The 116,240-nt window shown below is 53.3% G+C and overlaps 3 protein-coding genes and 1 non-coding gene across 4 annotated transcripts; 3 read left to right on the forward strand and 1 right to left on the reverse strand.

The window, feature by feature from the left end:
* The first annotated feature begins 11,067 nt into the window (after positions 1 to 11,067).
* Positions 11,068 to 17,528, forward strand: Kcnk16 (potassium two pore domain channel subfamily K member 16). Its single transcript, XM_042683874.1, has 5 exons — positions 11,068 to 11,280; positions 14,728 to 14,842; positions 15,570 to 15,736; positions 16,900 to 17,065; positions 17,305 to 17,528. The coding sequence occupies exons 1-5, from the start codon at positions 11,068 to 11,070 to the stop codon at positions 17,526 to 17,528; spliced, it is 885 nt and encodes a 294-aa protein (XP_042539808.1).
* Positions 17,529 to 19,017: 1,489 nt separating this feature from the next.
* Positions 19,018 to 30,517, forward strand: Kcnk17 (potassium two pore domain channel subfamily K member 17). Its single transcript, XM_042684234.1, has 5 exons — positions 19,018 to 19,274; positions 21,775 to 21,889; positions 26,022 to 26,182; positions 26,264 to 26,438; positions 29,854 to 30,517. Exons 1-5 carry the CDS (start codon positions 19,038 to 19,040, stop codon positions 30,162 to 30,164), a joined length of 999 nt encoding a protein of 332 aa, XP_042540168.1. The 5' UTR covers positions 19,018 to 19,037; the 3' UTR covers positions 30,165 to 30,517.
* Positions 30,518 to 50,672: 20,155 nt separating this feature from the next.
* On the reverse strand, positions 50,673 to 50,779 carry LOC122111565. Its single transcript, XR_006148016.1, has one exon. It is a non-coding gene; the product is annotated as a U6 spliceosomal RNA (small nuclear RNA).
* Positions 50,780 to 71,072: 20,293 nt separating this feature from the next.
* Positions 71,073 to 115,146, forward strand: Kcnk5 (potassium two pore domain channel subfamily K member 5). Its single transcript, XM_042684246.1, has 5 exons — positions 71,073 to 71,598; positions 107,309 to 107,420; positions 108,427 to 108,593; positions 109,202 to 109,370; positions 112,488 to 115,146. The coding sequence occupies exons 1-5, from the start codon at positions 71,413 to 71,415 to the stop codon at positions 113,372 to 113,374; spliced, it is 1,521 nt and encodes a 506-aa protein (XP_042540180.1). The 5' UTR covers positions 71,073 to 71,412; the 3' UTR covers positions 113,375 to 115,146.
* Positions 115,147 to 116,240: the final 1,094 nt, after the last annotated feature.

The following is a 116,240-nucleotide window of genomic DNA, read 5'->3' on the forward strand; positions in this document are numbered from 1 at the left end:
CTCAGCCTCCATGGCCTGGGAGCCCTGCTCAGCCTGCATCCTTCGAGCCACCCACCCTGACATCCCAGGACCTCACGGCACCAGGAAACAGAGGACACGGGGGATCTGCTGGGAGACAGCCTGGGCACCCAGCCGCACAACCTCTACCCAACCAGGCTTGGGACTGCAAGAGCTGGACCAACCAAAATGGTGCGGCCGAGAGCCAGCCCCCCAAGGGGAGGTCCTGACCCCTGCTGCAGTGGGGGCAGGGTAGGGAGGGTGGGGGGCGGGAAACGAGGCTAACTGAATAAACTTGCCTGCCTGTGGCTCCTGGTGTCCCTGCCCCACAAGCACAGGCCGGGTGGTCCTGGAGGAGAGACCGTAACTATCGTGTGACCGGCCGATCCGAGCTGGGGGACAGCGTTCTCATTTTGAACCTGCAGTGCTGGGGGTCAAACCCAGGGCCTGAAACACACCGGTCTAAACTGCCTCCCTGACCTGTTTACCTCTTCACCGCAATGGATCACATGGGGCGGGCTGGAGGGACAAAAATCACTGCATCCCAAAGCCAGGCAGGCGCACGGAGCCAGGGTTTTCCCATTGGGAATGGAAGCCACAGGCAGACCTGTGGCTTAGCGGCCAGCGTCCCTTCCCGGGTAGGCTGGCTCTCGGCCTCCCCTCTGGCCCTGTGATCCGGTCCCGTCACTGTCCCACAGCACATAGTAAGTCCTCAGTGAAGTCAGTAGAAGTCAGGGAAAGACCTTACCACCTGGCTCTAGAAGGTTCTCCAGAGCCAATGGCACACAGCACAGACACACACAGGAGTCCTGAGGATATGTGGGGTATGCAGAGCACACACGCGTGCACACACACACACGCACGCACACACACACGTGACACAGCCACCAGCCTTCCTGGCACACCTTTAGCATCCTCAGCCCTCTCTCTGGAGCTGCTCGGGGGTCTGTTGACTTTACCTCTCCCGCTGAGAGCTTATCTCCTGGAGCCAAAGGCCTTATTGACAGAGATGTGAGGTGCAGCCCTCCCTCCCAGCGTGAGCTGCCCTCCTCTGTGGTCACTGGGGCAGAAGAGGAAGTGAAGAGGAGAGGAGGCCCGTGGTGGTGGAGGGAAACTGCGGCCTTGGGGTCCTGGCCCAGGTACGCAGCCACAGGGGAGCCCAGTGGACCGGGCAGGTGTGACCACAGCTCACCTCACTGAGGCGCTGGAGGGAGGAGGGAGGAGGATTTCTTTTTTTTTTTTTTGGGGGGGGGATCTGGTTGTAGGGCCTGAACTCTGGGCCTGGGCACTGTCCCTCAGCTCTTCAGCTCAAGGCTAGCACTCTACCACTTGAGCCACAGTGCCACTTCCGGCTCTTTTTGCTTATGTGGTGCTGAGGAATCGAACCCAGGGCCTCAGGCATGCAAGGCAAGCACTCTACCACTGAGCCACCTTCCCAGCCCAGGAGGAACACTTCGAGAGAGACTCCATCACCAGCCCTGCAGCTCAGGGAGCTTCCAATTCAGGCCTGGCCTGGGATTGACTTTGACCAAAGGGCTATTACATACCTGGTATCGGTTGAGGCGGGAAACGTGCTCACAGGGTCAGCCTTGCCTCTTGCTCTGGGTTGCTGGAGCCCGCCCCTTCTGCCCAGATCCTCCAGCCTTGAAACCAGGGCTGGAGCTGAGCTTCCAGACAAGCCACGCCCAGTCAGCAGAACCCTGGCCCCCCCAAGACCTGTCCTTGTGAGAGTGAAGGCTGCTTGTCACAAACCACAGGGACTCGGGGAGGAGTCATACGTAGCCTCAATTGCAATAACTAATACAGAAATTAAAACCCAGAAGCAAGCTGGGTGCTGGTGACTCACGCCTGTCATCCTAGCTACTCAGAAGGCTGGGATCTGAGGATGGCTGTTCAAAGCCAGTTTGGGAAGGAAAGTCTGTAAGACTCTTATCTCCAATGAACCACCAGAAAAAACAGAAATGGCTGTGTGGCTCAAATGGTAGAGCGCTAGCCTTGAGGTGAAGAGCTGAGGGACAGCGTGCAGGCCCAGAGTTCAAGCCTCACGACACACACACACACATACACACACACACACAAACACACACACAAGTGGTAGAGTGCTAGCCTTGAACAAAAAGAAGCTCAGGGACAGCACCCAGCCCTGAGTTCAAGCTCCGAGACCAATAAAAACAAAACCCAGAAACACTACATGATTCAATCCAGAACATCTCAGTGGCGCTCCCTCTGCGCGGTCATGGTGCCTAGTGAACTGTACAGTTGGTTGTGCAGGAGAGGGAAGTCAGCCACCTCAGAGCCATGATGGAGCAACCCCCCCATTTCCTCCCCTGTTTGAAATGACTGAAAACAACACACACAGAAAGACATGGGGGTTTCAACGCTGGGTAACAGGCCGCAGGAGGATGATCCCCAAGAGAAGAGACCCGAGAGAGGTGGAGTCCTGTGCTGCAGTGTACGAAGCCCCTCCAGGCTGCAGGACGGGAAGGGAAACGAGAGTCTGGTGGTTTCCTGAGCGGAGGAAATGAAGCTGGGAGTGCAGGAAGGTCAAGGTGGTTCCAATTTGCAAGTCAGTCAGAGTTCTCAGAATACACAGACAGACGTGCACTGGAGATTTGTGGTCTTGAGCTAACTGTAGACCAACACTCATGTGCTGACAGTTACCACGAAGGCAGGAGAAAGAACCAGAAAAAAAGGAGCAGGCAGGCATAGTACTTTCCAGAAATATTACAGAGCTGGGCCTCGCTTGTGTCACTGACAGCCAGACTACAGAAACCTCACAATAGAGACACAGAAGTGTCTGGACTCCATGGTAGGAACCATGAGTGTCAGAGCTAATAGAACCTTTTTGTTTTTGTTTTTTTGTCGGTCATGGGGCTTGAACTCTAGGCCTGGGTGCTGTCCCTCAGCTCTTCAGCTCAAGGCAAGCGCTCTACCACTTGAGCCACAGCACCACTTCCAGATTTCTGGTGATTAATTGGAATAAGAATCTTACAGACTTTCCTTCCCAAGCTGGCTTTGAACCGCCATCCTCAGATCTCAGCCTCCTCCGTAGTTAGGATTACAGATGTGAGCCACTGGCACCTGGTGATAGAATTTTTTTTTTAATATGAGGAATACTTGTTTCTAGGCAGAAAGACTCCCTTTGTAATTCTTCAAATGCAAATGGGAATGGGCAAAAGCTCATTCATCTGGCCATTCTTTGAACCAGAGTGGACGATTGATCCACTGTGTGACATTGCCAGGAGGTGGAAGTTGCAGCCATCCTGGAACTTTGCATGCACCTTCATCAAGACAACAGACACAGGCAAATAAACAGGGTGTCTGGGTTAATAAGGGAGGATTCGTGCAAGCCTGGGCTTTTAGTCCAGGTAGGTCAGACTGCCAGCAGAGGGTAGAGTATGGAGGAAGGTTTAGGACCAGGACGGTAGATTAGGTGTTCGGTGATGTGAGGAAATGTGGGACCTGGAGCGTGGAAAAAAGGATTTGTGGGGATTTAGGCCATAGGTAAAATGGATCGGGAAAGTGTTCCGTGACACCAGTCTAGGGGTATTGAGCCACGGAAGGTGGAGAAAGGTCGGCTGTGAATCTGGGAGGCTGCAAACGTATGCATAAAACGTGGGACGGAGGAGGTAGTGCTTCCTTCAGTACAGCTCTGGCTTGGGCGAACGTGTATGAATCGCCCTAGGCCTGGGAGGAGGCAGCCACCCTCTCTGCAGCTAGCTGCTTTATTTCCAGTTTCCACAGCCCATGCTGGCCATCGGGACTGAGCCAAGCCAGGTGTCCACACACCGAGGGCTACTGGAGGCAAAGGACAGGCAGCATTTCGGTTAACTCCCCCGTCCTCTTCAACCCCTCAGCTCCCTGACTCATGAAGGACACCCTTGCCAGCCACTGTGGTTCACGCCTGTAATCCTAGCTACTTAAAGACTGAGATCTGAAGATCAGGATTTGAAGCCAGTGCAGGCAGAAAAGTACATGACACTCAGGGTTTTTCTTTGTTTGCTTTTTGTTTTGTTGGGTTTTTTTGACAGGTCCTGGGGTTTGAACTCAGGGCCTGGGCTCTGTCCCTCAGCCTCTCTGTGCTCAAGGCTAGTGTCCTAGCACTTGAGCCACAGCATCACTTCCGGCTTTGTCTGTTAATGTGGTAGTGAGGAATCAAACTGAGGGCTTCCTGCATGCTAGGCAAGCACTCTACCCCCAAGCCACATTCCCAGCCCATCCATGAGACTTTTTTTTTCTTTGCCAGTCCTGGGGCTTGGGCCTGGGCGCTGTCCCTCAGCTCTTCAGCTCAAGGCAAGTGCTCTACCACTTGAGCCACAGCACCACTTCTGGCTTTTTCTGTTTATGTTGTACTAAGGGATTGAACCCAGGGCTTCATGAATGCAAGGCAAGCACTTTATCACTAAGCCACCTTCCCAGCCCCCAGGAGACCTTTCTTTTTTTTTTGGGTCCGGTAGTGGAGCCTGAACTCTGGGCCTGGGCGCTGTCCCTTAGCTCTTCAGCTCAAGGCTAGTGCTCTACCACTTGAGCCACAGCGCCACTTCCGGCTTTTTTCTTTTTGCTTATGTGGTGCTGAGGAATCGAACCCAGGGCCTCATGCATGCAAGGCAAGCACTCTACCACTGAGCCACCTTCCTAGCCCTCAGGAGACCTTTCTTATCACCAGGTAGCCAGCAAAAATCCAGAGGCTTGAGGTATGGCTCAACTGGTAGAGTGCCAAGCTTGAGTGAAAAAGCTAAGGGAGAATATGAAGCCCTGAGTTCAAGCATCAGCACAAACACCAAAAAAAAAAAAAAAAAGGCTGCCCTTCCCAAGGCCAGCTCCATTTCCCCTGAGTTCCAAGTGTGACCATCTTTTCTCTAAAATAGCCATTGAGTGCGTCCTTCCGTCACCATCCGGGCATTTCCCAGGTCCTCCCTGCTGGTCAGTGTGGACCTCTGAGACCACACTCCTCCTGATTGGTGGTGAGTGCGGATGAAGACAGGAGCAACCTGTGCGGCCCTGCCCACTGCAGAGGGCGCCCGCCTGTGTCATCACGGGCAGCCTGCTTGGGTCACCTGCTCTCTACTCAGTGGACATTAGGGTGGCCAGGCCTGATGCCAGTGCTCCTCTCGCCTGCCCTCCCCCGCCCCCCTCTCCCCGGAGCTCAGAGATGAGGAAGGTGGGTATCTTTATGGCTAAGTGTGTCTCTTGTTGATGTTGTTTTGTCAGTCTTGAGGCTCGAACTCTGGGCCTCGGTGCGGTCCCTGAGCACTCTACCACTTGGGCCACGGCGCCACTTCTGATTTTCTGGCGGTTCATTGGAGATGAGTCTCTCAGGCTTTCCTGCCCGGGCTGGCTTTGAACTGTGATCCTCAGATCTCAGCCTCCAGAGTAGCTAGGATAACAGGCGTGAGCCACAGGCACCCGGCCCAGACAGGTCCTCCAAGGAGCTCTGAAAGCAAATCCCTGCCTGGGGTGAGGGTGGGGCCTGTCCCCGTGCTTATCTAGCTCCGCTCAGTCAGATAGAGGGAGGCCGAGCCCCAGCTGTGTTGACTCTGCGCTCTCTGCCCCTAGTACATGAAATTGATCTGGGGGTTGTTTTTCTTCTTTTTCCTCCAGTCTCCCAATTACTTCAGCCTCAGGAAGCGTCTTATCGCCTCCAGATGTCAGGCCCCACTCGACAGGGGCCTGCCTGGTTGGGTCAGATTCTCCATTCATTGATTTTGCCCTCCCCCCCCTTGAGGAACACAAATTGGCTCTGCCCATTCGCCGCAATAATTCCCTGAAAGACTCATACATCACCGTGTGTCTGTCCCCGTGCTGCCATGCCCAACTGGGGAAGGGGAGAGCTGGAGGGGAAAGCGGGAGGGGAAGAGGGGGAGGGGGAGAGCAGGAGGGGGAGAGCGGGAGATAGAGCTTGTGCAGTTGACAGTCCTGCAGGGGCTCCCCTAAACCAAGCCAAAGGCTGAGGGGTGCCCGGCCATGGAAGCTGATCAACCAGGGCCTATGGAAAGAGAGAACAGAGAAAGGGAGGGAAAGAGGAAGGGAGGGTATGAGGGAGAAAGGGAGGGAGGGAGGGAGAGAGAAAAGGAAGGGAGGGGGAAAGGGAAGGAGAGAGGGAGAAAAGGAAAATAGAGGAGAGGAAGAGAGGGAGGAAAAGAAAGAGGAGAGGGAAGGAGGGAGGAAGAAAAGAGAAGGAAGGAGGGAAAAGGGAGAGAGAAGAAAGGAAGGAGGGAGACAGGGAGGGAGGGAAGGAGGGAGGGAGGGAAGGAGGGAGAAAAGGGGAAGGTACTTTGAGAACTCGTAGCTGACCTTTCCCCTTGGGTTTCAGTGGGGTTTTCCATCTCTCCACCTGTCAAACTGGATGTGGTCCTGAAAAATACCCCACCCTGAACCTCGCCAGGCTGTGAGGCCACTGAAACCAGCATGGAAGAGCAGAAGAATAGAGGTCAGTGGAAGGAGAAGAAGGGCCTGAGGCCGGCAGTCCAGCTGACTCTGCATGGGCACCAGCAGCACACAGTGGGTTCTCAGGCACGCACAGTGGATTCCCGGGCTTGCACAGCAGATTCTCAGGCACACACAGTGGATTCTCGGGCACACACAGCAGATTCTCAGGCACACAGAGTGGATTCTTGGGCACACACAGTGGATTCTCGGGAGCACACAGTGGGTTCTCAGGAGCACACAGTGGGTTCTCGGGAGCACACAGTAGGTTCTCGGGAGCACACAGTGGGTTCTCGGGAGCACACAGTGAGTTCTCGGGAGCACACGGTGAGTTCTCAGGCACGCACAGTGGATTCCCAGGCATGCACAGTGGATTCCCAGGCATGCACAGTGGGTTCTCAGGCTCACACAGCAGATTCTCGGGCACGCACAGTGGATTCTTGGACATGCATAGTGGATTCTCGGGCACGCACAGCGGATTCTCGGGCACGCACAGCGGATTCTCAGGCACGCACAGTGGGTTCTCAGGAGCACACAGTGAGTTCTCAGAAGCACACGCTGGGTTCTCAGGAGCACACAGTGAGTTCTCAGGAGCACATAGCGGGTTCTCAGGCTCACACAATGGGTTCTGGGGAACACACAGTGGGTTCTGGGGAGTGCACAGCATGCTCTCAGCCCAGAGTCCCTAAATGAGAAGAGTGCTTGCCGTTGCCCACAATGACCTGTCACCACTTCCTGCCCAAGACCTGAGGCACCCTCCCCCTCCCCTCCCCCTCCCCCTCCCCTCTCCTTTCCCCTCCCCCCCCCCCCCCCCCCCGTCACAGGCAGCCCTCTGAGCCACCACCTCAGCCTGTTCTCTCTCCTTTGTTCCCTTCCGTCTTGGAGCAGCATCATTACTGTGGTTGTGTCCAGGCTGACTGAGGACGCTTGGAGCCAGAAGTAGCTGCCAGCCTCGGGGCCTTAGGGCATCAGTGGGTAAACTCAGTGGCCATGAGCAGGACCTACGTACCTGGTTGCTCCTGGGTACAATTGAAGAGCGTTAATTCTCACAGAGCCTTTCTAGAAAATATCCCCCTTGGACCGCTGGGACTCTCCAAACCCCCGGGAAGAAGGTAGCGGTGGAGCTGTGACTCCAGATGCTTCTTTCTCCCCTCAAGCCCACACGTCCCACAGCTGCGATCAGGAGAACCCGGGGCCCAGGCAAGGGGGTGCTGGGCCGGGATGACCTCAGAGACCCTCAGAGCCCCAGCAGGGCTCCCCTCCCACCCCGCGGGGCGCAGGCAGGGACAGCCCTCAGGGGCTGGAGGGTGGCAGGCCGCAGGTGCCACGGCCTTGCTGACGGGCAGCATCCAGCCATGTTCCTGGCCCCCTCGGTCCCCGACCCCTCGGCCTCACCCCTGTGCTGGGGTGGCTTGTGTCACACGGGGTCTTGGAGCAGATGAAAAGCCTGTGTTACTGACTACCCACACTTAAACCGAATCAACTTCTCACTCTTTCTATAAAGCCCTCCCACACCAATGTATACACTCCCTTCCCTCATCCCCCTTTTTTTTTTTTTTTGCCTGTCATGGGACTTGAACTCAGGACCTGGGCACTGTCCCTGAGCTTCTTTTGCTCAAGGCTAGCACTCTACCACTTGAGCCACAGAGCCACTTTCAGCCTTTTCTGTGTATGTGGTACTAAGGAATCAAACCCAGGGCTTCCTGCATGCTAGGCAAGCACTCTACCACCTAGCCACATTCCCAGCCCCCTCTTCCCTTTCTTTTATTGTGTGTGTTTTGTTTTGTTTTATTTTGCCAGTCCTGGGGCTTGAACTCAGGGCCTAGGCACTGTCCCTGAGTTTCTTTTGCTCACGGCTAATACTCTACCTCTTGAGCCACAGCGCCACTTCCAGGTATTTCTGTTTATGTGGTACTGAGGAATTGAACCCTAGGTTTCATGCATGGTAGGCAAGCACTCTACCACTAAGCCACGTTCCTAGCCCTCTTTTATTGTTTTGTTTTGTTTTTTTAGGTCCAAGACCAGGACTCAAACTCAGTCTCTGACAGGTTCACTCATTGGCTAGCATTCTACCAACCGGGCAACCACGCCTCCAGCCCCTCCCTCTCCCCTTTCTGCAGAGACCCAGATGCTTGTCCTGTGCAGTTCTACCACTGTGTACTCGAAGCAGCCCAGCTCATGGTGGCACTTATCCTGATGAGGCCTGTCCTCAACTGCTCAGACTCCTTCCCATGGCCTCCATAAGGAGGGGCTCAGGGACGCTCTGCCCCTCCTGTGGGAGGGGAGCCAGGAAACACAAAGATAAAGGGAGTTGGTGCTGGCTGGTGGCTGCGTTCTGAAGCAGAGACCCCCCATGCAGGGCACAGGCCAAGCAGAGTGGAGAAGGGCATTGAGGAAGAGGAGGAGGAGGAGGGAAATGAGCAGGAGAAGGAGAAGAAGAGGAAGAGGAAGCAGAGGAAGAGAAAGAGGAGGAGGAAGAAGAAGTGGAGGAGGGGAGGAGGAAAAGAAAGAGGAGGAGAAGGAGGAAGAGGAGGAGCAGGAGGAGGAGGAAGAGAAGTAGGACCAGACCACACGAATGTGGGAACTGGATGGTTCCAGAAACCTGGAACCTGATGGCCTTAAACAAGTCATGAATCCATTGGGAAGTGACGGAAGACCTAACTGGGGTGCCAGTGGATGGTCTGGGCTTCTAAGAAAGGAAAGATCTAGAAGGAGGTGTGTGCAGGGATTGGCTGAGCAGCTCAGCAATACCAGGTAGCCACAGTCACCTGTGGAGGAAGCGGGGGACCAGCTGCAGCTCAGCCCATCCTCAGGAGACAACTGCTCCCCAAAGCCTCTCGGCAGACCCCGCCCACTAGGATAGGAACTGCGTGTCACACACACACACACACACACACACACACACACACACACACACACACACATGAGCATGGACTCCGGTAGGGCACACCATCCCCTCAGGCTGCAGGGCTTTGCTCCTGCGGCTGGAATCTTCTCCATGAGGCTCCCCGTGCCTCCAAGTGACTGACAGCTCCAGGACACAGAACCCAGATCCCCTGCTCCGCCTGGAACTGAGTGGGGTCCACATTATCTTCCGGAGAGCCCCAGTTTCCAGGCTGAGGCCGGGATGCTGCTGCCTTGTTCTCCCCCATCCCCAACCCCACCACTGCCAACTTGACCCCTGACCCCCACCCAGCCCTGCATGCCCACATCCTGGCCAGCCCCCACCTCCTCTACCATGGTGTGGGAATCTGCTTGGGGGGAGAGGAGGGAACACTCCTGGGAAGCTCAGCCTGATCCAACAGACACAGGAAAGTCACGATGCCCTAGATCAACCATATCCATTGCTCAGGTAGACGCGTGTAATGCAGGGGCTCTGATAGCCAGGGAAAAGGTATTTGTCAGTATCTGCTCATTGCAGGAAAACTGAAAACATGAACAGAGAAGTCAGAACCTTCACACTGTGCTGGTGGGAGGGTCAACGAACGCAGCCCTTTGGAAAACAGCCTGGCAGTTCCTCAAGAAGTTCAACTAGACTGACACCAGTGATTCACGCCTGTCATCCTAGCTACTCGGGAAGCTGAGATCTGAGGATCTCAGTTCAGAGCCAGCCCAGGCAGGAAAGACCCATCTCTAATGGACTTCCAAAAGTCTGGAAGTGGAGCTGTGATTCAAGTAGTCGAGAGCACAAAAGCCCCAGGCCCTGAGTTCATGCCCCAGGACCAGCACCAAAAAAGAAAAAAAAAAGCAATATGATCACTCTAGCACCTAGGTGCCTGCCTGAAGAGAACAAAAACACATGTCCACATACACACTCGTGTGCCAAAGTCTGTAGTGGCAGTATTCATCATAGCAGAAAGTAGAAATACACTGCACACTCTCCTCCACCAGTGAGCATGCACATGAACCAAATATGATAGACCCGTGCAATGAAATATTACTCAGCACCTACAGCGGTTACCATACAGTACCCCATCGCCTGCTGGGGCGGGGCATGGGGTGAGAAGGGGCTCAAACCACACAAAACAAGTCAAGCCAAGTATGGAAGCACCAGCCTGTCAGTCAGCACTGGAGAGGCTGAAATAGGCAGAAGTGATAAGACCAATGAGCCCCAGTTAGGAGCTACCTTGAACCCCATAAAGCTCCCAAGAGTCTGTCATTTGTCTGTCCTGATTTGTCACCTCCTTTTCTCAGCCTCTGGTGCCCCCAGTAGGTTGGCCCATCCCACTGTAAAGAAGATCAACGCACACCTTCTGGCGTTCCTGCCGCCTCTGTGCCCTGGAGCTGCTGATGGCGACATCCTGCACGGATGCACCAAGGGATGGACAAACGGATGCACACACCAGATTTGGTCCAGACACATTCGCCTGCCGGAGGGCCGGTAGCAGCGATTGCTGAACGCATGGAAAAAGGGCGGGGTGGGGGTGGCTGGCCTGTTTGCACTCCACACAGCGCGGCCAGGCCCAGCTGCACTGTTCAAACAGACTCGTGGGCCACAGACACCTGTGCCTCGGGGAAGAGGGCGGAGGGGGGTTGGAGGTAGGAGCCTGGGCCAGGCCCCCGGGGCTCTGTGCTAGCTGCGGTGCTCTCCTGTGCCTCTCCCACAGCCAGACCCACGCCGTGGGCCGAGTGGCCGGCCACGCCATGCCCCAGGCCGGGTTGCACAGCTGCTGGCAGGGCCGGCTTCTGCCGCTGCTGGCGGCCTACCTCTGCTACCTGCTGCTGGGGGCCACGGTGTTCCAGTTCCTGGAGAAGCAAGCAGAGGCTCAGTCCAGGGACGAGTTTCAGCTGGAGAAGCTGCGGTTTCTGGACAACTACACCTGCCTGGACCAGAGGGCCCTGGAGCGGTTTGTGAGGGTGAGTGGCACATGGGCCGGACAGGACGGGGCAGGATGGGGGACCGGAGGTGTGCAAAGGTGGGCAGAGCGGAGCTCCCGTGGCAGATGAGGACCTCCTGGACCCAGGTGCTCAGGATCCATTTGGAGGCAGAGTGGGGTGGGAGAAGGGGCTTAGTGACATCCCGACCTGGGTCCTAGTCCCAGGCCCAGCAACCGATCGCTGAGCCATCATTCACCCTCTCTGGGCCCAAGCATCCCTGTGGGTAAGGCCACGAGAAGCGTGTTTGTGCTGTGGACACTCTGACCGCTGATTAAAAGCCCTCTCTGAGCTGTAGAGACATGAGCTGTGTGCCACAGCCATCAACACTGTCCTGATTGCCTCCTCCCACCAGTCTGTTCCCCCCGCCCCGCCCCGGGGCTGCCCGTCACCAGCAGATAAAGGTCAGCTGCAGTGCCAGGGTCGCCTCTCCTGGGGTAGAGCGCTAGCCTTGAGCAAAAACGCTCCGGGAGGCCTCTGCGCCTCAGCTCATATAAAGTAACGTTGATCAACGTGAATCCCAGGAAATGGAAACAAGAGGGTGTTTTTTTTCTTTGTTGCTATTTTTGTTTTCTTTTCCCTTTGTCTTGTCTGTGCATTTATCTGTCTTTGGGAGGGTAAGGGGGTCACAGAAATGGAGGGACAAAGGGTGAGCAAATGCAGCAGTGGTACTCACTGGACACTATGTAGAAAATGAACTCTATGACTTGTGGGTAGGGCGGGAGGGAAAACTGGGAGAGAGTGAGGGAAGGGGCCACATTATCCTAAAAGAAATGTATTCTTGGGCCTGGGAAGGTGGCTCCGTGGTAGAGCGCTTGCCTTGCATGCCTGAGGCCCTGGGTTCGATTCCTCAGCACCACATAAGCAGAAAAAAAAAAAAACGGAAGTGGCGCTGTGGCTCAAGTGGTAGAGTGCTAGCCTTGAGCTGAAGAGCTGAGGGACAGCGCCCAGGCCCAGAGTTCAGGCCCCCTGACTGGACCCAAAAAAAAGAAAGAAAGAAAGAAATGTATTCTTCTTCTTTTTCCTTTTTTTTGGTCCTGGGGCTTGAACTCAGGGCCTGGAAGCTGTCCCTGAGCTTCTTTTGCTCAAGGCTAGCACCCTACCACTTGAGCCACAGAGCCACTTCCGGCTTTTTTCTTTTTGCTTATGTGGTGCTGAGGAATAAAACCCAGGACCTCAGGCATGCAAGGCAAGCGCTCTACCACTGAGCCACCTTCCCAGCCCCTTTTGTTTAATTTTTTAAACAAAATTTTTTGAACTCAGTGCCCAGGTGCTGAGTTCAAGCCCTGTCCTCCCAAAAAGAAAAGGGGGCTACACCCAGTTCTGCTGTGTTAAGCACACGGCGTGGGGTTCAACAGAGGGTGCCAAGGCTCCTGAGTGGAGGTGCAGGAGCAGATCTGGGCTGTGTGGGCAAGGAACTGAGATCTGTCCCAGCAAACAACAGTGGGACCATAGTCCCCAGAGCAGGGCTGAGGAAAGCTCAAAGCCTCCCAACACTCCTGGGGTAACATGGACACAGGGAGGCCCTGAAACCTGGGCCCTGGGTAGAGGTGGGGAGCATGGGATCGGGCTCTGGCTAGCTCTGGGAGGGCGGCCACAGTCTGAGCTGCAGCCCACAGAAGGTCCACTGATAAGCCTGTTGGACTGCTCCAGGGAAAACAAGACTTTTCTGTCTGTCTGTCCCACCCCATCCCCCCAAGGCCACAGGCCTTTGCTCACCAAGGACTCAGAGCTGGGAGGCAGATGAGTGCCCAGGAGGATTCTGGGAGAAGGCACCTTGCGGTTGAACTCCCAGGGCGAGCCGGGTACGGTGGCTCACGCCTAGCTACTCAGGAGGCTGAGATCTGAGGATCAGTTTTCAAAGCCAGCCCAGGCAGGAAAGTCCGTCAGACTCTTACCTCCAATGAACCACCAGAAAACCAGAAGTGGCGCTGTGGCTCAAGTGGTAGAGCGCTTGGCGTGAGCTGAAGAGCACACAGACAGCGCCCAAGCCCAGAGTTCAAGCCCTATGACCAACAAAAACAAAAACAAATGCAGGCCGAGCAGCCGACTCCGTGGGAAGCAGGCTTGCCCCAGGACCCAGGGCCCAGACAGTGACCTCTCTTTCCACTACCTAGGGGCTCTCAGAGATGACCATCCACCCCAAACTCACCACGCTTAGGAGCTCCCCGCCCCTCCTTAGGGGCCTGCAGGTGGCAGTGGGGATAGAGTAGGACTAGAGCAAGTGCGGGCCCCCTCCCTCCCTCCCAGTGTTTCGCCCAGCCTCTCTGGGTGTGTGGGAAAAGGGGGGAAGGGCTGTCAAGCACCTCAAAAGAGGTCAGCTCCTGCCAACATGAGGAGAAGCAGGCAGCCTGGGACTGAGAAGGTCCAGGGTCACCCCGCTGTGGCCAAAGCCAGTGGGTTCCCACAGAAAAGAGAGGCGGGAGCTGCCACGCTGCCCTGCAGCTGACCCCAGCTTTGGGGCACTGCCAGGTGACGAGACTTCTGTCCTGGAACAAATCTAAGAGCACGCCCCAAGGCATTCTCTCAAGGGGCTGGGCCAGGGACAGAGGGAACCTAGGCTTGAGATCTGCAAAAGATCCAGTTCTAGAAACACACGCTCAACACGCACATACACGTAAGGCATGCACACACGTGCGACCACAGGCCCGCAATCGACACATGAGCACGGACCCACATACAGGGCCTTCGCGCTGGCCTCTGCAGGGCTGGGACTCACTAGGGGGCAGCAGAGAGCAGGACCACTGGCTCCCCTGGCCTCTTGGAGAGCAGTTCCTGTCCCCACCACCAGCTTGTGGGAGGGCTTCCCGTGGTCCCCAGATCCCGTATTCCCCCCCAGAAACGCTTCCGGGAGCATCCAACCTGAAACCTCCCAGGGTCCCTTTTTTTTTTTTTGGTCAGCTGTGGGGCTTGAACTCAGGGCCTGGGCACTGTCCCAGAGCTCTTTTGCTCAAGGCTAGAGCTCTACCACTTGGAGCCACAGCTCCACTTCTGGTTTTCTGGTGGTTCATTGGAGATATGAGTCTTGCTGACTTTCTTGCCTGGGCTGGTTTTGAACCGTGATCCTCAGATGTCAGCCTCCTGAGTAGCTAGGATCACAGGCGTGAGCCACTGCCCAGCTTCCCCCCTGTCCTTTAACGCAGGGTCTCCATGCCTCCTTACATTTTGCCCACCTCCCCATCCATGGCCCTCCACCAGCCCCTGCTCACAGCTGGCCAAGGCACAGGCATGGACATGGCCTCTGGCTTGGAGCCCAACTCTGGAACTGTCTCGTGAACTCTGAGCATTGTGTTCTCTGTGAGATAGGACGCTGCCATCTGACCCAGTGTGAGTCAGCTGACATGAGCACACTTGATTGACAGCTTGCCAATCACTGGCTTTCGGTAACCGCGCGTCCCTCATCCCCACTCTCCCTCCACGCACGCGCAGGTCATTATGGAAGCCTGGGTGAAAGGCGTGAACCCCAAAGGTAACTCCACCAACCCCAGCAACTGGGACTTCGGCAGCAGCTTCTTCTTTGCGGGCACAGTGGTCACCACCATAGGTAAAGGGCATGGGGCATAGGATGGGCTCGGGACCCTGTCTTGGCCTGGGCTGGGGAAGACCAGCACCAAAACAAAGCATGGGGCTGATTTAGAAGCTGGTGTGGGGGACGTGGGCAGGAAAGTGAGCCAGAGAGATGGGAGACAAAAGAAGGCAATCCAGGTGGATTGGGCAGGTTGCTGGGGTGGGTGGGCTTACCTGGCTTGGGGCATCTAGGGCACTGGGCAGAGGTCACCTCAAAGCAGCCCTGGGGCCAGGCACCCATGGCTCACGCCTGTAACCCTAGCTACCCAGGAGGCTGAGATCTGAAGATCAAGGTTCAAAGCCAGCCTGGGCAGGAAAAGTCCATGAGACTCTTCTCTCTAATAAACCACCAGAAAACTGGAAGTGGCGCTGTGGCTCAAGTGGTAGAGCGCTCGCCTTGAGCTGAAGAGCTGAGGGACAGAGCCCAGGGCCAGAGTTCAAGCCCCACAACCAACAAAAAAAAAAAAAAAGCCCTGGGAAGGGCTGAGCCTGCAGGCCAAACCCACTTTGGGGGGAGCTTCTGGAAAGACTTGAGACAGGGGTCATGTGTGCATGGTGACCACCAACCACAGTTGTTGGTGACTCCCCTCCCCCCCCCAGCATTGCAAGGGGCCCAGGTGCTGCAGAGGTGGGAGGGGCAGGGAGGGACACAAGGAGAGGGAGTTCCTCCCCTCCCTGACATGCGCACACTCCACCGCCCACAGGGTACGGGAACCTGGCACCCAGCACGGAAGCAGGGCAGATCTTCTGCGTCTTCTATGCCCTGGTGGGCATCCCTCTCAACGTGATCTTCCTCAACCACCTGGGCACGGGGCTGCGTGCCCACCTGGCCACCCTGGAGCGGTGGGAGGACCAACCCAGACGCTCCCAGGTAGGGGCCTCGCCCCCCTGCAGGCCCACCATGACAGAGGGACTGTAGATGCCCAGACGGACTGGGTGTGCGGAGGTGAGGATAGGCACCCATGGGAGAGAAGAGGCCGCCACGGGGACCCAGCGGGAGGGAGGAGTTGGGTTCATGACACAGGCTGGACACGGAAGGGCCTCGGAATGCTCAGAGCACATACACGCACTGGAGTCAAGACACAAAGGACCGGAAAAGCCCGGCACTGGGCATGCCCAGGGAAGGCTGGGCCCGTGGACTGGGTGGCTCTGCAGCTGACTGAAGTAGGCCATGAGAGAGCTGACCGCTGGCCAGTGGTTCTCTCATGAGGAATCCGGACAGTGTATCTCTGTGGTCAATACAGAACAACAGAGCCCTTTCATAAGGAAAAAACAGACTCCAGCCAGGTGCCAGTGGCTCACACCTGTAATCCTAGTGACTCATGAGGCTGAGATCTGAAGATCCCAGGCCAAAGCCAGCTGGGGCAGGAAAGTATGTGAGACTCTATCTCCACGTAACTACCAGGAAGTAGAGCTATGGCTCAATGTGGTAGAACACTAGCCTTAAGCAAAAGAGCTCAGGAATAGCACCCAGGCCCTGAGTTCAACTGACAGGCAAAAAAAAAAAAAAAAAAAAGGCACCATAGCAACTGGGTGCTAGTGGCTCACACCTATAATCCTAGCTACTCAGGAGGCTGAGATCTGAGGATTGCGGTTCAAAGCCAGCCTGGGCAGGAAAGTCCATGAGACTCAGAGATCCAGTAAACCACCAGAAAACCGGAAGTGGTGCTATATGGCTCAAGTGGTAGCGTACTCACCTTGAGCTGAAGAGCTCAGGGACAGCGCCCAGGCCCAGAGTTCAAGCCCTGAGACTGATAAGGGGGGTGGGGGGGGGATGCTGAGATCTGGGACAGTGCCAAGTCCCCAGGGAGCCTCCTCAAGGGAATTGACCTTCTAAGGCACTCTTCTCTTTGGGCTGACAGGACCCACAGGCACAGACAAGGCCTGCAAGGTGGGCGGGGTCCTAGGACTGGTCCAGCCCCCTCCCCCTCAAGTTTCCCTAGCCCGCCTCCCCAGCCCATCCCTATCATCCTGGGGCCTTCCAGGTAGACTCAGGGCCATCCCCATACCCTCCCCCCCACCCGTCCCCCCCAGCTCCTGCAGGTGCTGGGACTGGCTGTGTTCTTGACCTTGGGGACACTGGCCATCCTCATCCTCCCACCTGCGCTCTTCAGCCACGTGGAGGGCTGGAGCTTCCGAGAGGGCCTCTACTTCGCCTTCATCACGCTGAGCACCATAGGCTTCGGGGACTACGTTGTGGGTGAGGATGAGATAGGGGGTATCTGGGGGTGCAGGGAGACCCACTGGGACTTGGGGGAGGGGAGATATCAGGGGTTGTCAGCCATAACCTTCGAAGTCCCCGCCTGGAGTCCACTCCCCGGAAGTCATCGCTGATCCTCGTAATGAGGACCAGGGAGGGAACACCGTGGTGGGCAGAGGTCCCTGCAGGATGGGGAGGTGGCCAGGCCCTCAGCCGCCTGCTGTCCCCTTCCCCGGCAGGCACAGACCCCAGCAAGCATTACCTCTCGGTCTACCGGAGCCTGGCGGCTGTCTGGATCCTCCTGGGACTGGCGTGGCTGGCGCTGGTGCTCTCGCTCGGCCCACTGCTTCTGCACAGGTGTTCCCAGCTGTGGACCTTCTCCAGGGGCCTTGGCTTCAAGGACGGAGCAGCGCCTGACCCTGAGAGCCCCCCCAGACCTCAGAAGATCCCCATCTCAGACTGAGGCCCCTGAGTGGTCCAGCCGTCCCCCAGCCCCTCTCCCCTGTCCAGACACGCTTCAGAGTCCCTCACCCGCCTCCTCCTCCCCACACCTGAAGAGGATTAGGTCAAAGTGGGGAGGGGAAAGGAAGAGGCAGGACCAAAGATGCCTGTGGATGGAGCCATGCGACATGGCAGAGTCCCTACCCCCCGAAAAGGGACAGGAAAAGCCAAACCCAGCATGGACCATATGATCAGAGATCTCCTCGCACCGCACCCCCAGGAGACCTGGGACACACAGCAAGCAAGGTGACTTGCTTCTCAGCTCATCTGATAGATTTGCGATGTGCCCCCACCATGCCAGGCACCATGCCAGGCCCTAGAGATGGAACAGTCCACATTCGTGCTGTGCTGTTGGCCTAGCGGAGAATCAGTCATGGAAAATCAACCCCCAACCATGATGAGCACAGGGCACAGCCAGGGGCAGAGAGGGCACTGGGCAGTCATTTCAGAACAACTTTTGTATAGACAAGAAGCTCCGTGCCCCCATGAAGCTCACAGCTAAGGGGCAAGGAAAGCTGCCAGCTCCCCTGGCCCAGAGGCCCAAGAGCTGACCTTGAACAAGGCTTAGGGCCCTTGGGGTGTCCTGCTACTTTTAAGACTCTGGACCTCATCCCGTCACTGTGGGCTCCTCCCTACGAAGCCAGAGGGCCAGCAGATCCCAAACGCCTTGCTGGAAATGAGCTGCGGGAACTCACTCTCCACGCTGCAAAGTCAAAAGCCAGCAGAACTTGTGGGTCCATCACAGCACCTGTCCTTACCCAGGACCAGAAGCGCAGGCCCTTAACTCTCCCATCACCCCGTGCCACGCTGCGAACTCTGGATGGCACCAACCTGGGGTGGAGGAGCTCGGGGCCAGGAGCTAAGAAAGGCCCACAGCAGGGAGGGTCGTGGGCCTTGCTGCTGCCCAAGAGAAGACCGGGGTACAGAGAGCTCCACGTACTCTTCACACGGCCTGTGCCCCTCTTCTGACCGGGTGGAGGAGGAACACAGGGACAGGAAGGGACAGGCACCACCTCCAGGTCCTCTCTCCCGTCGAGCTCACGGTGGGGAGCTGCTGACCCCGGGGGGAGAGGCAGCAGGTCCGAGGACTTAGGCTGAGCCTCAAGACAATAAACTTGGCCCCTGCTTTCTCTTCCTCCGTGCGGTTTCCAGGCCCCCCCTCCCCCCCCCCCCCCGGCTGTGGGAAATGCTGGGACTGCACCCTGGGCCCTCCCCCTCTCCTGCCCGTGGCCACCCGGGCTGTCCCCTCCCTCTCCCTGTCCTGGGCGTGGGGGTGGACGCTTCCCAGCGAGGCGGGGCCGCTGCCCTGGCTCAAGGCCTCTCCTTGTCCCCAGGATTGGATCCGGGCCGCATGGGCTGGACGGGCGCACCCCACAGCACACCCTTGACCGGCAGGCGTGGGGCTTAAAGAAGGGGTGGGCCGGCTGCTGGGCCTTCCTTTCTGCCTGGCCTGGCCCCTGGACTCTTCAGCATGTGCCGGCTGGGAGGGCGCGTGGGGCCCCACTGCCGGGCCCGGGGCTGCCGGCTGCGAGGCACGGGGCTGCTGCTGCTCGCCTACCTGGCTTACCTGGTGCTGGGCACCTGCGTGTTCTGGGCACTGGAGGGCCGCGCCATCCAGGACTCCAGCCACAGCTTCCAGCAGGACAAGTGGCATCTCCTACAGAACTACACGTGTCTGGACAGCCCGGCGCTGGACCTGCTGATCCGGGTCAGGGGACAGCGGGGCAGGGGCTCTCAGGGCGGGATAGTAACTTATCCAGACACATGCATGGTGCAGATATCACCAGGGCAACAGGGTGTGGGGGAGGCGGGTGGCTGCGTCCCTGGTCACCAGCCCTCGGGCCGGCCTGGTCAGCAGGGTTCGCAGATGGCCCCGGTACACACGTGGCGCTGTGTGCTGTGTCTGCGTCAGACCTGGCCTGTGGGTGATGGGGAAGGAGCACAAGAGCCTTTTCCAAAGAGAGTGTCTCCAGCAACTAGGAGCTTGGGAGGGGGGGGACCTCAGGGGGCGTGGCCAGGCCTAAGGATGCCCCAGGCCCTGGAGAGCCATACTGACCTGCAGGAGGCTGGCAGAGGCCAAGGGGAGGGAGGGGAAGAAAGGGGGGCAGACACGGGGTTCAGCCTGCTTCACTGTGAGTCTGGACATGGAGGGCTGAGCAGCCCCTGATGCCGGTCTTGGGAAGGACCGGAGGGGGGTCAGGAACGGAAGGAAGCAGGGGTGGTTGGGGCAGAGGGGGGAAGGTGGGAGGCAGGTCCTGGAGAAGGAGGGAGGAGGTCTCCTCCACCTCACGGGCCGGGTGGCTGTGTTAACTGTGTTAACTCACTTCCTGAGTCTGGTGTGGTCCCCCCAAAAGACCACAGTTCCCCTCTCCAGAAACCTCACCTGCCCTTCCCCGTGTTGGCCTCTTGGAGGAGGACAGCCTCTGGGACCCCAAAGTCTCCCGCCAGGGCGGGGGACAGAAGGTAACAGGAAATTGTGTGGGAGTGGCAAGAGCCCCGGCTCTAAGTGGATGGAAAGGTTTCCCAGAGCTCCAAGCCAGGCCTTCCACCCTGTGCCTTCTGCCCCAGCCCCTGCACACCCCACCCCAGCTCACCTCCCCCCTCCTCGGCCACAGCCATCCTCAGGAGGAAGGATGTGCTGCCCAGACTCTCTCTCTCTCTGTCTGGACCTCATTCAGGTTCATAGTCAAGAGCAAGTCTCCCTGCTCCTGGCTAGGCTCCTCCCCCTCTTCTAAATCTCTCACCACCACCACCCCCACTTTCATAAACCTCACGGTTCCTGGGTCCTTGCTGCCCACACAAGATAGGGATCTGTCCTCTGGGTCCTCCTGAACTCAAGGCCATGTTGGGATGCAGGCCACACCCCTCTGTCACAGACCCCGCCCCCTCCATTGCATGCCACACCGGCCATCATAGGCTGCATTCCATCTCAGGCCACGCCCCTCTGCCACAGACCATACCCCTTCCATCACAGACCACACCCCCTACATTGAATGACATGCCCTCCATCATAGGCTGTATTCCCCATCACGGAGCAGGCCACGCCCCCGGCACAGGCCAGACCCCTCCCATGCGCACCCCTGTGCCAGCCCTGCCCTCCCAGCCACCCCCTCTTGCATCCTGCCACCACTGTGCCCCAAGCCAGGGCTGCCACCCCATCTCTGGTATGATGACACAGCCTGGCCCAGCTTCCTCTCAAGCTCCCCATACTAGGTCTCAGACACCCACTCACCTCCCAACCTCTGCCTTTCTGTCCATCCGCCTAAATGTCCCACCAGCCCCAGTCCTGTCTGACTCAGATTCTGTTAGGAAAGCCCCATTAAAACAGCACCTCCAGCTAGGTGCCAGTGGCAACTCACGCCTGTAATCCTAGCTACTCAGGAGGCTGAGATCTGAGTATCGTGATTCAAAGCCAGACAAGAAAGTCCTGAGACTCTTATTTCCAGTTAGCCACCAGAAAACCAGAAGTGGTGTTATGGCTCAAGTGGTAGAGCTCTAGCCTTGAGCTGAAGAGCTCAGGACAGCGCCCAGGCCCAGAGTTCAGGCCCCACGACTCGACACCCCCCCCCAAAAAAAAGCAGCACCTCATCTAGGCACCAGTGGCTCCTGCAGAATCCTAACCACTTCTGAAGTTGAGATCTGAGGACCACGGTTCAAAACCACCCTGGGCAGATAAATCCAAGAGACACTTATCTCCAATGAACCAGCAAAAAGCTAGATGTTGGAGCTGTGGCTCAAGGGGTAGAACATCAGCCTACCAAGAATGAGAGGCCCTGAGTTCAAGCCCCGGTACCAACACACACACACACACACACACACACACACACACACACACGCTACACAAAAATCACCTCCTCTACGAAGCTTTCCAGTCTTGCCCTCATTAGAATGAACACGTTTCTTCTCTGTGTTCCTATAGTGTAATATTCCCAGTACGTAATGCTAATGCCCAATTGGTATGCCCACCCCAATACCTCCTGGGGAAACCAAGGCACAGAGAAGCTGATTTCACAGCCTAGGATGGCACAGCTGTGCCGCCACCTTAATTGCCAAAACAGTTGCCAAAATAGCGGTGACTGCCTGTGCGGCCATATCAGAGTTAATTCCCTCCACCTCCGTCCCCTGAAGGCCAGGTGGGATGATTGTACTCTGATGCAGTGTAGGGGGGTGGGCCCGGAGTCTGGCGGTCATCACAGCCTCTCTTCCAGGACATCATCCGAGCATACAAAGCGGGGGCCCACCTCCTGGGCAACACCACCAGCATGGGGCGCTGGGAGTTCATGGGGTCCTTCTTCTTCTCTGTATCCACCATCACCACCATCGGTAAGGACACCGTGGGGCTGGGGAGGGTGGGCGAGGTTGGGGAGGCCGGCCTCTTCCTGGGGTGCAGCATGGCTCTGCTCCAGCCTCAGGGTATCCCTGACTCTACATTTCACCCCGATCCCCAGGGGGCTGTGCGGCTGAAGGGGTCAGGACAGATGCTTCTGGGTACCATCACGGTGTCCGGGGCTCCTGGGCTGAGTCCAGGCAGCAAGGAGTCCCGGAGATGGAGGCAGGGCTGGAGGAAGGCTGGCAAAGAGAGAAGGAGTGAGCTAGGTGCTGGTGGCTCACACCTGTCATCCTAGCTACTCAGGAGGCTGAGATCGGAGGATCACGGTTCAAAGCCAGCCGAGGCAGGAAGGTCCGTGAGACTCTTACCTCCAATGAACCACCAGAAAACTGGAAGTGGCTCTGCTTGAGCTGAAGAGCTCAGGGACAGTGCCCAGGCCCAGAGTTCAAGCCCCACGACCAACAGAGAGGGGAAGGGGGGTAGGAGGAAGGGAGAGGGAGAAAGAAGGAACTAAAATGCAAAGGAGGAGCCTTGAACCCCCAGAGCTCGGCCCAGGGAGGTGGCCAGGCCAGGTTCCCCTCCCTGCCCCCCAGCCCTCTGCACAGGTGCCCCCTGCTCCTTCCTGGGCCTTTCCTGCCCTCCACACCTGCACAGGTGAGGCTGAAGGCGGCCTGGGCCTCCTGGGGGCTGTTTGGGAAAAGCAGAGTTGGGAGCTGAGACTCCCAGGGCCGGGGAGCTCAGCCCAGCCCGGAATCCCTGCGTGGCCCGGACCCACCACCAGGTGGCAGTCTCCCCCCACCGCAGCCCCTGTGTCAGCTCCCGTTCCTGGCCAGCCAGCGGGCCTCGGCCCCGCTGCCACCTCCCTCGCTGGCCTGGGACCCGCCGCTACTTCTGGGAAGTGGGTTGGTGAGAGCATACTTGGAGTGGGACCTCAGCTCCTTGCACCCCAAGCTCGGGAGGGGGGAGCAGAGAGGACTAGCGGGGTGGGGTTACCTCACCTTCCCAGGCCTGGCATGGTCACTCCCTCCCTCCCTCTCTCCTTACCATCACCCAGCCTGGGCTGATGGAGATACGACAGAGAAACTGAGGCACGGGGGAATGGTGCCGCTTCCCTACACACACGCCCCAGGATCACAAAGCCAGTGAGCAGCATTACTAGGGCTGGAAGTTGAACCCAATGGGAGGCTGCACTACTCTGTCCAGTAGCTTGTGTTAAGGGTGCATGGATGGGGTGGTAAGCAGGGAAGGGGGGGAGGAGGTGGGAGGGGGGAGTGGAGGAGGGAGGGGGGACTCTGGCGGGCACACAGCCACTGGGGCCGGCCTGAGCCCAGCTCTGCCCGGTGTGGGCCTGACTGTGTGCTTGAGGTAAGCTAGAGGAGCAAGTCCCCATTCTCGGAGAGCTGATATTCCAGTGTGAGTGGACACCCAATAGACAGGTGCACAGCCAGGCACAGTGGCTCAGGCCTGTAATCCCAGCCGCTTGGGAGTTGGAGATTTGAAGGATAGTGGTTCTGGGCCATCGAAGACAAAAAGTTTACATGCCTTTTCTCAAGACAGAAACCAGGTTTGGGAGGACGTGCTATGCCAGAAAGTGTAAATAAATGGATTGGTGTCTAGGGCAGCCAGCCTGGGCAAAAAACAAAAACAAACAAACACATGATCCTATCTCAAAAATAATGATAGGAGCCAGGTGCCGGTGGCTCACGCAACTGAGATCTGAGGATTGCAGTTCAAAGCCAGCCTGGGCAGGAAAGTCCATGAGACTTATCTCCAATTACCCACCAGAAGACCAGAAGTGGCGCTGTGGCTCAAGTGGTAGACCGCTTACATTGAGCTGAAGAGCTGAGGGACAGCGCCCAGGCCCAGAGTTCAAGCCCATAACTGACAAAATAATAAAAATAATTTTAAATAATGTTAGGGAAAAAAGGCTGGAGGTGTAACTCAAGTGGTAGAGGACCTGCCTAGCAAGTATGAAGCCCCAGTTTCAAACCTCAGTACCATAGAAAGAAAAAAGCGGCTGGGTGACGGTGTCTCACGCCTGTAATCCTAGCTACTCAGGGGGCTGAGATCTGAGGATCGAGGTTCAAAGCCAGCCCGAGCAGGAAAGTCTATGAGACTCTTATCTCCAATAAACCACCAGAAAACCGCAAGTGGCGCTGTGGCTCAATAGTAAGAGTTAGCCTTGAGCTGAAGAGCTGAGGGACAGTGCCTAGGCTCAGAGTTCAAGCCCTATGACTGACCAAAAATGAAAGGAAGGAAGGAAGGAAAGAAAGAAGCCAGCCAGATGTATAAGATGGCAAAATGCACTTGAAGAACATCAGGTCAGTTGTGGGGTCCTCTAGCGGTGAGGGGCGCTGTGGACGAGTGGCCTCTGAGGACTCTGACAGAACAGCAACAGAAAGGGCAAGCTGTGCACATACCTGAGCAAGGAAGCTTTTCTAGCAAGTGCAAAGGCCCTGAGAGCAGCTGGGGAGGGCTGCATGCAGAAGAGGGCAGGCGAGCTTAGTCACAGAGCACATCCTGAAAGGGTCCAGACAAGCGAAGAGGTGGCGGAGGATGTGGAGGGGAGGGGAGGGGAGGGGAGGAGAAGGGAGGGGAGGGAGGGGGGAGGGGAGGCGGGGCTGTGGCCCCAGCATTCCACGGGCAGGGGAAGGCTTCATGGAGGCCCGGATGTTGCTGAGCCAGGGGAAGAGCATGCAGGATGGCCAAGAGAAAGACACCCCATTGAGCAGCCTGTGAAAGCCGCAGCCTCCAGATGGAAAGAGCCTCTGGGACCCACAGCTGAGGGCGGAGGTCAGAGTGGAGGCAGGCAGGGGAGGGTGGGTACTGAAGGCCACCAGCAAGGAGAATGCCTTCTGTGTGTGTGTGTAGTGGACCTTGAACTCAGGACCTCACTCTGGCTTGGCTTTTCCTCTCAAGGCTGGTGCTCTACAATTTGAGCCACACCTTACCTTCTGGCTTTTTGCTGGCTAATTGGAGATAAGAGTCTCACAGGTTTGTCTGCCCAGGCTGGCCTCCAACCACAGTCCTCCGATCTCAGCCTCTGGAATAGCTGGGATCACAGGTGTGAGCAACCAGTAGGGGTTGAAGTGAGCCGGATTGGGGGGGGGGAAGGGGTGTTGCTCAGGGAGAGGCCTGGTCAGTGACCATCCCTCATCCATCTGTCCATCTGGCTCCTATGTGTACTTTTTTTTTTTTTTCAGGTAAGGGGTAGGTTTATTCAGTAGACCTGCTGGACCAGCAAGGTTGGCACTCCACGTGGCTGGGAAAGGCCTGGGAAAGAGAGAGAGGAAAGAGCTAGAGCAGAGAGAAAACAGAGGGAGCTAGAAAAGAACAGTGAGGGAGATAGGTAGCAGAGAGCTAGAATAGAGCAGTGAGGGAGATAGGTAGCTAGAATAGAGCAGTGGGAGAGCAGAGAGCTAGAAATGAACAGAGAGAGAGTAGAAACAGAGAGCTCCTATGTGTACTTTAATGTACTATCACCTGTCTCACTCTGGGGGTATCAACACCCCCACGTTACCCATGAGGAAGGTGGGATCAAAGGGGAGCTGGGGGGCAAACCCATGCTCTTCACCTCTCCGGGGATCCCTGAGGTGGGGTGCTGGCACCCACAGCTTCGAGGCAGTTCAGGTGAGGGTAGGAAGCTGGGGTCTGGCTGCCGGGCCATGAGTGCGGGAGCACTGTTCGAGTTCCTGGGCACCCGTGTGCGTCTCCTCCTCCCGCATGCCCCAGCAGGGGCTCGGGTACCCGACCCACACCACAGGGCCGGCGCCTGCGCTCTCGCCTGTCATCCCGGCCACTCGCGAGGCTGAGATCTGAGCATCTCGGTTCAAAGCCAGCCCAGGGCAGGAAAGTCGGGGAGACTCTGATCTCCAGTGAGCCACCAAAAAGCCGGAAGTGGCACTGTGGCTCAAGTGTTAGAGCGCCAGAAAGCTCAGGGACAGGGCCCTGAGTTCAAGGCCCGGGCCGGGGGCGCGCGCGCACACACACACACACACACACAGCAGCAGGCGGGCGAGGCGGGCACGTAGGAGAGGCCTCACCCTGCGGATGTGAGAGGAGAGGGGAGGCAGGGTCTGCCCTCTGCCCTCTGCCCTCTGCCCTGAGCACCCCCTCTTGCCTCAGGCTACGGCAACCTGAGCCCCCAGACCATGGCCGCCCGCCTCTTCTGCGTCTTCTTCGCGCTGGTGGGGATCCCGCTCAACCTGGTGGTGCTCAACCGGCTGGGGCGCCTCATGCAGCGGGGCGTCCACCGCTGCGCCCGCCGCCTGGGGGGCCGCGGGCAGGTGAGGGCCGGGCGCGGCGCGGGGACCCCGGGCAGGACGCGGGGGGCCCGGGGCGCCCCACTCCTGACCGTGTCACCCCAGGACCCCGCCGAGGCCCGGTGGCTGGCGGGCGCGGGCGCGCTGCTGTCCGGCCTGCTGCTGTTCCTGCTGCTGCCCCCGCTGCTGTTCTCGCGCATGGAGGGCTGGAGCTACCTGGAGAGCTTCTACTTCGCCTTCGTCACGCTCAGCACCGTGGGCTTCGGCGACTACGTGATTGGTGAGCGCCTGGCAGGGGGCGGGGCCAGCTGTCAGGGGCGGGGCCAGCTGGCAGGGGTGGAGCTAGCTGGAAGGGGCGGAGCCAGATGGCAGGGGCGGGGCCAGCTGGCAGGGGCGGGGCCAGCTGGCAGGGGCGGGGCCAGCTGGCAGGGGCGGAGCCAGATGGCAGGGGCGGAGCCCCTTCGTCACGCTCAGCACGGTGGGCTTCGGCGACTACGTGATTGGTGAGCGCCTGGCAGGGGGCGGGACCAGCTAGTGGGGCGGAGCCAGCTGGCAGGGGCGGGGCCAGCTGTCTAGGGCGGGGCCAGCTGACAGGGATGGGGCCAGCTGGCAGGGTCGGGGCCAGCTCGCAGGGGCGGGGCCAGTTATTAGGGGCGGAGCCAGCTGACAGGGGCGGGGCCAGCTGGCAGGGGTGGGGCTAGCTGGCAGGGGCGGAGCCAGCTGGCAGGGGCGGGGCCAGCTGACAGGGATGAGGCCAGCTGGCAGGGGCGGGGCCTCAAGGTTCTCATGGGAGCAGAGGTCACTCCTCCCCTCCCCCAGAGGTCACATACGCGCGCGCACGCACGCACACACACACACACACACACACACACACACACACACACACACACACACACACACACACACACACACACACACACACACACACACACACACACACACACACAGAGGCTGGCCTGCAGGCGGTGAAGAGAGAGTCTGCCACACCTTCCCTCAGCCAGAGGCCCAGCCTGGATTGTTTCATTGGTAGGTAGTAGGGCTTGAACTCTGGGCTTGGGCGCTGTCCCTGAGCTCTTCAGCTCAAGGCGAGCGCCCTACCACGTTGACCCACAGCACCACTTCCTGTTTTCTGGTGGTTTATTGGAGATAAGAGTCTCATGGACTTTCCTGCCCAGGCTGGCTTTGAACCTCGATCCTCAGATCTCAGCCTCCTGAGTAGCGAGGATTACAGGCATGAGCCACCAGTGCCTGGCTCTCAGCCTGGATTGTTTGAAACATTTTTTGTTGTTGTTGGTCATGGGGCCTGAACTCTGGGCCTGGGCGCTGTCCCTGCGCTCTTCAGCTCAAGGTGAGTGTTCTACCGCTTGAGCCACAGCGCCACTTCCGGTTTTCTAATGGTTTATTGGAGTTAAGAGTCTCACGGACTTTCCTGCTGGGGCTGGCTTTAAACCTTGATCCTCAGATCTCAGTCTCCTGAGTAGCTAAGATTACAGGCATGAGCCACCAGCGCCCAGAGTAGCCTGGATTGTTCTTTTTTTTGGGGGGGGGTCCAGTCATGGGGCCTGAACTCTGGGCCTGGGCACTGTCCCTCAGCTCTTCAGCTCAAGGCTAGCGCTCTACCGCTTGAGCCACAGCGCCACTTCCGGCTTTTTTCTTTTTGCTTATGTGGTGCTGAGGAATCGAACCCAGGGCCTCATGCATGCAAGCCAAGCGCTCTACCACTGAGCCACCTTCCCAGCCCTATCCTGGATTGGTGAGATGAGGTTTTAGCAAGGTGACCAGCCAGCAACTCGGCCGGCAACCAAAGGGACGGTCATGACTCCCGTTTCACCAAGTAGGCAGTGGACGTGGGAGAAGCCACACCACCGGCTGAGGTTGCACCGTGAGATGCGCATGAAGAGTTCGTTTGGAGCTGGAGCTCATCATCTCTTCCAAGAGGCCAGGCTGCCCCTTGAGTCCCTTCCTACCCTCAGGTGGCCGCTTCATCTGCAGAAGGGAGGGGAAACTGAGGCCCAGGGTGGAGCAGAGTCGGTGAAGGCTTTAGAGCAGCAGGCAAGGCTACAATCAATTCCCGGGGCAGAAATCCTCACCCACATCTGTTCTGGAATCTTCCACACCTTCTTCCCCAAAACCTCAGCTTCCCCAAGGGACAAGCCAACCCCTTTCTCTGATGGGAATGTGGAGGCCCACCACCTGGATGCCAACTCTTCCTGAGTCACCACGGCAGGGGCCAGAGTGCCCTGCATCCCCCTCCCTCTCCCCCACCCCCACGTCCCTCACCTGAGCACACACACAATTACATTTGCAGCTCAGCCGAGCGCTCTGCCAGCTGCCAGCTGCCAGCTCCCCAGCCCTTACGATTTGGGCCGCACAATGAAATAACTGGGGAGAAAAGGCTTTGCCCCTGCTCGGCGATCTCATTTGATCTTATTTGGGACCCGAGCGGAACCCAGCCTGTAACTCACCCAGCCTATAACTCAATCATCCTAACGCAATCACTGCCGGCACCGCTCTGCGCCTGGGCCACAACATAGCAGGACGGGGGTGGGGGGGGGTGGGGGGGTGGGGGGGGGTGGGGGGGGGGGGAGGGACAGGAAACAGGGCAGGGTCTGAGCCAACCAAGGTGGACACAACTCAGACGGCTCTGCTTCCCTGGCAATCTGCCCTTTTCAGACTTAGAAGCCCAGACACAGACCAGTGGGCGGCTGAGCCAGTGTAGCGCTCTTGGTGGCTGTTAAAGTATAGAGGCTCCGTCAGACACTGGTGGCTCACGCCTGTAAACCAGCTACTCAGGAGGCTGAGATCTGAGGATCATAGTTTGAAACCAGCCCAGGCAGGAAAATCCAAGAGACTCTTATCTCTAATTAAGCATCAAAAAAGCCAGAAGTGGAGCTGAAGCTCAAGTGGTAGAATGCTAGCCTTGAGCACAGAGAGGTTCAGGGATAGAGCTCAGGCCCTGAGTTCAAGCACCAGGAGCCCAGTACCAGCACATATTAAAAAAGACACACATACTCAGGAGACTGAGATCTGAGGATCACAGTTCAAAAGCCAGCCCAGGCAGGAAAGTCCATGAGACTCTTATCTCCAATAAACTACTAGAAAACTGGAAGTGGCACTGTGGCTCAAGCAGTAGAGCGCTCGCCTTGAGCTGAAGAGTGCAAGGACGGCACCCAGGCCCAGAGTTCAAGCCCGACGACCAACAAAACACAGAGAGAGTGAGAGCGAGAGCGAGAGTGTGTGTGTGTGTGTGAGAGAGAGAGAAAGAGAGAGAGAGAGAGAGAGAGAGAGAGAGAGCCTCACGCCTATAATCCTAGCTACTCAGGAGGCTGAGATCTGAGGATCGCTGTTCAAAGCCAGCCCAGGCAGGAAAGTCTGTGAGACTCTTATCTCCAATGAACCACTTGAGCTGAAGAGCTGAGGGACAGCACCCAGACCCTGAGCTCAAGCCCCACAACCTACCAAAAAAAAAAAAAAAACCAGCAAGAACAGAGGCCCTGACCAGGCAGTGGAGAAAGCCCTGGTCTGGGACCCACACTTGAAAACCACGTGAGTAGGGCAGACACACTCCTCAGACACAGCCCACCGCCTCAATCCTGGCAGGCCTCCTGGACCCCCGGGGGTCCACTGGGCTAGGAATCCTCCGGGGTCCGGCTTGTGTCTGGGGACAGGGTCCTGACCCCCCGGCCTTGCCCCAGGGATGGACCCCTCCCGTCGATACCCGTTGTGGTACAAGAACGTCGTGTCGCTGTGGATCCTATTCGGCATGGCGTGGCTGGCTCTCATCATCAAGCTGATCCTGTCCCTGCTGGAGACCCCGGGCAAGGAATGCTCCTGTTTCCACCACAGCCCCAACGGGGCCCCCAGCTCCCCAAGCTGGAGGCAGGGCCCAGAGAGGGCGCCGCGGCCCCACTGTGCACAGCTAGGCTGCTACCCGGAGGGGTCTGGGGGAGTCACACAGCGTCTGGAACCTTCCGCTCAGGTTGCACGCTGTGGCACAGACAGCTGAGGGCAAGGGACCCATCCAGACGCTTATTTTCTGCCTCACCCTTTGCAGACGTGCAACTTAATGATTTAACTCCCACCCCATGCATGCAGAGGCATGCATATCCCACGTGACTCATGAGATTGAGACTTTGGGGGATGGAGCATGCCCTTCCTTCTTCCCCTATGTCCTTCCTCTAACTGCAATGCCAGCATGATGACTGGAGCTCCAGCAGCCATATTGTGCCATGAGGTAGACACCAGGCCTGAGATTTGTGCTACAGTAACAGGTAGAGCCCACACTTCCAATGACCCCAGAGCCATCCTGGATCCCATGTGACTTCCTTTATGTAAGAGACAAATAAATGCCTTACTGAAGACTATTCTTTGGGTGTTTCTGTCACTCACAGCTTAACCCAATTGTGATACACACACTCAGAGACAAAGGCAGCACCCCAGGACTGGAGCCTACTTGGAGAGAAGCCACCCTCTGGTCAGGTGAGTTTGCCCAGAGTGGACAGAGGGCTAGCAGCCCCCACTCCTCTCCTGCATGCAGGCACCAATCCTGTGCTGGGAGCTGCAGACTCTGCCGTTCTCCGCGGCTCAGGGGTACCCGATGCCGTACACGCACACCCAGCACCCCGCCCAACCAGGAGCCCGTGGGGCAGCTGGATTCTGGGCTCCAGTGGGCACCTGAGACCTCCTCTGCACACCAGGGACCCGGGACCTCCACCAAGCCACGCTGTCCCCAGCCTCGGTCTCCTGGAGCTGCATCGGGGTAGATTTTTGGCCAAGATGACAGCCAGGCCCATCATGGGTCGAGGGTCATGGGTCAAGGGTCATGGGTCATGGGTTGTGGAGTCATGGGGCCCACAGCAGAAGGGAGGAAGGTCTGCCCACTCCACAGACAGGACAGGAGAGAGGGCCTGGCCTGGGAGACCTCAGCTCTACTTCGCACCTTCATGTCTACCACTCCTAAACTAGTCTCCTGTCTCTCCCACCAAACCCTTTGGCCCCAACTTCCATGCAGGGGGCTGGGAGGGAGAGGGTGTCCATGAGATAGCTTCTGATTGGTCAGCTCCTTACCTATATCTACTCCACAGCCAATGAGAAGAATCCTTGAAACCCTGAAGTCCAAATCTAGCAGGCAGGGAGGGGCCCGTGGGGCAGGGCTTGAGTCTTTGCTCACAGAGGCCAGGAAGGAGCTGAGCAAGGAGGGGAGGGGGTGCTGGGGCGAGAGGGGGCCAGATTTGGAGCACCCCCCCCCCTCCCCTGCATCCTGGTGTGCCTCGCTCCAGCTCTGAGGTTCTCAGCCAATCACAAGGCCTGGCATGGAGCTAAAACCTCCCCGGCCTGGATGAATGCGTGTCAGGAACCGACTGTGATGCGTCATCTGGGGACCCACAATGCCTCAGAGGTCAGCCCTCTCTGGCCAGGCCCAGTACAGCCTGGGGTGGGGAGCAGAGGCTTATGGGGCGCCTCTGATGACCTCTCTCCAGCTGGCCAAGAGCGCTGGTGACAAGATGCAGGCCTGGGCCCTGCTTGGGGGCCGGGGGCGGGGAGGCCCTCGGCTGATGTCATCTCGGAAGGAGGTCTGGACACACAGACTCCCAGAGGAACCTCAGGCAGAGGCCAGGCCGCTGGCGGGGTGTGTTGGATTTCTTAGTGTGGATGGCCTGAGACCTCTGATCTTTGGCCACCAAAGCGAGATGCAGATCACACACATGCCACACTACTGCCATGAGGTCTCCCAAAACAACGCATCCCCTCCCTCCCTCCCTCTGTCCATCCCTCCCTCCCTCCCTCCCTCCCCTCCTTCCTTCCTTCCTTCCTTCCTTCCTTCCTTCCTTCCTTCCTTCCTTCCTTCCTTCCTTCCTCCCCATCCTTGGAGATGAACGTCTCACATACTTCCCTGTCCCAGCTGGCTCAGAACTGAGATCCTCAGATCTCAGCCTCCTGAGTAGCAAGGATGACAGGTGTGAGCCACCGACGCCCGTTCCCCTATTATTCCTTAACAGTTGTAGGCTATTGATTATGTGCTGGGCATTATTCTAACCTCTTGATCCATCTAAAACTTGTCAACTTGGAGGAAAAAGAACTGTTAGAGTGTGTGTGTGTCTGTGTGTCTGTGTGTGTCTGTGTGTGTCTGTGTGTCTGTGTGTGTCTGTGTGTGTCTGTGTGTCTGTGTGTGTCTGTGTGTCTGTGTGTGTCTGTGTGTCTGTGTGTGTCTGTGTGTGTCTGTGTGTCTGTGTGTCTGTGTGTGTCTGTGTGTCTGTGTGTGTCTGTGTGTGTCTGTGTGTCTGTGTGTGTCTGTGTGTGTCTGTGTGTCTGTGTGTGTCTGTGTGTGTCTGTGTGTCTGTGTGTCTGTGTGTGTCTGTGTGTCTGTGTGTGTCTGTGTGTCTGTGTGTGTCTGTGTGTGTCTGTGTGTGTCTGTGTGTCTGTGTGTCTGTGTGTCTGTGTGTGTCTGTGTGTGTCTGTGTGTCTGTGTGTCTGTGTGTGTCTGTGTGTGTCTGTGTGTCTGTGTGTGTCTGTGTGTCTGTGTGTGTCTGTGTGTGTCTGTGTGTCTGTGTGTCTGTGTGTGTCTGTGTGTCTGTGTGTCTGTGTGTATCTGTGTGTGTCTGTGTGTCTGTGTGTCTGTGTGTGTCTGTGTGTCTGTGTGTGTCTGTGTGTGTCTGTGTGTGTCTGTGTGTCTGTGTGTCTGTGTGTGTCTGTGTGTGTCTGTGTGTCTGTGTCTGTGTGTGTCTGTGTGTCTGTGTGTGTCTGTGTGTGTCTGTGTGTCTGTGTGTGTCTGTGTGTGTCTGTGTGTCTGTGTGTCTGTGTGTGTCTGTGTGTCTGTGTGTGTCTGTGTGTCTGTGTGTGTCTGTGTGTGTCTGTGTGTATCTGTGTGTCTGTGTGTCTGTGTGTCTGTGTGTGTCTGTGTGTGTCTGTGTGTCTGTGTGTCTGTGTGTGTCTGTGTGTGTCTGTGTGTGTCTGTGTGTCTGTGTGTGTCTGTGTGTGTCTGTGTGTCTGTGTGTCTGTGTGTGTCTGTGTGTCTGTGTGTCTGTGTGTATCTGTGTGTGTCTGTGTGTCTGTGTGTCTGTGTGTGTCTGTGTGTCTGTGTGTGTCTGTGTGTCTGTGTGTGCATGCAGACGCGCATGCACTCATGGCACACACACCAGTCCTGGGGACTGAACTCAGGGCCTGGTGGCTGTCCTTTAGCATTTTTACCCAAAGCTGTCACTCTACCACTTGAGCCACAGCTCCATTTCTGGCTTTTTGGTGGTTCATTGGAGGTACATGCCTCATGGACTTTTCTGTTCTGCCTGGCTTCGAACTGTGATCCTCAGCTCTCAGCCTCCTGAGTAGCTAGGGTGTCAGCATGAGACACCCCACCTCCCCAGCACCTAGCCAAGCACTGTTATTGTTAATGAGATTTTCAGATGGGGTACAGGAGACCCTCTGTGGACGCTGGAACCTGAGGCAGCCCCCCCCCCCCCATCCCTCTGTGTGGCCTGTGCAGCTGGGAGCCTTGCAGGGCCGGGCCCATGTCAGGAGTCTCTTCCTGGAAGCTGGGCTTGGCTGTGAGCAGCAGCCGCTCCCCACTGGGTCATGTTCGTTGGCTGTGTGTTGAGTGGAGCTCCTGCTCCCGCAGCCACTGCCTGGGCCACTGCTGCTCCGGGCTGGAACTTCCCCTCTACCCTGCCCAGTCCGTGGAGACACAGAGACACAGATCTACACCGTGTTCTCCGGCCCTCAGCCCCCCGCCATGGGCTCCACGCCCACCTCCTAGCCCCTCTTCCTCACCCCATCTCCACCCTGCGCTCACAGTCCCGGAGCGCACTGCCCTGATGCTGGCCCCACTGACCAGGGCCCTCCCTCATCCACACACAGTCTGGCTGCCGGGCCTGCAGCTGCGGAGCTCCTGCCCCATCCCCAGCCAGGGCGGAGCCTCGGACTCCCCCCTCCCTGGTGATTCCTAACGTAAACCGTCCATCCTGGGGCCTCAGATCGCCCTGCCTCGCCACCCTCTGCCCTCCTCAGTACTTCCAGAAGCCCTTCAGGGCCTCCAATTCCCAGAAGCCCTCTCAGACCAGCTTGCCCTTTGACCTCTCGCTCCACCCCCACCTAGCACATCCATCATCCCAGTGTCCTGAGGCTCCGCCCTGTGTATGCTCCCCACCCAGAAGTGACCCCAGTGATTGCCTAGGCGTCACAGTGCTTGGAGAGAGCGCTCAGTACTCTGCGGTTTCATTCTCTCCAAGTTAAAGAAATAAAAAGGAGCCGGGCACCTGTGGCTCACGCCTGTCATCCTAGCTACTCAGGAGGCTGAGATCTGAGGATCATAGTTCAAAGCCAGCCTGGGCAGCCAAGTCCACGATGAGACTCTTACCTCCAATGAACCACCAGAAAACTGGAAGTGGCACTGTGGCTCAAGTGGTAGAGCACTCACCTTGAGCTGAAGAGCTCAGGGACAGCACCCAGGCCCAGAGTTCAAGCCCCACGACTGACAAAAGGAAGAAAGAAAGAAAAGAAAGGAAAGAGAAAGAAAGAAATGAAAAGACACCAGATGGACCAGGAGCACCAGCCCCGGCCACCTCCAGGAAGCCGCTTCCGGTCAGATGCCCACAAGCATCTGTACAGAACTCGGCCCCAGCCCAGCCTCACCCCTGCTGGGTGCGGTGTGGGGGTGAACGCTCCTTATCCCGGGCCTCCCCCTTCATTCCACCCCTCGCAGCCCCCCTGAAGAGCACATGGAGGGGCACACTAAGGCAAACCAGGAGCTGGGGGGGGAAGAGGGGGAGCGCGGGGGGGGAGAGGGGTCGCTGCATGGAGGTGCGGCTGGGCTGGGCGGTGGGTCTGGTTTGCTTTCCCCTGAAGCAGCACCTGGAACTGGAGGGCAAGCGGGGAGAAAGGAAAGCCAGGCAGGTAAGGACAGCTCAGGCGGCCACCAGGGGCTGCTGGGTCCATCCCACTGGGAACCCCAGGAAATCCCGGTAGAGGGTGCAATCCACTGAGGACTTCTCGTCGCCTCCTGGCTCAGGCATAATGGGTGCAGAGCAGGCCCCCTAATGTGCCAGCATGTACAGACGTCTGGGAAGACGACAGTCACCTGTGGGAAGAAGAGCTAAGGCAGGGGGAGATGATGTGTGAGTGGGCTTTGCAGGAGGAATAGGAGTTTTCCAGGGAAAAGAGGCACGTCTTGCAGATGGCAGGGGGGCAGGGAATGGTTAGATAAATGCCAAGTAAGTTCCGAGTGATTCGAATGCTGGAGCTGGTTGGGTTGCGTTGATGCTGGAGGACTGTGTGCATTTGGAAGAAGATCACAGTCAGCTGGGTGGCAATCAGGAAAGGCTGGATCAAAGTGCAAGTACTTGTGAGAGTTACTGAACCTGAATAAGCAGTTGAAACACCGGGAACTGAGGAATGAGCAGAGGAAGTCACAAAGAAAGGGAAGGGGAGGTCACAAAGGAAACAAGAATAAAGAGAAAAGAAGGGTAGGAGCCAGGCGCCAGTGACTCACGCCTGTAATCCTAACTACTCAGGAGGCTGAGATCTGAGGATCACAGTTCAAAGCCAGCCCGGACAGGAAATTCCGTGAGACTCTTATCTCCAATTAACCACCAGAAAACCGGAAGTGGCACTGTGGCTCAAGAGGTAAAGCGCTCGCCTTGAGCTGAAGAGCTGAGGGACAGCATTCAGGCCCAGAGTTCAAGCCCCATGACTGACCAAAAAAAGAAGGGTAGAGAAAGGGGGCAGGAAGAGGAAGGGCAAAGAGAAAGATGGGACAGGAAGAGAAGAATTGAACCCAAAGGAAGAAAAAAACCGACATAGAAAGCTCGCAAGCCTGAAGCCTTGGGCTCAATCTCCAGTGCCAATAGCAAAAAGAAGAAAAAGAAAAAGTCACTCCAGGGGCAGTGGCTCGCCTGTCATCCCAGCTCCTAGGCAGCTAAGATCGGAGGATCTCAGTTCCAAGCCAACCAGGGCCGCCGGTAAGTCTGTAAGACTCTTCACTCAGGCCTTGAGTTCAGGCCCCAGTACTGGCAGGTCCCTCAGGGAGGTGAAGGAGCCAGTGGCATCCACCAGATCTCCTCGCTCCTCCTCCACCCAGAGCGGGTCAGTCGGTCCACCAGGGCCAGCCAGGAAGGCTGCGGGGAGATGGGAACGCAGCCCCGTGGGAAGGGACTGCAGGCAGCAGGCCAGGTGGGAGCCATTAGCACCAAGCTACACAAATACCATTGGTTTGGCTGGTGTGGGATTGCTTGCTTTCTCCCCAGGACACACAGCGTGGAGTTCACCCTGGAACACCAGACCTCGTGAGGAGCAAGCACCGGCCTTGCCTCTCCCTCCTCCCCCTCCCCCTCCCCCTCCTCCTCCTCCTCCTCCTCCTCCTCCTCCTCCTCCTCCTCCTCCTCCTCCTCCTCCTCCTCCTCCTCCTCCTCCTGCAGCCAGCCTCCAGGCCCACGAGCACGCGGACACCAAAAAGTAAGCCATACCACGGAGGCTCGCCGGCCGATGCCAATGCGCAAGCCAAGGCGCTCTGAAAACACCTGGTTTGTGGGGATGTGGTGAGAGAGAGTGTCCTGACATTAGAGGTGGATTCCCTCGGGTTCAAAGTCCCCAAGACTCCAGCTCAACCAATGGCTGGGTGAGCCGTGTGCCCATCGTCACCAGGGACAAAAACGGGGGATCGCAGCCCAGGCCAGCCAGAACATATCCTGAAAAATACTAATCCAAAAAGGGGCTGTTGGTATGGTTCAAGTGGTCGAGCGCCAGCCTTGAGTGAAAAAGCCAAGCAGGAAGAGCCCACAGCCCTGAGTTCAGCAGGGGATCTGGAGAGAGATGACAAGTCTTTTCTGAGACCCTTGGGTGTCCTCCTTGTACTTCTCCCCGCCCCTCCTTGTTGCCGTGGCAACCGTCAACTGTCATGGCGCTGGAGGTGTGTGGTTTGGCCTGCAAATGGGTGTCTGGTTTGAACCAGCTCTGGTGAAAATCAACCGGGTTACCCAGACCGTGCTCAGGGAAAGTCTGGGCCTGGGGGAGGGGGGGGAGGTGGAGGAGGGAAGGGAAGAGGGGGAGGGAGATTCTGCTCCCAGAATCCCCCCTGCCCTGTGGCTCTGCACGCAGCACCTGCCGGTCCGGTCCCCATGGGCCCTTGGACTCCCGGCAGGGGCTAAGGGTGCTGGACCTGGCTCAGGGAGCTTGCCTGTATCTCTGGCTCTTCCCAAAGTATCCAAGTCCCCTACCTTTGTCCCTGGGTCCAGGAGTCCTAGAGTAACTGGGGTGAGAACAGGGGTGCCGAGGGCTGCCTGGGGGAGCTGGGGACAAGGCTGCCTAGTGTGTACTCGAGAATGGGAGAAAGAACAGGAGGGACCGGAGGAATTTTCTGGATGGTCTTCATCCTGAGGTGAAGACACACAGGGAAGCAGGCTGAGTGTTCTGTTCAGCCACCGGTCTGGCAGAGAGCCGGGGACAGAGGAGTGTGAGGGGACACAGCCCATCCTCGGGGAGCCCATGGGGACAGGAGGCCCAGGCCCAGGCCTTAGGTGCTGTATACTTTCCTTTGTTGTGGTGGTTGTTTTTTTTTTTTTTTTGTCGGTCATGGGGCTTGAACTCTGGGCCTGGGCACTGTCCCTTAGCTCTTCAGCTCAAGGCGAGCGCTCTACCACTTGAGCCACAGCGCCACTTCCGGTTTTCTGGTGGTTTATTGGAGATAGGAGTCTCACGGTCTCTCCTGCCCGGGCTGGCTTTGAACCGCGATCCTCAGATCTCAGCCTCCTGAGTAGCTAGGATTACTGGCGTGAGCCACCAGCGCCCGGCTTGTTGTTGTGGTTTTTTGTTGTTGGTGGTGGTGGTGGTCGTCGTGGGGCTTGAACTCTGAGCCTGGGCACTGTCCCTCAGCTCTTCAGCTCAAGGCTAGCACTCTACCACTTGAGCCACAGCGCCACTTGCATTTTTCTGGTGGTTTATTGGAGTTAAAAGTCTCACGGACTTTCCTGCCCAGGCTGGCTTTGAACCTTGATCCCCAGGTCTCAGCCTCCTGAGTAGCTAGGATGACAGGTGTGAGCCACCGCCACCCGGCACTGTGTACTTTTGTGTCTGCCCTGAATTCCTGGAGCTGGTGGCCCCAGGAGAGGGACTTGAATGACCGTCCGTGCTGCCCTTCCTGGTGACTCCGCACAGGCTCAGGGTGAGCCTGGGACAGGGAAAGGGAGAATGGACGTGAGGTGAAGACCAGGCAATGTCCATACTGCCTGGGCTGCAGCCACAGAAACCACAGCCGGAGACTGTGGGGTGGACGGGACCCCAGGGGCCCAGCCCCCAGGAAACCCTCAGCACCACAGGGCCCTAGATCTACCTAGCAGGTGTGAGCCACACCCCACACGCCCTTCCCCTCAGCCCTTCCCAGCTGTGAGATGTCTCTCTGAGCCCCTCTGGGCCCTCGCTGTCTGTCACCCGGGGAAGGTAGGCAGGCTTCTGTCCTGTTTCTTCTCTGGAGCCCGGAGCCTCAAAGGACAGATGTTGCTTCCAGCAGAAAGTGCTTGTAATCACAGCTCCTCAGAGGGCAGAGGGAAGAGCGCAGAGGGAAGAGCATCACAGTCCCAGGCACAAGCTGGAGATCCGATCTGCAAAACAAACTAAAAGCAAAAGAGGCTGGGAGCGTGACTCAAGTGGTAGAGTGCCTGGCCTAGTACTACCAAATAAAAGTACACAGGTACCTGGCTACAGGTGTGTGTGTGGGGGGGGGGGGTTTGAGTGAGCCTCCATACAGAGGATGAAGAGAAGGGAAGAGAGCCCACCAGTCTTGGAGACACACATTTAAGATTCAAACCACAGCTCATGGAGAGTGAATTCCATTGCCCAAACTGCTTCCCTAGGCTTCCTGCTGGCGAAGGTTGATACAGGCTGGTGTCTCTTTACAGTCTAGTATGAATTAGGGGTCACCATGCTCGGCAGAGCCTCCACAGAAAAAAAGAAAGGGCCACGAGGGAAATAGAAAAGCAGGAAAGCAGGCTGGAGGAGGTGGGGATAGGGGTGATTGGGGGACAATTTGGAAATACACAGCGTAGCACAGGGAGGAGATTTATCTGGAAACAGAAAGGGAAAAGCTCAAGCCAGGTGCTGGTGGCTCATGCCTGTAATCCAAGCTACTCAGCAGGGCCGAGATCTGAAGATTGTGCTTCAAAGGCAGCACAGGCAGAAAAGTCCGTGAGACTCTTATCTCCAATAAATTACCAAAAAAGCCAGAAGTGGCGCTGTGGTTTAAGTGGCAAAGGGCTAGCCTTGAGCAGAAGGCGCTCAGGAACAGCACTCAGGCCCAGAGTTCAAGAGCCAGGACTGGCAAAAAAAGAAAAAGAAGAAAGAAGAAGGAGGAGGAGGAGGAGGGGGAGGAAAAGGTCGAAGGGCAGGGGGAGGAGGTAAGAGTCCCAAATATAAATGTACAGAAGAGGCATGGCTCCAGTCTGGGGCAGAAGAGTGAAGCAAATGCATAAGGCTCTGAATTCCAGATCGAGTACCCGGACAGCAACAACAACAAAAAATAATTGAGGACTAGGAATGTGGCGTAGTGGTGTAGCGCTTGCCTTGCATGCATGAAGCCCTGGGTTCCATTCCTCAGTACCACATACACAGGAAAAAGCCAGAAGTGGTGCTGTGACTCAAGTGGTAGAGTGCTAGCCTTGAGCAAAAGAAGCTCGCTCAGGAACAAGTGCCCAGGCCCTGAGTTCAAACCCAGGCCTGGCAATAAATAATAATAATAATAATAGAGCAATGAAATACAAATGCTATCAGATTACCTAAAGACTACATGCCTAGATCCTGGCAGACCCGTCCCTGGGGCCCCCGGGGTCCCCCCGAGCCTCCAGTGCTGTCAGGGACAGAGGAACCCCATCTCCTTTCCTCCTCTGACCCAGAGGGCAGAGGAAGAGACACCAGAACCTGAGCCTCGCTTAGGCCTCCTGGGCTACCCTGCCCTGAGCCTCGCTTAGGCCTCCTGGGCTACCTCGCCCTCTCCCCCTCTCTCCTCTCTCTGAGGACGCCAGCCCCCGTCCACCGAACCCTGAGGATTACGCCGGGTTTTTGTGGGTTTATTTTCCCCCTTCATTCCCTTTGATCCTTGTCTCCTTCAGCCGCTCAGCCCTCCATCCACCTGTAACCTGTAGCCATGGAAACGAATGTAGCGAAAACAACCAAATAAAACATAAAGGAGAAAATCCTAAGCAAGCCAACTGAGGCTCATACTTGGGCCAGCTTCCTCTATCTCTCTGAGCCCTTGGCACCTTCCCAAATAGCCTGGAGAAAGGCTTCACATGGCTCCTGGGCCTCCTGGGTGAGGGAGGAGCCGGCACAGGCTCCTTTCTAGAAAGTTCCATGGACACCCACAGAGAGACAAGTCTAAGAAGCTTCCAGATAAATCCAGGTTCCAGATCCTTCAGACTGATTTACCAACCCCAGGACAATGGCCAATCCCCTGTGGGAACAGACAGTCCCTCCTCCAGGTCTAGCCGCCTGCACTGCCCCGACTGACCTGGGGCCGGGAACTGCGGGTTCCCTCCCCCCGGCCCTGCCCGGCTCCCCAGCCAAGGAGCTGGCCGCCTCTGCCTGGGTTTGCCAGACACTCAGCCCAAGTTCCTCAGAGGGAACACTCAGGCCTGCACCCTCGCGGCGCTGCCAGGTAGCGCTTCCCCCTGTGGAATGAATCCATGTCTGCACATGCAGATAAAGGACTTTAATAGTGGCTGCCTACTTGGGATGAGAAATGCAAGTTCAAGGCCAGCCTGGGAAACATAGCAAGACCCTCTCTCAATGATTAGTAATAATAGTGGGCTGGGAAGGTGGCTCAGTGGTAGAGTGCTTGCCTAGCATGCACGAAATCCTGGATTCGATTCCTCAGCACCACATACACAGAAAAAGCCAGAAGTGGCGTTGTGGCTCTAGTGGTAGAGCACTAGCCTTGAGCAAAAGAAGCTCAGGGACAGTGCCCAGGCCCTGAATTCAAGCCCCAGGACTGGCAAAATAGTAATAGTAAAAATAATGATGAGAATAGCTGTCAGCCAGGGACTGATGATGGCTCATACCTGCAATCATAGCAACTCAGGAGGCTGAGATCTGAGGATGACAGTTCAAAGCCGACCTAGGGGGAAAAGCCCAGGAGACCCTTATCTTAAGAAAAAACAGAAAAAGGAGGAGGAGGAAGAGGAGGAGGAGGAGGGGGAGGAGGGCGAGGAACGGAGTCAGCATGAGCAGTGTGGCAGTGTGACCTGTAAGAAACAGGTGACAAGCAAACTGTCCTGAGACCATGGGCCGGGCCTGCAGCTGGGCTGGGAGCCAGGAAGGAAAACTTGGGTTTCCTTGAGAGAAGAGGAGGAAGGATGGGAAGAAAGGGGGAGATCAAGAGCCAGGGTTGGGAGGAGCCGTTCCACGTTCCACACAGGACTGGGCTGGGGCGGGCCAGCCAGCCCCACTGGGAGCTGAATTGGAATAAAGGTAGCAGAGCTAACATTAGTCAGAATAGCTGGGATCCATTCTGGATGCTTCTCCCTCCTTCACCCCTTCAGCTAGCAGTACCCTCCCTCCCCCTAGGCCCACTTCCCTTTGATCTTTATTCCCTTCTGATAGTACTGAGGCCCCTCTGAGCCTGTGCCAGCCTCCTGGTCCTTTGCCAGCCTCCCAGGCTCAGCTTTGGGGTGCCGACTCCCACTCACCCAAGCCATCCCTCCCCCACTGCTGTGCTCAGCCCAAGCCAGGCCTCACAGCCGAGCCTCCAGTAGCTCCCGCCTGTCATCCTAGCTACTCAGGAGGCTGAGATCTGAGGATCACAGTTCAAAGCCAGCCAGGGCAGGAAAGTCTGTGAGACTGATCTCCAGTGAACCACCGGAAAACCAAAAGTGGAGCTACGGCTCAAAGTGGCAGAGTGCTAGCTAGCCTTGAGCGAAAATCTCAGGGACAGTGCCCAGGCCCTGAGTTCAATCCTCATGACCCACAAGAGAAAAAGAAAGTCACGTGTGTGTGTGTGTGTGTGTGTGTGTGTGTATGTGTGTGTGTATGTAGATGTGTGTGTATGTGGGTAGTTGATTAGTTTGTTTTGAGACAGGGTCTCTCTGTGTAGGCCAGGCTGACCTTAGACTCATGGTCCTCCTCCTTAACCACAAGCACAGGGATTACAGGTGTACAGCTCCATACCTGGTTGTATATTTCTTCCTTGCTGTATACTATGCCACTGTGAGAGTGCACTGCAATTTACTCACCCAGTCTGCTTCCCCTGGGTATTTTGACTGCTGCCCCGCAGCTGTCCAGCCATCTAGGCTGAGAAGACACAGGAGGTTCTACTAGAAAGCAGCCCACCGAAGGAAGGGCTGGGCGCTGCGGTAAAGAAGTGTTCCGTACTAAAGATATGGCCAGTTTTCCAAGTACTTGCACACTTTTTTTTTTAATAAAAGAGAAAGTTGTTTTCCACATAAACATTCTTAGGTTCCCATTGCATTCTGGGAGGTGGTGGAGGGAGGAAATGGAATCTAGGAGCAGGGAGGCATAAATCTCACTCTGCAATCTACTTGTTTTGTTTTGCCAGATAGGATCTCACGTTGTTGTTGTTTTCCCCTCCCTCCACAATCTTTCTACTCCTTGCCCCCCTCAAAGCTGGGATGACAGGCAGAACACTACCCTGCCTCGCTCCTTTTGTAGAGATAGGTGCGAGTAGAGGGTGTTTTCTTTTTGCCCTGGTCGGCCTCAAATTTCAATCCTCTCATTTCTACCTCCAAAGCACCTGGGTTTAAAGGCCTGAGCCCAGCACCTGATTTGGCTCTGCTAGCTTTCTACCTTTTGAAATCGAAGCATTTTATTTCAGCAGAAACATTGTTTTCTGGTTAAAGAATGGAAAAAGAAAAAAAAGCACACGTGTTATTCAGATGTCTTCTGTTTCCACCCTCATACCCCCTTATCTGGAAGGGACACTCCCTTTCTTGACCTGGTTCTTAACTTTTATTCTAATACCAACAGATATCAGAGGTCAGAGAGCTCCAAGCATGCCTTGGGAGGGTGGGTAGGAAAGTCCTGGAGAGCCTAATGTGCACGGGGCACGCCTATAATCCTAGCTACTCAGGAAGCTGAGATGTGAGGTTCAGGCCAGCCTAGGGAAGAAACATCTGTGAGTCTCTTATCTCTAATTAGCCACACACACACACACACACACACACACACACACACACACACACACAGAGCGCGCCTAGGGCCTGGGAATGTGGCTTAGCAATAGAGTACATGAAGCCCTGGACTCAATTCCTCAGTACCACATCCATAGAAAATGCCGGAAGTGGCGCTGTGGCTCAATTGGGAAAGTGCTAGCTTTGAGCAAAAGAAGCTCAGAGAGAGTGCCCAGACCCTGAGTTCAAGCCCAGGACCAGCACACACAAAAGTCCTCCTGGAGCCTCTCATCTCTGACTGATGGGGGAGCGAGGGGAAAGCGTGACTGGCTCAAGCGTGGCTCAAGAGGCAGAACACCAGCGGAGCAAACCAGGGCAAGAAGGGCAAGGCCCTGAGTTCAAATCTCCATATCAGCCTCCCCACCCCACCCCATGCCCCCAAGAAAAGTAAATACATTTCCCAGGCTTTCCCCCGGAGGAATGCAGGTGTCTCTGGGAGAGGGCGAGTTCACCTGCTCTGCTCTGGGCTGAATCTCTCTTGCTCTGCGAAGCTCAACAGATGACCCTTCAGCCTTTGGCTCTTAGATAATACCATTCATTGTTTCCGTCCATCCATCCCGGCTGGTTGGTTAAGAATGGAAAGTAGGAAAATATAGACACTGACATGCAACAGTGGACTTTCACAATTTTCCCCAAGGTGCTTATCACACATCTGCAATCTGCGTTCATCCGTCTACAGTGACCTTAAGAAATGAAAGAGTTTTTAGGCCAGGGGTGCAGCTTTGCCTAGCATGTGTAAGATTCCCCAGCACCACAAAAGAAAAAAACACGATTGGTTTGTGTGTACGAATGTACATGCTGGTACTCGAACTCTGGACCTCCTGATTTTACTTAGCTTTTTCAAATCCAGGCTAGGACACTAGCACTTGAGCCACAGCTCTACTTCCACCTTTGTTTTTGTTTTGTTTTGTTTTGTTTTTTTGTCAGTTGAGGGGCTTGAACTCAGGGCCTGGGCGCTGCCCCTTAGCCTCTTTGTGTTTAAAGTCAGTGCTTTACCAATTGAGTCACAACTCCACTTCCAGCCTTTGAGTGGTTAATTGGAAATAAGTCTCACTGGGACTTTTCTTTTTCTTTTCTTTTCTTTTTCTTTTTTTTTTTTGGTCAGTCGTGGGGCCTGAACTCTGGGCCTGGGCGCTGTCCCTCAGCTCTTCAGCTCAAGGTGAGTACACTATCACTTGAGCCACAGCACCACTTCTGGCTTTTTCTGCTTATGTGGTGCTAAGGAATCAAACCCAGGGCCTCATCCATACAAAGCAAGCGCTCTACCACTAAGCCACCTTCCCAGCCCTCACTGGGACTTTTCTGCCCAGGTTATTTTCGAGCCATGATTCTCAGATCTCAGCTTGCTGAGTAGAACCATGATTCTCAGATCTCAGCTTGCTGAAGAGCTAGGATTAAAGGCATGAGCCACCATAATGGGTGACTTCCAGCTTTTTATGGGTTAATTGAAGATGAGTCTCTCGGATTATATGCGTGATCACACTTTGCTTCTGTTGCACATGGAGTCTGTGGATGGCCACCATGGGTTGGTTAGGTGTGAGACACACAGCAGGAGTCTGCCTCTCCCACCACATAGAAACCTGACTTGAAATGGATGGGGAAGCTTGGCACCCATGGCTCACCCCTGTAATCCTAGCTACTCAGGAGGCTGAGATGTGAGGATCATGGTTCAAAGCCAACCGGGACAAGAAAATTATGAGACTTTTATATTTTAACCGGCAAAAGGCTGGAAGTAGAGTTATGGCTAGGGTAGCTAGCCTTGAATAAAAGCTCAGGGAAAGTGCCTAGACTGTGAGTTCAAGTCCTAGGCACCGGGAGGGGGGGGCAGGGGGGGGGAAACGGGACCACACCCTTATCCAGTTCACAGTAGTCAAGAGTTAGAAGAAACTTAAACTTTCACAGGGCGTTGCTCTCTTTCTCTCTCTGTTCGTTTCTAGCTCTTGCTCTTCTTTTCTAGCTCTCTCTGCTCTCTCTCTCTGCTCTAGCTCTTTCCTCTCTCTTTCCCAGCCACGTGGAGTGCCAACCTTGCCTGGTCCCAGCAGGTCTACTGAATAAACCTACCCCTTACCTAAAAAAAAAAAAAAAAAAAAAAAAAAAAACTTTCACAGGGCGATGAATGGGTAAACAACACATGATATATCTGTATATATGACAGAATATTACTCAGCCATAAAAAAGGAATGAGGTTCTGATTCATGATTCATGGCATAAGGTGAATGAATCTAAGTGCGGAAAGCCAGACTTCTCGAGAAGTGAGGAATAATACTGTAGGATTCCCATCCGATGAGCAAACCACCCAGGACAACCAAGTTCATAGAAAGAGAAAGTTCACGAGAGGTCATAGGGGGCGCAGGGAGGTGCCCGGAGGGTTCAGAGTTTCTGATTGGGATGAGGACAAAGTCTGGAAATCGATGATGGTGATCGGTGGCTTTATAATGTTGCAAATGTAACAGGTCGCAACGTATACACCATTAAAATGGTGTTTTCAATCATTTGCCACCATAAAAATCAGGGTTTGGGGCTGGGGTTTAGCTCAGCAGAAGAGCACCTGCCTGGCGAGCGCAAGGCCCTGAGTTTGGTCCTCAGCTCTGGAAAAAAAAAAATCAGGTTTTTTTTGCCTGGCACCAGGGGTTCACACCTGTAATCCTAGCTATTCAGAAGGCTGAGATCTGAGGATCCCAGTTCAAAACTAGCCCAGAGGGCAAAGTCCATGAGACTCTTAGATGCAATTGATCACAGAAAAAAAGCTAGAAGTGGAGCTGTGGCTCAAGAGCACTAGCCCTGAGCAAAAGGAGCTCAGGGACAGCACCCAGAACCAGTGTTCAAGCCCCAGGACCAACTAAATAATAATAATAATAATTTTTTAAAATGAGTTTTTTAGCTGGGCGCTGGTGGCTCACACCTGTAATCCTAGCTTCTCGGGATCCAAGGATCACAGTTTGAAGACAGTTTGAAGTCAGCTTGTGCAGAAAAGTCCACAAGAGTCTTATCTCCAGTAAACTACTCAGAAAAAGCTGGAAGTGGCACTGTGGCTCAAGTGGTAGAGCACTAGCCTTGAGCATAAAGATGCTCAAGGACAGCGCCCAAGCCAAGAGGAGCAAAAAATAAATAAATTCGGTTTTATTTTGTTTTTGTTTGTTGTGGGGCTTGAACTCTGGGCCTAGGCGCTGTCCCTCAGCTCTTCAGCTCAAGGCAAGCGCTCTACCACTTGAGCCACAGTGTCACTTCTGGTTTTCTGCTGTTAACTGGAGATAAGAGTCTCATGGAGTTTCCTGGGCTGGCTTTGAACCGTGATCCTCAGCTCTCAGCCTCCTTAGTAGCTAGGATTACAGGCGTGAGCCATCGCTACCTGGACCTTTTCTCTTTCTTTCTTTTTTCTTTTTTTTTAATTTTTAGAGACAGGGTCTTCTTTATGGAGCCCAATCTGGCCTCAAACTCACAATTCTCCAGCCTGTCTCCTGAGTGCTGGGATTACAGGCATGCCCGGAGAAGCCTGGCACACTTGACTTTTAATTGACAGCTAGCTGTCCACGCATGTGAGATACAAAGTGCTATTGTGGGTACACGTTCCACTGTGGAATAAATTGAGACAGGGAACTGTGGGGTGTGGGGTAGCATCACAGAAGCAAGCAGATAAGCAGGAGGATGGGGGCAAACTGGTTAAGAACAGCGATCACCAAGGAGCTACTTTTGGGCCTTGGATGCTTCCCTTGGCTTTTTCCGCTGACAGCTGGCACTCTACCCCTTGAGCTACATCTCCAGTCTAGCATTTAGTGGCTTAATTTGGGAATTAGAGTTTCTCAGGTTTTTCTACGGGAGCTGTCCTCAAATTGTGATCCTCCAGATCTCAGCCTCCTGAGTAGCTAGGATTACAGACCTGAACTGCCACACTCAGCTAGCTGCCTTGTTGTAACTTGTCTTTAGTAGCTAGCTGTCCTTGGCAGGTGTAAGCACATTGGAAGCTGTGTGCAGCATGGGAACGCTACCTCTCCCTCTCTTGGGGGAATGTATCAACATTCAAACCCTTCTCCAGAAAATGGAAGGCCTGTCCTGGTTCCTAGCAACGCTGCCAGTTGAACAGCTTTCCTCTTCCTCCACAAGCCTTGCCTGACTGACACTTGTCCCTAAGACTCACTGAGCAGGGACAATAGTCAAGCCAGCTGGCACACTTACCATCTTTATTTTCAAATGATATGGAAAAGTTATACATAAACTGGGTACCGGTGGCTCACGCCTGTCATCCTAGCTACTCAGGAGGCTGAGATCTGAAGATCACGGTTCAAAGCCAGCCTGGGCAGGAAAGTCCATGTCACTCTTATCTCTAATGAACCACCAGGAAAGTGGAAGTGGCGCTGTGGCTCAAAGTGGTAGAGCTCTGATCTAAAGAGAAGGAGCTCAGGGACAGTGCCCAATCCCTGAGTTATAATATAATATAATATAATAATAATTTGTGCATAATAAAGGGGGACTACATTCTAAACACAATGTTTAAAGCCAACTTTTTTGGTTTGTTTTAATGGTTCAAGAGGTGGATCCCAGGGTCTCATACAGACTAAACACTAGGTGTATCCCTGAGTTATAGCCCACCTCAGCACCGTACCCCTAAGCCATATACCAGCCCCCGCCCCCATCCCTGAGCTACAGCCCAGCCCCAGCCCGTGTGCAATGTTCAGATCACGTTACACATTCCTATCTCCCCAGTCATCTGTCGTTTCTTCGTGGTGAAAACATCTGATATTCCTTCTGGTAGCTTACTGAGACATAGTGACATCCAAATGCAAATGAAAACCACATGCTCAGGGGAGGTGCCGTGGTGCACGCCTGTAATCCCAGCACTCGGGAGGGTGAGGTAGGAGAATCAAGAGTTCTAGACTCGCCTGGGCTATATAGCCAGATGATATATAAAATAAAATAAATTTAAGAAGTAAGCCACATAAAACATCCCCTCCCCTCTAGCCTGGTAGAGGTGGCTCTCAGGGTTTTGATCTTCAGGCCTCAAGACTGCACAGAGATGCCCCAGCACCTCTTCCCCCAGGGATACCGCCCTAAGTGCCTGAGGAGGCCTCCCTCAGATCCTTCTAGAAGGCTCAGCGTCCTCTGGCTAGGGAAGGCCCAGCACAGCCCCTCCCTCTGCTCTTGGGAAGCTCTTGGCTCACAAGGCACCAGAAGTACTAGGGAGGACCTCAGGTGTGCGGTTGGAATGGGAAGTGTTCCTCTGGAGTCCAGGTCAAATATATCTGCAGAGACCTCAGCCAAGCATGGTGGTGCATGTTTATAATCCCAGCTACTTGGGAAGTAAAGGCGTGAGGATCTGGAGCTGGAGGCCAGCCCAGGCAATGTTAGTAAGATTCTGTCTCAGAAACAAATGGAAAGCCAGGCGTTGGTGGCACACTCTTGTAATCCTGTCTACTCAGGACACTGAGAACTGAAGATTGTAGTTTCAAATCCAGCCTGGGCCGGAAAAAAAAAAGGCAGAAATGGACCTATGGCTTAAGTGATAGAGCACTAGCTTTGAGCAAAAAAGCTGAGTTCAAGCCCAACCCAAGTAGCAACACCACTAAAAAAAAGAAGGATGAGGAGGAAGAGGAAGAGGAAGAGGAGGAGGAAGAGGAGGAGGAGGAGGAGGAAGAGGAGGCCTGTTAGGGATATAAAAGGCAAGGAAAGATAAAGTAATGTAGATGGAAGGAAATGGACCGGACAAGATAATTAAATGTAATATATGTGCTGGCTTCCAGCGTGGACCACTGTTAGTTCATTCTCTGTTATAGCAAAATGCCTGAAGCAGGCTCACATAGAAAATGAGTTTAATTTAACTGACAGTTCTGCTCCAAGGGTAGGAGTTACATCTAGTAATAACTCTTTCTTTCTTTTTTCTTTCTTTCTTCTTTCTTTCTTTCTGCTTTCTTTCCTTCCTTCCTTCCTCCCCTCCCCTCCCTTCTCCTTCCGCTTCCTTTGTGTATATATGCAGGTCCTAGGACTTGAACTCAGGACCTAGGCACTATCTCTGAGCTTTTGTGCTCAAGGCTAGTGCTCTACCACTTTGAGCCACAGAGCCACATCCAGTTTTCTGGTGACTAATTGGAGATAAAAGTCTCACAGACTTTCCTCCGTGAGTTGGCTTTGAATCACAATCCTTAGATCTCAGCCTCCTGAGTAGCGAGGATGGCAGCTGTGAGCCACTGAAGCCTGGCTTCTGAACTTTTTTTGCTCAAGGCTAGCTCTCTACCTCTTGAGCCACAGCTCCACTTCCTGCTTTTTTGGGTACTTCACTGGAGATAGGAGTCTCATGGACTTTCCTGCTCTGGCTGGCTCCAAACTTTGATTCACAGATCTCAGCTCCCTTAGTAGCTGGGATGTCCAGTGTGAGCCACCGGTGCCCTGCTAGCAAGCGCTTTCTTGTGGGCAGAGTGCCAGGCCTACTTAAAGCCTTCCATAATGAGCAGGGAGGACTCCATGGTGTGTGTGTGTGTGTAAGTACTCCTAGTTAGACAGGGATCACTCTTGGGTCCTGTGGGGTCCACCTGATGGCCTTATCTATCCCAAAGCACCAGCCACCTGCACCTCTGGTCCTTCCGCCCCTGACCTCTTTTCCACGCAGTCCACTGGAATGACAGTGAACTGAGGAGGCCACAGAAGACAAGAGGGAGGTGTTGAGTCGGGAACAAGGCTGTGGCTGCCAGCACTGCTTACTGGGCAATTAAACGACATCTTTACTGTCTATAAAACAAGGTGCCAAGGTCAAGTCCCTGATTCACACAGGGATTGTTCTCTCATCCGTGATCATCCTGGCTGCGAGGCGGGTATTCAGAAACGGGAGAGGGGATGTGTGCAGGAAAATGAGGAAAGAGGAAATGTGGAGAATTGTCCAGGAGTCCGGGTGAAGGGATGAGAACCTCCATACTGGTGCTGGAAATTTCTGTAAGTTCGAAATAACTTCAAAATAGATAATTTAAAACACAATGAGGGGCTGGGAAGGTGGCTCAGAGGTAGAGCACTTGCCTTGCATGCATGAGGCCCTGGGTTCGATTCCTCAGCACCACATAAGCAAAAAGAGAAAAGCCGGAAGTGGCTCTGGCTGTGGCTGAAGTGGTAGAGCGCTAGCCTTGAGCTGAAGAGTTGAGGGACAGCGCCCAGGCCCAGAGTTCAGGCCCCATGACCCAGAGTTCAGGCCCCATGACTGGACCCCAAAAAAAAAAACAAAAAAAAAAACGCAATGAGTCGGGTGCCAGTGACTCACGCCTATAGTCCTAGCTACTCAGGAGGCTGAGATCTGAGGATCACAGTTCAAAGCCAGCCTGGGCAGGAAAGTCTGTGAGATTCTTTCTTTGTGTGTGTGTGGGCAAAGTAGCTTTATTAAAAATATGGAACGCTTCACGACTTTGCGTGTCATCCTTGCGCAGGGGCCATGCTAATCTTCTCTGTATCGTTCCAATTTTAGTATATGTGTTGCCGAAGCGAACACGTCTGTGAGATTCTTATCTCCAATTAACCATTAGAAAACTGGAATTGGCACTGTGGCTCAAGTGGTAGAGCACTTGCTTTGTGTGGAAGAGCTCAGGGACAGCACCCAGGTCCAGAGTTCAAGCCCCACCACCACCACCACCACCAAAAATAAAAAATAGATGAATAGCCTGGTGTAGTGGTGCAGTGGTACACTCCTATAATTCCAGCTCTCAAGAGGCTGAGATGAGAGGATTGAGAGTTCCAAGCCAATGTGGGCTTAGGTATATAAGGAGACCTGATCTCAAGACCAAAACGAAGGCTGGGAAGGTGGCTCAGTGGTAGAGCGCTTGCCTTGCATGCATGAAGTCCTGGGTTCGATTCCTCAGTACCACATAAGCAAAAAGAAAAAAGCTGGAAGTGGCTTTGTGGCTCAAGTGGTAGAGTGCTAGCCTTGAGCTGAAGAGCTGAGGGACACTGCCCAGGCCCAGAGTTCAGGCCCCACAACTGGACCCCCCCAAAAAAAAAAAGAAAAGAAAAATCCAGAAGTGGCGCTGTGGCTCAAGTGATGGAGTGTTAGCCTTGAGCAAAAGACAGTGCCCAGGCCCGGAGTTCAAGCCCAGGACTAGCAAAAAGAAGAGAAAATAAAAATCAACACTAAAGAAAGGAAAGAAATATGAAAGGAGGGAGCGAGGAGGGGAGTAATGGCGAGGGGGAAGGGAGACAGGAAGAGAAACAGCAAAAGGGAGAGAATGAGGGAAGGAGAAAGGAAGAAGCAAAGAAAGGAGGAGAAAGGGAGCGAGGAAAAGAGTAAGGAAGGAAGAAAAGAAGGAAGGGAGAGAGAGCCAGAGGCAGCCTGGCCCTGGGCAATGCTATGGTTTTGGACTATGGATGTCTGGCAGTGCTATAGCTTTGTGTAAGGTCCGCTCCTGGATGGCGAGCAGACTCCAACCTCCAGGCAAGGTCTCCACCACTACCTGCATTACCTAGGCAACTGGCACACCTGGAAGAGGTCACATCTGAATTTGATGTGGCCACACCTTTCTCCGCCCATACCCTAGATAAGGGCTAGCCCAGGCCCAGTCTCTCACTCTTTCCCACCTCTCTCTCCCAGCTCTTTCCCAGCTCTCTCTCCCAGCTCTCTCACTCTTTCCCACCTCTCTCTCCCAGCTCTTTCCCAGCTCTCTCTTTCCCGGCTCTCTCTCTTTCTCAGCTCTTTCCCAGGTCTTTCCCAGCCACATGGAGGGCCAACATGGCCTGGTGCCAGCCAGAACGATGAATAAACCTACCCCTTACCTGAATACCACGTGCGTGGTGTGGTTCTTACTCAGCAACCTCCTTTTAAAAACCTAACACTTTGGATGGTATATTGGCTTTCAGGGGTGTAGTTTGGGACTGTGGATTGGCTTGCAGGGGTGTAGTTTGGGGCAGTGGGTGGCTTGTAGGGGTGTAGTTTGGGACTGTGGATTGGCTTGCAGGGGTGTAGTTTGGGACTGTGAGTGGCTTGCAGGGGTGTAGTTTGGGGCAGTGGGTGGCTTTCAGGGGTGTAGTTTGGGACTGTGGATTGGCTTGCAGGGGTGTAGTTTGGGACTGTGAGTGGCTTGCAGGGGTGTAGTTTGGGGCAGTGGGTGGCTTGCAGGGGTGTAGTTTGGGACTGGATTGGCTTGCAGGGGTGTAGTTTGGGACTGTGAGTGGCTTGCAGGGGTGTAGTTTGGGGCAGTAGGTGGCTTGCAGGGGTGTAGTTTGGGACTGTGGATTGGCTTGCAGGGGTGTAGTTTGGGATAGTGGGTTGGCTTGCAGGGTGTTTTCAGGGGAGGTCTTATTGCCCTGGAGCTGCACACTTGTTTATCTTCCAGCCCCCACATTAACCCCTTGTGCACCAGGCATCATGTGAAGCAATCCCTGGCCCAGGCAGGGAGGGGCCCCACCTGAGCAAACACCACACACACACAACAGACAATGCACACTACATGACAGGCGGGAAGCTCAGCTGCCGCAGAGGCTGGGCCTGGAGGTTTCCTGAGTCTTCTGGCCTTATCTTCTGTCAGGAACCAGAGCTGCCTGCTGTCTGTTTATATAGCCACACATAAACCAGCAGAGCCTCCTGCCTGGCCTGCTGCGGCCCTGACAACAGGGAGCTCCTGGGTGAAACCACTGCTTCCGCCTTCCTGGCTGAGAATTCCCACGGCCGGCCCACATCTGGCTCCTGGTTAGAGGGAGGACCCAGAACAGAGGCTAAGGGGCAAGGAGGCCAGGTCACCTGATGAGGGCAGGGCCAGGCCAGCTGGGGTTCCCTGCCCCCCGGTATTTATTATGGGCCTCTGACACTGAGCAGTGACTGGGTGTGGTTTGTTGGTGTTTTGTTTTGTTTGGGTTTTTTGTTTTGTTTTGTTTTTTTGGGTCCGGTCGTGGAGCTTGAACTCTGGGCCTGGGCGCTGTCCCTCAGCTCTTCAGCTCAAGGCTAGCGCTCTACCACTTGAGCCACAGCACCACTTCCGGCTTTTTTCTTTTTGCTTATGTGGTGCTGAGGAATCGAACCCAGGGCCTCAGGCATGCAAGGCAAGCGCTGTACCACTGAGCCACCTTCCCAGCCCCTGTTTGGGTTTTTTTTTGGTGGTGGTGGTGTTGGTCTTGGGGCTCGAATTCTGGACCTGGACACTGTCCTGCAGCTCTTCAGTTTAAGGTGAATGCTCTACCACTTGAGCCACAGCACCACTTGCAGTTTTCTGGTAGTTCATTGGAGATAAGAATCTCACGGGACTTTCCTGCCCTGGCTGGCTTTTACCTTTGATCCTCAGATCTCAGCCTCCAGAGTAGCTAGGATTGCAGGCTTGAGCCACCAGCGCCTGTTTTGTTATTATTATTATTGTGGTGGTGGTGATGGTGGTTGTTAATGCCATGAAGACTGGCACAGTCCACAGAGGTGAAGTCCACGGAGAGCAGGAGCACACCCGAGCCCTAGCTGGCCTCACTGCCCATCACTTCTCTCTCATGGAAATTCTACAGTCATCTCTGGTCAGGAAATAGGCTTGGCTGGAGCAGGCTGCTTTTGACCGGGCATTCAGGGTGCTCTCTCTATGGGGTTACTGTGGAGATCCCTGGGAGATGAAGGGGAAGGCTACCAATTGCTAAAATGTCACTGGCAGGGTATATACATATATACGTACGTGTGTGTGTGTGTGTGTGTGTGTGTGTGTGTGTGTGTGTGTGTTGGGGGGGCAGGGAGTCCAAATATAACTGGAAGGGCTCTTCCCCCTTAGGGATCTCAGGATTCAAAGTGAGGGCTGGGCCTGGTGCCGCCGTTGGCTCACATCTGTAAGCCTAGCTCCGTTGGCTCACATCTGTAAACCTAGCTCCTCAGGGTGAGATCTGAGGATCAGGGTTCCAAGCCAGCCCCTGTAGGCAAGTCTGTGAGACTCCAGTTAACCGCCAAAAAAACAGATGTGGAGCTGTGGCTCAAGTGGTAGAGTGCCAACCTTGAGGGAAAAGCTAAGGAACAGCACCCAAGACTTGAGTTTAAGATCCTGAGGAAAAAATCAGACTTAGGGATGTTGAGATCAATAATGGACATTATTTAACGTGTGGCCTTGGGGATGAATACACATTCTTACTTTCTTTCTCTTCCTTCCTTTTTTCTCTTTCTTTCTTTCTTTCTTTCTTCCTTCCTTCCTTCCTTTCTCCCTTCTTCTTTCCCTCCCTCCCTTTTTCTCTCTCTCTTGTACATTCCCTTTCCTTCTTTCTTTTCTTTCTTGCTTGCTTGCTTTGCCAGTACTAGGGCTTGAACTCAAGGCCTTGTATCTCCTCTTCTCTCTCTTGGCTTTGTTTGTTTGTTTCCTCAAGCTGGTACTGTACTACTTGAGCTTTTGCTTTTTGCTATTAAGTGGAGCTAACAGTTCACAAGCTGGCTTTAAACCATGAACCTCAAATCTCAGCCATCTGACTCTCCAGGATTACAGGTATGTGCTGCTATGCCCAGCTCAACAGCCATGTCTTTCCCAGCTTTCCTCCTCCTGCAGGAAGCCTGCTCCTCCAGCCTTCCCTCACAACCGGGGTACATGAGAGCCATGTGCTGGGTAGTGGCCTGCATGGAGTCCAGCCTGCCGTCCTGGTCCATCCATCCTTTCTACTTAAAGGACCTCGGTCTCTATAGAGAAGACACTCCGCATCCAAAGCCAACGGCCTTCAGCAGATGTCCATCACCTGTGGATGCAGAATTCCAGATGGGTTGCTATGGGGTTTTATGGCTCCGGCTAACCCAGGTGCACAGCAGCGGTGGCTCAGAAGGAAATGGATGTGAGCGCTGTGCAGGAATTCAGTTCTTCACACTTCCCTGGTGCCTTGGAACCAGCATGGCAAAAGGGTCCCAGCAGGGTTTGTGGAATTACCTTGATCGTTTTCCTACTGAACAAGAGTCCCTAACCTTTTCATTTTCTTTTTTTCAGGAATGGGTTCTAGATCTAGGACTAGGACATACTAGACCAAGCTTTCTACCTGTGGGCGCTACCTCAGCTCTAGAGCTTTTTTTTTTTTTTTTGGATCCGGTCGTGGGAGCTGAACTCTGGGCCTGGGCGCTGTCCCTCAGCTCTTCAGCTCAAGGCTAGCACTTTACCACTTGAGCCACGGCACCACTTCCGGTTTTTTCTGCTTATGTGGTGCTGAGGAATTGAACCCAGGGCCTCATGCATGCGAGGCAAGCACTCTACCACTAAGCCACCTTCCCAGCCCTCTAGAGCTTTCTTTACTTACCAAATTCATCTCTTTCCCTCAGCCTCCTCTACCTGTACCCTTACATATTTTGCATGTAGAAAAAGTAGAGGAGGCTGGGAAGGTGGCTCAGTGGTAGAGTTCTTGCCTTGCAAGCGTGAGGCCCTGGGTTTGATTCCTCAGCACCACATAAACAAAAAAAAAAAAAAGAAGCCAGAACTGGCGTTGTGGTTCAAGTGGTAGAGTGCTAGCCTTGAGCTAAAGAGCTCAGAGATAGCCCAGGCCTAGAGTTCAAGCCCCACGACCTACAAATAAATAAGTAAATACCAGAAAAAGTAGAGGATTGTGCCCAGTGCTGGTGGCTCACACCTGTAATCCTAGCTACTCAGGAGGCTGAGATCTGAGCATCATGGTTCAAAGCCAGTCTGGGCAATGAAAGGGGCTGGGAAGGTGGCTCAGAGGTAGAGTGCTTGCCTCACATGAATGAGGAAAAAGCTGGAAGTGGCGCTGTGGCTCAAATGGTAGGGTGCTAGCCTTGAGCTGAAGAGCTGAGGGATAGAACCCAGGCCCAGAGTTCAGCCCCTACAACCAACAAAAAAAAGAAAGTCCATGAAACTCTTATCTCCAATTAACCACCAGAAAACCGGAAGTGGCACTGTGACTGGAGTGGTAGAGCTCTAGCTTTGAGTGGAAAGAGCTCAGGGACAGTGCCCAGGCCCTGAGTTCAAACCCCATGACTGACAGAAAAAAAAAACAACTGAGACTCTTATTTCCAATTAACCACCAAAAAAAAAAAAAAGGTAGAATGCCAGCCTTGAGCAAAATAGTTAAAGGGACATCGCCTAGGTCTTCAGTTCAAGCCCCAGGACCAGCAAAAAAAAAAAAAAAAAGCTCTAATAGTCTTACTGGGTTTGGGCCTGTCGTGGAAGTATTTCTTTTTTCCTTGCAGATGCAGTGTTTATACATTCCACAGTTCTTTGCAGGGGCTCAGGTTGGGAAGTGACTGGAAAAGTTGAAGTTACAACTTAAAACTGTAATCGATTCTGAAGATGGTTTGAAACTGGTTTCCGCAGTTAGCAGAGGGGGCAGGTATTTGCCGACCCCACAGGGGTGTGGAGAAATGACAGCTGTTTGCAGAGCTCCTTTGTGGCTGGTGTGTAAAGTCTGTTGGAGTTGATTGCAATGGCTGATGAAAGATAGGTGCTGTGGTTTGGGTTGGTCCCCCAAAAGTTTGTGCATTAGAAGTTCAGTCTTGGGCTGGGAAGGTGGCTCAGTGGTAGAGCGCTTGCCTTGCATGCATGAGGCCCTGGGTTCGATTCCTCAGCAGCACATAAGAAAAAAGAAAAAAGCCGGAAGTGGCGCTGTGGCTCAAGTGGTAAGCGCTAGCCTTGAGCTGAAGAGCTGAGGGACAGCGCCCAGCCCAGAGTTCAGGCCCCACAACCGGACCCCAAAAAAAAAAAAAAAAAAAATGGTTTCATTTGTCCAGGTGCGGGTAGCTCACACTTATAATCCTAGTTACTCAGGAGACTGAGATATGAGGATCCCAGTTTGAAGCTGCCCCCAACAGGAAACTCTGTGAGACTCTTATCTGCAATAAACTACTCAAAAAAGCTGGAAGTGGTGCTGTGACTCAAGTGATAGAGCACTTGCCTTGAGCAAAAGAAGCTCAGGGACAGTTCCCAGGCCCTGAGTTCAAGCCCCAGGACCAGCAAAAAAAAAAAAAAAGTTTCATTTATTAACATATATATGTATGTATACATACAGAGAGAGAGAGAGAGACAGAGAGAGAGAGTGTCACTGCAGCATCCATACTTGGATACAATGTACTCCATCAACTTCACCCCCTCCATCTGTCTCTCCTACCTCCTCTTCCCACCCCACCCTTCTTTTTTTGTTTTTTTGTCAGTTATAGGACTTGAACTCTGGGCCTGGGCGCTGTCCCTGAGCTCTTCAGCTCAAGGCGAGCGCTCTACCTGGTGGTTATTGGAGATAGGAGTCTCACAGATGCTCCTGCTCGCGCTGGCTTTGAACCTGGATCCTCTGACCTCGGCCTCCTGAGTAGCTAGGGTTACAGGTGTGAGCCACTGACACCCGGCTACCCCCATCCTTCCTAATACAATGTCAGCAGGTTTTGTGATTCTTTTTTTTTTTTTTTTTTGGTGATGGTGCTAGGGTTTGAACTCAGAGCCTCAAATTTGCTAGGTGCTCTACCACTTGAGCCCCCAGCCCCAGCTTCTCATTGGTCTATTTTCATCTATGCATAATTAGTATTTCTGCCATAGTCACCCCACTGGCCCTATCTACCCTCCCTGCTTCCCCTGAGCCCCTCTACCCCACCAGTGGCCTGTTTTACCTTCCTGTCATTCTTTTTTTTTTTTTTTGCCTGGCCTGGGGCTTGAACCCAGGGTCTGGGCCCGGTCCCTGAGCTGCTTTTGCTCAAGGCTAGCACTCTAACACTTGAGTCACAGTGCCACTTCCGGTTTTTTTGGAGGTTAATTGGAGATAAGAGTCTCAGAATTTCCTTCCCCAGGCTGGCTTTAAACCATGATCCTCAGATATCAGCCTTATAAGTAGTTACGATTATGGGCATGAGCCACTGGTGCCCAGCCATAGATTATATTTTAATCAGAACAACCCACCCCCTCAATTGTTCCGCAGCTTTCAGTGAGATTCCTTACACAATCTTCATAAATGGGTGGTGGAATCTTCCAGAGGCAGTGCCTCAGGCTAGGGTGTAGCTCAAGAGGTTGAGCCCTAGCCTAGCCAGCATTAGGCCCTGAGTTCAAATTCCAGTACTGTTCCAGAAAAGGGAGAAAGGGAAGAAAGGCTGGAAGGAGGGAAGGAAGGAGGGAGGGAGGAAGGGAAGGAAGAAAGGAGGGAAGGAAGAAAGGAGGGAAGGAGGGAGAGAGGGAGGGAGAGACTGAGGGAGGAAAGGAAGAAGGAAGAAAGAAAGGATGGAAGGAAGGGAGGGAGGCACGGAGGGAGGGAGGGAAGGAGTAGAGAAAGAAGGGGTGAAGCCTAGGGGGTGCTGGTTAGGTCTTTGTGGGTTCTGCCCTTTGGAAGGGGTTAATGCTGTCCTTAGTTTTATACACAGACACACACACACACACACACAGAGACATACACACACACACACACACACACACACACACACACGCCTGGCCCCTCCCCACTCTCATCCACAAAGCCTCATCTGCGGTGTCCCGCGGTGTCCCCTGCCACGTGGTGACCGGGCTATCCAGGGAGGTGCTGGACCTTGGACTTTCAGTCTTGGAAGGGTGAGCTAAGGAAAAGCTCTCCTCTCTACTAATTACTCAGCCTGAGGTTCTTTGCTTTGGGAAAACAGATCCCCTGCTCATGTCTCCCGGGACTTTCCTCCCTGAGCAACGGATGGGTGTGTCTTATCTCCGGGGAGCGTGTGTCCCATGTGACCTCCAGGGGTCCAGCACGACCCCCAGGGGACGCAGAAGTGAACAGAAGGCTCTGGGCTACCAAACACTTCTCCTAGGGTCGGGGAGCGACCAAACCAACCTAGGGCATCCTGAAGCTTCTCCCGGAATCTGCCCGCCGGGGTGCCCTCACTATCCGCTGTCCCTCAGGACGGCCCCTCACATAGAACCCGCCGTGCTGTGCCCCTCTGTACCCCATTCCCACAGCCTCCAAGGAGCACCCCATCTCTGCATCAACCCCCCCACGGCAACCCCTTTCTCCAAGAGCCCTGCCCTGGCCTAGCCCTGACTAGGTAGCTGTGAAAGCAATCCTGAGCTCCATTCTCAGCCTCTGCCGTAGGTAAGCTACCATGAAAGGAGTTTTGAAATCTGAAACTTGTGGCGGCCGTGCACCCACCCTAAGCTCCAGAGGGGGAAGGGGGTGGGGGTGGAGGCAGCGGTATGCAGGAAGGATAAGAGGGTGCTGGGCCATCAGTCTGCCCAAGGGGAAAGGTTTGCTCAGCCCCCACACCCTGCTTTGGGGCACAGCTGCAGTCTGGCTGAGTGTCTGCTAATCGAATCCTCTTTCCCCCAGTGACTCACATTCAGATTTGGGAAGGACACACCTGGAATAAGAAACGGGTCCAGCCTGAGCAGGCACCGAAAGACAACTCAGCCCAAGCCAGGGACTCTGGGCTGCAGGGAAACAAGCCATTCCAGCCCAGTGTTTCCTTTTCTTCAAGGGCAGCTTGGGGTCTGACTCAGTGGGCGTACTAGATGGCTGTTTGGGTGTCAGTCTTCCCATCCAGGGGATTAGTTCTGGATACCACCGCAGTTCCGGTTTCATCAGTTGACATCTTTGTGGCAATACTCCTCCTCTCTAGGAGCTCCTGGCTGCAAACAGCTTGCTTTTCCAGGCCGGGGCCAAAGCCAGCAAGCCCCACCCAGGTGCCCAACCCCCAAATATGTCTTTTTCAGATTCCTGAATTCTTGATCTTTTGTCCCTCCTTGCCCCTAAGCCTGTTCCTCCCCCTCCCCCCCTAGAGTCTTGTATGGGTGTGTACATCTGTAATCTCAGTACTGTGGAGGCTGAGGCAGAAGGATCTGAATTTGAGGCCAGTAGGGGCTAGAAAGAGCTTGTCTTAAATAAAGAGCCCTTGGTTGACCTTCCCCTTTCCCCCACCCACACACCCATTCTGCACTCTGCTTTATTCCCTACTTTGCAATCTTATCTAGCTAAGAGGCTTTTGCATTGTGCCCTATGTTGTCTTACCTCTGAAGTAATGCTGCTCCTTACTTTCTGCTGATGGAAGTGCCTTCCTCTCCTCCTTCACCCAGCCCTCAGCTCCTTCCTGCTGTCCTTTGGGGTCTGAGCCCCATTTCTAGCCCAGACCCCAGTCTGTCCTTCAGTCAGTCAACAGATATTGATTGAGCACCTAGGATATGTCTGTCACTCAGAATACTAGCTAGCAATCTGGTTTATTGAGAAATTCTCTGCTGGATTCTGTTTTAGAGATGTGTGTGTGTGTGTGTGTGTGTGTGTGTGTGTGTGTGTGTGTGTGTGTGTGTGCGTGCGTGCATGTGTACATGTATGTGTACCAGTACAGGGACTTGAACCCAGGACCTTAAGCTCTCACTTGGCTTTGTTTTTGCTCTAGGCAGCTCCACTTCCTGCTTTTTTTTGGTGGTTATTTGGAGATAAGAGTCTCCTGGAGGGCTGGGAAGGCTCAGTGGTAGAGCGCTTGCCTTGCATGCATGAGGCCCTGGGTTCCATTCCTCAGCACCACATAAGCAAAAAGAAAAAAGCCAGAAGTGGCGCTGTGGCTCAAGTGGTAGAGCGCTAGCCTTGAGCTGAAGAGCTGAGGGACAGCGCCCAGGCCCAGAGTTCAGGCCCCACGACCGGACCCCCCCCCCCAAAAAAAAAAAAAAAGAGTCTCATGGACTTTCCTGCCCAGGATAGCTTTGAACTGCAATCCTCAGATCTCAGCCTCCTGAGTAGCTAGGATTACAGGTGTGAGCCACTAGAGTCTAGTTCCTTATCACCTTTAAGTTATTTCTTTGTTTAACTAAAAATTTTTTTTAGCATTTTAGTTTTTTTAATTGACAAAAATTATACGTATTTGTAGCATCCGATTTGCCTTTTTGAAATATGTTTGCACTGTGGAAAGACTAAATCAGGCTAATTAACATATGCATAGCTCATTTACTTATCATTTATGGTGAGAAAAATCTACAACTTACTCTCAGTGTTATTGATCTTGCTTATTATACATTAACTACTATAATTTGGGACATTGAAGAATTATATGATTCATACTTTGGAAGTTATTATTACCACGTGTACCAAGGTACACAAGAATGGTTTCACTGTGCCATTTTCATACGCGCATCCATCTTCCAGCACTCTTTATACGATGCACTGCTGTTCATTGCAATCGATACATACATATATACTTGCAAATATGTGTACATACGTATTGTTGTACGCATACATGGAATTGCTCTCTTAATCTCGTGATCTTGCGTCTGTAGATTACAGTCTGCAGAACAAGAGATTGTACACTACCATTCTTTTTTTTGGTCGGTCGTGGGGCTTGAACTCTGGGCCTGGGCGCTGTCCCTCAGCTCTTCAGCTCAAGGCGAGTGCTCTGCCACTTGAGCTACAGCGCCACTTCCGGTTTTCTGGTGGTTTATTGGAGATAGGAGTCTCACGGTCTCTCCTGCCTGGGCTGGCTTTGAACCACGATCCTCAGATCTCAGCCTCCTGAGTAGCTAGGATTACAGGCGTGAGCCACCAGCACCTGGCTGTACACTACCATTCCGCCATCTTCCTTCTCTCCTCTTCCACGCCTCGGTATTTATTTGTTAAAGGAGCCAGGTTTTTTTTTTAGGGGGGGTTGGTTCTTACCTTCATTATGTACTAAGGTAAAAGCAAACAGACCTGATTTGGTTCAAGTTCAAGTTTTGGCCAGCTTCTTTCAGAGTGGCCTTCTAGTTGGCCTCGTCTCTTTTGGGGGGGGGCTGTGCTGATAACTGTGGGGGTCACTACTGGATGTCATCCTTCAGGGTTCATGGCGCTGTGGCATGAAGAGGCTGGCGGCTCCAGGTGGGACTTTCTGGGCTGGGCAGGGCCAGGGTGTTCCTGGGCCCTTTTCTCTCCACCACCTCCTTCACTTAGAGCTTCTACAGGGAGCAGCTCCTGGCAGGTGAGCGCCTCCCCCCCCAACCCCCATCCTCACCCCCCCCCCAGCCCCCAGCCCCAGCCCTGGGCTGTTATTGCTTGTCCTAGGACAAAGTCCTGTGTGCTCAGGTTCTGTTTACTGCCTGGCTCAGGAGACAGAAATTCCAGGAATACCCATTCCTCCTTCCCCCTTGGCACCCTCTTACCCTCCTCCCCTCCTTCCCCGCCCACCTCCCAACCAGCCCATGCCTGTGCCCATCTGCTGGACAAGTGGCCGATTGTCTGAGGATCTGTGTGTTCCCAGGCGGAGCTGTGCTGGGGTCAGTGGGTTTCTCAGTGGTCTGCTGGGATTTGGGGGCAGGGGAGGAGGGGGGGCTGGGGAAACTGCTGGAAGAGCAAGCTGAGGGTGGGGGGAGGAGAGAGACAGATCTCAGATGCTGCTATGTACAGTGAGAAGCCCCCACCTGCCAGCGAGGGCCTCCCTAACATCTCCTGAGTGATCAGGGCCTCGAAGGGGCTCCGCTGCTGCTGCTGCTGCTGCTGCTACTTTCCTTCTGCTCCCCCTGCCCCAGCCCATCCTCACCCACACCTAAAGGACCCATCCTGTTCCCTGGGAGACTTCCTGAAGATGCTGCAGTCATTAGAGCTCATGTCTGCTGGAACTATGATCAAACTTGTATGCACCTGTCTGGCAAAGTCTAGTAAAGCCTAGGGACTTTTCTGGTGTTTTGTTTTCCCTTTCCTTCCTTCTTTCCTCGGTTCCTTCCTTCCTTTTCTTCTTTCCCTCTCTCCCTCCCTTTCCTCCTTTCTTTTTCCTTCCTTGTTTTCCTCCTCTACTCCTCCCCTCCCTTTCCTCTCTCCTTCCTTTCTTCTTTTCCTCTCTCCCTGCCTTTTCCCCTCCTCCCTCTTTGACCTTCTTCCCTCCCTCCTTTTTTCTTTCCCCCCTCCCTTCCTTCCTCCCTTCCTTCCTTCCTTCCTTCTTGCTTTCTTGTTTCTTGTTTGTTTGTTTGTTTAGTGTTATTATAAAGGTGATTACAAAGGAATTAGAGTGACATAAGTCAGGTAAAGAATACATTTATTTTGGACAATGTTACCCTTGCTTCTTGTTGTTTTTTGTTTATTTATTTGTGTGTGTGTGTGTGTGTGTGTGTGTGTGTGTGTTTTTGCCAGACCTGGGGCTTGAAATCAGGGCCTGGGCACCATCCCTGAGTTACTTTTGCTCAAGGATAGCACTCTACCACTTGAGCCACAGTGCAACTTCCAACTTTTTCTGTGTATGTGGTACTGAGGAATCAAACCCAGGGCTTCATGCATGCTAGGCAAATACTCTACCACTGAGCCACATTCCCAGCCCAGGTTTCTTCGTTTTTTGAAAATAGGTGTTGCTAGGCAGCCCAAGCTGGCCTCAAACACATAATCTTCCTGCTTCACCTCCCAAGTACTAGGATTACAAGTGTACACCACCATGCCTAGCTCTAATATCGTGTAATGGCATAAAAAATATGCCACATTGTGAAGTCAATCATGTTAAACACAATTAACAATTTTCATCAGCACTTCAGAAGCCATAGCTGAAAGACTGCGAGTTCGAGGCCAGCAAGAAACACACAGTGAGTTCCAGGTCAGCCAGGGTTAGGTAGCAAGACCCTGTTCCACACAAACAAACAAAACCCCAAAACAAAAACACACAACAAACGAAAGAAGAAATGGAAAGAGCTGGTTGTGACCGAGCAAGTCTGTAATCCCAGGAGGCAGAAATAGGGAGCTCCTGGTTTGAGCCCAACCTTGACAGACAGACATCCTAGTGTGAGAAACAAAGAAGAAAAAGTAATCAAAAGACTGGGGGTAGGGGTCAAGTTGTAGAGTGCTTGCCTAGCAAGTATGAGGCCCTGAGATCAAACGTAGTAACACACACACACACACACACACACAGAATCAGAATGAGATCAAACGTAGTAACACACATACACACACACACACACAGAATCAGAATCAGGATCAGACACAGGTGTCTCAGGCCTGTAATCCTAACTACTCAGGTGGGGGAGATCTGAGGATCACAGTTTGAAACTAGCCTGGCCAGAAAAGCACATGGGACTCTTATCTCCCATTAACCACTGGAAAACTAGAAGTGGCACTGTGGTTCAAAGTGAGAGAATAGTAGCCTTGAGCAAAAGAGCTCAGGGACAGTGCCCAGGCCCTGAGTTCAAGCCCCATGACAGACAAAAGATTAGGGGCAAGATAAGAACTGGACAGGAGGGGCTGGGAAGGTGGCTCAGTGGTAGAGCGCTTGCCTTGCATGCCTGAGGCCCTGAGTTCGATTCCTCAGCACCACATAAGCAAAAAGAAAAAAGCCAGAAGTGGTGCTGTGGCTCAAGTGCTAGGGCACTAGCCTTGAGCTGAAGAGCTGAGGGACAGTGCTCAGGCCCAGAGTTCAGGCCCCACAACCAGACCAAAAAGAACTGGACAGGACGTATATAGCACTTTTCTTTTTCTGTTTTGTTATTCTGTGCCAGACAGGGAAGACCCTACCTAACTTCTGTGCAACAGCAAACAGAAATCAAATGATCATGCTGTTTGTTTGGCCTGGACACTTTTGCTCAAGGCTAGCAATCTACTACTTGAGCCACAATTCCACTTCCTGCTTTTTGGAGGTTAATTGATGATAAGAAGCTCATGGACTTTCCCACCTGGACAGGTTTTTTTTTCATTCCTTGATGCTCCAGGCTCCAGAGTAGCTAGGGTGTTAGGCATGAGCCACCAGCACCCGGCTTGTTTGCTGTTTTCGAGGCAGAATCTCACTAGGTAGCTCAAGCTAGCCTTAAATTTGTGTTCCTCTTGCCTCAGCCTCCCAAGTGCTTTTGTTGTATGTGTGGTTTTTGTTTTTGTTTTTTATTGTTATTATAAAATAAGGTGATGTACAGAGGGGTTACAGGTATATAGGTCAGACAAAGGGTACATTTGTTTTTGGACAATGTCATTCCTTCCCTCGTTCTCTCCCAGTTTTTCCCTCCCATCCCTCCATCTACAAGTTGTATAATGTCTGGTGAATACCACTGAATTATGTTTTTGTTTTTGTTTGCTTTTAGGTGCTACCACTGAGGCTTGAACTCAGGGCTTCCCACTCTCGCTTTTCCTCATGGCTAGCTCTCTACCACTTGAGCCACATCTCTAACTCCAGCTTTTTGCTGGTTAATTGGAGACAAGAGTCTTATAGATTTTTTGGCCTAGGGTTGGCGTCAAATCTTTTTTTCTTTTCTTTTCTTTTTTTTTGGTCGGTCATGGGGCTTGAATTCTGGGCCTGGGTGCTGTCCCTCAGCTCTTCAGTTCTACCACTTGAGCCACAGTGTCACTTCTGGTTTTCTGGTGGTTTATTGGAGGTAAGATTCTCATAGACTTTCCTGCCTGGGCTGGCTTTGAACCACAATCCTCAGATCTCAGCCTCCTGAGTAGCTCAGATTACAGGTGTGAGCCATTGGCATGTGGCCCTGGCTTTAAATCTTGATCCTCACATCTCAGCCTCCTGCATAACTAGGATTCCAGGTGTGACCTCAGCCACTGGCACTGGGCCCAAATGCTTGCTGAGATTACAAGTGTACACTAACTACCATGCCCAGCTCCAGTGTTCCTGTCTTAATGCTGGGTTTAGAATGAGGTCTTAGGGAGAAGGTAATATTTAATGCTAAACAGTAGCTCTCAAATGCTGGAATTTCAGGAATCAATGAGAGTTGGAGAAGAAGGTGGGGTGGGGGACACATGCAAGCCCCAGCTTACTGTGTTAGCCTGAAAATGACCGACCAGAGGACTGGCTCCAGCTGACCTCTGAAGGGGTCAGAGGAGCAGTGGGAGTGGCTGCCTTGTTCTTGAATTGTTTTACTTGGCAGCAAAAACTTTAGATGTTACCAAACAGCAAAGAAATGGTGATTTTCCATGTTTAAGGAAAAGATTTTGAAATGGCGATAGAGATCTGTGTGAAATCCTTAAACACACATAATTCTGAATCAGACCTGGAGCCCTGCTCTTTACCTGGGAGAACACATTTCTTGGTAGCCTTAGTGGCTCTGGGAGCAAAGGGCAGGTAGCTTTGCTCTTAAGAAAACCTGCAACCCTGCCAAAGCCGAGCTTGCCTGATGTAATTATCGTCCCTTAAACATGGTAATGCAATGCCCAGCCCGTTCTTGTAACTTCAGATGTCTTATCTAATTTAGAAGTTCTACTCTTCGTGACTTGATTTTTTTTTTATTGTGGTGAAAACCACATAATATAAAAAAATTTATTGAGGAGCCAGAGGTGTGGCTTAAGAATAAAACGCTTGCCTAGCATGCAATCTCCAGGACCCCTCCCTTTTTTAAAAACCATCTTAATAGTTTGCAAACACAGTCGTGTTATCTTGATTCTCACTCTGGGCAAGTGATCTTTAGAACTTCTTGGTCTTGCAAAACTGAAACTTTATACCCATTTATAATCATTATGTAACAATTTCCCCCCTCCCCCCTCCACTTTTCTCCCAGTTTCTAGGAAGAAAAACCATGAATATTCTTTCTATAAGTTTGATTACTTAAAAAAATTGTATAAGTGGATTCATGCAGGCTTGGTTTTGTATGTAAGTAGGTGCCCAGGTGTGTGTGTGTGTGTGTGTGTGTGTGTGTGTGCACGCGTGTGTGTATGTGTGTGTGTATGCGTGTGTGTGACTGCCCTCTCTCATTTAGTATAATATTGTCAAGACCCATATCTGTTGTTGTTCCATGCCTGAGAATTTCCTTTTTTTTGATTGGTCATGGGGCTTGAACTCAGGGCCTGGGTGCTGTCCCTGAGCTCTTTCACTCAAGGCTAGCACTCTATCACTTTGAGCCATAGCTCTACTTCCCTACTTCTAGTTTTCCATGGTAAATTGGAGATAAGAGTCTCATTGACTTTCCTGTTAGAGCTGGCTTCAAACCATAATTCTTAGATTTCAGCTTCCTGAGTAGCTAGGATTATAGGCATGAACCATCAGCACCCAGCTCAATAGCTTTATTTTTATTTTTGCTAATCCTGGGGCTTGAACTCAGGGCCTGCGCACTGTCCCTGGGCTTCTTTTGCTCAAAGCTAGCACTCTACCACTTGAGCCACAGCACCACTGTGGGATTTTTCTGCTTATGTGGTACTGAGGAATTAAACCCAGAGCTTCAATGCTTGGCAAGCATTCTATCACTAAGCCACATTCCCAGCCCTTCAATAGCTTTTTTAATAGAACAGTTTTATTGCTCTGTGATTTTTATTTTGTTCTGCCAGTCTTTTCTTTCTATAATTGTGTATGTGAGTGTGTTTGAGAGAATACCAAGGCTTGAACTCAAGGCCTCAACTATGGCTTGGCTTTTTTGCTCATGGTTGGTGTCAGCCCCTTGAACCACACCTCCACTTCCAGCTTTTTGGTGGTTAATGGAGATAGGAGTCTTCCAGACTTTCCTGCCCATGGCTGACTTCAAATCTGGATTCTCAGATGTCAGCCTCCAGAGTAGATAGGATTACAGGTGAGTCTCTAGTATCTGGTGTTTTCTTGCTATACAACAAAAACTTTAGTCCCCTATGGCTTGTACCTGTAATCCTATTTACTCTGAAGGCTGAGATCTGATGATTGCCTTTCTAAACCAGCCTGAGCAGAAAAGTCCACGAGACTCCTATCTCCAACTAATCATCCAAAAAAGCCATAAATCACTAGCCGTTAGTGAAAAAGCTCAGGGACAGTGGCCAGTGCCTTAGTTCAAGCTCCAGTACTAACACACACACACACACACACAAATAGATAAATAATAAATCAAGAAGCTTATATTAGCATGTACACTGAAATCTTTCTAAGTGAACAAGTTAGAGAATAGATGCACACATGGAAATTTAATAGTTTCTCTTAGGTTTTCAAATGACTCACTGAATAGAGCAACTTCATAAAATAAGTGTAGGCTTTCATAAAGCAAGAAATGTTGTAAGTCGTTCAATATGATTCCAATAGGAGAACAAAAATAAAAATAGAACACATTGAACTTTTGAGTTGAGAGTTATAGAGCTTTATTTTATTAAGGAAATGGAGTTTCAAGCAATTGTGATACTGAACCCCTTTCTATTCTTCATGGATCTTTTTCTCTTTCTTTTCTTCTCTCTTTTTTTTTGTCGGTCCTGGGGCTTGAACTCTGGGGCTTTGGCGCTGTCTCTGAGCTCTTCAGCTCAAGGCTAGCACTCTATCACTTGAGCCACAGCTCTACTTGGGTTTTCTGGTGGTTAATTGGAGATAAGAGTCTCAGAGACTTTCCTGCCTGTGCTGGCTTTGAATCTCTATCCTCAGATCTCAGCCTCCTGAGTAGCTAGGATGACAGGCGTGAGCCCCTGGCGTCCAGCTTTTTTCTCCTTTTTCATTTTGCCAGTCTTGGGACTTGAACTCAGGGCCTGGGCTCTGTCCCTGAGCCTCTCTGAGCTCAAGGCTAGCGTGTTTTTGTTTTGTTTTGTTTTGGTTTTGGTCAATTGTGGGGCTTAAACTCTGGGCCTGGGAGCTGTCCCTCAGCTCTTCAGCTCCAGGGAACCACTCTACCACTTAAGTCACAGTGCTACTTCCGGTTTTCTGGTGGTTTATTGGAGATAAGAGTTTCATAGACTTTCCTTCCTCAGGCTGGCTTTGAACCAGTATCCTCAGATCTCAGCCTCCTGAATAGCTAGGATTACAGGTGTGAGCCAACAGTGCCCAGCAAGGCTAGCGTTCTACCACTTGAACCACAGTGTCAATTCTGGCTTTTTCTGAGTAGTTTATTAGAGATAAGAGTCTCAGGAACTTTCCTGCCCAGGCTGGCTTTGAACTGCAATCCTCAGATCTCAGCCTCCTGAGTAGTTAGGATTACAGGTGTTAGGCACAGGTGCCTGGCCATTGCAGGTATATTTTAAAAATATACTTGGCAAGCACTCTACCTAGGAGCTCCATCTCCAGCCCTCAAATGTTTATTTTACTGCAAGGATAATCGCCTTACCTAATTGAAATGAGGAAGAAATAAAGCTGGGCGAGGATCCTTTTGTGGCAGGGACCTGATATGACCTAGATCAAAACAAACGATCTATTTTGACAATTTGTCCAGGTGGGACTCAGGTGAGTTTAGATTTAACAGCCCTGATACATAAGCATAATCACAAAAATACACATAATCCAGTGGGGTGGATTTGTCTATCAGATAAGAGCGTACATATCCCACCCACTTCACCCCTTTTCCCCCTCCTGTGAGTTAGGTTGTTTAAACAGCCAAGGGTGTCTTTGTTTATGAAAGCCTTGGCTATCTACCCTGCTGTGGGGAGGATGGGTTCAGAGTTCTAGGCTGGAACTTTCTTTCTTTTTTCTTGTTTTCATGCTTATACTGGAGTTTGAATTCAGAGCCTGGGCAGGGCATTGTCTCTGAACTTTTTTTTTTTTGCCACTCCTGGTGCTTGAACTTAGGGCCTGTACATTGTCCCTGAGCTTCTTTTGCTCAAGGCTATAGCTCTTTACCACTTGAGCCACAGTATCACTTTGGGCTTTTTCTGTTTATGTGGCACTAAAGAATCAAACCCAAGGCTTCATGCATGCCACTCTACCACTAGGCTACACTCCCAGCCCTGAACTTTGTTGTTCAAAGCTGTTGCCTTACCAGCTTTGAGCCACACCTCCACGTTCATATGAGTTACTTAGGAAGCTGAGATGTGAGAATCCAGGTTTAAAACCAGCTAGAGCAGAAAAATCTGGGAGACTCCGATCTCCACTTCACCAACAGAAAACTGGAAATGGAGATTCGGCTTCCATGGTACAGCAAAACATCTGGAGCAAAAAGCTAAGAGGGAATGTTCAGTTCCTGAGTTCAAGCCTCAGTGCAAGGAAGAAGGGGGTCAGGGAGAACATGAAGAGAAAGTGGGGGAGGGAGATCTCTGAGGTTCAGGGACTCTGGCCCCGGCCCCACCTGCCTCCAGAAAGCACAAGAGGTCAGGGTAAGCCCATGAGTCCGGAGCAGGGAAAGGAACGCTCCCCCCTCCAATTCAACTAAGTAACCTGCCAAGACTTCAGTTTCCTTGCTGGGAAATGGGCGGCAAAGCCCTGCTTAGATGTGTGGAAAGATATAATACACACAGTACTGCCTGGAGACATTTTGAAAAAGCAGCCACAGGTGAGAGATAGCATGTACATGTGTGCGTGCATGCGTGCATGGGCAGAACTTATCCAGTGTGTCACTGAACCCTTGCTTACCCAGCATGTCCATGCAGCAGGCACACACCCAGCCAGCCCCTCCAGCTGACATTCCAGTGTTGTATGTGTGTGTGTGTGTGTGGGGGGGTGACTTTCATTTCTGGTATCTGGTGCAATCTGAAATAGGTCTAGGAGTGTGGCAGCAGTCCATGCCTGTGAGCGTGGAGGTCTGTGAGCCTGTGGCTGTGGCTTCTGGGCCTGTAGGTGTCAGCAAGGCAGGCGAGGAGGGGAATGGAGCCTGCACAGGTGTGTGTGTGTTTGGGGGGGGGTGACTTTCATTTCTGGTATCTTCCACAAATGCCCACAGCTCTTCTAACCCCGTCCCCCAGCTTCAGCAACAACCTGGTTGAGAAGACAGGAAAGAGACTGCAAAAAACAACCACCACCTGAGCAGCTGAAGAAACATCAGTAACTGAGAATTCCAGAGCATGGAAAACAGCAATAGAAATAGATTGCTGATCTCAGTCCTACGGTGCGACGTCATTGTAACCAATACGCAGCCACACTAATAATCAACCCTAGGCTGCAACCCCTGCGGGCGCTGCCGAGAGGTGGGGGGAGCGGGCAGAGCGAGGGTCCCCGAGGTGGCTGCACCCGCGGACCGCAACTCCTGCAGCGCGCACCTCGAGGGGGCGTGGCCTGAAACCGGGGGCGTGGTTTAGAGCAGGCGTGGCCACCAGGCCCCACCCACTCCCGGGCCCGGCGCGGGCGGGCAGAGCGCGCGCGGCGCTGGTTAAAGAGCCGTGCGGAGGCGGGCGGGCGCCTTTCGCTGTGCTGCGCGCCGGAGCCGCACACGTGTCTGCCAGAGTCTGGGGCTTGAGTTGCCCTCCCCTTCCCACCCCACTTCCCGCCGGTTCCTGACGCTCCGGAGATTTCGGGGTGCACTCTCCCGGCTGGGGTGAGCGGCGTCCGTTTAGATCCCTGCGCTTAGTGAGCCCGGCTAACTTGGTGGAACAACTTTGGTCCCGGGAGCCGGCGCAGGGGCCCGGGGCACTGCGCATGCGGAGCTCCAAATTCAAACAGCTGTTAGCAGAAGCCGCTGGGCGGGCAGACCCGGAGCGGCGGCCGGGGCCGGGGCCGGCGGCGCGGGTGGAAGCGGCCGCTCGGGAGCCATGGTGGACCGGGGCCCTCTGCTCACCTCGGCCATCATCTTCTACCTGGCCATCGGGGCGGCGATCTTCGAGGTGCTGGAGGAGCCGCACTGGAAGGAGGCCAAGAAGACGTACTACACGGAGAGGGTGCGTCTGCTCAAGGAGTTCCCGTGCCTAGGCCAGGAGGGCCTGGACAAGATCCTGAGGGTGAGCCCCCTGCGCCCCGCGGGCACCGTCCGCGCCCCCCGGGCACCGTCCGCGCCCCCCGGGCACCGTACGTACCCCCCCGGGCACCGTCCGCACCCCACGGGCACCTTCCGCACCCCACGGGCACCGTCCGCGCCCCCCGGGCACCGTCCGCGCCCCCCGGGCACCGTCCGCACCCCACGGGCACCGTCCGCGCCCCCCGGGCACCGTCCGCGCCCCCCGGGCACCGTCCGCACCCCACGGGCACCTTCCGCACCCCACGGGCACCGTCCGCACCCCACGGGCACCGTCCGCGCCCCCCGGGCACCGTCCGCACCCCACAGGCACCGTCCGCACCCCACAGGCACCGTCCGCGCCCCCCGGGCACCGTCCACACCCCACGGGCACCGTCCACACCCCACGGGCACCGCCTGCGTCCCGCAGGCACTGTCCGCACCCCACGGGCACCATCCGCATCCCGCGGGCACCGTCCGCGCCCCGCGGGCACCGTCCGCGCCCCCCGGGCACCGTCCGCGCCCCGCGGGCACCGTCCGCGCCCCGCGGGCACCGTCCGCACCCCACGGGCACCGTCCGCATCCCGCGGGCACCTGGAGCTGTCGGGGCGTCGCAGTTTCTGGTGCCCCTCGGTTCCCCCGGGAGGTCCTGGGTGACCGGCGGGCGAGGATGTCCCATCCTGAGTGGGGATCCAGGGCCTGTGGCTTGCTTGGGGCGGCGGGGGCCGGGTGAGGGACGGGGCAGGAAAAGGTCTCCAGGAGTGCAGGCTCGTCCTAGCCCGTCCGGAGAGAGCTGGGGGTTGAGTGCCGGGGGGGCCGGGCCCGGGGGGCCCGGGGTGGGTGTGTGGGTGCCTCCCCGCCTCGGAGGGAGGCTGCGGGCGGATAAAGGCGTTTATCTTTTCCTTGGAGTCGCTCCCGGAGTCCGGGAGCCGAGCCGGGTGCCACCCCTCGCGCCTCCACCTCCCGCTCCGGGGCCCTGGCCGCGCCCGCCCGGCTTTTCGGGTGGACGCGAGCCCCGCGGAGGTGCGGGAGGGAGGAGGAGGGACGGACCCCCGCACCCCCGCCCGCACCGGGGCGTGGGGGGGATCCGCGCGCGCCCGCGGCGCCCCCAGCGGGGCCGGGGTCTCCGCCCGCCCGGCCCGCGCGGGAGAAGCCGGGGACGCTCCGGGCTTCCGGGAAAGCTTATCTGGCCGAGACATCCCTGAAGGGTTGGAGAGAAACTTCGTGAAAGCCCAGGGTTGCTCAAACGGACACCAGGCCGGGAGTCCCCCTTCGGGGGAAGACGGAGGAAGAGAAAATGAGGGTGTGTGTGGGGAGGGGAGCTGCCCCGGGAGTTGGCGCCCAGCGCCTCTTATCTGGTTTGCACCCCGGGGATGGCGGTGACCCCCTTCCCCAAACTGGACCCACCATCCTAGCTGGGATCGTGTGTGTGTGTGTGTGTGTGTGTGTGTGTGTGTGTGTGTGTGTGTGTGTGTGTGTGTGTGTGTGTGTGTGTAGGGGGGGTACAGATCCCTTTGCAGATAGTTACTAGCCCTCCTTTTCCAGCCTCCAGTAATTCCATCTGCGAAATGGGGACAAACCCATCCTCTTTCCTGCCCCCAAACTCTGTTGTAAGGTTGAAAGCATCCAGAAAACATGGAAGGCGTCTTGCTAAATGGTAGGATATCCCGGTCAGTGGATGGACATTTACTCAGATGGGCATCTGAGGGACCTTCCGCTATTTGGGGCCTGAGGAGAATTAGAATGGCTCCTCACCATCCCTAGAGGGCCCGCAGAAGTTTGAGGAGATTTCGATTGTAATTCAGTGGGGGAGGGGGCATCTGTCTCTCTGCAGTTTGGAGTGGGAGATGATTGGTCTGTGTGTGTGTGTGTGTGTGTGTGTGTGTGTGTGTGTGTGAATACTGGGGTTTGAACTCAGGGTCTAGCACTGTTTCTTAAGCCTTTTCCACTTAAGTCTGGTGCCAATGCCATTTCCACTTCTATCGGCTAACTGACCTTTTACAGACTTTCCTCCACTGCCGAGCTTGGAGCCTTGATCCTCCGATCTCAGCCTCCTCTGGGTGGGTAGGATTACGGGTGTGAGCCACCCGTGCCCAGCTCTGGCTTCATGTAAGAACACTAGATTCTGTGGGTATCTTCCAGTGGGTGCCTTCTGTGGCCTGTGTGCAGGGGACGGGGGAGTATCACTTTATGATTTCCCTTGAGGAAGCAATTCCTATGGAGGAGAGTTTGTTTTTGTTTGGTTTGTGCTGGGCCTTTGTTTAGAGGAGGAGGGGAGTGGGTTGGAGTGATAAAGCCTTGAGCTGCTGGTGCTGTTTCCCTGCTTCTACTGACTTGTAGGGGAAGGAAGGAAAGAATTCAAGGCTAAATGTGGGAAAATAAACTTCAAAACACCAGGAGAAGGGAAGGGAGGGGGCGGTTCCAGGAGCTAGGAAAGCCGGGTGCAGCTGGTTGATGGTAGGGGTGCAGCTGGTTGATGGTAGCTTCGGAGGCTAGACAGCTTCCTTTGAACAAACTATCTGTCTATTTTGAAGTCCTGCTAAATCTGTCAGCCAAATGGACAGGTAACTTTTCACAGAAGGATTTGGGCATCATTTGATTTGGAGACAGTTACAGATAAGGTCTTGGATGAGAAGTTCAAGGATAGCTGTCTCCATCTGAGCCAAAACAACTCCCATCATAGGAAAAAAAAAACAAGAAAGGAAAATGAACCAATAAAAGCATTTGCTAACATCATTTTTCATCTCAGCTTTCAGGTCTGTGAGTTGGGGCTCTGCCTCAGGCCTCAGGATAGGGTTGAAACTTTCCTACAAGCAGCTGCTTGGGCATTTTCCACAGGGTTCTGTGTTTTAGCTGGTTTTAAATGACTGGGAGTTACGAAGGAGTCTCTAGCTGGGAATTCTACCTTCAAGGTGGCCTTCCTGTCTTTGGGAGAGAGGGCTGTGCCTTCTGAGGGGTGCGGGGGGGGGGGGGGGGTCAAGTTGTTTTCCTTAGGCAGGGGTATTTTCAAATGCACCAGACAGGGAGCCCAGTCCACCTTTCTCTTTAGAAATTGGTTGGGTTGTCAGGTGTTTCCTCCTTGGGTCACTGTGGTTGAGCTGAGGCTCTGCAGGCTTTCAAGTCCCCAGTGGGTCTCCCTCCCCCCTTTCCACCCCCTCAACACATACACAAGGTAGGGCCATGTGGCTGCCCTCTTTTCCTTCCTTCTTCAGAAGCATCTTGAAACTTTTTTTTTTTTTTTTTGGGTCTGGTCATGGGGCCTGAACTCTGGGCCTAGGCGCTGTCCCTCAGCTCTTCAGCTCAAGGCTAGTGCTCTACCACTTGAGCCACAGCGCCACTTCCGGCTTTTTTCCTTTTTGCTTATGTGGTGCTGAGGAATCGAACCCAGGGCCTCATGCATGCAAGGCAAGCGCTCTACCACTGAGCCACCTTCCCAGCCCCCATCTTGAAACTTGAGGCTCTTGTTTTACCAGATTTGGGGGGTAACCGCCTTTTCTAGCCTCTTGCTAATCTATTCCCCCTGCATTTTTTACATTGCATAGGCTCTCACAACGGAACGTTAGCCATTTATAGCAGACTGACTCTGTGGGTGGAACTGTTCCAGGCTTTGGAGAAGGCCCAGGCTGGTTTGGTTGTCTGGCTTGGCCAATTCCCCATTGAGCCAGTTACCTCACCTTTGCCTTCCCTTCAGCAAAAGGAGGGCTTGGTGGGACTCCAGTAAAGAACCAAGAAAGGTAAAGAAATCAGGCAAGTCTCTTACCTCTAGCATTTATTGAGGATTCACTCAACAAGGCAGCTTGCCAAATAGCTTACCTGCGTTATTTCAGGTGCTCTTTCCAGTGACCTAACCTATTACACTAGGAAACGGATTCCCAGAGAAGTTAAAGTGGCCACAGCAACACAAGAGGCCACATCTGTGGACCAGGCAGTTTAGCTCAAGAGCCTGCACCTTGGTCCACCTTGTGTGCACATGTGTGTGTGTGCCAGTGTGCGCGCAGGTACAAGGGCTTAAATGCGGAGCCTGGGTTGTTGATCCTTAGCTTTTTCACTTAAGGCAGACACTCTACTACTTGAACCACACATCCACTTACAGTTGTTGGTTTTCTTTTTTTCTTTTTCTCACTGACTTTCCTGCCTAGGCTGGCTTCATGCCTCCATCCTCAGATCTCAGCCTTCTGAGTAACTGGGGTTATAGGAGTGAGCCACCAGGGCCCAGTCCTTGGTCTATTTTTTCCCTGGCTTTTTGGGCCTGTAAGGCTGTGGCATTATTGTTCTGTAAGTGAGCTGATTAGTAAATTGGTTCAGCTTAGACTCCAGACGGCTGGGAAATTCTATTTTCTGTTTCCTCTGGAACAGGCATTGGGACACTGGCTTCTGTGTGGCTGCCTGGCTGATCCGATGTGATCCGGTCTTACTGATGCCTGTGTCACTGAAGTAATGCATTGGTTCAGGCCCTCCCTCCCCCCCCTTTGCATGTTTGTTTCCTTTTCTCCCACTACCACCCCTGCAAAAAAAAAAAAGAAAGAAAAGAAAGAAAAAGAAAAAGAGAAAAGAAAAGTAAAGTTGATTTGAAGGAGTACCAGCGCTTTTCTGCCATCTGTCTTTGTGATCATACACTGGAAGACTTTGAGAGATTGAGTGCATGGAGTGCTTTGAAGCTTGATGTGCTTTCTCTTTGCACTTCATTTAACCCAAGAAGGAAAAAAAAATGAGGGAGAGAAAGGTATCTTTTGCTCAGGATCCTATCAGCACAGACTCAGCTTTCAGATCTCAGGGTATCCGATTTCAATGTGCATGGGAAGTGGTGAGCAAGCATTTATGAAGTGTCGTGTGTGTGTGTGTGTGTGTGTGTGTGCGCGCGCGCGCGCGCGCACGCGCGCACGCGATGGTAAACTCACGCAGAGCAAGAAGTTGGGTGGCCCACAACTGTCGTGATCCCTGAGTTAGGGAGGGCTCTCAGGAAAGGACCTCAGGCCGAAGTAGGGCGTTGGATTTAGAAGGACCTTGTGGGAGAAAAGGAGGGGAGCAGCCCTCTTTCCCTATCCTAGGCAGGCTTGGGACACTGGGTTTCTTTCTGGTTTTCTGAGAGGCCCGTATCTCCTGGGGCTGGGCTAGGGTCCTTCCCCCCTAGACCTGCCCTCTTTTCTGGCATCTCAGCAACTCTATTTCCCTCTACTACTCAGATAGTGTAGGAAACTCTTGGATTCCTCCTAAGTGCTAAGTTGTTTTTTGTTATGTTTTGTCAGTCATGGCCTGAACTCTGGGCCTGGGCACTGTTGCTTGGCTCTTCAGTTCAAGACTAGTACTCTACCACTTGAGCCACAACGCCACTTACGTTTTTTTCTGCTTATGTGGTACTGAGGAATCAAACCCAGGGCCTCATGCATGCGAGGCAAGCACTTTACCACTAAGCCACCTTTCCAGCCCCTAAGTTTTTTATTTATTTATTTATTTATTTATTTATTTATTTATTTATTTTAGTGTGTTTATGCCAGTACTGGGGCTTGAGCTCGGGGCTGAGCTTCTACCCTTAGCTTTTCTGCTCAAGGCTGGTTTCTACCACTTGAGCCACATTCCCCAAGCCCAGCTTTATCCTTTTACTCTGTGTGTGTGTGTGGGGGGGGAGGGTATACAGGTACTAAAACTTGAACTCAGGGCCTGACTGTTCTCTCTCCATTAGCTTTTTTGCTCAAGGTTGGTGCTCTTCACTTGATCCACAGCTCCCCTTCTGGCTTTTTTCTGGTGGTTAATTGTGTTTTTCTGTCGTAGCTGGCTTTGAAGTGCAATCCTCAGATCTCAACCTCCTGAGTAGCTAGGATTACAGGTATAGGCCACTGGTGCCTGGCTCTTAATTCCAGTTTTGATGTCCTGTTACTGAAGCTAATCCTCCCCAAATTTGAAGAAAGTGTGACTCTAGATGATTGATAATTATAGCTGATCAGAGCTTAACATGGGGCATACTGGGTTATTATTTTTTGGAGAAAAATTTCTCCCATCTCAGTCTTGGAGAGCTGAGGGTTAAACTGAACACCCCCGTTTTTCAGGCCGGGTGGAAATTGTAAAACTGACTGGTCGGCTTAACTGCCTTTGTAAGTGAAGGGAGCACAATAGTGCTTTTGATTCTCCAGATGGAAAGGCCTCCGCTTCAGTAGCTCCAGCTTGAATTCTCACAGGCTCGACTGCAGAGGCGGAGAGTGGTACGTTGGGTGTTCAGAGGAAATTCTTTTCTAATGGCTTGTTTTCTTTTTTCCTCCTTTCTTTTTGTGCCGGTTTTGAACTCAGGGCCTGGGTACTATCCTTCTGCTTTTTTTTTTGATGCTCTACCATTTGAGCCATAGCCCCACTTTCCTGGTTTTTGCTGGTTAATGGGAAATAAGTCTCAGACTTTGCAGTGTGGGCTGGCTTCAAACCAAGATCCTCAGATCTCAGCCTCCTGAGTAGCCACTGGAACCTAGCATGGCTTGTTTTCTTATTGTCCACTTAAAGTCAATGGTCACCACCAATAACAACAACAAAACAAAACAAAAAAACAATTTCTAATTGCTAAGTCCACTTTGGTTAACTGCTCCAGTTAGAGTTTGACTCAAGTGATCTTTGATGAAATCAAAGTGTTTTACCAGAGGCCGGAGAATAATGAGATGACATGGTAATGGGGAGAGGAAGATTATCAAGGCTGGAAATTTGCAAGTGCTGAAAGGTTCTTGGAAGGCCCCAGGAGTCTTCAGCAGAGTGAGGGGGCTGCAAGGGAGCTGATGATTGTTGCTTTTAAGTATTTTCCTAGGGTTTTACCCTATTTATAGTTTGGTGCTTAAAAGAAACATACAATCCCCGGGTTTGGGATGCTGTGTTTGGCTGGCCCTGACCTCAGGCCAAAGGCTTTCATCTTGAACTTGGTTGTTTGCTGTGAGATTGAGCTCACTCAGCCTCTGAACTGGGTGTGTGGTTGTGTTGGGGGCTGGAGTCGGGGAAGTACAAAGGCTTTAGGGAGATGAGAAGCCAGGGCTATGGAGGCAAAATCCCTGAGAGTCTTTTTGTTGTTGTTTGTTTGTGGGTCATGGGGCTTTGAACTCAGGGCTTGGGCAGTTCCTGAACTTTTTTGCTCAAGGCTAGCGCTCTACCACTTGAGCCACAGCACCACTTCTGCCTTTTTCTGAGTACTTTATTGGAGTCTCTCCGACTTTCCTGCCTGGACAGTCTTCAAACTGCAATAGGTTGTCAGAGCTCAGCCTCCTGAGTAGCTAGGATTACAGGCGTGACCACGAGAGCCTGGCTCAATTCTCCTTTCTTGGTCCATCAGCCTGCTAATAAGCACCATTCTGTTTTTTATTCCCATGAATTTGACAACCCTGCTTAATCTCAAGTGTTGAATTGTACAGTGTGCCTGTTTTGGCGTACAAAACCAATGGCATACCCACTGGAAAACAGTATGAAGGTTTCTCAAACAATTAGAAATGGTACTACCAGATCATTTAAGGACTTCTGCATGGTTGTTGGGTTTTGTGGGGATTGAACCCAGGGTCTGGCACACGCTTAGACAAATGTTTCACCATTGACCTACATCCCCAGACCTTGTTTTTTTTTTTTTTTGGTCCAGTCCTAGGGCCTGAACTCTAGGCCTGGGCGCTGTCCCTCAGCTCTTCAGCTCAAGGCTAGCGCTCTACCACTTGAGCCACAGCGCCACTTCCAGCTTTTTTCTTTTTGCTTATGTGGTGCTGAGGAATCGAACCCAGGGCCTCATGCATGCAAGGCAAGCGCTCTACCACTGAGCCACCTTCCCAGCCCGCATCCCCAGACCTTAACTTTTTTTTTTACCAGTCCTGGGACTTGAATTCAAGGCCTGAGCACTGTCTGTCCCTGAGCTTCTTTTGCTCAAGGCTAGCTCCCTACCACGTGAGCCACAGTGCTACTTCTAGCCTTTTCTGTTTATGTGGTACCGAGGAATAGAACCCAGGACTTCATGTATGCCAGGCAAGCACTTGGTATACCACTAGCCACATTTCCAACCCCTGAATCCTTGAACTCAGGATCTAGTGCTCATTTTTAGCTTTTTCACTCAAGGCTGGAGCTATATCATTTGAGCCAGCACTCCACTTCTGGCTTGTGGCAGGTTAATTGGAGAGAAGAGTTTTCTAGGATTTGTCTGCCTGGCTACCTTTGAAACATAGTCCTTAGATCTCAGCCTCTTGAGTAGCTAGGATTACTAGTGTGGTGAGCCACAGGTGCCCAACTCAAGTGAGTCTTCCAAGGAACTAGAAACAGTAGGAGATGGTGGCTCTTTCTTACCCACAGTTCCCTGGGGAGGGGTAACAGTGCCCTGCTGTACTGTGGGGTCACAGCTACTGGTCAGGGAGGTGAGGGTCAGATGGCGAAGCTCTCGGGTTTGGCCAGGAATTTGAACTCCATCAGAATTTTGGCAATTTTCAAATAACGGGAGTGGATAGCATTCCAGAACATTCCTTCTGCCTTTGCAGCCAGTTTACGACTTCAGAGAAGCAGAGCAGGTTCTGCCCAATTAACTGATTTTCAACTGATTTTGGTAGGTACATTCCTTCACCCCACGGATGGACGTTGTGATAAGGACACTCTTCCTTCCTTTTTCCTCCTCAGGAGATAAAGTGTGGCTTTTTCCCAGCATGCCCATGCAGACTTTGGTGCCTCCCCCTCCCCTTCTGGTTCAGCTTCTCAAGTTGCCCCATGGCACCCCTTGATTGTGGAAGGTGGGGTGGTGTACTCAGCTTGGCCCCGCTGCTTTAGGGCCTTAGGGCCAGTAGGCTTTGTGTCAGGCATTACACCCCATCCCCAGGCCCCAGAGGCCTCAGGCAGCGCAGGGGGTGAAGTGGGAATGGACGGGGCCTCCGCTCTGGCTCTCATTTCTGCGTGCAGAAGCCCTCAGAAGTCGGAGGGTCTCGAGCCCTTGAGCTCCGGGTAGCTGGGGAGAGGAAATTGGGCCACGGTGGTGAAATGAGGGGAAATCCAGTCCAAAGTGCTGAGTGATGGGTTGCAGATGGTAGAGGCTGGAGAGATGGACCCAGGTCATAGGGCCTTGGAAGGTTCACTTCCTGTTTCCTGAAGCCTGGAGAAGAAAGCCTTCTGGGGAGGGGGGCGACCCAGCTCTGAACAAACACAGCCTCTTCCTCCTCCGCTCCCCTCATCAGGAGGAGGAAAGAAAGGTGAGACACGTTCGGCGTTCATGAGATTGACACTGGGTAATTCACCAGGATCAATTCTTTTTTAAAATGATTTATTTTTTATTATTATAGAGGTGATGTGCAGAGGGGTTACAGTTACATAAGTCAGGTAAAGAGTTCATTTCTTAGTGGACAATCTCACCCCTCCCCTCCCTCTTCCAGTTTTTCCCTCCTGTCTCTACCCACAAGTTGAACAGTTCGTTTTCAATGAGTCCAGTGAGTGTCCCTGTAGCGTTTGTTCACCCTTTGTCCCTCCTTTCTGGATAAGTTCAAAGTACACACCAAGGGGATATAAATCGGACTCCTGGCCCTAAACATAGACAGGTGTTTTCAGCTGCGGATGGCACACACCTGTAATCATAGCTACTCAGGCTGAGATCTGAGGATCTTGGTTCAAAAGCCAGCCTGGGCTTGAAAGTGTGAAACTTTTTTCCTTTTGGTCCGAGACCAAGACTCAAACTTGGTACCTGCAGACACTTTCACTCATTGTCTAGCACTCTACCAACTAAACAACCCCTGAAACTTTATCTTCAGTTAGCCACCAAAAAGCTGGAAGTGGAGCTGTGGCTCAAAGTGGTAGAGCACTAGTCTTGAGCAAAAGAGCTCAGGGATAGTGCCTAGCCCCTGAATTCAAGCCCTGTGACCAACCAGGAGAGAGAGAGAGAAGATAGGTGTGAAGAAGCTAGGTGTGAAGGGTAAGTGTGGCCTGCAGTCCTGTGGGCTTTCTGGGTGGTGCCTCCTATGCCACGCTCTTGTGGCACCTTTCCTGTGTCTCCTCTGGTGGCCGTGGGCCAGGAGTTACTGCTCATCCTTACCAGGGAAACCTGGAAGCCAGGTGACTTGCCCAGGACTCAGCAACAAAGTGGAAGGCTGAGACTCAAGCCCCTGCTGTCCTCAGCCTTGGGTCCTATCCATGAGTGGAAATCGAGGCTGGGGCTGGCAGGCCTGGGTGGGGGTGGGGCTTGGGGGGGGTGATGCTAGCTAACAGTTGCTCAGCACTTCTATGGCCATAGGCTGGGCAGATTGGTCATGGGCACCGTCTCATCGAATGGTCACTGTGACCTCAGCAGAAGCGACAGAGCTTAAAGAGTGGGTCTGAGTTGCTGGGCGCTGGTGGCTCACACCTGTAATCCTAGCTACTCAGGAGGCTGAGATCTGAGGATCGCAGTTCAAAGCCAGCTCTGGCAGGAAAAGTCCATGAAACTTTTTTTGGGGGGTGGGGGTCCGGTCATGAGGCCTGAACTCTGGGCCTGGGCGCTGTCCCTCAGCTCATCAGCTCAAGGCTAGCGCTCTACCACGTGAGCCACAGCACCACTTCCGGCTTTTTTCTTTTTGCTTATGTGGTGCTGAGGAATTGAACTCAGGGCCTCATGTATGCAAGGCAAGCGCTCTACCACTGAGCCACCCTCCCCACCCCCCCAGTGAAACTCTTATCTCCAATAAACCACCAGAAAACCTGGACAGCACTCAGACCCAGAGTTCAAGCCCCATGACCGACAAAAAAAAAAAAAAAGTGGGTCTGAGGCCAGACATTAGGAGACAGGAACAAGTAGGGACTGGAACCCAGAGCCCATGGCACAACCATTCTTCTGCAGTTGAAGGGGGAGGAGATGGGGAACAAAGACTCAGAACTGAAGTGCCAGGGGATGTGGTGGCTCCAAGAGCTTTTCAGCATGTTGACAGGTGTGACCTTGAGCATAGGATGTGACCTTGAGCAAGTCTCATGTCTGAGACGGGGCAGTGCAATACTGTACTCGTTCGTGGCTGGTACATGTAACAGGTAACTCTTAAGTAATGACTGTCCCATTGCCCATTTCTCAGGGTACCTAGTCTCTGATGCCTCTATTCAGTCCTACAAGGTATGATGCATAAACCCACTAGTCCTTCCTCTAAGGGTCACCCGCATTTTCCATTTCTTGGAAATACACCACAACTTGTCCCTTGCATGGATTTCAGTCAGCCCCTGAAAACGTAGGTTTACTTCTCCCTTCCAGGCCCCAGCTTTGGGCGATCCTCTCCTGGTGGAGAATTCTAAGTTCTTTGCTCTCAGGTCACAGCCGAGCCCTCCTTGGGGGCTGCCCGTCTGCTCTCTTAGATCCATCCTTCTCAGTGGTCAGGACTCTGACTGGCTTGGAATTGGACATTCTTTTGCCCTCTCTGCCATCTAAATATTTGTTTCCTGCTGCCAGATTTAGGCAGGACTGTATACTTTTGCTTGTTGTTACCTCCAGTGGCCTATTGCAATTTGGCTGCAGTTGCTTAGCCTGGCCCCTCCTAGCAGGGTCTTGCTTGTCCTGAGTCTGGGATAAGAGCTGGGCAGGTGACAGGACCAACCTTGCTCAATCTTGCTTAGTCACACAGCCCGGAGGCTGGCCCTGTGGGCTGAGAAACTCACCTGGGCCTCTTGTGTAGACAGAAGCTGATCTAATAATCTAGGGCCAAGCTTTACACGTGTGCTGTATGACTCCAGCTAGATTTTTTTTTTTTTTCCTCTCCAATTCTGGGGCTTGAACTCAGGGCTTGAGCACTGTCCCTGAGCTTTTTGCTCAAGGCTAGCCCTCTACTACTTGAGTCACAGCACCACCTCTGGCTTTTTCTATTTATGTGTACTCGGGAATCAAGCCCAGGGCTTCATGCTTGCTAGGCAAGCATTCTACCCCTAAGCCACATTTCCAGCCCCCCAGCTATAGATTTTTACCTCTCTGGATTCATTCATTCATTGAGGAAGGCTTGGAGTGCTTGTTAAATTAGACTAAGATCTGGTGTGGGCAGTGACCATCTCTCCCTGTGCCACCTCTAGTTAGTGCTAGGCCAGCTCTTAAGGTAGGTGCCACACTTGTTCACTGGTCCATTGTGCCCTGATTCCCAGTGGGGCGGGAGGCTCTGAAGGAGACTGCGTGCTATGTCGCCCTTCTGGTTGGAAGTCCAGTCAGGAGGATGGCAAGGTCAAGGCTGGGGAAATCCAGCCAGGTACGCCAGGCCCAGACTCGCCTCTGATTCTTGGAATTGTTGGAAGAAGACAGTGCGCCAAGATCAGAATTTCTCCTCACTTCTCTCTTCAAGCCCTATCAGATGGGCTTGGTAAGGACAGACTTCATTTATTTATTTATTTTTTCTCATTTTCTTTTGTTTTTCTGAGACAAGAATCAGACTTGAAAGCTTAGGCTAGTCTTGAACTCCCCCCCCCCCCCCCCCCCCCCCGCTTTGGTTGGTCGTGGGGCTTGAACCTGGGCCTAGGTGCTGTCCCTCAGCTCTTCAGTTCAATGACTTGAGCCATAGCACCAGTTCTAGTTTTCTGGTGGTTAATTGGAGGTAAGAGTTTCATAGACTTTCCTGCCTGGGCTGGCTTTGAACCAGTATCCTCAGATCTCAGCTTCCTGAGTAGTGAGGATTATAGGCGTGAGCCACTGGCGCCTGGCTAGTGACTTTCAGTGTTTTTAAATTGATGTATAATTGTATATGCTTATGGGGCAGGGTGTGATAATTCAGTAAATTTGTATGGTATATGTTGCTCAAGTCAGGGTAATTAGCGTCTTCCTCTCCTTATTTCATTGTTTTCCCTTGCTTTTAGAAGTACTAGGCTTTGAACTCAGGACTTTACACTTGCTTAACAGGCACTTGCTTAACAGGCATTTTTGATTTGCATCGTCATTTTCTTAGCTCTACAAATCCTGAGACCTCTTCACTACTTGCTTCCGCCAAAAATGGGTCTGTGTGAAGCTGGACAGAAGGTCCAGCCTGTTGCTATTTTTCCCCTTCGATGTGGGGAATAAGTAGTCCTCCCTCTCAGTAGTCCTCTTCTTTTCCTTCCTTGTTTTCTTTTCTTTTCTTTTTTTCTTTCATTTATTTATATTTTTTTGGGTCTGGTCGTGGGGCCTGAACTCTGGGCCTGGGCACTGTCCCTCAGCTCTTCAGCTCAAGGCTAGCACTCTACCACTTAAGCTACAACACCACTTCCAGCTTTTTTCTTTTTGCTTATGTGGTGCTGAGGAATTGAACCCAGGCCTTCATGCATGCAAGGCAAGCGCTCTACCACTGAGCCACCTTCCCAGCCCCCTTTCTTTTATCTGTCCTGGGACCTAGGGCTATCCCTGAGTTCTTTTTTGGTCAAGGCTATAGCACTCTATCACTTTGAGCCACAGCACCACTTCCAGTTTTCTTGGTGGTTATTTAGAGTATCACACTTCCTGCCCAGCCTGGGCTGTCTTTGAACTGCAGTCCTCAGATCTCAGCCTCTTGAGTAGCTAGAATTACAGGCACGAACTAGCTCCTTCCCTTATTTCATAAACTTTCCCCAGCCTTCTTCCTTCCCTGGGGTGGAAGGCTTAGGCAGCCTTGTCATGGGGTTCCAATCTTCACTTCGGCTGGGTGCTAAGACCTGCAAACATCCCATTGAACTGGTATTTACTGAGCAAGCTCCGCCCCCCCATGCAGGGGAGGGGCCCTGCCCAGACTGCTTTGAAGACTGAGGAGGATGAGCCCTGGTTCCTGCTGAGTTTTAGGGAAGGCCGTGGCCGAGGTCGTGTTCTTTAGGAACCCGGGAAGGCAAGTGGACCTTGTTTAATCTTCTGAAGAGGAGCCCGGGGAAGGCCTGGGTTGTTTGCTGGAGCCAGCAGCTCCCTTGCTGATTGCACTCAAGGCACCATGGGAGCCCACACGGGGCTTTCCCCTCCCTTGGCCCACCCTACAGGGAGGAAGCACACAAGTGTTTGCAGAGTGTCACCTAGGGCACCACCCCATCCTCCAAGAAAGCTTATAGGTACCTGAACATGATGCAGAAACCCATTCTTAACCTTGCTCTGGCTAAAAGAGTCTCAGCTCTCAGTCTCCTGAGTAGCTATGATTATAGGCGTGAGCCACTACCACTGGCGCTAGTTCCTTTTGAAATTGCCCTTAATTAAAAAAAAAAAAGCCTCAATATTTGAGGGTACAGAGTGCCTTTTCTATTTAACCTGCACAGCTCACCTCTCTCTGGGATCTTGAGTGCCAGATTCATTCCCCCCTAGTGATTTATATAAGAAGTGGCACATGTTGAACGTTTGGCTGTTTTGCGGGGTTAGCTAGAGCCTTGGGCTTCAGGAGTTCTCCTGTGAGTCCAGCCTCCAGGAGTGGCATGCTGGCTGGCTGGTATCTTCAACTGTACTTGGGAGTCTTCAGGAAATGCTTCATGCCTAGGGCACCTCCTTGGCTGCAGATGTGAAAATGTGGAAACTGAAGGGAGCTTAGGGTTGTTTAACTGGTCTCCAGCAACCTGGAGCCAAGGCCCTGAGGTAGGAGGAGGTTATGCAACTTGTCCTAGGCAGCTCTGCTCACCCAGGGTTAGGGAAGCCATACAAAGGAATCAGTTAGACGGAGCCAGTGCAGCCTTAAAGGAAGGGGGAAGGCTTTTTAGAAACAGTGGCCTCAGAGAGCACGTCAGTCAGTCAAAAGTGATGGCTGCACCTACTAATGGGCCCCCTGGTTATTGGCCTAGATCCTCTTCTCCCTCAGACTAATCCAGACCAAGGCCCTTGCCAGGGGCCTGAGTGGCTTGGGGTCTGCTTGTGTGGGGTCCTACTTCTTTCTAGAGTCCTGCCATTCATCCTACTGGACCTCTGCAAACAGGAGACCTTGGAGTTAGGGGGAGACATTCTGTGCTTGCATGCCACATGCCCTTGGCCGTGTGTGTGTGTGTGTGTGTGTGTGTGTGTGTGTGTGTGTGTGTGTGTGTGTGTGTGTGTGTGTGTGTGTGTGTGTGTACATGTGTTGTGTGCACCATATAAGCCCATGCCACTTCTAGGGCTTGAATTTAGGGCCTAGGTGCTGTCCTAGACCTTTTTCTTTTGCTCAAGACTGGCATTCTATCTACCACTTGAGCTACAGTTACACTTTCAACTTCTTTTTTTTTTTGGTCAGTCGTAGGACTTGAAACTCAGGGCCTGGGCACTGTCCCTGAGCTGCTTTTGCTCAAGTTAGCACTCTGCCACTTTAGCCACAGCACCATTTCCAGCCTTTTCTGTTCATGTGGTACTGAGGAATAAAACCCAGGGCTTCGTGCATGCTAGGCAAGCACTCCACCACTAAGCCACATTCCCATCCCCCAACTTTTTTTTTTTTTTTGCTGGTTAATTGGAGATGAGAGTTTCATGGAGTTGGGCACTGGTGGCTCATGCCTGTAATCCTAGCTACTCAGGAGGCTGAGATCTGAAGATCATGGTTCAAAGCCAGCCTGGGCAGCAAAAGTCCCAGAGACTCTTATCTCCAATTAACCACCAGAAAACCGAAAGTGACACTGCAGCTCAGATGGTTGAACGCTCTGCTTGAGCTGAACAGCTCTGGGACAACGCCCAGGCCCAGAGTTCAAGCCCTATAACCAACAACAACAAAAAAAGAGTTTCATGGACTATCCTGCCCAGTCTGGCCTCCAATCACAATCCTCAGATCTCAGCCACCCTGGTAGCTAAGATTTACAGGTTTGAGCCACTGGTGCTGGCTTTTTGGCAAGTTTTAACTTTTACAAAGACCTTGAGGTTTCTGTCCAATGAGAGCAGATGACTCATGGGTAAATAGCTTTGCCTGGAGAGCAACACCTGCCGTGCTGAGCAGGAGCAGGTCAGAGATAAAGGACTCACTTTGCAGATGAGGCAACTGAGGCAGGGAGGTTAAATACCCATGACTCCCAGCATCTTTGAAGTTCTAGACACTTGCTTGTCAGCAGAGCCTTGATAGTAGTGACACAAAAGTACCGCTGTTTCCTGGCCCCGTGGACCATAGATAGTATATTGATCATTTGGGGCATTATAAAGTTTCAGGAAAAACCTGGGATCTGTAATTGTGTGTCACAGTCAGGCTGGGCTGACTTGTGTCCCAGCCTGCAGTCTCTTCCCCCATTCCTGTCAGCCCTGGGAGTGGGGGGGGGTGGGAAAGAACTCTGACATCATTTAATTCTCTGCCTCCTACTTCTTAACTGGATTGGAGATCAGGGACCTTGAGATTGAGAGCCTTCAAGAGAGAGGAGCTCCAAGGGAGGTCCCCAAGGGTTAGCCCCTCCTAGGATTCTGCACTTGGAGATTAAGCTGTTACTTAGTCTTCCTCTGAGGGGTTACACCGCACCCAGATCCCAGATACTGCCCGGCCAGGGACAGGCAGATCACCTGGGAGCGTGCCCAGGACTCATTGTGGGGGGAGAGGAGGGTTTTGTGGTTTCTTGTGTGTATTCTCACACTCTCCCCCTCCCACCCCCAACTAACTCCCTCCCTGAGCAGGACAAAGGTGAGCACCTGTCCACCCACCGTGGGGTAGAATCTCCCACATGGTCCCCTGTCACTCCTGTTCAAATAGAACTTGACCCCCTGGCTTGTGGAATGCATCCTGCCCGTGTTGGCTTTGGAAAGGAGCCCTTCCCCCGGCATCCCTGCCCCCTCCAGAGGGACCTGCCACCTCTTGCCAAGGGGATAAAGTGCTGAGCGGGCTAAGTGGGGCAGGCTGATGCAGGAGTGTCTTGTCAGCACTCCCAGGGGAGAGGAAAAGGGAGGGTGTCCTGATTAAAGGCTGTCCAGCTCTCCCCTCCTCCAGCCCTGCTTTTCACACTTAGACGAATGGCCCAGTGCATTAGACCGGGACCCCACAAGACAGCCCGACCCTGGGTGCGTTCTTCTGACTCACTTGATAGCCAACAAGTTCAGATCCATTGCACCTCTGTGAGCCAGAACTTGCTCACTAAGTAAGGCCAACTGTGTACCCAGTGCTGGATTATAAGGGTGTGGGGATTAAGGAAATACTAGACAACACTTGCCTTAGACTGGTAAGGCTGAACCCATAGGGGTGGGGGAGGCGTCACCATGAAAATTCCTGTCCAGGCCTTTACATAGGCCAGGCACTGGTAACTCGCCTGTCATCCTAACTACTCACGAGGCTGAGATGTGAGGATCACAGTTTGAAAGAAGCCTGGGCAGATAAATCAAAAGGAGACTCTTGGGGCCAGTTAGCCAGCAACCTCCCCTTCTTTCCCTGCCCAGGAAGTAGAAGTGTGGCTCAAGTGGCAGAGCATCAGCCTTGAGTGAAATGTGAGGCCCTGAGTTCAAGCCCTGGACTCATGCATACACGCATGTGCACACATACGCATACACATACACACAGAAGTCAAGGGGGCCAGGTACAGTTTAGGGGTTTTAAGTCTTGTAAAGCCTCCAAAGTAAGAAATGGCCATCTTTGAGTTCCCTCCACCCCATTAATTAGCATGCTGTCCTAGGGTTTGCTTTATCTGCCCTCTAACCCTTCTTTTTTTTTTTTTTTTTTTTTTTTTTTTGGGGTCCGGTCGTGGGGCCTGAACTCTGGGCCTAAGCTCTGTCCCTCAGCTCTTCAGCTCAAGGCTAGCGCTCTACCACTTGAGCCACAGCCCCACTTCCGGCTTTTCTTTTCTGCTTATGTGGTGCTGAGGAATCGAACCCAGGGCCTCAGGCATGCAAGGCAAGCGCTCTACCACTGAGCCACCTTCCCAGCCCCTGCCCTCTAACCCTTCTACTCAGGGCCCTCAACTAGAGCCCACTAAAGATCCTAAGCCAAGCAGATGACTAGCAATTCACATCCCGATCTTCTCCCGTTGGCCCATCTCCCAGCAACCCCCTGCAGAAGTGGCACTGTCCTAGCCCCCCTCCCCCTTCCATAGACCCATCTCTAGTCTGAAAACCCATCTAGTGTTCCCAGCGGCTGCCAGGCACCAGCCAGGCTCCTCTGAACCTGACAAGCACTTGGGGGCTGACCACACTCCTGCCGCTGTCTGCAGGGCCTCCATGGCTGGGGACGCTCTGTTCTGCATGGCCAGTCCACAGGTTGCCGGTCAGAGTGTGTCATCGATGGCGTTTGGCAGGTTCCCAGGCTGAAGTGGGGGCAAAGTCAGAGTCATGGAGAGCACTAGGTTCCATTCTAGAAGGTTTCTAGGTTTCCATAGTCATCCAAACCACGGGTGGTGGTAGGGGGGCGGGGGATACACTCAGAGGTGGGCTTCCCAGCATTCTCTTTAGAATGCCCTGGAGCCCAAGTTGCCTGTGACCTATCAGCTCTGCTTTTTGGGGGTGGTGTCTGTGTCACCCCTCCTTTCTGTACAACTCCAATGTTTTGCTCATGATTTAGATGGTGTTGATTGATCACATTGGTTGTCCCCAGCCTGTGGCGTGGGCTACCCCTAGGTGGACAGGTGGGGAGCCTTCAGGCATGAAGAGACAAACTGGGGGTGGGTTGGAGGCAGGGGCAAGGGTGGCGGGGGGGGGGGGGAGGGGGAAGGTGGGAAGATGGGGGAGAAGCAGGGAGGTATAAAGTCAAGTGTATGGTTTTGTCTGAGTCATAGAAACTCAATTTAAAAACAGAAGCCAGGCAGGGCTGAGGTGGAGAGACAGAATTATTGATGGTTTTCCTCTCCTGCTTCTGTCTCACACATTCTGTAATGCAGTTTCATCATGTTGCTTTCGTAACAATGAGCTCCAGCTCCTTAAGGGATAAAGCAGATGACCGTGGTTATTTTTTTATGTCCAAGGGCCACGAAGCACACATAAACATGGGTTTTCATGGAATGTTCTCTGAAAACCAGCATCTTTTCAGTAGTCTGTAAACAACGGGCTAGTTTTCTGCTTAACTGCCAAGAGTATAACTTGCTGGACAGCAATGGCTGTGAGCACTTTGAAGCCCGAGGCCTGGAGTCTGGAGAAACCAGGTGAGCCTTTGGTCTATAGAGCTTTGAGAGTGACCGTTGGCCTGCCACCGGTCTACAAGAGCACGTGGCTTCCTAGTGCAGCCAGCTTTGGCCAGTACCCCCACAGGAGGGTCACTCCACACATTCCCCACCGACAAGTATGATCTTGATTCCCGTGTACTTCCCGGGAGACCACAGGGAGCTTGCCTAGGCTTTAAGATGAACAGGAAACACTAGCCAGCACAGGCAGAATCTGAAACAGCCCAGGCCCTTGTGTGTCACTCGGTCTGGAATGTTGCGTGTGGATAGTGACTGGAGGCTTGGGTCAGCCTGAGGGCCTGGGGCAGTAAACCCCTCTTCTAGATTCAGGAGGATGCCTTTGAAGGTAGCCTATGAGTCATTATCTACAGCCTGCTTTATGATTTCAGTTTCGAATGGGATATTGCTAATTGTTGAGGCTGCTGAATGCTACTTTAAAAGTTTATTTCTCTATGGGTGGTGAGGTTTGAACTTTAGACCTCCCACTGAAAAGTATCATCCTAAGGGTCATGAGCTACCAGTTGATGGGGCACATCTGCTATTTTAATGGACACTTGGTCCCGGAAATAATGGAAGGAGGAGGTGACTAAAATTTGCAGGGACTTTTTTGGGGGAGGAAGTGGTCGTGGAGCTTGAACTCAGGGCCTGGCCATTATCCTTGAGCTCTTTTGCTCAAGGCTAGTGCTCTTCTACTTTGAGCCAGAGCTCCACTCGCTGTTTTCTGGGTGGTTCATTGGAGATGAGAGTCTCATAGACTTACCTGCCCAGGCTGGTTTTGAACCTCGATCCTCAGATCTCAGCCTTCTGAGTAGCTAGGATTATAGGCGTGAGCCACCAGTGCCCAGCTTCTTTTGTTTTTGTTTTTTTTTGTCTTGTTGGTCATGGGGCTTGAACTCAGGGCCTGGGCTCTGAGCCCTTTTGCTCAAGGCTAGTACTCTATTACTCTGCCATAGCTCCACTTCCGGTTTCCTGGTGGTTAATTGGAGATAAGATTCTCACAGACATTCCTTCCTTGGGCTGACTTTGAACTGCAATCCTCTGATCTCAGCCTCACTGAGTAGCTAGGATTACAAACCTGAGCCACCAGTGCTAGGCTTTTCAGGGGCTTTCTTTCTAAGTTAATTCTAAGGCCTATGGTAAATTCTAGGTCAGGGAAGGCAGAAGACCTCCAGCATGAGTGGAGGTAGAGAAACGGGGACCTGTTTGTAGGCATATTTTTCAGGTGGGTCATCTGCGATCTTACTTTAGGTTAGTCCATTTGTGTCATTTTTGTTTTTTTGGCTTTTGTTTTGGGACAGAGTCTTACACTACACAGCTCCATCTTTCCTTGAATAGCCTAGCCTGGCTGGGAACGCACCACTGCCCCTCTGCCTCAGCCTCCCTAGTGCTGGGATTTCAGGCATGTACCGATATGCTTCGTTTGTGTCTTTGGAGCCTCAGTCTCTACGTCTGTTGTTGGACTTCCTGCCTGTTCCTTGGACTTGAAAGGGGGCTGGCGTGGCCCCAGGGGCCTTGCTGTTGGATTGTCCACTGCATTCTCTTGCAATCTTCTCCTGTAACTCGCCCATCTGTCTGCCTTTGTCTTCGCAGGCTGTGAGATCCCACTGGGCAGGCTGTGGCTTGTCCTTCCTTTGTTTTGTCCAGTGCTGGGGACATGTCCATGGCTCAGCAAATACTCTGAATCAGTGGGCCCTGCCCTGAGCTAGGTCAGGCAGAGGAAGGTCTGTTCACGGCCCATGTCCCGTCTTTGGGTTAAATAGGTAGAGTAGAACAGTGGGACACTGCTGGCTGGCCAGGCCAGATAGAACATTTGGAGCAAGCTATGTTTTTGGCCCTCTCAAAAAGAGAATGGCCGAGGCCTCGGGGAGAATTCAGGTAAAGGAAACCCCTTGGGTTGGGTGCTGGTGGTTCACACCTGTAATCATAGCTACAAAGGAGGCTGAGATGGAGGATCACGGTTCAAAGCCAGCCAGGGCAGGTAAGTCCATAAGACTCTTACCCCAAAAAACCACCCAGAAAACGGGAAGTGGCACTGTAGGTCAAGTGGTAGAGTGCTCGCCTTGAGCTGAAGAGCTGAGGGACAGCGCCCAGGCCCAGAGTTCAAGCCCCATGGCTGACAAAACAACCACAAAAACCCCTTGGGTCTTCCACTTGCCCTCTGGTCTCCTCATTCTTCCTGGGAAGTGACTGAGGCCTTTCACAGGTGGAGAGGGGCCTGGCTGAGGGTGGGCCATGTGTGTCCTTGAGTCCACTGCTAGGTTTGTTTTGGACTTCATTAGTTCAGGACAGAGGCTCTACAGACTTGAGGGTAGCTTGACTCTGGGCAAGCCTAGGTAGTGGCCTCTCCTCTGCTGACATGGCCCAAGATTGTCCTGCCTTGGTCCCCTGCATCAACCCTCCCTCCTGACCCTCAAGTCGCTTGCAATCTTGGTGGCTGGCACTCACTGTCCCTTCATTCAGCTTCCCACAGCCACACCTAACGTACCCCCAACTCCAGCCCCAGCTCTCTTCCAGCCGGAAGAGAGCAAGAATGAGACACATCCCTGACGTAGCCGCATTTCACGCTCTGTTCCGCCTTTCGCTATACCCCTGAGCGCTGGTGGGATGTAGCGGCTGTGCTTGGCCATTTTGCAAAGAAGCCGAGGCCAGGGCTTGAGGGCTGGAGGGTGGGAAGGGGAGTGAGGGGGTTAAACGTGGCCTTTGGAAGTTGTGTTGTGACAGGGACTTGCTGTGTAGCTTAGGCTGGCCTGGAACTCAGCATCCTCTTACCTTGGCCTCCCAAGTGCTGGCATCTCAGATTTGTACCACCATGCCTGGCCTAGGAAGTGTTCTTGCTTAAAATTCCAGTCCTGTGTGTGTGCGTATGTGTGTGAGTGTGTGTCTGTCTGTCTGTCTGTCTCCCTGTCTCCAAATTATGGTCCCCCCGCCCGCCTGCATTTCACAGACTCCAGCTCAGTCAAGAAGAACCTTGTTCTCCCGCCAGTGGGAGAGTTTCCATTTCCTGTTGCTTGTCCTGTCCCTGGTCCTTGGGCCTCACTCAGGTTAGGGGGAATGGGAGGGTTTTTTTTCCACCCACCCACGGCACCCCTCACCTCACTCATTCCAGCCTCTCAGTCTTCGGAGAGCCTGGCTGTATTTTTCCACATCCTCAGCACAAAGCGCTCTGTGTGCCTAACCCTGGTCACATCCCACGTGTCCATCGGCCAGGGATGGGAGGTGGGCAGGGAAAAGTAAGATGGCAATGCCTGGGTGCCCAGCTGCCTTCTGACATGACTGGGCAGCGAGCGCAGGAAGGACCTGCCACACGCATCAGCCCCCTCCCGCCTTTTCTTTCCACATCCCCATGGTCTCCAAATAGGGGCTCCCAGTGTGGGTGTTGTGGCCTGGGATCACAGATGGAGATTCTGAGCTGCACCTCCGTCCCTCCACGGCCCCCCCTTTGGCCCAATGTCTTTGGGGGGGGATAATGGATATCATACATTGTGACTCAGTCTTCCAGGGGGTTATGGAGGCAGAAAGAATACCATCCCCACCAAGATGCCTGGGCTGGGGATGCCGGAACCTTCTTGTACAATTTATTCCAGAGAGGATGGAGGCTAGCTCCTGTCTTGTCTCCAGCCGGAGACTGGACCGGAGGAAGTGGACTTGGCCTGCAGCTGGGGATTTAGATTAGTGTCAGGCAATGAGGAAGGATTTCATGACAGGTGTTAGGAGCTGTGTGGAGAAAGATGGGGTAAGATCTTGCTCCAGGGATGGCTAGAGCGGTCATCTCCTCAGACAGCTCCCCGGGGTTGGTTTCAGTGGGGAGGGAAAGTATGCGGTAAACAGACAGGTTGGCTCTTTTCCTGGAAGCAGGGGTACCAGGCTATTGTGCCTTGAACCCCTCTAGGCTTTCCTTTTTTAATTCGTGAAGAGGTTTAATCACCTGGTCATCTTAAACAAATCATAATAAAGAAGTAGGGTTCATAACCTCTTACCATCAGAACCCCTGCCCTTGAGGACGGGTAGTTACTCATTACCCTACACTGCCACAGGCGCAGACTGGGGAGAAAGAAGAGGACAAGTAGCTGGTCTCGGGGTCAGGGAGTGTGCCGGGCTGGTCCAGGGCCTCGGGGCACAGATGGTAGGCCCTGACCCTTGAAAGGATACAGGAATAGGCTGGAGGGGTGAGTGTAGCAGGTGTCACCATAGGTGTCACCGTAGGAGCCGGGGATGTTAGCCATCCAGCAAGACAGCCCAGGGCAGGCAGCTGTGCTCAACAGAACAGGACTGGCAGCTCCTGGGCTCAGATTCTTGGGGACCAAGTGTCCCACCTCACCTTTTTTTTTAATGTGCTGGTTCTGGGGCTTGAACTCAGGGCCTGGGCTGTCCCTGAGCTTCTTTGGCTCAAGGCCAGCACTCTACCACTTGAGCCACAGTGCCACTTGGGCTTTTTCTGACTAGTTTATTGGAGATAGGAGTCTCAAGGACTTTGATGCCCAGGCTGGCTTGGAACCACAATCCTCAGATCTCAGCCTCCTAGGATTACAGGTTTGAGCCACCAGCACCTGGCTAACCCTCTCTTTCTTTAGCCCAGTGAATAAGTAGCTTCCTTCTACCCCCATCATCCCTCTGTCTCCTTCCTCTGGAATCTGATTCCAAAGTCCACAAGGGAGCTGACTCATCAGGGCCAGGACCTCTGGGGTTGTGGAAAGGCACTTGGGCCAGGAAAACAATCATTGCTTCCAGCCTGCATTCATACCTGTGAGGACTCCCCACCGGCCCTGGCCAACAGGGCTCCCACATCCTGCCAGGGGCAGGCCTTGAGACCCTGCCATCCATTGTCAAATACTGCCCACTAGGCTCCTGCCACCTCCTGCTGTGGGATTAAGGGTGAGTGAGGCAAAGGTGTGATCTATCTAGAAGAGATACAGAGATACATAGTAGGCCAGATAAACTCACCTGCAGGCCATCAGCAGAGAGAGTGAGGGAGGGGGTCTTAGATGAGGTGAAACCTGTTGGGTTTGAGAGCTTGAGGTGTGAGCAGGTGCCCACATATGCTCAGGGAGTGGAAGTCTGAGTCCCAGCTTCAGGGTAGAGCTAGGTGGCTGGCGGCCATCCCATCAACCCAACTCTGCTCCTCCAGTACTGGAGGCCACATGCAGCTTGCAGACCCTCAGTGCGAGGGACCCCCCCCCCCCCAACCAGGCCCAGCCCCTGTGAAGCAACTGTGGCCACAGTTACTCTGCTGCTGGGTACTTACTCCTGGAACATACTCGCCGCACCCAGCACCAAGGAGGTACTATTTCTCAGTGTCAACAGCCCTGCCCTGCAAGGTTGGGTTGCTCTCATTCCCCAGACAGGGAAGATTAAGCTCAGAGCTGTGCAGGACATGGCCCAGGGGAACTGATGGACTATGGACACTTGAATGCAGAGCTTGAACCCTAATGTATCTTCTCTACAGCTAGGACTTTTTTCCTCTGTATCCCCCAAACTGGGTATTTGTGTTTCAAAATGGACTGGCCAGTGTGGGCCTGGACTTGGGATGGACAGGAAGCAAAGGCCTCTGGGCTGCAGGTATTCGAATCCGCCTGGCATTGTCTGCCCTGAACGTGGGGATCGCCAGTCAGCAGTTCCCATGACCTCCTTAGCGGCCTGCTCCAGGGCGCTGTTTTTAGAAATCCCGAGTAGCTGGTGATTCTCTCTTGGTTGCTCCTTCTCCTTTTCCCCAAGGTCAGGGTAAATGGAAGAGGTCGGTGTGTCTGCCGGAGCTGGGGTAGGAGGCAGAAGAAAATGGGAAATCTTGACTGGAGGAGTCGAGATGAGTGACGGAACTGTCACATTGTTTGTGCCCACCTGGCACCTTTCCTGTGCTGCTTCACTTGGCATTTCTTACTTAGCCTAGTCCCCAGATTGGGGTGGGGGGGGGAGTTCTGGTTCTGGGGTCCCTGGCAGGGCCTGCTGCACTTTGTGATTCCAGCCATGCCCCATCTGTAGATTCCTCATCTCTGCAGTGGGAGTAAGGTCCTCCCGCTCAGCCGGGTTTCCCTTCAGGATGCTGGGTCTCAGGATGACAGGCAGTGGTGGTCGGAGTAGGATAGGGACTGGGTGCTCAGGAGGATTGCAGTGCAGGCCCAGAGAGGAGAGGACAAGTCCCAGGGCCAAGTTCAGCCCTGGGGCCTCTTCTCAGAGAGACCTAGCACCCCGGGAAGGGAGCTCCTCACTCTCCCAAAGGAGCCATTCCCTGCCCTCCCTGGGGTTCACCGCTGGCATCGAAGCAGAGGGACAGATACCCTTTAGATTTGGATTCTGGGAGCAGGCACCAACCAGCACAGGCTGGGGATCTGGCCTTGATCACCTGTGTGTGACAGGACAGTCTGTGGTCATCACAATGCCCTTCCTGGCATTGAGCCTCACTGGACACCCCACCTGCCCCCGAGTCCTTCAGAGATTGAGGTGAGGATGAGTTTTGAGGACCCAGCCCCAGAGGATCATATAGTTTGGGGGTGTTTGGGAGGGATGTGTTCTCAGCAGCGCTAGAGGATGGACCCAGGGCCTGGAAGGTCCCCTTGTGTCCACACACACAGGGGTTTCCAGCATTATTCATCACCCGGGCCTCCAGGTGCTTCAGAATGCTGACACCCCTTCCCGAGCCAAAACTCCCAGCCTTTTACTGTTTGCTTTAGCCAGACCTGCTGCAGCCCTGGGTCCGCCAGTGCCTGGACCCAGCTCTCACGGGAGGGGCGCCTGGCTGCCGGAGCCCAGAGGTGACCACCCCGGGCTGAGAACAATGCGGGCAGGGTCACCTGCCTTGTTTTCTTTGTCCCTCCTGAATGAGGACAGGGCCTGTGAAAATCGGAAACCCAGAAGCTTGTGCTGAAAGCCTGCCCCCTATTTGGCACACGCTTGCTCCCCACTAGCGAGGAAGCGTGAGACCTCACGGTGCCTCTGGGCTCTGCAGGGACTGCTGAGAGATCCATGGCCCAGGCCCGGCAGGTGGGGCCCAGGAGAGTGGGTGGGGGAAACCCAAAGGAGGAGGGGCCAGCTGCCAGTCATCCGTGCAGACTGGGGCAGGGCCTGCTCGCTTTTGGTAAGCAGTAGTGGTTTTTTTAAATGGGCTGAGTGTAATTATCAGTCACTTAGGCAGCTTTTAAGCATCTCACTTCCTACCTCTGGCCCAGACGATTGATTTCTTGCTTTCTTGCTTTCCTTTCCTTTTTTGCTTGCTTCCTTCCTTCCTTCTTTTCCCAGTCCTGGGATTTGAACTCTGGGCCTGGGCACTGTCCTTGAGCTTCTTTTGCTCAAGGCTAGTATTCTACCACTTGAGCCACAGCTCCACTTCTGGCTTCTTCTGTTCATGTGGAATGGAGGAATGGAACCCGGGGACTTGTGCATGGTAGGCAAGCACTCTACCACTAAGCCACGTTCCCAGCCCCTGGCTCAAACTATTTCTATCAGAACCTCTGGGGGCTAGGACCCAACCACAGGTGTTTTCCCATCCTACCCTGCACCCCCCTTTTCTAGATGATGTCACACTAAGTCACACTCCAGTATTCCTCCTCCTCTTCCTCCTCTCTGCATTTTCACTGTCCCTGGTTTCAGTGACCTACAGGGAGCTCAGCTGACATTTGCCACGTGGAAAATTCCACAAGTAATCGGTGAATTCGAACGTGCTCATGGTTCTGAGGTAGCTGGGTGATGTCTGTTGGCATCCAGCCAGCCCAGGACATGACTCAGACCTTTTGTGGATGTGGATGTTACCTGCCCGTTTGTCGCGTCCTGATATTGCAATAGATTCACAGCTGGCCGCGCTTCTAGGCATCTTGCTCTCTGGTCCTCCCATCCCTCATCTCTAATGTCCCTCCACAGTCTCAACCTCTTCCTAAATCCTGAATGGTTCTGCAGGTGACTTTTCACTAAATTCATCAGTAGCCAGGGAGAAACCTTCGCCTTTCAAAGCAAGAAGGTACCGAGGAGGCATAGTCCCTTGTCAAAGGTGGATGAGGGGCAGCACAGAGCACAGGGCCAGCCAGGGGACAGCATTGCGGGGCTACGCGAAGGTGGAGAAGGGGCTGGATGCGTAAAGGTAGAGGTAGAAAAGGTAGAGCTCTAAGGAATTTGGCTCTCAAGACAGCAGAGCCAGCAGCAAGCTGGGAGGGTGTGGCTAGTGTGGGCCTGAAGTCCCAGGGGCTGGTCAGGAAAAAACAGTGAATTTTTTTTTTTGGTCAATCATGATGCTTGAACTCTGGGCCTGAGTGCTGTCCTTCAGCTCTTCAGCTCAAGGGGAGCACTCTACCACTTGAGCTACAGCGCCACTTCCGGTTTTCTGGTGGTTTATTGGAGATAGGAGTCTCACAGTCTTTCCTGCCAGGGCTGGCTTTGAACCGCGATCCTCAGATCTCAGCCTCCTGAGTAGCTAGGATTACAGGCGTGAGCCACCAGCACCCCGCAACAGTGAATATTAATGAGGCTTCACCTGCCCCGGTAGGGAACCCCAGGGGTCACAGGCAGGTTGAGAGAGAAGGTTGTTGGAGAGTCTCAAAGTACAGGTAGAGCTGCATAGAATACTTCCCATCTTCAGATCCTCTGTCATCATCCTAGTATTCCAAAGCTCCAACAGTGGAACAGACCCTCTTTTTGCAAAAAAACCGTATGGATACACCATGGAAGCATTGGAACAGGTGCAGATGTAACTTGCTGATGATGTACAGAGAAGCTAAAAAAAAAATAAAAATAAAAGGAGCTCCTGGTGTAAGGGAGACCGGATCATGCTTAGCCCAAGACCCATTCTTCCCCTTGGTGAGGCACAACCCAGACAACCTGGGCCCCAAGCTGGTGCAGGGAGCTGGGTGGCACCATTGATTTTGTGCCAACACCTTGCCACGAACTAACAGCTCCCATCCGAGAGCCACACCCCAGTCACCTGGGCCCGGGGAGAGGAAAATACCAAGAATTCCTTCCCTGGCCTTGCTCTTCCTTCTCAGAAGCAGTTGGCAGGTCTGTGGGCGCCCCACAGACTCCTCCACTAGCGGCAGCTGCTGGACTGTGCAGTGACCCCTGGGACTTTTTCTTTTACTTGTTTTGTTTGGGGGGCAGGTGGAGGCGGGAGATCGTTTATAAACCCATGCCCAAACCAACAATCTTATCTGCAGTTGAGAACCAGACCCAGTATTTATTTAAACCCCAAAGTGGTTTTTCCCTTAGGCATCCGGCCAAGGTTGCCAGTCGCTACCTTGCTGGATGGTGGAGATGTCTCAGGTTCATCATCCAGAAACCACCGTGCAGCACCCCCTGCCCCTCAGCCCCCAATGAACCTCAGGGAAATAGCTCCCGAGGTTGAGTCAGCCTGGGTCAGAGAAAGCCAAGGAGTTCTGTTCAGGAGTTGATATAGGGGCTTAACTTTCTTTCTTAGAAACAAACTCTTGCTGTGCTGATCATGTCACCCCTCTAACTCTGCTCCCTGGTGGTAGAGTTTCCAGGTCCCTCCCCAGCTTCTATTTCTCTCTCTGTCTGTCTCTCTCTGTGTCTCTGTCTCTCTCTGTCTCTGTCTGTCTGTCTGTCTGTCTCTCTCTCTCTCTTTCTCTCATCAGTCGTGGGGCTTGAACTCTGGGCCTGGGCACTGTCCCTATGCTCTTCAGCTCAAGGCTCAAGGCTGAGCGCTCTACCTCTCGAGCCACAGCACCATTTCTGGTTTTCTAGTGTTTATTGGAGATCATAGTCTCATGGACTTTTCTGCCCAGGCCAGCTTTGAACTTGACTTTTGTATTTGTGGGAATGGGGGCACTGACCGTTCACGCTTGTCATCTTAGCTACCCAGGAGGCTTAAGATCTGAGAATTACAATTAATGCCAACCCAGATAGGAATAGCCATGAGGCTCTTATCTCCAGTTAACCACCCCAAAGCTGGAAGTGGAGCTGTGGCTCAAATGGTAAAGTGCTAATCTTGAGCAAAATAGCTCAGGGACAGCGCCCAAGTCCTGAGTTCAAGGTCTAGAACTAGACCAAAAAGCAAACAACAACCCGTTGCAGCTATGTGCCGACCAGGCAGTGTCTTAGACTCTAGTGATAAAGAGGTAAGTCTGTTAAGGAACCTTGCGCTCCGGGAGAGTCTGCCGACATTTCCCTTGCAGCTGTCGGGAGCGTGGTCTAGACTTGACTTCACGTGTGGATGAGTCGCCTGCTCTGTGTTCTCCTGCCCTCTGTTCTGCCCCGGTTCATATCCCAGCTCCAGCTTCAGCTCTCTGTGTGACCTTGGTTAAGTGCTGGTTTTTGCATATTTACTATAGCTATACTAATCAGCTATCTGCTTTGCCGGGCGTAATGGTTCCAAGAGCTGAGTGTTTCTTACAGTGCTTGGAGGAGGGTCTGCCCTAGTGACGTGCTCAGATACCAACTTAGTACCTGTGCAGTCAGACCAGGAGGCTGAGAGGCTGGGGGGAGAGAGAGATGTGACAGTGGATCCTGCAGTACCTCAGAGCAGACCCTGGGGGACACCAGACATGGGGAGACCGTGTGAGCATTGAGGAAACAGAGGAAGGGTCTGTGAAGGCAGGATCTGTAGTCAGGACGTGCAGCCCCAGGTGGAGCTGTGTCAGTGACAGATCAGGTAGCTGGGATTTCCCAGACAGCCTTTAAATGCCTTGGCCTCAGTTTCCCCCACCCCAGCCCATAAAGGGAAGAAGGGCTGCCTGCCTGTGTATGAGGTTGGCAGCAAGTCCCCAGATGTGCCCACCCATGCAGAGGGGCCGCTCACTCAGCGTGGGAGGCCTCAGGTGCCCGTGAGATGAGGAACTTTGGGGGACCCGGGCTGTGTGGACAGCAGGCGCCTAGGAAGGTGGGTCAGAACAGCAGGTGAAGGAAGCATGGGTGTCACCTGGCCGGAGGGCAGGGGTAGAGTGGCCGGACTGGTTTTAGGGTGCTGTTTTCCCAGCTGGTAGCAGAGGGTGGAAGTATGCACAGGCCTCCTTTCTGTGTCTTTATGGGGAAAGAGGATGGAGTCGTGGTGCCCAGTGTCCAGAAGGCCCTGGGTTCTAGTCTCAGTCCATTAAAAAAACAGTTTCAAGCTACTTTAATCTCTCGAAGGCTCCAATCCTGGTTTGCAAGGTGGAAAGAATGATTGTATCTCCCCAGCAGGATCCTGTCCTCATTAAATGAGCTAAAAGCTCATAAAATGCTGAGCACAGCACCTGGCACAGAGTAAGCGCTCAATAAATCACAGGGTCTTTATGGTGGAGGTGACAGAGGCAGGCAACTAACTCTACTCTGTCCCCGAACAGGAGCTCAACCAGGCCTGGGTGGGCACAGCTTCCCCCTCACCTTCCCCCCCTCCCCTTCACTTTCTCATCACCCTCTAGGCTTAGAAGAAAAACGAAAATATTGTCTTGTATAGATTCGAGAGCCAAGTTAAAGAATTCTGCAAGTGAACAGGGGCCACCTCCTCCTGGGAGAGCTGTTTCGCTAACCCTAGGACAGGACGTCTTGTCCGACGGGGGTGTTTGCCTGCTTCCCCCACAGCCCTCCCCTGACCCAGGGATGGCCTTTGTCCTAGGTCAGCTCTTCTGTTCTGGGAGACAGTTAAACCCGCCCTCCTCCCCCCTCCCCTTGCAGAATCCAACCATGACCGGGCTGGAGTCACAGCCACACGTGGGAACAGGGAGCTGGGACCCCCAAATTCACATCTTCAGCTCAGGGAGCTCAGTTTTCATGGGCAGAGGAGGAAGCACTGGCAAAGGACGCCAGGGAGGCAGAGTAGTGGATAAGACATGGCAGGGTCTTATGCCATCTATGGGGTGAAGAGCAGGCTTGCCCATCTCTTCTTGCTCCTAATATCACTTAGTAATGCCTCTGTGTGTGTGTGTGTGTGTGCACGTGTGTGTGTGTGTGTGTGTATGTGTGTGTGTGTGTACGCACACAGGCACGCACGCATGCATGCATGAGCCAGGGCCTGGGTGCTACCCCTTAGCTTAGCTTCTCCCTCAAAGTTGATGTTTTACCACTTAAACCAAAGCTCCATTTCCAAGTTTTTGGTAGTTAATTAGAGATAAGACTCTCATGGACTTTCCTGTCCAGACTGGCTTTGAACCATGATCCTCAGATCTCAGTCTCCTGAGTAGCTAGAATTACACAGCACCCAGTCTAATAATGTAGTGGTTCTTCCCCCCCCCCCCCCCCCCCCCCAATCCATCATGGACTTATAAACTCAGGGCCTGAGTGCTGTCCCTAACCTTTAGTGCTCAACGCTAGCGCTCTACCACTTTGAGCCATAGCACTACACCTGATTTTCTGGTGGTTAATTGGAGATGAGACTTTCCTGCCTGGGCTGGCTTTGAACCATGATCCTCAGATTTCAGCCTCTTGAGGTCAGCACCTGGCTTAATATGGCCTTTTTCAAGGACTGTTTTGTCAGCATTTAGTTCAGTGGCTACTTCGCCTTTTTTTAGGGTGGGGGGCGTCCAGTCATGGGGCTTGAACTCTGGACCTGGGCGCTGTCCCTCAGCTCTTCAGCTCAAGGCTAGCGCTCTACCACTTGAGCCACAGCACCACTTCTGTGTTTTTTCTTTTTGCTTATGTGGTGCTGAGGCATCGAACCCAGGGCCTCATGCATGCAAGGCAAGCGCTCTACCATTCAGCCACCTTCCCAGCCCCCTACTTCACTTTTTCCAAACGATTTCTACACCACAAATTACCTTGGGTGGGCTCTGGGCTCGGTGTGTCTAAGCAGTGCAGTGTTGTGCATGGACTTGGCCTTCAGCCTCCGGGCATTTAGCATGTCTGACCACCCTGCCCGTGTGATGCCAGCCAGTAGGGTCCCATCTCCCATCATCCATTTGGATAATAAGCCTGTGGGACAGCAGGATTGTGTGTTCACTGTGTACCCTGTGCCTGGCATTTGCAGCGTCCTTCCAACAGCCTTCGCCTAGCAGCCCTTGCCCCCATTGAGCTGCCGTTCAAGTCATACCGTACCGTACTCCTGATAAATGACACTCATTCACCCTTGGTCTACATACTTCTTGTCAGAAGCTGATCTTTGCACAAGTCACCCATTCAGAGCTAGATCTTTATCCCCAAGAGCCGCCCCCTCTCATCTTGACCCCTGGCCCCCTGGTGAACATGTGAATCCTGGTACCCAGAATGCACCGTTGTCTCCCACCTTGGGAGATAGGTACTCATGGCTCTGACTTGGTATTTACTTTTTCTTGGCAGCCATGTTTGTTGACTCAAGTTCAGTGAAGCCCAAGGACTGGTCATGGACGGGTTGGTCTTTTCTGATCCAAAGAGGGCAGGAGTTAAATGTAGAAGATAATGCCTATCTTAGTCCTGTGGGTTTTCTTGATGTTGCCTGCGCAGGGGATTGTGGGCCTGGGTACTGCTGTAGTAGTGGGACGGCCTGACTAGTGTGCCTTTGAGGAAAAGGGCTTTTTTTTTTTTTTTTGCCAGTCCTGGGGCTTGAACTCAGGGCCTGGGCACTGTCCCTGTACTTCTTTTATTCAAGGCGAGCACTCAATTACTTGAGCCATAGTGCCACTTCCAGCTTTTTCTGTTTATGTGGCACTGAGGGATTGAACCTAGGGCTTCATGCATGCTAGGCATGCACTCTACCACTAAGCCACCTTCCCAGCCTGAGCCTGAGGCTCAGTTCTAGAGATCCACTCAGGATTGGTGGTGACTAGAATCACTACTTTGGGATTAACCCAGCTAATCTTTTTCTTCCTTGCCACATTTCTTCTGTTTACAAGCATCTCTCTATCTCAAAACCCATCTCTAGTTGTCCTGCTAGCTCGAGGTTGACTAAATTCCACAAGAAGTCGATCTAGGTGTGTACCCTTTGGAGAAAAGGACTTTTCTGGCCCACCCTTTCCTCTTCGGAAGTGTTTCAAACACTTGATTCTCTGAAGTTTCCAAAAGCCAGGCATCTCAGCGGGGGAGGCTGAGGGAAGAGGATTATGATGCGATGGAGGCCACATAGTAAGATAGCTTGAAATAAACTAGCAAAAAGTTGCCCAAGATAGAGGCTTGCTTTCCGGATTCTTTTTTTTTTTTTTTTTTTTTTGGTCAGTCCTGAGGCTTGAACTCTGGATTTGGGCGCTGTCCCTGCAAGGCGAGCACTCTACTGCTTGAGCCACAGTGCCAGTTCTAGTAGTTTCCGGACTTTCCTGCCCAGGCTGGCTTTGAACCATGATCCTCAGATCTCAGCCTCCTGAGTTGCTAGGATTACGGGCGTGAGCCTCCAGCACCTGGCTGATTTTCGGATTTTTAAAGTCTACCCTTTTCCTTTTTTGTGTGGAAAATAGAGGTAACTTGTATTCAGAGGTGTTTTATTGTGGCCCACAATTCCTTGGGAATCACACAGAGTCATCTTCCATCAGTGATTCCGTTCCTACTTAAAGTTATTCTTACGGATTTTTAATTTTTTTTATATTTTCTTTTCCTTCCTTTCTTTCTTGTCAGCCATGGGGCCTGAACTCTGGGCCTGGGCGCTGTCCCTCAGCTCTTCAGCTCAAGGCTAGCGCTCTACCACTTGAGCCATAGCACCACTGCTGGCTTTTTCTGCTTATGTAGTGCTGAGGAATCGAACCCAGGGACTCATGCATACAAGGCAAGCACTTAACCCCTGAGCCACCTTCCTAGCCCTATTTTCTTATTTTTTGAGACAGTCTCTCCCTTTGTTGCCCAGGCTGGCTTTGTTTTATTGTATTCTCATCTGTTTTATTTTTAAGCTGCCTGGTTTAAGATGAGTGTCAGAGATACCAGGTGGAGGCAGAGAGGAGCGGAGGCGCTCTCTGTCTTCTGTTTAATGTCAGCACCCGGGGCACTGGCACTTCCTCATTCTCTTCTTTCCAAGGTTTGTTTGTCAGGCAGTAGTAGCTCATGCCTGTAATCCTAGTTACTCAGGAGGCTGAGATCTGAGGATCACAGTTTGAAGCTAGCCTGGATAGAGACAAGTCCATGAGACTCCAATTAACCACCAAAAAGAAGTGTAGCTGTGGCTCAAGTGGTAGACCACTATCCTTGAGCAAAACAAAACAAAAAAACCTCAGGCATAGTTATGCCCAAGCCGAGTTCTGAATTCAAGCCCCAGGATCAATAGAGAGAGATCCGGGCGCTGGTGGCTCACACCTATAATGCTGGCTGATCAGGAGGCTGAGATCTGAGGATCACAGTTCAAAGCCAGCCCAGGCAGGAAAGTCTGTGAGATTCTTATCTCCAATTAACCACCAGAAATCTCGAAGTGGCAATATGGCTCAAGTGGTAGAGCGCTTGGCTTGAAAAGCCAAGCTGAAAAGCTGAGGGACAGCACCCAGGCCTAGAGTTCAACTCTACAACGGACAAAAAAAGAAAGAAAAAAAGAAAGAAAAAGGTTTTTCACAAATCTTTTGAGATTGGGGGTGTAGCTCGTGTAGCTCCGTGGTAGGATACACACCTAGCAATGTGTGAGATCCTGGGTTCAATCCCCAGCATTAGAAATATTTCTTGTTTTGGGTGCCTGTACAGGAGTTTTGAACTCAGGATGCTACATTCTTAGCTTTCTCACTCAAGGCTGGTGCTCTACCACTTGAGCCACATCTCTACTTCTAGATTTTTGTTGCTTAATTGGAGAGCCACAGTCTCAAAGGACTTTTCTTCTGGGTTTGGCTTCCAACTATATTCCTCACATTTCAGCTTTCTGAGGATTACAGGTATGAGCACTGGTACCCAGCTGGAAAGAAATACTTATGGATGGTCTTTAGTATTTTTGTCTCAGTTCTGCTGGCCTGTCAGTATCTAAATGTAGTCTGGTAATTGCTCGCGTGAGGGCTGGGCCTGCTGGACAGCGAGCTCTCTGAAGGCAGGACCTTGTCCTGGCCCAGGGTCAAGGCAACGATGCCTATCTTCCACATAGCCAGTGTTTTGGAAATGGTTGGGGGAGCCAGGATTGTGCGGTTTGATGGTGTGGGGCAAGCATGTCATCATGGAAAATTCTTCACAGAGTATGTGGATCATTTACACGGCCTGCACATTCCTTCAGGGCCCTCCGCCCGTCCCTTCCCACCAAACCTCAGTCATGTCTCGGGTGGCTTAGAAATTCCGTCTTCCCGGCTCCCCCGGCTCCATCCCTTGCGCCTGGGTCTTTTCCTGATGCCTTTGGCTTGGATTGCATGGGGTGTTTGGCTGAGTTCCTCTTCTCTTCTTGTCTGGATAGGTCATCCTGAGGTTGTCTTTGGGCTTGCAGTATTTGAACTTCAGATGTTAGAGCCTCTCTTTATGGATTCCTACCATCTAGGTTCTGGTGGTCCCATTGTGGCCTCCCTCCTGCAAGGATGGGGTGGGGCCTGGATCTGGTCAGGTCATAACAGGTGTGCACCCTGAGGTTTCCCTGGGCCCGCCACCTGCTATCCACAGTGGGGGAGGAGAGCTGGCAGCACAATTTCAAGTCATCCTGAAATACACACACACACACTGCCTGCTGATCCATCCCAGCCCAGATGATTGGTTGGCCTAGGATAGAGGGCTGGGAGGGGTATAGGGAGACCTGGGTGTCTGTGTCACACCTGCCGTGGGTGCAGGTGTGTGTGGCTGTGTGCACGCATGCACTGGTCCTGGGGCTTGAACTCAGGGCCTAAGTGCTGTCCTTCAGCTTTTGCTCTCAAGGCTAGCACTTGAACCACAGCTCCACTTCCAGCTTTTGTGTGGTTACTATGTGGTTAATTGGAGATGAGTCTCATGGACTTTTCCTGCCTGGAAATAGCGATCCGCAGGCCTCAGCCTCCTGAGTAGCTAGGGTGAGGGGCATGAGCCATGGGCATCTGGCTTTAGTGTGGCTGAACTCTCACCACCATTGTTACATTGTCACTCTCTCCTTGCAGGTAGTGTCGGAAGCTGCGGGACAGGGCGTGGCTATCACAGGGAATCAGACCTTCAACAACTGGAACTGGCCTAATGCGATGATCTTTGCAGCCACAGTCATCACCACTATTGGTGAGTCTTGAGAGACCACGGGGACACCCATCCCCATGTCCTCTCCTCCTCAGGACCTTGCAGAAATCAGCTCTGGGGACGCCGCCTTGTTGGGGACAGAGTCAGGAAATTACAGTCTGTCCCTTCCATTCATAAGGACTTAGCAAGTTCTTGGTGACTAGCCAGGCCTGCCAGTGGGGCCTGGCCTGGGGCTCTTTGAACTGAAACAGTGACACAACTCAAATGGCTGGAGCCACGCAGGAGATTGCTCAGGTTGCTCACTGCACAAGCACGGTGATCTGTGCTTGCGTGGCTGATCGTTTCCACAGTTTGAGGTTTAAGTGATGTGCTGTTTGGTGGGTTGGTTAGTTTCAGCCAATTGTTCTTTCCTGCTTGGTTTCTGGAATGTGTGGTGGTTTCATGATGGCTCCTCCTACTCCACGTGTGTCATTGGCACTGGTGGTTGGCTGGGAACTCAGCTGAGGATGAAACTATAAGGCAGCCACCTGTGACCCGGGCATCTCTAAGTATGGCAGGAAGATCCCCAACTGGGCATTTGCCAGAGAATCCGGGAAGAAGGAGCTTAGCCTGCTCACATCACTTTCACTGGCCAGTGAAGCCCAGATTCAAAAAGGATACGAAGAGCCGGGCGCCGGTGGCTCACGCATGTCATCCTAGTTACTCAGGAGGCTGAGATCTGTGGATCGTGGTTCAAAGCCAGCCTGGGCAGGAAAGTCTGTGAGACTCTTTATCTCCAATAAACCACCAGAAAACCAGAAGTGGTGCTGTGGCTCAAGTGGTAGAGTGCTTACCTTGAGCTGAAGAGCTGAAGGACAGTGCTCAGGCTCAGAATACAAGCCCCATGACCACCCCCCCCCAAAAAAAAAAAAAAAGATGGACTCCACTGGGAGGGGCATGTGTAGACATGTGGGTGTAGGAGACAGGTATCCTGTTAGAGGAGGGGGAAGCCCCATCCCTGTGCGGGGACTTTGCCTCCTTAGCCTCACCTCATTGTCTCTCTCCTCAGGCTATGGCAATGTGGCTCCCAAAACTTCAACTGGACGCCTCTTCTGCGTCTTCTATGGTCTCTTCGGGGTGCCACTGTGCCTGACATGGATCAGTGCCCTGGGCAAATTCTTCGGGGGACGTGCCAAGAGGCTGGGCCAGTTCCTGACCAGAAGAGGAGTAAGCTTGGTATGTCCCCAATTCTAGGTGCTAGCCAGAGACAGGGTACCACGACATAACAGAGATCTGGAAGGCTCTAAGTACTGAACAAGGGCTGTGTACCAGTGGCTCACTCCTGTAATCCTAACTACTCAAGAGGCTGAGATCAGAGGATCATGGTTAGAAGCCAGCCCAGAGAGGAAAATCCATGAGAATCTTATCTCCAATAAACTACAAAAAGAGCTGGAAGTGGCGCTGTGGTTTAAGTGGTAGAGTGCTACTATCCTTGAGCAAAAGAGCTCAGGGATATGGTGTGGTGGCCCAGAGTTCAACCCCAAAGACTGGCCAAGAAACAAAAAAATTGGACAAGGGTGTTAGAGTACCCTTGTTAGGACCTCTGTTAGTACAGATGGTAAGAGTGCAGTTTCTGCCCCTTTTTGTCCTTCCTGGTCAGGGAGAGAACACCTTCCTCTTTCCTGACAGTAAGCCCCGCATGGCTGGGCTGCGGGGTACCCAGCTGGCCTCTCTCCTAGCTGCCTGCCCAGCCATCTGGGAGTCCCCAGTGCTCTCTGGGTTCTGGTTCTCTGTCACCTATCTGACTTGTTCTCCTCCCTCCTCCCCCACCCTCCCTCCCACAGCGGAAGGCCCAGATCACGTGCACGGCCATCTTCATTGTGTGGGGCGTCCTGGTCCACCTGGTGATCCCACCCTTCGTGTTCATGGTGACCGAGGAGTGGAAGTACATCGAGGGCCTCTACTACTCCTTCATCACCATCTCCACCATCGGCTTCGGGGACTTCGTGGCTGGTGAGTCCCTGCCCCCTTTCCCCTCACCTTCACTGCTGCCCGGGGTGGAGGGGAGAAGGGGTAGACTCTCTCCTCTTACTATGCAGTCTCAGGAGCCCTGAGCTTGGGCTCACCTGGGCCTCCTGTGGGCCAGGTTGGAGTGGAGAACCTAGCTAGGGGCCTCCAGTTCACGGGCGGCCTTCCATCAGCCCAGAGGAGGTGTCTGTTTTGAGGCTTGGCTTGTTGCAGGGATAGACACGAGAGGCCTTCTCCAGGCTGCCCTGCCCCCCTCAGCCCTACACCCTCCTCCCCCCTCCCTAATCTTAGAGGCAATGGGTTCTTTGTCCCTTTTGTCTGAAAGGCTGGGACCAGCCCGCCGGCCCCAGCTACTCACTGTGCCTGTGGCCACCACAGCCTCTTGGTTCTTAATCTTCTTGACCCAGGGTGTGTTTCCCTCACTGCTGCCTCCTGTCCACTTGACCTCCACCCCAGCTGATTACCCAGAGGGCAGTGGGAGCTCCCTCCTCTGCCCCTCCTGCCTTGGAATGCCAGGAGGGGAAGCTGAGTGGGTGGGAGGCACAGGATGGAGCAGAGCTGCCCATGGGGGCCTGCCTGCTGCCGGGAGAGAATGCAGAGGCTCAGCATGGCCTTATTTTCCAGCGCAGAGCTGGCGAAGTGAGCCTTCGCTTGCTTCTCAGCTCCCACGAGATGTCAAGACCACAGTCTTTTTCTCCCATAGGTGCATGGGTAAAAATAACGAGCCCACCACATTGTGTGGAAGGGAATCAACAGCGTCTATTTATTCCTAAGCGCAGAGGGCAGGGAGGGCCCTGCTGTCTTTGTACGCACCGTTGTTGGTTTTTGTGCTGGTACGAGGGCTTGAGCTCAGGGCCTACGTACGCACCGTCCCTTAGCTTTTTCTGCTCTAGGCTAGTGTTCTGTCACTTGACACAGCTCCACTCCATCTTTTTGTTGGTCGTGGGGCTTGAGCTCTGGGCCTGGGTGCTGTCCCTGAGCTCTTAAGCTTGAGGCCACTTGAGCCACAGCACCACTTCCAGCTTTTTCTGTTTATGTGGTGCTGAGGAATCGAACCCAGGGCCTCATGCATGCAAGGCAAGCACTCTACCACTGAGCCACCTTCCTAGCCCATAATGAAGGGAGTCACTTTTTTTTGTTGTTGTTGGTTGTGAGGTCTGAACTCTGGGCCTGGGCACTGTCTCACAGCTCTTCAGCTCAAGGCTAACACTCTACCACTTGAGCCACAGCGCCACTTCCAGTTTTCTCAGCTTATTTGGTGCTGAGGAATCGAACCCAGGGCCTCATGCATGCAAGGCAAGCACTCTACCACTGAGCCACTTTCCCAGCCCCACTCCATCTTTTTGGAGGTAAGAGTTTCGCAGAGCTTTCTGTTCATCCTCAGATTTCAGCCTCCTGAGTAGCTGGGATTATAGGTGTGAGCCACCAGCACCCAGCAACTCTTGTTACTATCATCAATCTGCTTGAGCAAAACTGACAGCGTCCGTCAGATGGAAAGGAACACCTCCACAAATCCTCTAAACTGAGGAACGAGGTGTTCCCTCTCCTAGTCAATTAAGTTGCTTCTAGTTTGGTGGGATGGGGGTGCGGGTGGGGGAACAGGATCTAGATCAACATAGCTACAAGGGGGAAGCCATGAAAGAAATCTCAGTCGTAGTATGTGGCAGAGAACCAGACGCCACAGCAGGCATTGTCAGGAGGCTGCCCTGGGAGGTGAGGAACACAGAGAGGACAGAGCCATCCAGACTGAGGGAAGGCAAGAAATAGGGAGGCAGACCAGGCCTTGGAGGTCAGTAAAGACAGTTCCGAATATTTCCTATCCTAGTCAGTGCCTCCTGGGGTCATCCCGACCTGCTGAGCCATGCTCATAGTAAACCTATGAGTCTATACTGCCGCCCCCCCCCTCCCCCCGGCTGCCCAGCCCCTTTGTGGCATGGCTTCTTTTTTGTCCTGGTTTTTTGTTTTCTTTTTATATAAAAGCAATTATATATTTATTTATTTAGTCAGTTGTAGGATTTGAACTTAGGGCCTGGGCGCTATCCCTGAGCTCTTTCACTCAAAGCTAGCACTCTACCACTTTGAGCCACGGCACCACTTCCAATTTTCTGGTGGTTACTTAACCACAGGGTCTTTCAGACCAGCCGCCCAGGCTGGCTTCAAACAGCGATCCTCAGATCTCAGCCTCCTGAGTAGCTAGGATTACAGGCATGAGCCACTAGCGCCTGGCTAAAAGTCTTTTTTTTTTTTTTTTTTTAATTAAAATTTAAAATTGTTATTATAAAGGTGATGTACAGAGGGGTGTCAGGTAATGAGTACTTTTTTGTTGTTGTTGGCCTGGGCACTGTCCCTCAGCCCTTCCACTCTACCGCTTTGAGCCACAGCACCACTCCCGGGTTTTTCTGCTTATGTGGTGCTGAGGAATCGAACCCAGGGCCTCATGCATGCAAGGCAAGTGCTCTACCACTGAGCCACCTTCCCAGCCCATGTGTATATTTCTTTTTCGGACAATGTCACTTTACTCTAAAAGTCTAAAATATAAATACATACATACATATATTTATACATACACATGTACACACATGTACACACACATCACTGTCTTAAAACGCCAAGGGGTTTCAAGTCCTTGGGTTGAGTCCAGTGCATCTTGGTCAGTGTCACCCCTTCTTCCATCGTTGTCCCCCGTCTCTCCTCATCCTACCCTCAGACGACAAAGGTCCACTCTTACATAATTGTATATTGAGTTTGGTGATGGTATTTGCCTTCCTTCCTGTCTCCTGAACTCCGACCTCTCTTGGACAAGGCCTATATCACCTTCCCAGTATTCATTTTGTTAAGCCATCTGCTGATTGTCCAAGGAGGTTCACACTATGAACACCGGACTTTGGTCCGTTGGACCATGGACTGTATATGTTACCATATATATCCACATCTTGATTTTAACTGAGCTCTACAACATAGGTGCACAGGCAAGCCCTCCAACACACACACACACACACACACACACACACACAGTGTTCTGGTCTGTGTGGACAGCACAACTCTGGTTATTTTCGATTTGGGGGGTCCCTTCCTGACCCTCGGGGCTTCCTGTCCTCTCAGGTGTGAACCCCAGCGCCAACTACCACGCCCTGTACCGCTACTTCGTGGAGCTGTGGATCTACCTGGGCCTGGCCTGGCTGTCCCTGTTTGTCAACTGGAAGGTGAGCATGTTCGTGGAGGTCCACAAAGCCATCAAGAAGCGGCGGCGGCGGCGGAAGGAGTCCTTCGAGAGCTCCCCGCACCCGCGCAAGGCCCTGCAGATGGCGGGCGGTACCTCCGCCCGTGCCAAGGACATCAACATCTTCAGCTTCCTGTCCAAGAAGGAGGAGACGTACAATGACCTCATCAAGCAGATCGGAAAGAAGGCCATGAAGACGAGTGGGAGTGGGGACAGGGCCACGGGGCCGGGGCCTGGGCTGGGGCTGCAGGCAGGAGAGCTGGCGGGGGTCCCCGCATCCCTGGTGCCTCTGGTGGTCTACTCCAAGAACCGGGTGCCCAGCCTGGAGGAGGTGTCCCAGACGCTGAGGAGCAAGGGTCATGTGTCCCGGCCCCCCGGAGAGGAGGAAGGGCCCCCGGCCCCCACGGCGGACGACAATGATGACTCCCCCAGCTCGGAGGTGTTCGTTAATCACCTGGACCGCATCAGCGAGGAGGGCGAGCCGTGGGAGACAATGGACTACCAGCCTCTCATCTTCCAGAACGCCAGCATCGCCTTCGCCAACGAGGAAGCTGGCCTCTCCGACGAGGACACCTCTAAGTCCTCCCTGGAGGACAACCTGGTGGGGGAAGAGCAGCCCCCGGAGGGGCCCGCAGCCGAGGCGCCCCTGACCCCCGGCGAGTTCCCCTCGTCCGACGAGTCCACCTTCACCAGCACCGAGTCCGAGCTCTCCGTGCCTTACGAGCAACTGCTGAACGAATACAAGGCAGATGGCCCCAGAGGCACGTGATAGGGGGCCGGCCCCCCGCCCCGCCGCCCATGGCGTCGCCCCTCACCTCGGGTACCCTGTGATGGCCAGGGCCCCTGGTAGGGGACAGTCCTGGAAGTGGAAGTGGGGGGCCAAGGGCCTGCCTTTTCCTTCCTCCCCTCCGCTAGCTGCTCTGCGCAGGCTCAGGCCCGCCCTCTGCTCTCCACTTGAGCAGCTGGCCTGAGCCTGGCAGGCAAAACTGATTGGAGTCTCCTGGGGCTGACAGCCCCGGCCCTGGAGGCCCATGCCGACCCTGACTTGGTGAATGTGACACGGTTCCCCGGTCCCAGGGGGAGGGAGGGAAGTGGGGGCAGCAATGGTGGGATCAGCTGTTGAAGTTCACCAGTGTTAAATGAGCATTGTCTTTGTGCCTAACATCTCCCCCCCCCCCCCCCACCCCTACCCCGCATTCCTCAGTGAGGATGCAGGGCATGTGCGATCCAGGCTTAGTCTTGAGGACCCCAGAAGTGTTGAGAAGTGCAACATGATTGTGGCTGGTGCATCTGAGGACCTTCCTCCCATCCCCAGGCGAGCAAAGTGCGCGTGTCAGGCCCCTGCTGCAGACCTCTGTGGGTCAGAGAGGCTGCTGAGGGAGGACAGGGAGGAGGTGGCCAACAAGAGCTCCCCCAAGCCAAGGCCTTCCCACAGCCACGTCCCGTCCCACACTCCCTCTGACCAACGCCAGGCATTCTGTGCCCCGGGAATGTAGGGGAGATGGTGGCGGGTACGGGCCGGGGAAGCCGGGACTCCTGAAGCAGCCAGAGCCCTGGAGCCGAAGTCTAGCTCCGGTGACTTCCGCCCTCACCCCTCCAGCGTCCCCTCCCCAGTGGAAATGCGTACCCCAGTCCTGGATGTGTACCCACGCTCCCCACCCCTCCCCCTGACGCTCCTCCCCCACCTCAGGCCAAACTGTTCTTGGCTCATGGATGGAAACTGGCCAAAAAAACAACAAATGTGAATAGAACTCCTCCCCTGTGGCGTGCGGGTGCGTGCTTGTGTGTGTGTGTGTCCATGCGTGTGTAAGAAAGACACGTGTTGGGGCTGGAGAGCCAAGAAAATGTGAAACTGTCCACCGACTCTCCGCCGGCAAGGGGTGCGTCGAACTCGCTGCTGCTGACATTCTAGGGTTTCAACCACGCTCCCCTTCGGGCCAGCCCCCCCCCCTTCCCTCCATGTTTTTGCCTTTTTTTTTTTCTTTAATGAACTGCTGTTCTTTGGTTCATGTTTTGATACCTACAACCTGTTATTGGCTTCCTAGCCATGGGGAGTGGGCAGGGGACCCCAGCATTGGGACGTCTACCCCCCCAGACTCCACAAGGACATTCTTGACAGCCGACTGTGCTGTTGGGTGCCAGGACATCACGGTGGCCGGCGGGTGGCCGCTCGCTGGTGGCCGGGGTGGGGAGGGGCGCTGCGTGGCGTGGAGGCCCACACTGAGCCCCTCTCTCCCAGGTAACCCCTAGCCTGTGCCCCTCTGGTGTGGGGCCAGACCCTGCACACGTGTGAACACCGCCCAGAGCTGGCCTCTCTCTCAAATGGTTATGGGGACTGGCTGTCAGCCTAGGGGTGTGAAGAGCAGTCTAGAACTTCTGTAAGAGATGTCAGGATTTCCTCTTGTAGCTGGCCAGCCCCAAGAGTCACACTGTATGTACGTAACGGCAATGGCGGCAAATGTAATTTATTTTAAACCTGTTTTTCTTTTTTCTTTCTTTCTTTCTTTTTTTTTTTTAGAATAAAACATGTGGACAAGCTGCTTTTCTGTGTTATGTTTGTGGCCTTTGGGGAAGGAGGACAAAGGACAGATGTGGAGGGGTTTGGGGGTGGTCTGAAAGGCCCTGTGAAGATCTAGGGTGTGGGGGGGGACATGAAGATTAGTGTCAGTAGGAATTGCACAGGGAGAATTGTGAAGCTTAGAGTGGACCCCATTCCCTTGGGAAGGGTCTCTGGAAACAGCGGCCTCTCTGAGGGACCCTGAAATGTGCTGAGGGCTCTGCTCGTCAGCTCTTTCAGTTTGGCTGTGTGTGCACACGCATGCACCGCATGCGTGTGCACACACCAGACTCAGGGCCTGGGCACTTCTTTTGCTCAAGGCTGGTGTTCTTAACACTTATGCCACAGCTCCATATTTGGCTTTTTAGTGATTAAGTGGAGGTGAGAGTTTCTGCCTGAGCTGGCTTTGAACTATCATCCTCAGCTCCCAGCTTTCTGAGTAGCTAGGCGTGAGCCACCTGCACCCAACTGGCTTTGTTCTATTTTAGACAGGGTCTTGCTTTATAACCTGAGCTGACCTCAAACTCAGTCTTCCTACCTCAGCATATATCACCATTCCTAGGTAGTTCTCTCTTGAAATAACAAGAGTTTTCTTGTTGTTTTTGTTTTGCGCATGGGGCTTAAACTCTGGGCCTGAGCACTGTCCCTCAGCTCTTCAGCTCAAGGCTGGCATTCTACCACTTGAACCCCAGCACCACTTCTGGATTTCTGAGTGATTTATTGGAGATAAGAGTCTCACGGACCTTTTTGCCTGGGCTAGCTTTGAACCACGATCCTCAGATCTCAGACTCCTGGGTAACTAGGATTACAGGCGTGAACCATGGCACCTGGCTGAAATAACAGGTTCTTAGTTTCCACATGCATAGCTGGCCCAGAAATCAAATGCCAGTCTGTGAGTTGTCCAGGATCCAGTGGGCCACTTCCTGAGACCTCTGCCCCTTCTCCCCGCCCTGATCTTCATCCTGGGTCCAATCACAATAACGCCTCACTTGGTTCCCTCCAACAGCACAGGCCTGGTACGTGGGAGGGCTCTGTGGGTATCCACTGAGTGAAGGAATGAGCCTCCCTGCCGCTACTA

Source organism: Dipodomys spectabilis, unplaced genomic scaffold, assembly GCF_019054845.1.
Source record: "Dipodomys spectabilis isolate Male_0828 unplaced genomic scaffold, ASM1905484v1 ptg000085l, whole genome shotgun sequence".
NCBI classification, from domain to species: Eukaryota; Metazoa; Chordata; class Mammalia; order Rodentia; family Heteromyidae; genus Dipodomys; species Dipodomys spectabilis.

Excerpts from the sequence above, each read along its gene's own strand:
- Kcnk16 (XM_042683874.1), top strand. The coding sequence starts at position 11,068 with ATGCCCCAGGCCGGGTTGCACAGCTGCTGGCAGGGCCGGCTTCTGCCG. Across the intron at positions 15,737-16,899 it reads ACCAACCCAGACGCTCCCAG|CTCCTGCAGGTGCTGGGACT; the intron begins GTAGGGGCCTCG and ends CGTCCCCCCCAG. Across the intron at positions 17,066-17,304 it reads CTTCGGGGACTACGTTGTGG|GCACAGACCCCAGCAAGCAT; the intron begins GTGAGGATGAGA and ends CTTCCCCGGCAG.
- Kcnk5 (XM_042684246.1), top strand. The coding sequence starts at position 71,413 with ATGGTGGACCGGGGCCCTCTGCTCACCTCGGCCATCATCTTCTACCTG. Across the intron at positions 71,599-107,308 it reads GCCTGGACAAGATCCTGAGG|GTAGTGTCGGAAGCTGCGGG; the intron begins GTGAGCCCCCTG and ends CTCTCCTTGCAG. Across the intron at positions 109,371-112,487 it reads CTTCGGGGACTTCGTGGCTG|GTGTGAACCCCAGCGCCAAC; the intron begins GTGAGTCCCTGC and ends CTGTCCTCTCAG.
- Kcnk17 (XM_042684234.1), top strand. The coding sequence starts at position 19,038 with ATGTGCCGGCTGGGAGGGCGCGTGGGGCCCCACTGCCGGGCCCGGGGC. Across the intron at positions 19,275-21,774 it reads CGCTGGACCTGCTGATCCGG|GACATCATCCGAGCATACAA; the intron begins GTCAGGGGACAG and ends CCTCTCTTCCAG. Across the intron at positions 26,439-29,853 it reads CTTCGGCGACTACGTGATTG|GGATGGACCCCTCCCGTCGA; the intron begins GTGAGCGCCTGG and ends GCCTTGCCCCAG.